Genomic DNA, 138,757 nt, shown 5'->3' with positions numbered 1-138,757 from the left:
TAAGCCTTCAAGTTGGACAACCTTAAGTATATTTTATAAATCACAGCCAAAGTTGATGTTTTCTGCCAGTTTGAATGATTTTTCAAACTTGCAATGGTTTCTTGTATGTTATGGTTAATGTTTTTAGAATTAGAATTTATCTATTTTTTAGCGGCATTAATTCCCAAAAAAATAAGCCACCAATCATTAAAATCAACCAAAGAATGCCAAAGGTAAAAATTTTTTAGTAAATCAAACCTATTTAATATTCCAAAAATGCTTTTATAGTAACATAATTTATTTATCTAATATTTATCAGTTTGAACATCTCCTCGTACTCGTACTTTATTTTTGTTTAGCCATTCAGTGATTCGGACCCAAGTCATTCATCAGTGGGCTGCTTCCTTCCCATTCAACCAACCCAACAGCCAACGGTGCATACAACCCACACAGTGTGGCACAGCAGAGTGAGTTCGATACAGTGCGAGTGGCACCAACACAGAGACAAACTCGTTTCGGGTTTAAACCGAAACGGCTAACACGCCCCTCGCGGCTGCCGACCAATCAGCGCACAGCGTGTTGGATTTGTTTGGTAGAGCGGTGGAAAAGCAAACAGAAGCTCAGGCCCGGAATAAAATGTCGCTCGATACGGGAGAAATATTGAAAATATATGGAAAGTGGAAAGTGTGCGTACGAGTGTTACCTGTACCCTTACCTACGACAGTGGGACCCGGCTACGACTGCGCATATCAAACGATGATAGATGTGAATGGCGACACATGCGTCTGCCTGGCATAAGGTGAATCCGTTACAAAGCGGGGAGTCAATGCAGCAGAGGGAGAGTAGGGCACGCGCCCTCAGCCCTCAGCGCTCTGGTGAAACGCTGCCAAGCGCAACGAGGGCGACCTGGCCTGGCCAGCCCTCATCGCGGTCATAATGAATGACTTTGCCACAGAGCGCTGCCTGTCCCCCATTTTGACCCGCTTCCAGGGGCCACGTCTCGTGCCGCGGCGGCATGCTTCGCTAGCCCCTGCCCGTGGCGGGCTCGTGTCTGCTGGAATGTCGCCGCAGTGATGCACATGTCCTCTCAAGGAAATTGCGCCAAAACGTCAGAAAATTGCTGCCAGCTCGAAGGAAGAGGATCGTTAAATGTGGAAGAAGTGTGCTCCCGCCACTTCTCCGTTTTCTAGGCAGGTGTGGCCGAGCCAAGGATATTCGTAGATAAACTGGAATTGTCTTGCACCGAGAGGTGGCCAAGCGTGGCCCGGAGAAGGACTAACTCGGGAGGAGGAACCCAAATGTTGAACAGGGATGAGTGTTGCCAAGGGGGAAAGGTGCAGCAGCAGCAGAAGCAGCAGCAAAGGGGATGGATACTCGGAGAAAGCAGCAGGTGAAGGCCTCCGATTTGGTTTAATGTGAAAGAAAGATCCAATAAAGATACACTTTAAATGTCCTCAAGCTCAATGCTTAATTGGTTTGAAGTTGGATAAAGATAAGGAAGATGTGTGCATAGGAATCATACTTATAAGCATTACGATTCTATGTACTCTCCATGCATTATTGAAAATAAATTCCATACTTCTCATTGGAGGAAATCAATATATAAATATCTACAAATCATACCCGTAAAACTACAATCAAATGACATAGTAAATGTTAAGTAACAAAAGGTAAATCAATTTACTGAACCCAACTTTGAATATTATTCAATGGACATTTTCAGATAAACACAAATGACAAAAAATGGCTTTTTCTGCTAAAACTTTGCACCTGAATGTGTAGAAACCTATTCAAAACTAAAAAAAAACTTGTAAATATTTCTTAATTTAAGATCATATTTGAAGAGAGTAATTTGAACTCGAATTTTAGTCTAAACATCTGGAGTAGTAAGAAAAGAAAAATTGTCTCAAAAATGTACAAGATTTTAGAAGAAAATAATAATTTTGCCTCCTGTATTTCAATTATAAATGACAACCTTTCACACCAGCATTTTTATTTATTTAAAAATATGAGTTACGGAAACTGCTTGAAAAAAATGCATTATTATAATCTTAAAAATCTTGTACAGAATTATTCTGTGTTCTAAAAAACACACTTACATAGTTGATAAATTAGTCACTAGCCTTAAGGCTTAGACAGATAAAAAAATTGAACTGAATTAATCATAGTTTAATCAAAATTGTAACTTAATTGAATTCCCAATCCCATTGCACATGTGGGGAATGTCCGTGACAGATGTTGGATGTATAGATAGATCCATCCACGTACATAAATATTTGTAAGTCAACCCTCCCCGGGCAACGCCTCCGCCCGCTACTCCACTACCTTCCTCAACCAACCGCATATTCCTCTCTCTGTCTGCTTGCGTCGCTGCATCTCTGTCGCTCAAGTGTGTCAGAGCCAACAACAGTTGGTGGCAAGAACAGTAACAGAAAATGTAACAGTTACAATGCGGCAAGAAAAGAAAAGACAGCAAACGCCCCGCCAAACTAAACTGCATACCAATTAGTAGGGAAACGCGTGCTGCCAACAAACAGAAAGAGAACCAGCAGCAGCAGCAGCAGGAGGAGCACCGAGGCACTAAGGCACTGAGGATAGGAGGGAGAGCACGATCAAAGCCACTGATACTGATAGAGGAAGAGGAATGGCGAGGGCAGGAGAGGGTATCTCTGCCTAACTGTGCGTCTTGACCCTTACAACATGCAGGACAACATCAGCAGCAGCAGCAGCAGCAGCAGCAGCAGCAGCAGGAACTGCAACTGCAACAGCCGCCAACTGCTGCCAAAGGTGAAAAACCAGAGTTGGTAACACAAACACACAGATACTCGTACAGACAAGGGCTTCCAGAGCCAGCCACCACCACCGAAAGTCAACACCAACACAGAGAGGGCTCGTTTTGATTCGGCTTGCTGCCACACACACACACACACACACACACACAGAGCATTATGTGGTAGTACCTTTTTTTCGGGCCAAGTAGTCAGTCGGCGACAACGCTTCACCGTTGGCTCAATTTAGAACCGAGCAATCGGACAAAGATTCAGTCAGGTGCGAAGCACCGAGCGATACGGACGTGTTCGTCTCCAGAGAGTAAAAGAATTACCCACAAAACCCTCAGATATTTGTATAATAAAAACAGATCCGTTAAATCCCAAAGATCAGCTCAACAAAAGTGAGATTTGTGAAGTGACCAGAGAAAAAAATAAAAATAAATCCACCAAATAATATAAACAAATTGAGCCCAGTGCAGACACAGTGAGAGCGAAAAGCTTAGAGCCCCAAAAATGAATCATTTGTCGCCGCCGCCATCGCCGCACTCGCAGCAGCCCAGTCCAGCGGGTTACTCGGGACCAGCGCTGGACAAGCAGTGGATGCAGCGGGCATCCGCCTTCAACACTGTGATAGCCTCGGCAGCAGCCCAGAAGCTGAATGGAAGAGGTGAGTGCAAGGATCAAACAAACAAAACAAAACAAGAAACCAAAAGATCTCTCATGGGCATCGCATAGTTTCCAATGGCCTGGAGAGTAGCTCCTCCTTTAATTTGGCAGATGGGACTACTATTATAGTATAATCTAATCTGCCAGCATAGATCCCATAATAGTATTTTATCGAACCCATTTCGATCATCTCTCCTGCAGATCTGCCCTTCCTCTATAATCCGCTGCTGTACTCCAGTGCACTGCTGTGGCCACAGTTTCTGCTGTCCTCCGCCACAGCTTTGGGGACGCCTCTGACGCCCATGACTCCCAAGTCCCCTGCCTCCATAGTGTTGGGTCAGCGGGATCGGGACTATGCTCTGACCCCCGAGAAGGAGCAGGAAGTGCAGCACACCACCACCACCACCACCACAAGCAACAACAACAATAACAAGCAGTTGTTGCAGGACCAGGACGAGGATATGCCATTGAACCTGAGCACCAAGGAGCGCAGCAAGTCGGAGCAGTCGGAGCAGGAACAGGAGCACTACCACAGCCATCCACATCATCACCATCGCCATCAGCACAACAGCAGCAGCAACAGCAGCAGGAGCAGCACCAGCGGAGGCAGCCTCAGCGATGCGGAGGCAGTGCATCCCATGGCCGCGCTGAATGTCACACCGCCACCCCTGAAGGCGGTCAATCTGAAGAGTACGGGAACCCCCCAGCAGCAGAGACAGAGATCGCAGGGAAACATCATTTGGTCGCCAGCCTCCATGTGCGAGAGATCCGCGAGAAGGGAGCAGCAGAGCGAGTACAACGAGTACAACGAGGAGGATGAGCCGCAGGTGGATCCCATTGTGAGAAAGTTCAAGTACGAGCGACGGTCGGCAGCCTCCGTCTCCTCCCTGCAGTCGCCGATCTCCTCGTTATCCGCACCCCAGGCCACGCCTGTCCAGGACATGGACTTCGAGGTGGCACAGCAGCAGCTGTACGCCCATCGCAGCGCCTTCATGGCCGGCCTCACGGGCAACAATCTTGAGCTGCTCACCCAGCACCTAAAGTCCCAGCAGCTTCACCAGCAGCAGCAGCAGCAACACATCAAGGATGAGGCAGCCAGCGAGCAGCAGGATAACCGCTCGGCAGCGGCGCTTATGGGCCTGGTGGCAGCCGCCGAATTCGGTTATATGCGTAATCAACACCAACAACAGCAGCAGCAGCAGCCACAGCCACAGCAGCAGCAACAGTTGCAACATCATCAGCAGCAGCAGCAGCAACATCCTGATTCGACCGCCACAGATGTTGCGCGTCGATCCTCCTCCTCGTCCTCATACCAGGGCGAGTGCGAGGAGAAGCGCAGCGGCAGGAATTTCCAGGTAAGCCCAGTCAAACAGGATATCGAATCGGGGAACTGGGACTGGGACTGGGACTAGCGGAAATGTTTCAGAGATTGCCTGAATTGAGGCTCACCAACAGCATCGATCTGTGTAAATCTGTGAGCAGTCGAGGCACCGTCTCCCCGTCTCTAATGGGTTTATCACGTGTCCAGTTCTGGGGGGAGCGTACCTGGCGTACCTCCAGCCATTTTGGTGTAATACTTGCATTGCATAAGACCCCGCGGCTTGCATTGCGTGTCTTTGGCAATTCCCTTGTGTTAATTGTTTCATATTTCGTCCTCGAACTGTTTTAATTGTCCTCGGAGATATCGATAGTGCTAGACAACAAACCTCCCACCATTATTTCAATTTGGAAAAGTGGCACAGCAAATACTGTAATAACACCGTCAGGACAGGACAGACAGGCAGGAGAGACAGGGGAGACGCAGCTCTATGGAAATTCAATTAAGTTCCATCGAAATCACGCAATTAGTTAATCAAATAATTTTGATTAGTGGAGTGCGGGGGTGCTGGAGGGACACTCTTTCGGAGGATTTATGTACAAATTACAATCATAATTGTCATTTCGATATTGGATTGTCCCCCTTTTTTCCAACGCATTAACCCGGCCAGTGCCGGGGGCACACGACCATGTGGAATTCGAGAAGGCTTCTTCGCTTATGGTCGAGCCGGGCTCATGCTCTGACTACCCCCGATGTCATATTGCGTTTATATCCATCAACACCCGCCGCGAGTCCGATGTCGATGTCGATGTGGATGTCCCTCTCCGCTTTTTTCACACATCCATCGGGGGTCAGTCAGAGTGAAATGCGATAGGCCGGGCCGAAAAAAAAAAAAGGTTTCCAGGCCGCTCGCCATATGGCCGAAGACAGTTGCCGGAGAGTGTCCAGAGACAGTCGCGCAGGCGCAGTTTTTATATTGTTTTTATATATGTATATAAATTGAGTCTTATTTTTTTGTCTGTAATTCCTTACATCTGTTACCCTGTAGGAGGCCCACCCGGCTGAGTCAGACTTTGGGGTTTCTCCCCCCCCCCCCACACCGCCCCTCGTATTTTTTGTGCTTCGCCAACTTCCGTTTCGTTGTCGAAGCTAAGCAAATTGACATTATGGCTCAGAGTCGACTCGAGTCGAGTCAAGCCGAGCTTAACAATAGAGCAACTAATTGGGTCTAGCCCATATGGAGATATTGGTGTATTGGTGGATATTGGTACTGGATATGGATATGGGGCTATGGGGATATGGGTCCACTCAAATGCAATCCGCAAATAGAAAATCCCAAAAAGCAAGAAAGAGAAAAATACATAAAGAGTGAAAGAAATTTAAAAAAAAACAAAAAACACACAGAAACAGACACTTGTGTCAATTTACAATATGCGTAGAGCATGTTGGGTTTTTGGAAAAAAATGTTTCACTTTTCCACCAGTTCTTTTCGGTGTTGTTGTTGTTTAATAAGTGTCGCCCACGTAGCTGGGGAGCTGATGAACGATTTGAGTCGGGGTGTTGTTCTGGTGCTGGCTGTGAGAGTGTGTCAATGTTTAGATACGAGTACATGCATGTTGCTGCAACACGCAAACTGTTTAAACATTTAATCTGACAACCGAAGATGTTACAGGGAGCTCGATCATCCAATCCCCGATCCCCGATCCACAGTCCCTAATCGATCCAGTCTGACCGTCACAGCTGTGTTTGGCCTACAAATATCATCGTTTCACTCACTCGCGCAGCCCACAGAAAGTATCTCACTTGAGATTTAGCTGAATCCCTACCCTTCCCTGCCCCCCCTCCCACTATTTGATTAGCTGTTTTCTTCGCAGTTAAATGCAAAAATAAGCTAGAGAATCTATCGGGCCAAAATTTGGCTTTGGGTTTTACCTCTAGTTGGGTTGGCTTCGTCGTCACCTGTCCGACAAATATTTGTGCACTCACAAATCTAGTTTAATTCCTGTGGCTGTTGAGAATTTGGCACGATCAGACAACACAAAGCAGAGAGTATATATAGACCTGATATGTGTGGGTGGGATATTCCCATTTCAGATTTGGCTTTTTGGGGATACAGGCTGTTCAAATAGGGGACATTTTTCGGGCCGGGGGCTTAAGCGTGACTCGTACTATTTGAAAATTAAATATTTAAATGTTTCTGCTTCTCCTTTGTTCGTTGCAGTGCAAACAGTGTGGCAAGTCTTTCAAGCGTTCGTCCACCCTCTCGACGCATCTGCTCATCCATAGCGACACCCGGCCATATCCCTGCCAGTACTGCGGCAAGCGGTTCCACCAGAAGTCCGACATGAAGAAGCACACATACATACACACGGGTAAGTTCCCAGCTCCAAGGGTTCCATTCAAATCAGAATATTCCGTGACACTTGCCCTATGCAAATGTGTCAAAACCCCCGTCCCAAAATCAACTAGTGGCCAAGATTTCTATCGCTATCGCTCTTCAATTTGTCTAATTGCTGTAAAGCTGCGCCACCGGCCGACCCCACAATTAATAAACGTTGCACAATTTTCATTTAGCTAATTGTTTATTGATTTCCCTCCGATTCCAGGCGAGAAGCCGCACAAGTGCACGGTGTGCCTGAAGGCCTTCAGCCAGAGCTCGAACCTGATCACGCACATGCGTAAGCACACGGGCTACAAGCCTTTTGGCTGTGGCCTCTGCGATCAGTCGTTTCAGCGGAAGGTGGACTTGAGGCGGCATCGGGAGAGCCGCCACGAGGAGGCACCCCTCGACGATCTGAAGCCCCCCACGCTGCTCAAAATGGAGGTCAGCAGCAGCAGCTGTTGACAGCCGCTACTCGTTATCCACCGAACACAACCGAGCTCCCACGTGGATCGGATCCCAGTATTAGCTGAGCACATCCAGAAAGAAGAGCGGAGTAGGAGTAGGAGGAGGAGGAGGAGGTGGAGGTGGCCCGTCTAAGTCGCTGCTAGGAAGCCAAAGTTTGTTTTCTCTTGGCCTTCGCACAGATGAACCATTAAAGAGATCTTTTGTTAAGGGTGCCCTCCCATTTGTTAGCTAAGACATTTGCTCAATTTTAGCCCTAAGCCCCTCCCAATGTAAATAGTTACCCAAACAAGACTTATTCTTATATGTATATGTATGTGTTACAATCTAGCATAATAACTAACTTAATTTATTCGATTAACGTTTATTTATTTGGATTAAACTTAACCCCAAATTGGCAGCTAAACGTACCAAAGAACAACCAACCAGCAAACCAGCAGCAAGAAATTTCCCAACTGGAACCCTTGAACAGCAACACTTGTCCAAATTTTTTATCCCAATTTATTTAAGTTGATTACACACCCCCAGAATAATTAATTTATACGAATTATGATGCATCTTTTAGTTTATTCTAATTTTATAATTTATCCAATGATTTTTATAACTATAATTATAGTTTATAATTTAGTAACCTATGATTTTTTGGAAAATAAAGTTGAAAGCTAAAAGAAAAGAAATTTGAAAAGGATTTCTCAAGGTATTTGCCTAAGTGCGGCAAAGGAAAAGAGATATGAATATGCAATGAAATATCTTCATAAATATGGGTTAAATATCTCATTATGTATCTCTGCCCCTCAACCCGAATATGAGGCATTCCATAGCATCAAGGACACATGCTACTCCTTTGAAGTCCCCCACAATTTATTACAAATTGTCCAAAGCGTTCCAAATATTTGTTTTTTTTTTTCGGGATCTTGGCCGAAAACCTGATTTTATAGATAAATTCCTGCACGTACTCAATTGATGGGGAATAAGTTGCTTCGTTCCTGTTCCTGTTGCTGCTGCTGCTGCTGCTGCTACTGCTGCTACTGCTCCTGTTTTCGTTTACCGGGTGACGCGGTGATCTTTGATCTGTGGTCCATGTGGCATCCTGGGAATGCCCTTTGTAAGCCGCCGCGTTACAGCAGGTACTGCCCCTGCTCCTCCGCCCCTGCGCTCCTTTGGGAAAACGCCAATAAGTGTTCGAAGTTCGAACTAATTGCAGCCGAAATAAAGTGAGAAAAGGAGTGAGAGCAGATCGGGACAGGGACAGAGGCACAGAGGCAGTGGTCATTGAGGATTGCTGATCGCAATTTTCGGTAATCGAAATGTCCAAATGCATTTTGCGGCACTTTAAAACGCCCGAAATGAAGTTTGGCAGTTTACAAATCACCGACTCCCCTCATTATCGCCATTCATCGTTGGCCGCAATCAGAAATCAGCGAACGAACAGTCGTCGAAGGATTTCACTCAGACGATTCCCCCCAGAACTGGATCCGGGCTTTGGCACGCCACAAATTGATCGAAATTGACAAAATATTGAACCACAAAAAAAGGAACGACAGTGAAGGAGAAAGAGAGAGAAATATGCAGTTCAATTGCTGCCACAGAAAAATGCAGTTCAAGGACTTTTCGGCAAGTGCCGACAAAGTAAGTCCAAAGAATGGCCAGAGAATGTAGACACAACATGTGACCTGGCCCCTTCGGTCGTGCCATAGATGAAAGTTTTGCTTAAACGTCAGCCAGGCAGGTGAAGAAACAAAGGGACGATTATCAAGGTTAAGTTTTACAAAAAAAAGGTGGCTGATTGTGGAGAGGGCTTCCAGCTTTTCGATATGTATTCCAGATAGTCAGGAAGAGTCATAGATTACATGGAAGACATTGTAAGAAAGTCCCCTTGCGGCAGATATATATACATTGCAGATGGCAGTTCTACCCTGATCCAAAAGTACTCAATTTAGGTAAGGATGTTCTCTCTTTCATGAAAGTGAAAGTGATCAAATATCTTTACATATCCAACAGTATTCGCGGAGACTTTAGAGAACCGATAAGATGTAGAGATAAATGCATAAACACTCGATGCCATATGCTGGAGTGTCACTCTCCAGCTACAGCTCTAGCTACAGCTCTCGGTTTGTTCACCCCTTTTTCCGCGTAACACCTGAGCCCACATAATTTGTCATGCCGTTTGGAATTTATTCAACAGCCAGCCCACGAGTCGGGCAAGCCCCCATGAAAAACAAAAGAGCACCAAAATAAAAAAAAGAACGAATTGAAATGAAATGAAAGCTGCAACCCCAAAGCAAACAACAATAAGAATCGAGGGAAAACTCTTGGAGGAAAAAGGTGAAGAGGAAATTGATCTTAGAAGTGGTGCTTGAAGAGGCCTAGACAATCGCATTGAGCCCGCAACATGAGCATGTGCACGTCCTTTCCCTTCTATTCGGTTCGGTTCGGTTCCGTTTTCCGGCTGCCCCTAGCCTCAGCCCCTAACCCCGAGACAGAGTCACCTTTTGGTCTGGTCTGTCTCTGTGGCAGGGCAGGTGACTTTTGACTTTGGCTATTAATAAAAATAATAGTTGCGGCTAAAAAAAAGGTGAAGAGCCCGGGCCGCGTGCAGCAAGAGCAAAAAAGATGTCTTAGGTCAGTTTGGTTTTGGTTCGGTTCGGTTCCTGGGTTCGGTTCGATCGCAGCTCGGCTGCTCGTCTGCAGGTGAAGCGAGGCCGGGCCGGGCCGGGCTCACAATTAAAATGCGGAGGGGATGGATGCATCTGAACAGAAAAGGCACCTGTAACACACAGATAGAGCGAGATGGGGCTCAAGAAGGACCGACAGCGGCTCAACATTACATCGGCTCATTTATGTTTATGTCCTTTCATTGTAAGCAGGCCGAGGAGCTGCAGCCTGGCGCTGATTCCGATTCCAATTCCCTTTTGCCTGGTCCAAGCACCAAGCACCTGCTGCCGTCCCAGAATCCTGGAACCTGTCGTCGTGGCTTGGCGCTCAATTATTGAGCCAGGACGAGCGTCTCGACGCGTGCTCAAAGCCGGTTTGCGGCCAACATATGCCAGGAGGCAAATTACAACAGCAGCAGCCAGCCAGACTCAGCCCCAGAGCCCAGACTTACAACCAGTACCAGTGCGGGGCACTGAGTCTGAGTTGACATGGGCCACACGACACCAGGAGCGGCAGCAGAAGCCAAAAGATGCAACAGTCATAAAAATCTTTCGCATCCGAGAGACAGACAGACCGCAAAAACATTCGAGTAGATGGCAGAGAGATCTGCATCTAATCTAGGCCCTCAGGGGAGTCCATGCCGTGTGTGTTTTTGAGCCACAAGCTGTCGCTTAATGTATGTACGAGTACTCCCAGATACGAGATACAAAATCCACACACACATCGATCGGTGACGGAGACGGAGGGGCAGGAAGGAATGGAAGGTGCAACAACAATTGTAAGTGCACCTCTGCACCTGTCACGCTCGATCGATATTACAAGATCGACTTGTCGGCCAGGCCAGTTCAGGCCAGGCCAAAAGTGACCCAATTTTAACAGGCCTCCGGCTTCGCTCGGTTCCCTCTCCCTTGTCAGGCTGTCGCTTCTTCCCTTTTGGCCTTTTGTGGAATTGAAACTGATAAGTTATGATTGCTTCGCTTTTCTTTGATTGAGCATTGTCACCTGGCTGGCTCTGGACTCTTGTAGGCAATTGATTGTTAAATGATGAACTCTAATGGGGAATAGTATGATATTAATGGACACTTAAGGACAGGTGATGCCAGCAGGGGATTCCTTTCCATATTCAATGGTCTCCGACTCCTTACAGTAGTCACATTTTGATTAGTTCTGCATGCGAGCAAGTGTAATGACTTGGAGTTGTGCTAGCAAGGGATGTGGATAAATTAAGCTTGGAATGTGTCTAATTTGGATTGGTCTAGTCAGCAAAGGATCCTCTTGAGATTGGAAGCGAATCAGACATCAGCCAAGGCTGGGCCGAGACTGAAGGCGAGACTGATGGAACCAAAGCGGCGGCACAAAGAACAACATCAGTTTGGCCAAGTTCGCTGGCCAAATCGGAAGCAACGCGAAGCCAAGGGAATGCCGTGTCAATGACTAGTCTACAAGTTGGAGATTAGTCCTGAACCGCCCGCCCCTACCCAGGGGTATCTTGAGGGCGGAGGAAATCTTAAGCTCTTTCGACTTGAATGCAGCGAATGCATTGACAAATCCAAGTCAAATATGCAAATCAACCCTCTGGGCCAAGACAGAACGAATTGTGAAATCTATTTAAACAGCTTAATTGGCAAGAGAAGCCAGGAAAAGAGATGGCCACAGCAGGGTAGGGTAGGGTAGGGTAAGCAGGGGAAAGTGAACAGTCAACAGTCAACGATCCGAGGGCTTAGCAAAAGGGTTGCAGCAAGACGTTGAATCGGGCCGAAAGCAAATGTCAAAACAAAACAAAGCAAAAACAAAGCCAAAAGCCAAGTCCCGGCAATTAAAATGACAAAATCTAAACACGAAATTTTGTACGGATTTTGTGAGAAAAGGTGCAAAGTCAAAGCGACGGAGGCAAAGGTGGAGGCGGGAGGGAAGACCCAAGAGTGCACCGGCGGGAATGGGGAATGGTGAATGGAGAGGGGGTAGGGGCCTCGGATAGAGGCCGATCTCAAGGTGTTTTCGGTTTTCAGGCTTAGTCCGAAATCAATTGTGGCATGGGCCTAAAACACAGATTATAGACAGATTTTGAGGCAAACAGCAGACGGAGGCACGCACACAATGAGCAACAAATTGCGGCCGAAGATGCAACGCACACACGATATCCACACACAAAGGAAGATGCCACAAGAGGCAGGATCAGCAGGTTGAGGCGCGAGGCAAGTCATTATAAGAATTTAAGCGCACCTTTTCGTTTTGTCTGCGCATCCAGATCCCGATCCCCGACATTCGGACTGGGATTCGGGCAGGCGACAGGTGCTCACAAGATAAGAAGAGCGAGCAAGCGAGAGAGCAGGAAAGCGGGCGAGAGCATAGCGGTAGATGATTTGGATCGTTATCCTGCTATTCTGGTCCTTCTGCTGCTGTTCTGCTGCGGCTGCTGCTGTGCTGCCGCCGCTGCTGCTGCTGCTGTGCCAGATTCGACCCAGGGCATGGAAGGGCTGACTGCCTGCCCTGGCTGGCAAATTAATTCCTTGCCATATTTTATAATTCAACAGATGACACGAGCCAAACGAAGGCCTCGCTCCAGGGTGCAGCGAGAAGCTTTGGCTTTAGCTTTGGCTCTGACTTTGGCAAGAGGGTCCCGGTTCGTTCGCTTGATTGGTCGGTACCTTTGGGGTCTTCTCGGGTCTCGATCCCGGTCTCAGTCCCGGTCCTGGACCTGGTGCTGCTTATTGCGGCTCGTTTGTGGCACAAGCCACATGCCACCGGGAACAAGGACCTCACCTCTCATTTGGCCAACCCTCAGAGGGTTCTTTTCCACAGAACAAGTACATATGATATGCAAAGAGCTTTGCTCGGTTAAAAGTTGGAAATGGATTTAAATTTTATAGCCCGAAAATACATTCATATCTTTCTCAACTATTAAGGGAAGCGGAAAGCATCGACTAAGAGTCATTGAATCTAGTGTAGAGCATACAAGATTCTGGTATGTCTCGTCCCGTTATCTTCTGCCTTACTTGTTTGAGGATTTTTCACTCTGCTTGAGACAGTTCGACCCCTTGGGGCACATTTGCTTAGTTTATTTGAAAGTGCAACAGTTTTTTTTGTTGTTGTTTTGGGTAAAAACAGTTTATTGAACCCACCCGAGGGCCCGAGATGACAATGACCTTTTGTCTATGCGATCTGCACATTAGCAGGGGTTGCAAGTGGCAAGTTTTGCGAGTTCGACAGCCTATAACTGCATTTTGGCAAAGAACAGTTAAGGGGCCAGCAGCTACAGGTGGAAATCGTGCGCTTGTCACACTAATTTCTCAAAGTTCAGCCCGGGTTCGGCTTCAGTTCGGGGGCTGTATCGTGTCCGTTCGTCGGTGGCTTTTGTTTGTAGTCCGCTTGTTTGCCGTTTACTGCACTTTCACAGTTGCACTCCTGTCACTTTTCGTTGTTTAATTTGTTGTCGGCTTTTGGGCCACAGTCGTCTCCGGGTTCGATTTGCCCAATACGAGTGTGTGCTGGCAACGCATAATTAGACGATAGAGACGATACTCTTGGCAGTGTGTGGTGTGGCCATTGAACTTGTCCAAGTCCAAACAGCGAGGATCAGATCATTAGAGTGCGGCAGGAGTTTGAGTTGGCTCGGCAGGTTGAAAAGTTGAATGAACTAGCCCAGAGTTCGACGACGGCATGCGGAAGGATAATGACAGCAGGCAGGTAGGGACAGGGACACTTTTAAAGGAAAGGCACACACATGAGTAGTCAAATAAAGGATCTGTTGTCGCTCTCCCTCTCCTCTCAGATGACGTCTATCATTTCAAACAAATGTAAATCTGTGTTTTTCGCGAGACTTTGCAGTGATTTTTAAAAAGAGACATATATAGAATTAGAAAAGAGCAACAGAACAGAGAATTCGTGTTTGAGCTCTTGAATTTTTTGGTATTAAATTGTAATCAATTAAATTTTAATATATTTTTTCTTAATTTTGAATTTTGATGTAGATTTGACCTACTCTACATTATCTCTACATAAACTATACGCGAATGTGCCGCCATCTGTGACACATTACTTAAGGAGTTTCTTACCTATACTTGCCGCGCCCTCTAGTTTTTTTTTGCTGCGATTTGATACTCAAAACTGCACTCAAGTTCCCAAATTTTCCCAATTGGTCTCCAGATTTTAATCGTTTTTTTCACTCAATAAAAACTAAGTTATATTATAACTTATTTTTCTCATTTTCTACCTCCACTTTCCACCGCTCAAATGGCAGAAAAGGGTTAAATTCAAATCTGAGATACCAGGCGCACAGAAGTCAGCAGAAGGTCGCTGCTTTTTTTAAATTCCCGGGTTTTCTTGTTTCTCTTTGTATTTCGTTGCTCTCTCTTTTCGCTCTTCTTTTTCTCATTTTCTGCTTCCACTTTCCACCGCTCAAATGGCAGAAAACCGGTTAAATTCAAATCTGAGATACCAGGCGCACAGAAGTCAGCAGAAGGTCGCTGCTTTTTTTAAATTCTCGTTTTTTCTTGTTTCTCTTTGTATTTCGTTGCTCTCTCTTTTCGCTCTTCTTTTTCTCATTTTCTGCTTCCACTTTCCACCGCTCAAATGGCAGAAAACCGTTAAATTCAAATCTGAGATACCAGGCGCACAGAAGTCAGCAGAAGGTCGCTGCTTTTTTTAAATTCTCGTTTTTTCTTGTTTCTCTTTGTATTTCGTTGCTCTCTCTTTTCGCTGTTCTTTTTCTCATTTTCTGCTTCCACTTTCCACCGCTCAAATGGCAGAAAACGGTTAAATTCAAATCTGAGATACCAGGCGCACAGAAGTCAGCAGAAGGTCGCTGCTTTTTTTTTAAATTCCCGGTTTTTCTTGTTTCTCTTTGTATTTCGTTGCTCTCTCTTTTCGCTGTTCTTTTTCTCATTTTCTGCTTCCACTTTCCACCGCTCAAATGGCAGAAAACGGTTAAATTCAAATCTGAGATACCAGGCGCACAGAAGTCAGCAGAAGGTCGCTGCTTTTTTTAAATTCTCGTTTTTTCTTGTTTCTCTTTGTATTTCGTTGCTCTCTCTTTTCGCTGTTCTTTTTCTCATTTTCTGCTTCCACTTTCCACCGCTCAAATGGCAGAAAACGGTTAAATTCAAATCTGAGATACCAGGCGCACAGAAGTCAGCAGAAGGTCGCTGCTTTTTTTAAATTCCCGGGTTTTCTTGTTTCTCTTTGTATTTCGTTGCTCTCTCTTTTCGCTGTTCTTTTTCTCATTTTCTGCTTCCACTTTCCACCGCTCAAATGGCAGAAAACGGTTAAATTCAAATCTGAGATACCAGGCGTACAGAAGTCAGCAGAAGGTCGCTGCTTTTTTAAATTCTCGTTTTTTCTTGTTTCTCTTTGTATTTCGTTGCTCTCTCTTTTCGCTGTTCTTTTTCTCATTTTCTGCTTCCACTCTCCACCGCTCAAATGGCAGAAAACGGTTAAATTCAAATCTGAGATACCAGGCGCACAGAAGTCAGCAGAAGGTCGCTGCTTTTTTTAAATTCTCGTTTTTTCTTGTTTCTCTTTGTATTTCGTTGCTCTCTCTTTTCGCTGTTCTTTTTCTCATTTTCTGCTTCCACTTTCCACCGCTCAAATGGCAGAAAACGGTTAAATTCAAATCTGAGATACCAGGCGCACAGAAGTCAGCAGAAGGTCGCTGCTTTTTTTAAATTCTCGTTTTTTCTTGTTTCTCTTTGTATTTCGTTGCTCTCTCTTTTCGCTGTTCTTTTTCTCATTTTCTGCTTCCACTTTCCACCGCTCAAATGGCAGAAAACGGTTAAATTCAAATCTGAGATACCAGGCGCACAGAAGTCAGCAGAAGGTCGCTGCTTTTTTTAAATTCTCGTTTTTTCTTGTTTCTCTTTGTATTTCGTTGCTCTCTCTTTTCGCTGTTCTTTTTCTCATTTTCTGCTTCCACTTTCCACCGCTCAAATGGCAGAAAACGGTTAAATTCAAATCTGAGATACCAGGCGCACAGAAGTCAGCAGAAGGTCGCTGCTTTTTTTAAATTCTCGTTTTTTCTTGTTTCTCTTTGTATTTCGTTGCTCTCTCTTTTCGCTGTTCTTTTTCTCATTTTCTGCTTCCACTTTCCACCGCTCAAATGGCAGAAAACGGTTAAATTCAAATCTGAGATACCAGGCGCACAGAAGTCAGCAGAAGGTTGGCTGCTTTTTTTAAATTCTCGTTTTTTCTTGTTTCTCTTTGTATTTCGTTGCTCTCTCTTTTCGCTGTTCTTTTTCTCATTTTCTGCTTCCACTTTCCACCGCTCAAATGGCAGAAAACGGTTAAATTCAAATCTGAGATACCAGGCGCACAGAAGTCAGCAGAAGGTCGCTGCTTTTTTTAAATTCTCGTTTTTTCTTGTTTCTCTTTGTATTTCGTTGCTCTCTCTTTTCGCTGTTCTTTTTCTCATTTTCTGCTTCCACTTTCCACCGCTCAAATGGCAGAAAACGGTTAAATTCAAATCTGAGATACCAGGCGCACAGAAGTCAGCAGAAGGTCGCTGCTTTATTTAAATTCTCGTTTTTTCTTGTTTCTCTTTGTATTTCGTTGCTCTCTCTTTTCGCTGTTCTTTTTCTCATTTTCTGCTTCCACTTTCCACCGCTCAAATGGCAGAAAACCGTTAAGTTCAAATCTGAGATACCAGGCGCACAGAAGTCAGCAGAAGGTCGCTGCTTTTTTTAAATTCTCGGTTTTTCTTGTTTTTTCTTTGTATTTCGTTGCTCTCTCTTTTCGCTCTTCTTTTTCTCATTTTCATTTCCACTTTCCACCGCTCAAATGGCAGAAAACGTTTAAATTCAAATCTGAGATACCAGGCGCACAGAAGTCAGCAGAAGGTCGCTGCTTTTTTTAAATTCTCGTTTTTTCTTGTTTCTCTTTGTATTTCGTTGCTCTCTCTTTTCGCTGTTCTTTTTCTCATTTTCTGCTTCCACTTTCCACCGCTCAAATGGCAGAAAACGGTTAAATTCAAATCTGAGATACCAGGCGCACAGAAGTCAGCAGAAGGTCGCTGCTTTTTTTAAATTCTCGGTTTTTCTTGTTTTTTCTTTGTATTTCGTTGCTCTCTCTTTTCGCTCTTCTTTTTCTCATTTTCATTTCCACTTTCCACCGCTCAAATGGCAGAAAACGGTTAAATTCAAATCTGAGATACCAGGCGCACAGAAGTCACCAGAAGGTCGCTGCTTTTTTTAAATTCTCGTTTTTTCTTGTTTCTCTTTGTATTTCGTTGCTCTCTCTTTTCGCTCTTCTTTTTCTCATTTTCTGCTTCCACTTTCCACCGCTAAAATGGCAGAAAACGGTTAAATTCAAATCTGAGATACCAGGCGCACAGAAGTCAGCAGAAGGTCGCTGCTTTTTTTAAATTCTCGTTTTTTCTTGTTTCTCTTTGTATTTCGTTGCTCTCTCTTTTCGCTGTTCTTTTTCTCATTTTCTGCTTCCACTTTCCACCGCTCAAATGGCAGAAAACGGTTAAATTCAAATCTGAGATACCAGGCGCACAGAAGTCAGCAGAAGGTCGCTGCTTTTTTTAAATTCTCGTTTTTTCTTGTTTCTCTTTGTATTTCGTTGCTCTCTCTTTTCGCTGTTCTTTTTCTCATTTTCTGCTTCCACTTTTCACCGCTCAAATGGCAGAAAACGGTTAAATTCAAATCTGAGATACCAGGCGCACAGAAGTCAGCAGAAGGTCGCTGCTTTTTTTAAATTCTCGGTTTTTCATGTTTTTTCTTTGTATTTCGTTGCTCTCTCTTTTCGCTCTTCTTTTTCTCATTTTCATTTCCACTTTCCACCGCTCAAATGGCAGAAAACGGTTAAATTCAAATCTGAGATACCAGGCGCACAGAAGTCACCAGAAGGTCGCTGCTTTTTTAAATTCTCGTTTTTTCTTGTTTCTCTTTGTATTTCGTTGCTCTCTCTTTTCGCTCTTCTTTTTCTCATTTTCTGCTTCCACTTTCCACCGCTCAAATGGCAGAAAACGGTTAAATTCAAATCTGAGATACCAGGCGCACAGAAGTCAGCAGAAGGTCGCTGCTTTTTTTAAATTCTCGTTTTTTCTTGTTTCTCTTTGTATTTCGTTGCTCTCTCTTTTCGCTGTTCTTTTTCTCATTTTCTGCTTCCACTTTCCACCGCTCAAATGGCAGAAAACGGTTAAATTCAAATCTGAGATACCAGGCGCACAGAAGTCAGCAGAAGGTCGCTGCTTTTTTTAAATTCTCGTTTTTTCTTGTTTCTCTTTGTATTTCGTTGCTCTCTCTTTTCGCTCTTCTTTTTCTCATTTTCTGCTTCCACTTTCCACCGCTCAAATGGCAGAAAACGGTTAAATTCAAATCTGAGATACCAGGCGCACAGAAGTCACCAGAAGGTCGCTGCTTTTTTAAATTCTCGTTTTTTCTTGTTTCTCTTTGTATTTCGTTGCTCTCTCTTTTCGCTCTTCTTTTTCTCATTTTCTGCTTCCACTTTCCACCGCTCAAATGGCAGAAAACGGTTAAATTCAAATCTGAGATACCAGGCGCACAGAAGTCAGCAGAAGGTCGCAGCTTTTTTTAAATTCTCGTTTTTTCTTGTTTCTCTTTGTATTTCGTTGCTCTCTCTTTTCGCTGTTCTTTTTCTCATTTTCTGCTTCCACTTTCCACCGCTCAAATGGCAGAAAACGGTTAAATTCAAATCTGAGATACAAGGCGCACAGAAGTCAGCAGAAGGTCGCTGCTTTTTTTAAATTCTCGTTTTTTCTTGTTTCTCTTTTTATTTCGTTGCTCTCTCTCTTCGCTCTTCTTTTTCTCATTTTCTGCTTCCACTTTCCACCGCTCAAATGGCAGAGAACGGTTAAATTCAAATCTGAGATACCAGGCGCACAGAAGTCAGCAGAAGGTCGCTGCTTTTTTTAAATTCTCGTTTTTTCTTGTTTCTCTTTGTATTTCGTTGCTCTCTCTTTTCGCTGTTCTTTTTCTCATTTTCTGCTTCCACTTTCCACCGCTCAAATGGCAGAAAACGGTTAAATTCAAATCTGAGATACCAGACGCACAGAAGTCAGCAGAAGGTCGCTGCTTTTTTTAAATTCTCGTTTTTTCTTGTTTCTCTTTGTATTTCGTTGCTCTCTCTTTTCGCTGTTCTTTTTCTCATTTTCTGCTTCCACTTTCCACCGCTCAAATGGCAGAAAATGGTTGAATTCAAATCTGAGATACCAGGCGCACAGAAGTCAGCAGAAGCTCGCTGCTTTTTTTAAATTCTCGTTTTTTCTTGTTTCTCTTTGTATTTCGTTGCTCTCTCTCTCTTCGCTCTTCTTTTTCTCATTTTCTGCTTCCACTTTCCACCGCTCAAATGGCAGAGAACGGTTAAATTCAAATCTGAGATACCAGGCGCACAGAAGTCAGCAGAAGGTCGCTGCTTTTTTTAAATTCTCGGTTTTTCTTGTTTCTCTTTGTATTTCGTTGCTCTCTCTTTTCGCTCTTCGTTTTCTCATTTTCTGCTTCCACTTTCCACCGCTCAAATGGCAGAAAACGGTTAAATTCAAATCGGAGATACCAGGCGCACAGAAGTCAGCAGAAGGTCGCTGCTTTTTTTAAATTCTCGGTTTTTCTTGTTTCTCTTTGTATTTCGTTGCTCTCTCTTTTCGCTCTTCTTTTTCTCATTTTCATTTCCACTTTCCACCGCTCAAATGGCAGAAAATGGTTAAATTCAAATCTGAGATACCAGGCGCACAGAAGTCAGCAGAAGGTCGCTGCTTTTTTTAAATTCTCGTTTTTTCTTGTTTCTCTTTGTATTTCGTTGCTCTCTCTTTTCGCTCTTCTTTTTCTCATTTTCTGCTTCCACTTTCCACCGCTCAAATGGCAGAAAACGGTTAAATTCAAATCTGAGATACCAGGCGTACAGAAGTCAGCAGAAGGTCGCTGCTTTTTTTAAACTCACGTTTATTCTTGTTTTTTCTTTGTATTTCGTTGCTCTCTCTTTTCGCTGTTCTTTTTCTCATTTTCTGCTTCCACTTTCCACCGCTCAAATGGCAGAAAACGGTTAAATTCAAATCTGAGATACCAGGCGCACAGAAGTCAGCAGAAGGTCGCTGCTTTTTTTAAATTCTCGTTTTTTCTTGTTTCTCTTTGTATTTCGTTGCTCTCTCTTTTCGCTGTTCTTTTTCTCATTTTCTGCTTCCACTTTCCACCGCTCAAATGGCAGAAAATGGTTGAATTCAAATCTGAGATACCAGGCGCACAGAAGTCAGCAGAAGCTCGCTGCTTTTTTTAAATTCTCGTTTTTTCTTGTTTCTCTTTGTATTTCGTTGCTCTCTCTCTTCGCTCTTCTTTTTCTCATTTTCTGTTTCCACTTTCCACCGCTCAAATGGCAGAAAATGGTTAAATTCAAATCTGGGATACCAGGCGCACAGAAGTCAGCAGAAGGTCGCTGCTTTTTTTAAATTCTCGGTTTTTCTTGTTTCTCTTTGTATTTCGTTGCTCTCTCTTTTCGCTCTTCGTTTTCTCATTTTCTGCTTCCACTTTCCACCGCTCAAATGGCAGAAAACGGTTAAATTCAAATCGGAGATACCAGGCGCACAGAAGTCAGCAGAATGTCGCTGCTTTTTTTAAATTCTCGGTTTTTCTTGTTTCTCTTTGTATTTCGTTGCTCTCTCTTTTCGCTCTTCTTTTTCTCATTTTCATTTCCACTTTCCACCGCTCAAATGGCAGAAAATGGTTAAATTCAAATCTGAGATACCAGGCGCACAGAAGTCAGCAGAAGGTCGCTGCTTTTTTTAAATTCTCGTTTTTTCTTGTTTCTCTTTGTATTTCGTTGCTCTCTCTTTTCGCTCTTCTTTTTCTCATTTTCTGCTTCCACTTTCCACCGCTCAAATGGCAGAAAACGGTTAAATTCAAATCTGAGATACCAGGCGCACAGAAGTCAACAGAAGGTCGCTGCTTTTTTTAAATTCTCGTTTTTTCTTGTTTCTCTTTGTATTTCGTTGCTCTCTCTTTTCGCTGTTCTTTTTCTCATTTTCTGCTTCCACTTTCCACCGCTCAAATGGCAGAAAACGGTTAAATTCAAATCTGAGATACCAGGCGCACAGAAGTCAGCAGAAGGTCGCTGCTTTTTTTAAATTCTCGTTTTTTCCTGTTTCTCTTTGTATTTCATTGCTCTCTCTTTTCGCTCTTCTTTTTCTTATTTTCTGCTTCCATTTTCCACCGCTCAAATGGCAGAAAACCGTTAAATTCAAATCTGAGATACCAGGCGCACAGAAGTCAGCAGAAGGTCGCTGCTTTTTTTAAATTCTCGTTTTTTCTTGTTTTTCTTTGTATTTCGTTGCTTTCTCTCTTCGCTCTTCTTTTTCTCATTTTCTGCTTCCACTTTCCACCGCTCAAATGGCAGAAAACGGTTAAATTCAAATCGGAGATACCAGGCGCACAGAAGTCAGCAGAAGGTCGCTGCTTTTTTTAAATTCTCGTTTTTTCTTGTTTCTCTTTGTATTTCGTTGCTCTCTCTTTTCGCTGTTCTTTTTCTCATTTTCTGCTTCCACTTTCCACCGCTCAAATGGCAGAAAACGGTTAAATTCAAATCTGAGATACCAGGCGCACAGAAGTCAGCAGAAGGTCGCTGCTTTTTTTAAATTCTCGTTTTTTCTTGTCTCTTTGTATTTCGTTGCTCTCTCTCTTCGCTCTTCTTTTTCTCATTTTCTGCTTCCACTTTCCACCGCTCAAATGGCAGAAAACGGTTAAATTCAAATCTGAGATACCAGGCGCACAGAAGTCAGCAGAAGGTCGCTGCTTTTTTTAAATTCTCGTTTTTTCTTGTTTCTCTTTGTATTTCGTTGCTCTCTCTTTTCGCTGTTCTTTTTCTCATTTTCTGCTTCCACTCTCCACCGCTCAAATGGCAGAAAACGGTTAAATTCAAATCTGAGATACCAGGCGCACAGAAGTCAGCAGAAGGTCGCTGCTTTTTTTAAATTCTCGTTTTTTCTTGTCTCTTTGTATTTCGTTGCTCTCTCTCTTCGCTCTTCTTTTTCTCATTTTCTGCTTCCACTTTCCACCGCTCAAATGGCAGAGAACGGTTAAATTCAAATCTGAGATACCAGGCGCACAGAAGTCAGCAGAAGGTCGCTTCAGCAAAGAGAAAGGTCGCTGCTTTTTTTAAATTCTCGTTTTTTCTTGTTTCTCTTTGTATTTCGTTGCTCTCTCTTTTCGCTGTTCTTTTTCTCATTTTCTGCTTCCACTTTCCACCGCTCAAATGGCAGAAAACGGTTAAATTCAAATCTGAGATACCAGGCGCACAGAAGTCAGCAGAAGGTCGCTGCTTTTTTTAAATTCTCGTTTTTTCCTGTTTCTCTTTGTATTTCATTGCTCTCTCTTTTCGCTCTTCTTTTTCTTATTTTCTGCTTCCATTTTCCACCGCTCAAATGGCAGAAAACCGTTAAATTCAAATCTGAGATACCAGGCGCACAGAAGTCAGCAGAAGGTCGCTGCTTTTTTTAAATTCTCGTTTTTTCTTGTTTTTCTTTGTATTTCGTTGCTTTCTCTCTTCGCTCTTCTTTTTCTCATTTTCTGCTTCCACTTTCCACCGCTCAAATGGCAGAAAACGGTTAAATTCAAATCGGAGATACCAGGCGCACAGAAGTCAGCAGAAGGTCGCTGCTTTTTTTAAATTCTCGTTTTTTCTTGTTTCTCTTTGTATTTCGTTGCTCTCTCTTTTCGCTGTTCTTTTTCTCATTTTCTGCTTCCACTTTCCACCGCTCAAATGGCAGAAAACGGTTAAATTCAAATCTGAGATACCAGGCGCACAGAAGTCAGCAGAAGGTCGCTGCTTTTTTTAAATTCTCGTTTTTTCTTGTCTCTTTGTATTTCGTTGCTCTCTCTCTTCGCTCTTCTTTTTCTCATTTTCTGCTTCCACTTTCCACCGCTAAAATGGCAGAAAACGGTTAAATTCAAATCTGAGATACCAGGCGCACAGAAGTCAGCAGAAGGTCGCTGCTTTTTTTAAATTCTCGTTTTTTCTTGTTTCTCTTTGTATTTCGTTGCTCTCTCTTTTCGCTCTTCTTTTTCTCATTTTCTGCTTCCACTTTCCACCGCTCAAATGGCAGAAAACGGTTAAATTCAAATCTGAGATACCAGGCGCACAGAAGTCAACAGAAGGTCGCTGCTTTTTTTAAATTCTCGTTTTTTCTTGTTTCTCTTTGTATTTCGTTGCTCTCTCTTTTCGCTGTTCTTTTTCTCATTTTCTGCTTCCACTTTCCACCGCTCAAATGGCAGAAAACGGTTAAATTCAAATCTGAGATACCAGGCGCACAGAAGTCAGCAGAAGGTCGCTGCTTTTTTTAAATTCTCGTTTTTTCCTGTTTCTCTTTGTATTTCATTGCTCTCTCTTTTCGCTCTTCTTTTTCTTATTTTCTGCTTCCATTTTCCACCGCTCAAATGGCAGAAAACCGTTAAATTCAAATCTGAGATACCAGGCGCACAGAAGTCAGCAGAAGGTCGCTGCTTTTTTTAAATTCTCGTTTTTTCTTGTTTTTCTTTGTATTTCGTTGCTTTCTCTCTTCGCTCTTCTTTTTCTCATTTTCTGCTTCCACTTTCCACCGCTCAAATGGCAGAAAACGGTTAAATTCAAATCGGAGATACCAGGCGCACAGAAGTCAGCAGAAGGTCGCTGCTTTTTTTAAATTCTCGTTTTTTCTTGTTTCTCTTTGTATTTCGTTGCTCTCTCTTTTCGCTGTTCTTTTTCTCATTTTCTGCTTCCACTTTCCACCGCTCAAATGGCAGAAAACGGTTAAATTCAAATCTGAGATACCAGGCGCACAGAAGTCAGCAGAAGGTCGCTGCTTTTTTTAAATTCTCGTTTTTTCTTGTCTCTTTTTATTTCGTTGCTCTCTCTCTTCGCTCTTCTTTTTCTCATTTTCTGCTTCCACTTTCCACCGCTCAAATGGCAGAAAACGGTTAAATTCAAATCTGAGATACCAGGCGCACAGAAGTCAGCAGAAGGTCGCTGCTTTTTTTAAATTCTCGTTTTTTCTTGTTTCTCTTTGTATTTCGTTGCTCTCTTTTCGCTGTTCTTTTTCTCATTTTCTGCTTCCACTCTCCACCGCTCAAATGGCAGAAAACGGTTAAATTCAAATCTGAGATACCAGGCGCACAGAAGTCAGCAGAAGGTCGCTGCTTTTTAAACCGTTCTTCTGCTTATTTCTTTGCGTTGCTCTCTCCTTCGCTCTTCTTTTTCTCATTTTCTGCTTCCACTTTCCACCGCTCGAATGGAAGCAGAAAATGAGAAAAAGAACAGCGAAAAGAGAGAGCAACGAAATAAAGAGAGCAAAGGATAAAAAGGGGACTTCTGCTGTTTCTGTTTTTGTTTTCGTTTTTTTTCGGTTCTTCCATTTCGGCTGCATCAAGCAGAAATTGAGAAAGAACAGCGAAAAGAGAGAAACGAAATACAAGGGACAAGAAGAGAATTTAAAAAAGGGCGACTTTTTTCTGTTTTTCTGTCCTTTGTATTTCATTTTTTCGCTTTTTCTTCCATTTCTGTTCAAGTTAGCGAAATGAGAAAAAGAAAAGCGAAAAGAGAGAGCAACGAAATACAAAGAGAAACAAGAAAAAAGAGAATTTAATAAAAGCAGCGACCTTCTGCTGATTTCTGTGCGCCTGGTTCTCAGATTTGAATTTAATGGTTTTCTGCCATTTGGTGGAAAGTGGAAGAAGAAAATGAGAAAAGAACAGCGAAAAGAGAGACAAAAAGAGAAACGAAAAAAAAGAATTTAAAAAAAAGCAGCGACCTTCTGCTGACTTCTGTGCGCCTGGTATCTCAGATTTGAATTTAACGGTTTTCTGCCATTTGGGCGGTGGAAAGTGAAAGCAGAAAATGAGAAAAAGAACAGCGAAAAGAGAGAGCAACGAAATACAAAGAGAAACAAGAAAAAACGAGAATTTAAAAAAAGCAGCGACCTTCTGCTGACTTCTGTGCGCCTGGTATCTCAGATTTGAATTTAACGGTTTTCTGCCATTTGGGCGGTGGAAAGTGAAAGCAGAAAATGAGAAAAAGAACAGCGAAAAGAGAGAGCAACGAAATACAAAGAGAAACAAGAAAAAACGAGAATTTAAAAAAAGCAGCGACCTTCTGCTGACTTCTGTGCGCCTGGTATCTCAGATTTGAATTTAACCGTTTTCTGCCATTTGAGCGGTGGAAAGTGGAAGCAGAAAATGAGAAAAAGAAGAGCGAAAAGAGAGAGCAACGAAATACAAAGAGAAACAAGAAAAAACGAGAATAAAAAAAAAGCAGCGACCTTCTGCTGACTTCTGTGCGCCTGGTATCTCAGATTTGAAAATAACTGTTTTCTGCCATTTTAGCGGTGGAAAGTGAAAGCAGAAAATGAGAAAAAGAACAGCGAAAAGAGAGAGCAACGAAATACAAAGAGAAACAAGAAAAAACGAGAATTTAAAAAAAGCAGCGACCTTCTGCTGATTTCTGTGCGCCTGGTATCTCAGATTTGAATTTAACGGTTTTCTGCCATTTGGGCGGTGGAAAGTGAAAGCAGAAAATGAGAAAAAGAACAGCGAAAAGAGAGAGCAACGAAATACAAAGAGAAACAAGAAAAAACGAGAATTTAAAAAAAGCAGCGACCTTCTGCTGATTTCTGTGCGCCTGGTATCTCAGATTTGAATATAACTGTTTTCTGCCATTTGAGCGGTGGAAAGTGGAAGCAGAAAATGAGAAAAACAAGAGCGAAAAGAGAGAGCAACGAAATAAAAAGAGAAACAAGAAAAAACGAGAATTTAAAAAAGCTGCGACCTTCTGCTGACTTCTGTGCGCCTGGTATCTCAGATTTGAATTTAACGGTTTTCTGCCATTTGGGCGGTGGAAAGTGGAAGCAGAAAATGAGAAAAAGAACAGCGAAAAGAGAGAGCAACGAAATACAAAGAGAAACAAGAAAAAAAGAGAATTTAAAAAAAGCAGCCACCTTCTGCTGACTTCTGTGCGCCTGGTATCTCAGATTTGAATTTAACGGTTTTCTGCCATTTGAGCGGTGGAAAGTGGAAGCAGAAAATGAGAAAAAGAAGAGCGAAAAGAGAGAGCAACGAAATACAAAGAGAAACAAGAAAAAACGAGAATTTAAAAAAAGCAGCGACCTTCTGCTGATTTCTGTGCGCCTGGTATCTCAGATTTGAATTTAACGGTTTTCTGCCATTTGGGCGGTGGAAAGTGAATGCAGAAAATGAGAAAAAGAACAACGAAAAGAGAGAGCAACGAAATACAAAGAGAAACAAGAAAAAACGAGAATTTAAAAAAAGCAGCGACCTTCTGCTGACTTCTGTGCGCCTGGTATCTCAGATTTGAATTTAACCGTTTTCTGCCATTTGAGCGGTGGGAAGTGGAGGCAGAAAATGATTAAAAGATGAGCGAAAAGAGAGAGCAACGAAATACAAAGAGAAACAAGAAAAAACGAGAAATTAAAAAACCAGCGACCTTCTGCTGATTTCTGTTCGCCTGGTATCAGATTTGAATTTAACGGTTTTGTGCCATTTGAGTGGTTTAGTGGTTTAACCACTAACTATACAGTATATAGATTTGCCAGTTCATACAACGAAAGGGGCGCAGCTGAGTTTGCAGCGTACGTTCCCAGGTCCTTGGCTCTGGGAATGACCGCGTTCGGCTCATGACGTGACACGAGCCGACAGACAGCAAGCATGTATGTGTTGTGTACGTGTAACACTCCAAAATATACATATGATTGTATACATAGAATAATTTGTAGCTGCCGAAACCGACTTTGCTTCAGATTTCAGTTTACGTAAATGTGTGTGTGCCATGTGTTCTCACATTCTGTGCTTGTGTGGGTTCTAAAATTTTTGGCCGGTTTGAATTGGTTTTTCGTTTTTTTTTGAGGGCTGATGAAGCGACCTGAGCTGACATGCCGCAGCATAAATGTGGAAAGGGCAGAGTGGGTGGGGGTGGGAAATAAATACAATATATAAAAATAAAATATATTAATTATTTGATTTAATTGAAATTGCACATTTACATATACATATCCCTATTTTAGACAGGTTTTTTTTTTTAAATTACATATTGTGCAAATGCCTTCGTCTTTCGACTTTGCACCTCTGTCAATAAATTTATATTTTTCAGAGAACTTTTTATTTCGATCAAATTTGGTACAAACGTATATATTTCTATATATGTATATATGCATGGAATTGGTATATACCAGGGCTCCACGCGCCACACCCAGTGGCACCTCCTTCTTCCCTCACCTCACCATCTTGTGCGACGGGGCATACGCGTGTGCTGGTAGGCCATCAATGTGTAAGTTGCGATCTCTATCGACTGCCAAGTATAATCTATTTTATGTGTAACATCTTTCTTCTTCGAACAGGAAATCCAGTAGGACCAATTTGAGTGTCATTATTGCACGTGTCTACAATTTCAATGAAAAGGGAGATCAGAAATCTTCAGGTGCGCAAAACACGAACAACTTCCATCTGGCATTCACTTAACATCCCATCTTTTCCTTTTGTAGATTATCCCTACCAGCCAAGGGTGACATCATTATAGATGGGGAGAGACTGAGAGATTGAATACAAATAATTGCTCATCTGCGTATGGACTCTGGTATTCGCTAAGCTAATGATTCATTTGGGTGCCACACCACACAAACACACTCACAAATGTGTGAATATATCATATGTATAAGGTAGACAGTATGCAGTACATTTCTAGGAAGTAATTGCCTTAAGACTTTTGTTGAATAAACTCAAAATTCTGTAATATTTAGTTCTAATGTGCATAAAATGTGCATCATTTTGTAGAGATTTAATTGACAAAAGGACAAATCGTAAGGCATTATTAATAAGCGGAAATCAACGTTTGTACATAATACGCTGTTACTTATATAAGTATGCCAGTTAGTAATACCATTGTATAGTGTTTTTGTATTGCTTTAGCAGTAAGATGGACGGAATATTATATAAAGCTACATATATACATATGTACATCAAATATATATTGTATAGTTTTTTAAAAAATAAAAAAATACAATTTATATGTGTGCTTTAATTGGAGTGGGCGGGAGGTCAAGAATATTTGTTAAGGACTTTATTAAGGATCTAAAAGCCATGGAATGCACAGATCGGGCTGCACAATGAATAGACTTGAAAAGTCCTTGAAAAGGAATCTAAGAAATTGTTGATATTTTCCCGATCACGGGTAGGCGCCGCACGCCCTGATTGGACGGGAAACAGCGGAGTTATAGGGATTTAATGGCAATTTCCTTATTGTCCTTAAAGCGAAACGATGGGGGACATCCTACTGATTACGAGGATACTTATCACATTCAGATCGGATGAAAAATGACAGAGAAAAGTAATTATTTAAGACTGGGAGATCCTTGTCTTGGCCTTTTAGTGGGATTTTCTTCCGATTACGAGGACACGTACCACGTCCTGATCGGTCGATAAATAACGGAGTTAAGGCGATTGAAATAACGCTAAAATTATTTACACAACAACAGCACATTTGAATTTGGCGCTCAATTTCAAAAAGTTAGTTCAAGCATTGGCCGTCGGTTATCAGTGGGCCGCCACTGTGCGTACAAAATTTAAATTTTGCACAGTGGCACCCCCATGATTACCGACGGCCACTGCTGGAACTAAAGTATTGTAGTTCCAGATTTCGCCATTCATTAATGGGGGCGCCACAGTGCAAATAAAAATTTTGTTGTTGCACAGTGGCGCCCCCATTATGACCGACGGCCACGGATGGAACTAAAGAATTGTAGTTCCAGAAATCGCCGTCCATAAATGGGGGCGCCACTGTGCAAATTAAAAATGTTGTTGTTGCACAGTGGCGCCCCCATTCTTGAATGGCGAAATCTGGAACTACCACACTTTAGTTCCAGCAGTGGCCGTCGGTGATAACGGGGGTGCCACTGTGCAAAAATTAAATTTTGTACGCACAGTGGCGCCCCACTGATAACCGACGGCCAATGCTTGAACTAACTTTTTGAAATTGAGCGCCAAATTCAAATGTGCTGTTGTTGTGTAAATAATTTTAGCGTTATTTCAATCGCCTTAACTCCGTTATTTATCGACCGATCAGGACGTGGTACGTGTCCTCGTGATCGGAAGAAAATCCTCGATTTTTTGAAGTCCTAAAAAGGACCAAGGATTAAGGATATTTCCCCCAGTCTTAAATAATTACTTTTCTCTGTCACTTTTCATCCGATCTGAATGTGATAAGTATCCTCGTAATCAGCAGGATGTCCCCCATCGTTTCGCTTTAAGGACAATAAGGAAATTGCCATTAAATCCCTATAACTCCGCTTTTTCTCGTTTAGCATTATTTTAAATGCGTATAACTCTGCCATTTCCGGGAGAAAGTCCCCCATCGTTTGACGTCAAGGACAATAAGAATATTGTCCAGGAATCGTTATTAATCCTTTATTCCTTCGCCATTTTTCATTTGATCAGGGCGGATCATGCCTTCATGTGATCGGGGGAAAACTTTAGCCGATGGACAGTTTGGATCCTAACAATTCTGGAAAAGTCCTTCGAGGATTAGCAGTTGCCGAGGGCCCCCCCATTGCTAACAGAAAAATGTGTTGAAAAAAACAAAACTCCAAATAATAGGACAAAAATATAATAGCCACTGAAAAACATACAAATTAATTAAACAAACATTAAATTTATAACGTTGTATGAACTGGCACATCTATATACTGGTTTAACTCAAGCTGTTCACTTGTTTAAATAAAGAGGGATTAAGTGGGTTAAGGTCGTTCGGTATATAATGTATTTAATACAAATGTTGGTACATTACAGTATATTTCTGACGGACGCGACGCATTTTCTTTCAAATAAAGCGCTAACAATTTTTAAAAATTTGTTGAATTAACTAAGAAAAAAATACAAAAAAAGGAAAGAAAACATGTTCAGCGATCCGGCTCTCGACCGCCACTTCACTGGCCACTCGGGCAGCATCACCCAGCTGCGCTTCAGCCCCGAAGGCTCACAGATCGCAACGTCTTCGCTGGACGCCTCTGTAATTTTGTGGAATCTGAATCAGGCTGCCCGCTGCATTCGCTTCGGATCGCATTCGGCGCCGGTGTATGGAGTGTCGTGGTCGCCAAAGGGCAATCTGGTGGCCTCCGCCGGCCACGATCGCACGGTGAAGATCTGGGAGCCGAAGGTGCGTGGCGTGTCCGGGGAGTTTGTGGCTCACAGCAAGCCAGTGCGCAGCATTGACTTTGACCCGACTGGCCACATGATGCTGACGGCCTCCGACGACAAGTCCGTGAAGATGTGGCGCGTGGCCAAGCGCCAGTTCATTTCCTCGTTCACCCAGCAGACCAATTGGGTGCGCGCCGCCAAATTCAGTCCCAACGGCAAGATGATTGCCACCGTCTGCGACGACAAATCGCTGCGCATCTACGACGTCAACACGGGAGAGTGCGTGCGCACGTTCACCGAGGAGCGGGCCGCCCCACGGCAGGTGGCATGGCATCCGTGGGGCAACATGGTGGCCGTGGCCCTGGGCTGCAACCGCATCAAAATCTTCGACGTAGCCGCCAGCCAGCTGCTGCAGCTGTACGTGGTCCACTCGGCGCCCGTCAACGATGTGGCGTTCCATCCCAGTGGACACTTTTTGCTGTCCGGAAGTGATGACTGCACCATACGCATTCTGGACCTGCTGGAGGGCAGACCCATCTACACCCTGACAGGCCACACGAATGCCGTAAACGCTGTGGGCTTTTCCCAGGATGGGCAAAAGTTTGCCACTGGCGGCAACGATCGTCAGGTGAGTTGTGGCAGCTCCTCCAATGGTTGTTTCTCTAAGTCCTTCATTATCGATTTTAGCTGCTAGTGTGGCAGTCTAATCTGCACACTTACGATGCCTCCAAGTTCGAGGCCAAGTCGTCGGCCCTCGTCTCCACCAGTTGCGACACGAGTGCAGCCTCCTCTTACCAGCAGAGCAACGCCAACAGCACAGCCCAGTCGAACGACCGCAGTATTCGCATCGATATGCGCCAGTCGCAGGCCTATCAGAGCTCGGATGAAAATTTCCAGGTGCTTGACAGTGAACACACAAAGCTACCCCAGACACCAACAAGTGCCAGCAAATCTTCTTCGGCTACGACTTCGGGTGGTCAGCCGTCACGCAGCAAGCTGGTGGCCAAGGAGTTGGACTTCAAGCCTTGCAGCCCCAGTCCACCCTTCTACCATTAGTTCACTAGCTTTACTCTCACATACCATTCGTAATTAAAGCCATAACCAGACGAACTTTCCGCAGGTATTGGATGTTTCCTTTGATTCGGCGTCGGGCTGCTCCTGCTCTGCCCAGCTGGATGAAATAACGAGTCTGGTTAAGGAGCTTGATAAGCGTGTGAAACGATTAGAGGGGTTCTACTTGTCCTAAATACCTGTTGGTTTATTATAAAGCATCAACCACGATTTATACGTAAGCATGAAATTATTTGAATTCAAACGGTGCGCCCAACAGCACGCTGTTAACATAAATGTGCAGTTAACAGGTTTCATAGAGAAGGTCGTGCATCGATAACAGGTCGTCGTCGTGGCAAAAAAAAAACCCGGAGCCATCGCTAATCGGTATTCCAAAAAAAACAAAACAAATATAAATACATAAAGTGCCGACGATTTGAACGATTTAAACTGTATAAACTGTATGTAAAAATCAAAAACGATGCGCAACTGGATGCCGGTCTTGTTCTGTGGCCTGGCCATACCCATTTCCCTATTCATGTGGCTGGGCAACGTGGCCCTCTCGAAGATCTGGAGCAACAATGCCTACGAAGGTATGTAAATGAATGAATACTTAAGGATGCACAAGGTTATCTTATTGATTGATTGACAGAGCCCCGGGTGATACCGCCTATGCGTTGGCTCTTTTCCACGCTGGCTCCCCTCACACTGATGACGGTGGCGCTGCGTCGACGCTCGGTGAGCAGATCTGGTGCCGCCCTGGGCATTGTGGTGGCATTCATACTGTCCATAGCCAGCCATCCGTTCTTCGCCAGCCTGGTGGTCTTCTTCTTCAGCTCGTCGCGGGCCACCAAGTTCCGGGCGCACATGAAACGCCGCTTCGAGCACGACTTCAAGGAGGGCGAAGGACAGAGGAACTGGGTCCAGGTCCTGTGCAACGGTGGAATGGCCGCCCAACTGGCACTGCTCTACCTCATCGACTGCGGCAGCGGCGAGCGGGCCATTGATTTTTCCAAGGAGTACCGCTCCAGCTGGCTGGGCATTGCCGTGATGAGCGCCTTCGCCTGCTGCAACGGCGACACCTGGTCCAGTGAGCTGGGCAGCGTGCTCTCCCAGCGCGATCCCATCTCCATCATCAGCTGGCGGCGCGTGCCGCGCGGCACCAATGGAGGAATCTCTCTGATCGGAGTCGTGGTCAGTCTGCTGGGCGGCTTCCTTGTGGGCTTTGGCTACTTTGTCACCATACGCTACACGGTGGATGCCAAAATGCTGCTGGTGAGTCCACCGCAGTGGCCAATAATCTTATTTGGCGGCATTGCCGGACTCTTTGGTTCGCTGCTGGACTCCTTCATGGGCGGCGTGCTGCAGTTCTCGGGCATCAATGAGCAAGGACAGATTGTGGATGCACCCGGCAAGGGTGTGCGTCATGTGAGTGGCCTGCGTATTCTGGACAACCACAGTGTCAATCTCATCTCCAGCATCATCACGGGCGTCACCATACCCGTTCTCGCTCTAAAGTTCTGGCCTGTGCGCTGAAGGAGGAGCAGCCCACACATATATATATTTTTGTAAAGCTTCCGAACCGCTTAGCGACTAACTCTAACAAGACTTGCACCGATCGAAACGATGGACTCGAAAAAAAGAAAGAACAACGATAAGGATAGCCGCAGCGGGAGCACCCAGCGACCCCTACGAAGCCAATGATGTTCCTGTTCACTTGATAACTTGTTTTGTTGATCTTGTGGCATCCCATCCCCCTGCGACTATCCGTCTAAGCTTAACTAACACTAAGACCTCTAATCTAATAAATGTTGCTCCGCTATACGTAACTTTGATTAATCTCTCTGTACTTTATTGGCCCTCTTCAGCTTCTGCAGTTCAATGTTTCGCAATAAATTATTCGAAAGGGCACGCAGCGCCTCGCTGGACGGAACTGCTGCTCCGCCATGGGCTGGCCGGGCGAAGCCGATGGAGAACTTAATCATAAGATCGCCAATCGGGGAGTTGACGAACTGCGAGCCCGTCGAGATGGTTTTGAAAATGATGCGCCGCTTGTGCTGGTAGACCTGAGGATCGCTGGGCAGGCTGTTGGATGGATTCGGCAGTGGCCTGGAACTGGTACTGGGACTGGGACTGGCCTTGGGCTTCTGACTTGTGGTTGTCAGCGGTGTCTCAGTGGAGCTGTATGTGGTGGTCAGGTTCGCTGGTTTTGGTGTGGCCCTGGGCTGCGCTGAGGTTCGTGCTCGAGTGGTGCGCGGCTGCGCTGTAGTGCTGCGGCGTTTGTGGGGTCTGCGGGTGGTGCTGGGACTAGTGGTTGATGGCTGCAGCTGTGGCACCTGATAGCCCGCCTCGGTCTGCTCGTCTTCCTCGAGCAGGGAGGCTGCATCTGGCTTCTCTTGCTCGTTGTTATAGCCCAAGTCCGTTCGATCCTCCTCGTCTTCGTAGTCATCGTCCACTTCGGCATCGTTCGGATGGTTGCTGGTGAAGAGTGGTGGTGGTCGATTCGGTGGCTGCTGATCTCGTCTATCCTGCTTGTCCCTATGCTCGTAGACGGGGTCGTTGGGTCCTGTGGAGGCCAGCACTTGCTCCATTTGCTTCTGAAGTATCTCATAGAGCGGCGCATTCTGCTCATCATCCACCAGCTCCACGGGCTCGCTGGGCACAAACTGATTGTTGACATAGGCACTCCTTCCATCCAAGTCCTCGTCCAGATCCAAAACGTCCTCCTTTTGCGATCGCGACTCCAATTGGAGTTGCTCAGGCGGTGGATGGGTTACTGTGACTTCCTCCGCCTGGTCTCCAGTTGGTGCAGCTCGAGCACATAGCAGGGCTGAGGAAGAGTGTGCATTAAAGGATCGATCTCTTTGTTCTTCGACCTGCGACTTACCTCCGCTTAGCAGGATCAGTAGCTGCAGTTTTGTGCTACACATTCTGACTCTTCTGCCTTCCATTGCAGTCGAATGACTTCTGTGCCCTGCTGGAGAATCCCTCGCAGCTTTTATAGCTGCCGTCGCGTGGAGGCTTGGGGCAACCATTGTCCATCCCACGGCCTCCACTCCACTCCCAATTAGGTTTAGTGTTAGACTTCTAATGATGGCCCTATTCAGCTACTGATATCTTTGACGGTCAATCAGTTTATAGAACTTGTTTGCAGGGTCAATGCACTTGTCGAGAAATGCACGCTGACTTAACCAAAGCTGCATCCACATAAAACGAATCAAGTCTTGGGCAGGGGCTTTGTCTGCGTAAAAATTAAATATAAATTATAGCTGTTGTACAATGGAAATTGTTCTGAAAAAGAATAAATTCTCTTTTCTCTCTTCTCTTTCTTTAATTGAATTTTATTAATTATTTTGGGAAGCCATTGTGCCTAAAAAATTCAAGATCAATCAATCAGTAAGCCATCAAATCCGAGTAACTAAATATTCTATCGTTTGTTATACTCTTACAGAAGGCATACAAAAAGAGAATGAAGTTCCTTTGAGCAGTTCCTTATTTTGGTGTATATAAAATATAGTAAACAAAATGATCGATTCATGCAGATGACTTCATTCCCTTTCTGACCTTTGTTTAATTTGTAAAATCGAAGCTGCTCTAAGTATTTTTCTCAAAGTGTTTTATTTGTTTAAATTAAAATAAATATTAATTTTATAAATGGGATTCCTAATTTAGGCTACCGTATACTTGAGTCTATCGTTGTCGGCCTTGGGTTGGCTCTGCTCTGTCACAGGAACAGCCTCAGCCATGGCGATCACCAAGGGTTTTGGGGATTGAGTGGCCTTCATGGGCATGGGAGGCAGGGCAATCTCCTCGGGAGTCTTCACGGGGGTGGATACGGCCACTGGGACAGGCACAGAAGGCGATGATGACTCGTCTCCAATTGGTTTCTGGGGCAAGGGAAGATCAATGGGCGTCTGATTGGGCTGCTTGTCCTCGTTCTCTTCGCTGCTCGCACTGCTGTCCTTCTCCTGCTTCTTCTTTTCGTCCTGCTCCTTCTCCTTCTGCATTTCTTGGTTCATTTTCTCGACGGTGGCACTGTCACGGAAGTAGGGGGAACTTCTGAACTTCTTGTCGGCACAGGCAGTTTCCTTGGGATACGTTTGCTGGCACTCGGCATAGGCCAGCTCGGACCAGAGGCCGTGGGAGCGGCACTTGGCCACATTCAGCTTGCACTGGTTATAGAAGACGGCCACCTCATTGGGGGTCCTGCCGCACACGGGCTCGTAGAGATCCGCACAGTCGTCGTCGCAGAGGTATCCCTCATTGAGGGATTGGGCAGCGCTGTTGATCGCAGCCGAATTGGTGGCCTGGCAATCCTTCTGACCCTGCTCGCAGCTGAACCAGGCAATGGGTATGGCCAGGAAGGGGGGACTCATCCGTCTGCTGCTCTGAGCGTCCGCCTGAGGGGCGTAGGTGCGCTTCACGTAGTAGCCATGCTCCTCGGTGGATACCTGAGTGTTGCCGGCCAGGTCCGTGGAGCTGGACCACTTAGTCTTGGTCTTGGTCTTCTGGGAGTCTGATTTGTCGTGGTGGTGGTGGTCAGAGCCCTTGTGCTTGCGCCGCTTCGCCTCGATGGGAGCCGCCTCCAGAAGCAGCAGAGCAGCCACTGAAAAACGAGTAAAAGAAAGGAAGTGGGTTGGATGCACCTGCTACAGAGAGCCAAAAGGAGCCGAGCCAGTTCTGGAGGGGTGTTGGCTGGGGGCACTTACCTAGAACGACAACAGCCTGATATGGTCTCATCTTATTTTGCACTTGGTCTCGATCTGCTCCGCTGGTCGTCGCTGTAACAACTGATCGCATCTTCTGGCGAATGGCCGCTTAAGTACAGGCGTTGCGCACTCTGGGGGGAATTCTTCTGGCCATCTACCGGTTTTCTTGGTAAATCTTTTCATCTGCTCTGCCTGTTGTTTACACTTCGCACAGTTCCGAGATATCCCCCCAGCCACGAACGAAAGTACGAAAAGTTGTATTGTATTTTGTTTTTGTTTTTTTTTTTTGTTGGTGAAATTTTATGCAAGCTCATTTGGTTGTCATTTATCAGCTTACCCTTTGCGCACACAAACACACGGGGCCTGGACTGGCCTGATAATCATCTAGAATGCTCTCGCTTGGACCTGGAACTGGTTGTGTGCTTAACACCTTACACTTGCCCTCCATTCGAACGCCCAGCCCCAGCCGCCCAAGCCGCCCAGCCTCCAGCACAGCGGATCAGCTCGGTGTCTTCGCTACCTCTTGAGCCGGTTCTTCAAAATTGGGTCAATCTGGAAAGGTTCGGTGATCTTTTTTTTTTTTTTTATGTTTATATTTATTTTACCTTCGCTGTGTATGTGGGGAGAGTTCTTTGGGTTTGAGTCTAGAGACTGCCGGCAGCGACAGCGGGCAGCTGCATTTTGCTTGCAGGAAATCCCCTCGCATCCAATCAAGCTCTGCCATTGTTTATTGTTGGTTACCTGATCTCTTGATCTCTGATCGCTCTTCTATCGCAGGTAATTGCAGTTTTAATTAGAGTGAAGCTTGAACTTGTTTTCCAGCTGGAGGATCATACGGGGACAACCTCAAAGCAAACATAATTGCACTTATCATGCCCTGACTCATCCAACCTCGTGATCGTGAGCGCTGATCGGCGGTGGCTTTTTTCATCCACCCGCTCTTTGCTTTCTTGTTGATTATTTGATTTTGAATGGAAATATTTTCAAAATTTCCCATTAGCATTAGAAAGTTGAGATCTGTGTGATGCATTGCCAGTTGGCCAGCTGGCCAGTTGGGGGCGAGGGCGAACCGATCGAAGCCGAGCTGGGCTCCAAGCATGTCTAATTACATAATTAAGGGCCAGCAATGACCGAGCAACGAACACCCAAAAAGGGGCAACTAAGTGATCTTGTAAGCAGTTTTGCATATCAGCAACCGACGTCGCGTACGTCTCAGTCGGGCAGTGTTAATTTCTAAGGCAAACAGGCTGTCTGTCGGATGCCCAGATGCCCGAAATTTATGAAAGAAGTAACCAGAAACACACACACACACAAAAATTTAAATAAATGATTTCGGTTTCTTTGGTGCGTGTGTGTGTGTGTCAGTAGGGTAAACAAAAGAAGTTCAACGAAAAGAAAACAAAATAAAGAAATGAAATGAAATGAAACGAACAACAAAACCAGAGAAAGAGAGCTTCGGATTGCAGTAAAAGCGACTGGACAACGCTCTGGTTAGTCGCCAGAGCCACACTCGGGTCTCGCTGAGAGCGGAGCGGATCGGATGGGATGGGATGGATCGATGAAGCTGGAGCGCCTTGTTGATTTACTTTCATTTTGGTGGGGCTATAAAAAGCGAAAGCTAAGCGCTGGATTCGCTCAGAAAGACCGCAAAACTGCAAAAGTCAACTGTTCGCCCACGGAAAAGAAACAAAAGGATTAGCATTATGGTTCGAGCCATCTACCTGACCCTCGGTGAGCAATTGAAGCTGCCTCCTGAACTGGAACACCCCAGCTAATTATTTTATTTTAATCTCTTTTGAGCAGCTGCTCTGCTGGCCCTGGCCTGTGTGGCGAGTGCAGCCCCAGCTCCGGTGGCGGAGTCGGACTTCGACACGAGCCTCGAGTATTCGGGATCGCGGCAGGCGGACGAGGAGGAGGAGCAGGCTCACAACTCCAGTGCGGATAGTAGTGAGGAGCACGACGATGACGAGGATGTAGAGGATGATGATGATGATGATGACGAAGACTCCCTAATCAGGAGACGGCGCGATGTGGCCACCACTCAGGAGACGCCCTCTGAAGCGGCCACCGAGACCCCCTCAGAGCTGGAGAAGGACCCCGAGGCTGTGACAACCGCAGTGCCAGTGGCTCCCTCGCGCAAGCCAGTGCTGGTGCTCATCCGCGATGCCCTGAAGAAGGTCACCACAGATCTGCCCACCGCACAGGTGGCCAACAACGCGCTGCAGTACTTCCAGCAGTTCGAGCACTTTATCCAGCAGACCATCGAGCAGGTCATCGGCGATGACTACGACGATGATGATGAGACCCCGGCCACAGTTGTACCCAACACGGATGAGATCAAGCAGCCCGAGGCGGAGTCCGCGCAGCAGCAGCAGCCCGAAAAGGAGGTTGAGACTGCAGCACCCGAGCCAGAGCCTGTCAAAGCCCTCGGAGGAGCCAGCGACTCCCCTCAGCAATGCTGTCTAGACGTTGCCTTCAACTCAAGTTCCACACATATTTCTCAGCTATTTATTGTCATTTATTTATTGTTAGACCATTAAAGTTATGTCATAATATACACCAAAATAGATGCTCGCAGTTCAGGAACTCAGAATGTTAGTAGATGGAAGCGTGTCGATCCGGACGCTCCTTTGCCGCATAGATATTGCTCTTCAGCTGACTGCGATGCCGGTTGGTGGTCCGTCGCTTGGGACTCGTCTCGATTTGTTGCAGCAAACGATTGAAATGGGAATTGGGCGCCTTCGTATGGGGACTCTTCTTGTTCGCTGCCGCCACTGGGGCTGCCTTTCTCTGCGGATTGAGGGACATCTGCTGGTCGCCAATGGTCAGAGTGAGGGGCACTTTGCCGGCCGTATTGATGTATATGGGGATGGTAATGTAAATGGAAGAGGCACTCGATTGGGGGGCCATAACCACAGGTTCAGGCTTGGGCTAAAAGGAAGATCACAGGGATGCTCATGTCACAGAGGTAGAAACTTCAGAATAGGGCAATAATATCACACTATTGTGAACATCACAGAGGTCTACATCAGACTGGGAAATACTATACTTTAAGGGTTCTTCAGGATCGTAATCCTCAGGATTACCTAAGCTGAATCGGTGACCATTTCATACCTGCTGCTGCTGCTGTGGCGGCTGCTGCTTAAGAAAATGCAAGGGATTGGCATCCTCCCCCAGGCTGCTGTACTCATCGTCCGTCAACTGCGGCAGCCGATCGTTCGAGAAGTTATTATCATCCTCTTCAATTTCATGGGCCTGCTTGGCCTTGGCTTTGGTCAGGGGAGCAGTGGAGCTGCTTGGCGGCTGGGCAGTGGTCGAAGTGCTGGATGACGCCTGGAGTAACGCCTCCACTTTGAGGGCCTCCTGGCTGTCGTCCAGGTGGGTGACATTCTGGGCGCAGCAGAGACTGGCCGAGCAGAGCAGCATGGCTGTAAGGTTATGGCAAAGAACTGGATTACATATTTCGTTGCGATATTTTATTTGATAAAATATTACAGCCTAACAGATTACAACTAACTTAAGGTAATGCCCAGCCCCAGCCTAACGCTCTCTCCGTGTCCACATCTGCCCTGCTATGGCTATAGGGTGGTCTTCTTGCCATCGAGTATCATCTCGGTGAGGCCCAGGTTCTTGAACTCCGCCAGACGCTCCACCTGGCTGGTGAGACGCTTCTTGAACTGCAACTCCCGGCTGAGCATCTTGAGATCGTCCACGCTGCTCATCTGACCGCTGCTGCCGATTTTCTTGGCTATCAGCTCATTGGTCAGCATTATCTTGGCTCTGGACAGCCGCAAGTAGGAGAAGTCCGCGCTGGCCCGCTTCAGTTCCTGCCGGTACAGGAACAGCTGATAGGAGAAGTTGATGCTGGGCGCCCGTTTGCGCAGCTTCTTCAGTGCCTTCTTCTTTTTCCTCAATGGATCCTTGGACTTGTGCATCTTGTGGGGTCTGCTGCTTGAGCGCTGCTTACTCTCCGAGCTCTTCTTCAGTTTCTGTTCGTCAATCATGTTGCTGGGTGATGGATGTTGCTGCTGCGACGATCGAAGTCCGTTTGATGCCCAGGAATCTGGGACGGGCTCCTTTTAAAGGCAGTACTTCAGGTAGCTTGGATCATTAGCGAGTGCCTGGTCGCGCGTGTGCCTGTCATAAACTTGCAGTTTTCCATAATTTTCATTCGGGGTCTGGGAATTTCCGCGGCTTATTTATGGCTTTATGACACCAGAGAGACAGAGAGAGATCCAGAGGCTGGCGGGTGCTGTTCCAAAACCAGAGCCAGAGCCAGAACCAGAACCAGACTTAAGCCTCAATTATGGCTGTCAACTTAGCGCCGTTTTTGGGCAGATCAGATCCCTTTTTGGGTTTTTGTGGCGTTGTTCTGTTCCTCGCCAAACGCAAACCCAAACCCAAGCCCAGCAGGGGATACGGGCTCTGTTCTTGGTATTCTTGGAATTTGTAGACATTTCGGGAACCACTTTCAGCAGAATTCAGGAGCTGCCGTTTGGCTAAAAACGAAAGAAAAGACGACCTTGTTCCCCACAAAACTTCTAGCAAATTCCAGCTAAGGATTTCTGTTCACAATTTTCCACAGTCGTCTTTCCATGCAATCCCCCATCATATACAACAAACACCTTATCAGAGAACGTACCTCCGCAGCAGTAGAGACTCCAAGAGCACTTCATGGTCGTGATTAGGAATAATACTGAAACCGTCATTGGCATGGGATTTCTATTTTATAGCCGGCCGGGAAGGCAAAACTTTTTCGCTCAAGAAATTTCACTTAAATGGGAACAATGCGGAGAGCAGAAGTTCTCCATGCGAAAAATTTGCATATTAATATCTCAATAGTCTGGCGCTTCTTTCCCTCTGTTTCTCTTCTAACTATGCAAATTGTCTGTTGCTTCGAAAAATTTAAACACCGATGTCGTCATTGATTGTGCCTTTTGTTGGGCCAAAGAGGAAAGGAGAGTGGCGGAGGTGGCCACTCTTTCGGTACGATTTATTTTGCATGCTTTCGATGAATTTTGAATCGAATCGAAAGATTCTTTCGCTTCAATGCTCCGCTGCTCATCTTGAAGTCTCGTCTCCCTGTCTCCCCTCGAGTCGCTGGTCAATGGGAATTAGCAGGGCCAGGGCAGGCCATAGACCAGTCATCGATGGGTCGATGGTCGATTGGCAGCCATTTAAAGTTCAGTTTATTTATCTTACTGGTACATTTTGTCCGCAGCCAGACAAGGACTCGAAAGCCTTTCCATTTGACTTGGCTCCGACCGACTTGCATAACATTTTCCTCAATCCTCAATCCACAATCCTCAATGTCGCTGTCGCTGTCGTCGTCATCTTTTGTGGTTTGCGTTTGTCATTAGACAACGTCTAGACCACGAGGACTCGAAGCCCGGCCCGCTCCAGACATCGATCTGCCTCCCCTTCAGAAGCAGGATACACAAATTTGGCCATAGGGAAATAGTCGAAAATTGGCAGCGTTTTTGTGATTCCCCATGACTGAGCGACTGCCAGAGGCATCTGTCTCTGTCTTCGTTTCTTTTTTTGGCGAATATATAAGATTTTTGGCAGCATATTTACATCTAGGGATAGTTTGTCTCTTGGCTTGGGTCTACATTCGGTTCGGGTTGATCGATTTTGCCATTAAACTGGGTCTGGCTTGATCCTTGTGTGGCCTCTGCAATTTTCATTTGATTTATTTACCTTCTTCTATTCGCATTCTTTTGATTGTTACTGAGGGTCATCCATCGGTCAATCAATTAGCTTGAGCTCCATGCTCTTATTTTATGATAGGGCATCATTCAATTCCGTTAACTGTTTCGGTTTCTGTTTCTCTTCTTTTTTATATGTCTGACCCTTGACTCGGTGTATTTTTTACGATCCGCCCTTTATAGATTTCCAATTATAAATGCAGAAAAACCCCCGAACAAGGGGGGAAGATGGAAAACTTTTTCATTGCATCCAATCGAACGAACGACGCAATAATTTTCCATCCATCCACATTGTGTGTTTGCAATTTGTTAGCCATGAGGCCAATAAATTGGCCAAATATGCGCCATAAAATGGAAAGAAAGAGAGACGGATGACGGGCCCCCAGTCCTATGCACTTTATAATGAAATAAATTGACTTTCATGATGATGGATCAAAGAGGAAGGGCGGAGGCATAGAGGCATATAAATTGCAACTTTTTGCCCCAAAATTAAAAATTTTCTTTTGTGGATTTTTTTTGGATACGAGTCGAACAAAATAAATACGACTAAACTCCACTTAGGGACGGAGTGGGGGAGGGAGGGAGGGAATGGAGGTGGAGTGGAGTTGTTCTTTTGCATGTTTCATATTCGTATTTCTCTCTTGTTTTCGCCTGTAAAATGCATTGCACATTTTATTGTGCACTCAATCAAAAATCCATTTCCGTTTGTTTCCAACACGTGTTCGTTCTGTCCGTCTGTCTGGCAATCCTTATGTCTGTGTATGGCTGTGTATGTGTGTGTGTGTGGGAGAGTGGCAGGCTCCAGGTTGGCTCCCGGATCGGCGGCCCAAAGTTTGATAATTGAGTTGAAGCCACGCGTTGAGGCTGCGCTGCCATAGCAGGCCATGCCACCACGCCCAATCATCAACAGCTTTCAGCCTCCTTTTATATGCATAGGACGATTGCAGCGAGTCCATTCATGTTGCACGTGCCGCATTGCAATTCAATCGACTGTGGGGCGACCAAATAACATCGGATGGATGGATGTCCTGACATTCTGGCCGAGCCCGAGCCAGAGCCAGAGCCCCAGTCTGAGTCCGTTGCAACGCAGGGAGGACACATATGGTTATCCGCAGTCAAAGGGAGGCGATGGAATGGGCATATGGGGTGCGCTCTCCAATCCCATTGCAGTCGATGAGGGTTAATGGACGGGTTATCCTGTGGAAGGACTTTTATTGTGTTTGTGCAGGGCACATGATAGATAGAGGGAGAGAGCGAAAATTGACTTTGAAATGGTTAAACGATAGTCAACTGAAGAACGAATTATGGTTTCTGTTAATGGGTCAGAAATTGCGAAAATTCTCAAAGTTTAGATGCAAAGCAATGTATCTGATAATTGTATCATGAAGTTTGGGCACTTTTCCACAAAACCAACAATTTACAGCCTGCCAAAAGTCCTGCCAAAATGAGATACAGGAGCAGGAGCAGGGGCAGGGGCAAGAGGAGTATCTGCATATTTGGCCCGAGGACAAAGAGTGAAACTCCTTTAATCATACTCGTACCATGCACGGAAAATGGTCATGCAATAAAAACTAATCAAATAAATAAATAAATGAACAAAAGGCAGAGCAGAGGCAAACAAAGTGACAAAATGGAGGAAAACAATTGCGAAATAAATGCCACAAACAATTGACAATAAACTACATAACACAGCGCACACACACACGCACATTCAAATGTTTAAGCATGTGTGTTGTGTGACCTGATTCACACACATACACATGCACACACACACCATGTTTGCATGCGTCAAGGATATAAATAAAATGAAAAGAAGCCCGAAAAATGTACAAGGAGAATGGGAATGAGCGTAGAGCGAAATAATAAATAAACTACAGTTCATGTCATGTCAGCAGCATGAGGAGAGGACCAACAAAAACTGACAAAATGAAATTGAGAAGAGGAACACACACAGATAGAGCGACAGAGAGAGAGCGTGCGAGGGAGAGTCACAAAAAAGATAATAATAAATATGTAGAGCAAGTGAAAATGGCCGAAAGTCGGGCAGATGCGTGTAGTTAATTTAATGAGCTCTTTAAGTTGTCCAATTTGTTGGCCAAAGAGGAATTGAAATGGCCAATAGAGAAGCATGTAAACACAAACATATGCACATATGTATGTACATATAAACTGCGCATGAGAAGAAAGAAGTAAATTTGAGTCAAAGTGGAAGCGAAATTGATCAGGGGAAGGATGGCTAAAGGATACGCGAGAGTGGACTAGATAACAGAATTTATTTTTTTTTATTTTCTACAGGTATTTATATATTATTTTAATTTTATATTTGGATACTTTAAATAAAACCAAAGATTGATTAGAAAATTTCTTTAAATATGCCCTAACCTCTCCAAATATAACTATTAATCACTTGTAAGATTTATTAATATATTTGATAGATCCGAATTAAATGTACGTATTTTTCATTGAAATTCAGACAATTGCTAAATCATCGCCACAGCATTAGAAAAACAGTCCACGCACCGAGGCCACCGACTTCCCCACTTATTCGGCCATAAATTGTACTTGGCCATGGTCTATTAACTCGGGAGAAAAGCGAACCTCACCCCTTCCAAATGGCCAGGCTGTCTCTTAATTTAGCTGCGCTTATCAGGGGGAGCAGATCACGCTGGATGGGCGCACAAATCAAAATATATTCCCCCACCAAGGCCAGCGCATCCGGCTCCGACTTTGTTCTGGGGTGCGCTTATCTATTGGCTATGGAAATTGAATTTCCCCCGCCAGCAGCTCACAAAAACCGAACAGAAAGCACAGACACACAACACAGACAAACTGGTATGTGAACCAGGGAAGAGAGTCCAGTCCAGATAATTGCACGATAACCAGCTAATTTTCAATTAGCGCCATTTTGATAAGTAACATAAATTAAGCATTTTCTGTGGCTCTTTCGTTACTCCACTCCACCTCACTTCACTCCGCTACAGTACTCATTAATCGCCAGGCAACAAATTGCAAATGGATATTTTTGTTTGCTGCTCATTTCCGGACTGGATTGAATCGAATGGGGGATTGCGTTTGAGATGGGATTGGGGGTGTCATAGACGTGACTAGTTTATTGATTGAGATGGAACTTTGCTGATGGGTGGTGCACTGTACTCCTACTCCTATTCCTGCTCCTGCTCGTACATAAATTAATAATAATATCGGAAAGGAGTCAGTAACAATTTGCTTTGCTCTGCAAAAGCCAGCGAGAAGCGCTCTCCAGGACCAACTAAAAGTCAAACACCCGCTGCTACCCACGACTACGTGTTGGCCATTTTGACGTCGTCGTCGTCGTCGAACCTTTTGGCCATATAAAATTCCAATCATACTTGACCAGAAGCAAAAACACTGGAGAATTTCTACGCCAAAAGCGAAAAGCTCTGGCAGAAAGTCAGTGGAAAACAGGAAAACAGAAAGTTAAGTGAAGTGGAGGACGCTTAAGCCAAAAAGCATTCGAGCGGGGGGCGCAGGGCTTACAGTTACGGTTACGGTACAGTCAGCAGAATTGTGTGCTACACTTTTGGCCAATAACCGGCCGCCGCCTGCTCTCGAATACCCTCAAAGCATGAGAGTATGCCACCAGTTCGGGGCACACACATAATTCATATGTGACCTTTACTGTTTAAGGTTCTTAACATTGATTTAGACTCCGAAAAGAATCATAATTACTTCATGGTATTCCGTTTGTGGAGAGAGCATTCCCAGTTTCAAGTTCCAGTTCGCAGTTTCCTCAAGTCAACCTCTATTTTCCTTTTCAAGTTGCAGGTTACTTGCTAACTTTAGACCCCAAACCAGACTGCCAAATGGTGCCGTCCCGTCCCGCTCAATACTTATTTGTGTTCTGGGGCTTATTGCCAGCGAGCAGAAGTGAACACAGTTTTCGACAGATTTTGAGAAAATAGTTGCCGACTGCACAAGGTACGAGTGAAATGCATTCAATGCTCCCCGAGCTTCACTTTTGCGGTTTGCCTGCCTTGGGGGCCGCATTGAGTCAGTCGGTGCAAAGGCAGTTGGGAAAATTCCTTTTCACTTTTCAAACGTTAACCTTTAAACACTTCCCGGTAGGGGGCAGCCGAGGGGCTTGGGGGTGCTGTGCTGGACCAATGGGGTATGGAGTGTAGGGGGCTGTGGGAGGGGGAACTGGCCAGTTGTCACAGCTTAATCGATTCGGAAAAAGTTGCCATGTCGTGTGCTGCTCGCATACTACTTTATTTTTACGCACCATTTGTTTCCCCCTGCACAATGCATTGTGCTTTTGGAAAATGGGGAAATTCGGAAAATCCGCTGTTCGTTTTTTTCATGTCCCCTTCCCCCCACCAACGTTCTGGCCGTATCCAATGATAAACTTTCGACACATTTTTCATTTATTTTCAACACCTTTGATTGATATATTGAACACTTGGCGCAGCCCAACTTAAGCAACAGTCCTTGGGTGTCCTTGCTTCCTGTATTCCTCTCGGCCCTTTGCTTCTGCTCTCTATTGCTCCTTCCTTCTTGTTCTTCCTTTTAGGGGGTGTTTATATGGCGGAAGCTCGCGTCAGCTGGCAGACATTGTCCCGGGCATCATTTCCAGCGGATGTTCGAGTCGTGGCAGTAGCTGGAGCTGGAGCTGGGGCTGGAGCTGAAGCTCGGGGGCCATCCATGTCAAACGCTGTGACAAAGGTGGAAGCTCTCTTCCTGGCTGAGAGCTGGCTTATAGTTTAAATTGAAGTGTGTCCTGCACTTCCTTTGAGCAGAGCATCTTGAGCATTTGATCTACCTCAATGTGGGGATGATGGATGGGTGGATGGATGGATGGATGGCTGGTCCAGGACCATAGAAATCTACTATTTTATTTGATGCCACATTCTTTGGGAAAGCAATCTGCCTTGTGCACAAAACTTGACAACAATTGGCCCATAAATAAACAAATATCATTAAACTAAAGCAAGTGTCTTGTAGTCTCGTATTCCTGGTGCTCCGGGTACATATAGAATGCCATTCAGGCAATTGCTCGACCAGCAACAGTCAACTGAACAAAACCAAAAGATATGCCAAACTATGGCCAAAGTGGCAGACGCGGATGACAACGGGGAAGGCGGAGAAGGAGCAACTTTTCATAAACATTATTAACAATTATTGTTGTTAGCAGAAGTTGTCTGAATGGGGCTGCCTGCCTGCCTGAATGGGCGGATTCTGGTTGGATACTGGCTTCCAGGATGCTCTCTTGTCGCGTGCAGCTAACAAAGTCCTTCTGCTGCTGCTCCTTTCTACTGCTCCTTCTGCCTCCTGGCAAAAGTTATAAGCACGGCCAAAAGTTGATAAGAATGAGCCATAGACGTCGTAAGGCAGCCACTTTTGGCCTGAAAGAGAGGCAGTGGGAGTGGGAATGGGAATGGGAGTGGCAGCGAGTTCTTAACACGGCCAAGCTTTGTGCATTTTTTATAAACTAACGCCCTAAAACGTGAAAAAAGAGCTGAGAGAACACAGTAACAATAGCGGTGGGGGTCTGGAGAAGCGTGTGCCATGTCTGGAGTTAGTTAAAGGCTCCTAGCGATGAGTGCGTGAGTGCCAGAGCATTATTTAGCAGGTAAAACATAATGCAATTTAATAGAATTAATTTTGATTTAAACATTTTCAAATGCAAGTGTTAGTAATAAAATGGCAGCGCTTGTTGCTCTGGATGTAGAGATTTTCAGAGACATTTCGGGGCCAATTTCAATGGGCGACATTGTGTTAGCCGCATGCACTAATAAACAACTAACCAACTGGACTTGCTTTTTGACTTTCCTATCGATTCGAGGCTGTCATCTCTAGTTGGAAAGCCTCCTGCAGGTTGCTATATTCCTCATCTTGATTATTGTTGTTGCTGCAACAGTTTTTCGGCATTTTTTTTACCGACGCTAAGCAGACAGTTATTGTTGTTGTCGCTACTTGCACATACTTCAAATAGTCTTACAGAAGTTGCACTATTCGCTGCTGCTGCCTTCGTTGCCGCTTTGGGGAAAGTTCGTAAAGTTGCGACGAAAAACGCCCACAGGTTGGCCGCGTTCAGCGTTGCTCATACGCCATGTTGCATGCTGCAGAGAGGTGAAGAAGAAGGCAGAGGGGGAGCGCCAGCGAGACGGAGGGAAACTTCATCTTCTTGTTCCTTTTTTTTTTTGGGGAGTGAATGAAGGACTGAGCCATGTCTCGCCCTTGTCTCGGGCCCCGCAAAAGTTGAAAGCATTGCACGAAAGTTTAATTGAGAAAGTTAAGGAATTTCAATTAACTGTGGATATTTGTTATTTTTATTTGGGGGATGCCGGGGAACCTATTCCTGCTAGTCCTGCTTCAGGGCCAGCCAGGACTGGGAGTGCCGGTCCCGGCCCTGGTCCTGGTCCTGGTCTGAGCTCTAGCATTTTTTGGCCAAGTATTTTGTGTGTTGAGTCATGTGTGCTATTGGCTGGCAAGTTTTTCCTGCCATCGCCCAGTCGTTTTTTGTTTTTTTTTTTGTAGCTTAATATCCCATTAAGTGGCAGGGAGCTGGAGTCTATTAGCCAGCTGCTCTTAGCTCATTTAATTTGGGTGCGGAATGGGGCCTGAAACTGTACCTGATAGCCGATGGACTCTCGTTCGGTTTAATGTGGCTTCTCATTGCTATTGCTCTGCTGGCCATGTGCCAGCCTCTGAACGAGACTCGGCACTCGACTCTGCTTCATCCAGCCGTTCTCAACAAATTCAAACCAGCTAAGCCCTTAATCAACCGACTGCAGACAATGTTGGCATTTCCTTTTTTTTTTGTGGGGCCCTTTGTTAATCGCATTAATTGCACTTAATTGAAACTACAATCTGCTGCTGATTCTCAGTCGGCTTTTGGCAAAGATTTGTGGCAGAATGTTGCAGTCCATCAATCAATCAGTACCCCAATCATTTGCAAATTGCCATCTTCAACGATTGGCCCCCACCTGGGCCTTGGCTTTAGCCTTGTGTTCGGCGTTGACAAGTCATGTACGAGGAGGTGGAGGTCCTGTCCCCTGATGCCCCTAACGCTCTCGATTGCCTGCTTCTGCTGCTGCTGCTGCTGCTGTTGTTTAATTATTGTTCGCGTTGCTCTTGGCTTACCAATATACCGTTAACCGCTAACGAGTTAAGTGCTTTGTATGCCCGCTGAGCCTCAACCGCAGCCCACTGCTGAAGCAGGCGTGGCACCGCCCAGGGCGGGGCAGGGCCCAGAGCCAAAGCTGACATATCCTTGATGAGTTCTGTTGACCAAAGTCATTACATTGCGAATGTTGAATGATGAGAGCACCTTCGCCGTCGCCGTCGCCTCCGCCACCGCCTAACCACCGCCACCCAACCCACCATTGACCCAAATCCCACATCGCTGCTCTTTGTGGGTCGGTACGGGAACGTGCTTGGGCTGGGGGTTGGGGGAAGCCAAAGGAATTTAAATGTTGCGGTGATGGCGGATAATGTGATTGAGGCCAATTGGGTGGCAGCCACAGTCTAAGGCGCTTAATCACAATGAATTGATATCGGATATCATCCATACACATGCCCGAAATTACAGAGAAACAAATCAAGCGATTTGCCCCGATTATTCTAGAAATATTTTGGCGCATTACGTTGCCGGCACGCAAACATATTTATGTGCTGCAGGTGTTTGTCCATCGCTCAATATGTTTACTCCCTGCAAAAACTGCCAATCGAACGTAGCATGCAACAAATATGTAGACAGTAGAATCTCAGAAATTATAGCCACATTGTTCCTGGGGTGGTTCTGTGACAGCGGGTGTAGGCTGTGAAGGATCCTAGATTTTTCAAAGATTTTATCTTTGTTCTAACTATCATCATGTCAGCAAAAATTAAAGAGAAACTCACACTTTGAGATACACGAAACGAAGTTTTTAAAATTTCAAGTTCTTTGTTTGTTTTTATATTTATAAATTATATCTAAGTATGTTTAATAGTTTTATTTTATGGTTTATGCTTCTATATGGCTACTCGCACCGCCCTCCTAATCTATGTACTGCCCCCAACTTGGCTCACCCGCGGGTTCATGGGTCCTTCCAAGACTCTTGCTGTCGTCTGTCGCGTGGCGGTCGCTGGTCTCCTCGACCCGATCGACCTTCCGACTCTCGATGATCTCCCTGTGTGTGGGTGGCCAGAGAACTTCTCAAACATCCGATAAACTTAAATATCTCTTCTCATTCAAAAAATCAAGTGCTTAGTGTTTCAGCTGTCCAGTTCGTTCTATTTACTCGCACTGGAAAACACAGCACTGTGATCTGGTTTTCCCCAAAACGAGTACGAGTACGAGTAATACTGTGTGTTCCAGAAAATAAAATAGTTATAAAATATGGCTAACGAAGAGGAAGAGCCGGAGGTCCTGTCCTGGCCAAAGAAGTTTCTTTTGATATTATGGAAAAATATATGTGTGCTGTTGGGACGCAAATGCCAGTTGGCTTGTTTAATAATAATTTCTCTTTTAATACCGCTGGTGCCCTTGATAGTGAGGACTGAATCCTCAGCAATCATTCCAGATGAATTTTTTAACCCCAAGGATGAATAGTAAGTACTATGTAGTAACGAAGTAACGAACCACTTCTTATTGAATAAAAGTATATAATATTGGGTTCATTGATGGCTACACACAGCGGATTAATCCTTTGTTACTCGCCGCAAAATCCAATTCTTGACATGATTGTCAGAGGGGAACCCACCGTTCCCTCTGTTGAATCTGACGAAACTTTGATCTATGTTGAGGGCTTTGTCGATGCCAAGGCCTTGGAGGAAACGCTCGAAAAAAATATCACGTACAGGGGTGGGTTCGGTATAGAGTTTCCCGAGGAGTGGTCCGATATAACCGAGGTGCCGCAAAGATTCCGGTTTGCTCTGCGCTTTCCCGTTAGCAGCGCAGAGCATTTTAGTGTGAATCTCCTGATATCACAGAACACAGTACAAAGGAAATACCAAAGAAGTGGCTTTCTGCTTCTTCAGACGAAAATCAGCCTACGGTATCTGCAGATGAAGAATACGACTCAAAATGTGAGTCCACCAACACTCGAGAAACTATATGAAGATGTAGAAATGAAACTAGAAGTTTTTTTTGTTATATTATTAATGTGTGTGTTCCTATGCCCGTTTACATTGGACGTTAAGGTAAGACTGAGCTGTTCTTCAGGCAGTCCTCTAACCGTTCCACTTTGCAGAACATTGTCGAGGAAAAGGAGCTTCAGCTGAAGGACATGTTGAACATCATCGACGTAAGCAACTCGCTCCAATGGCTGGCCTGGTATGTCAAGTCCATGATAGTTTTATTCATAGTATCGCTTATTATTACGATTTTTTGGACGGGGATCGATCTGCCCACCTCCGAGTACGGAGGACCTTTTACCGGAATGCCCGCTCTCCCGCACACCGACTGGTCGGTCTTCCTGTTCTATCTGCTTGTGTGCAGCCACTGTTTCATATGCTTTGGCTTCCTGGTCAGCTCCTTCTTTGCGCGCAGCAACTGGTGTGGCATCATTGCCGCCCTTCTGTTCATAGCCAGCTCTTTGCCCAATTTTGTCACTGACCATGACAGTACTGGGACGCTGGTGAACATGCTGTGCAGCATTTTCGTTGTGTCGGCCATGAACATGGTCATGGATCGCATTAACCTATGGGAGCAGGCGGGCCTGGGCCTGCAGTGGGGCAATCTCTTTGAGACGTCGTGGCTCCGCGACAGCATAAGCGTGGGGGCGATCCTAACGATCATGCTGCTGTTCAGCCTGATCTCGGTCCTCATCTGCCTGTACATGGAGCGGGTGAGGCCTGGGGAGTTTGGCACGCCACAGCCGTGGTATTTCCCGTGCACCAAGCACTTCTGGTGTCCGGCCAAGCACACTGTCCGACGAGCACTATCCCCGCCCGGGCTCTTCCCTGTCCAACCCAATGACGAGGAGCGACCTTCGGGTCAGTTCGTGGAAGGTAAGCCCTCCAAGTTCGTCGATGCCAGCGCCAAAGGCAAAACCCCTGGTGTACAAATCAAAAATCTCAGCAAAAGCTTTGGCAAGCGACAGGTGGTCGCCGGCCTCACATTCGATTTGTTTGAGAACGAGATCATGGTGCTCCTGGGACACAATGGCGCTGGAAAGACCACGACCATACAAATGTTGACGGGTACCATTCCACCCAGCTCCGGCACGGCGATCATCAATGGCTACGACATACAAACCGAACACCTCCAGGCCCGTCGCTCCTTGGGCATTTGTCCGCAGAGTAGCGTCTTCTTTGGTGGTTTAAGTGTGGCCAGTCACCTTCGCTTCTACAGCCGCCTCAGAGGCCTGAAGGGGGCAGCGGTCAAACAGGAGGTGGATAAATACCTACAGAAGCTTAGCCTAAAGGAAAAGGCCTCCAGCTCGGCCAGAAGCCTCTCTGGCGGCACCCAGCGACGGCTCGCCCTGGCCTGTGCCCTGTGCGGCAACGTCAAGGTTCTGTTCTGCGACGAGCCCAGTTCGGGTCTGGATCCCAACTCGCGGCTCGAACTATGGAAGCTGTTGCTGGACGAGAAGCAGGGACGCACCATTCTGCTCACCACACACCAAATGGACGAGGGCGAGGTACTGGCCGACCGCATTGCCATCATAAGCGATGGCCGGCTCCGTTGCCTGGGCTCGCTGGCGTTCCTCAAGAAACAGAACGAGACCAGCTATCTGCTCACCTGCGAGAAGGGCCCCAACTGCAATGTGTCCAGGTTGACCCAACTGATAGCCGGCCACGTGCCCAACACGCTTCCCCAAAGTAACATTGGATCAGATGTCTCCTATCGATTGCCGCACCGCTATCTGGGATCCTTTGGGTCACTCTTCAGCGACTTGGAGCAGGAGAAGGAGCAGCTGGATGTTGTGGGATTCGGTCTTAGCTCCACCAGTCTGGCAGAAATATTTATGACGCACGGTGCAGAAGATCTTGGGCGCGGTGGGGGTCGCACTAGCGGCGGTGGCAGCGGTGGCTCAGATGTGCAGAGGCAGAGACAGAGCCAAAGTCAGAGCCAGAGACAGAGTCCGGAACAGAGCCATCGTCCAAACTGTTGCCAGCGGTTCTTGGGCCAGTGGGAGGCCATGTTGCTGAAGAAGCTGCTTTTTATCAATGGCAAGAAATGGATATTTCTGGTTATCCTGCTGCTGCCCATAGTCCTCTACATTTTTTTTCTGATTCGTAAGCCATCGGCGAGCTCCTTACTGGTCAGGCTGCCGATAGCACTGGCCGATTATAAAAACGACGACGTGAAAATAATATTGCAATCGACATCGGACACTCGCCCTGCGCGGGATATAGCCAATGCCTACCAAGAGCTGGCCCAGCAACACTGCACCGTGGAAAGAGTAAGCCAGAATATAAATGACTACATCGGCCCGGGCCAGGAAACGCCCCAAAGGATGTACGAAATGAAGCGCAGTCTTATAGCAGCAGTCACCGTCGACCAAGAGACGATCGCCTGGTGTAGATATAGTCTTTTCTTGCATAGTGCTCCTCTTTCGCTCAACCTCGCATTCAATGCCATGGCCAAAGCGCTGGTGGGCCCCGAGGCGAGCATAGAGGTAACCAATGCCCCCTATAAAGGCTCGAATGCACACGGATATGACGCAATTGAGTCTTTAATCGCGGCCATTTGTGTTTTGCTCTATCTGTCCATTGTCCTGGCGATATTCGCCATCTTAGTGGCGCAGGAGAAGGCATCGCAGATACGGATGCAGCAGCAGGTGTCCGGCGTGAACATGGCCACCTACTGGCTGTCCCACTACATCGCAGACTTGGTCCTCTACTTTGTGTTTTCGCTGGCACTGATACTGGTGTTGCACGAGCTGTGCCATCCCGGGGATATGCTGGCGATCCTCATGATTATCGGAGTGGCGGGTCTGCCCTTCACCTATATGATGGCATGCCTTTTCAGAGATGCTGGCACTGCAGTGGTCATAATTACCAACTTTAACATTCTGTTCGGTAGTATTTTGGAACGTCCGTCTTCAGAGTAGAGTTTAAATTTAACCCGCAACCCGTTTCCCCTTTCCATAGGTGCGGTTTTCGGCTTCTTCATGGCATTGACATGGGGGTCAATTGATATACCTTTAAAGATGTTGTGGATACGGTTATTCTACCTTTATCCTGTGTTTACTGGCCTCTTTGCGGTCGCAAAATGCTTCGTAAGGAAAAAGTGCAATTTTGAACAAATTCCATTTGAGCAGTTCGATGATTTAGATGCCGGTTTCGAACCGCCTGAATCGTTATGTACTCCCGGAAACACCTTTACGGCGGACTGCTCTTGCATGGGTAAGAATCACTTTAAACACACACACACCCACACGTATATACTTGGTAAGTTAATTATAATGGGAAGAATTAGAATACCTAAATACATACATATTTGGTATACTGATAAGCCGCTTAATTTAATTATTTTCGCTTAACATATTTAACCAACTAACATTAAAGTAAATAGCTGTAAAGTCTGATATATAGTTTTTGCCATTTTGCAGTCATATTTTCCTTTATTTGCATCTCCCATAAGAAAGGTTGATTCTCGATTAAAGTTCTTTCAAAACTTATTTCGCCCACTTCAACCTTTGGTGCAAATTATGGGAATAATTGGCAGTTAATTCTATTGTCAAAGAATGGGATTAATCAATTTACGAAAAGAAGAACAGCAAGTCAGACACTTGCCTATTTTTTTAAGAAATTTATCCATAAACACTCATAGTACATTATACATATATATAATATACACATATTTGTATGTATGCATGGCCTTTTTCTTGCAGACCTTCTGGACTGGGTGGAGGTGAGGTATCTGCTTATTTCTGGCATTATCTACTTGTTGCTGCTGATATTCGGCGAGTACAGTAAAATGTTGTGGCATGGCCTAAAACATATTTTTGGTTGTTGTTGTAAAAAAAATGTGACAATCAACGATGCAGATGTGGCTGCTGCGGCCGAAGGGATAAGCAAAATGTCGAGCGAGGATCGCCAGGAGCATGCTTTGGTCCTGAACCGGGTCTCAAAGAGATACTGCAGCCTGGCTGCCGTACGTGGAATATCCTTCGCTGTCAAACCGTGAGTAGACCGTGATTAAGGAGTAGCAGTGCAAAAGCAACAGCCAAATCCCCAATTTACTGCAGGGGCGTGTGCTTTGGGCTGCTGGGTGCCAATGGGGCCGGCAAAACGACAACCTTCAAGATGATTGTGGGCGACATTGGCATGACCATGGGGAGTATTCACGTCAGAGGCTGCAGCCTAAAACTCCGTCCCACGGCAGCGAGGAAGCACATCGGCTACTGCCCCCAGCACGACACGCTCTTCGACTTCTGCACTGGCCGTCAAACACTCAGGATCTTCCTTTTGCTGCGCGGCACACGCCGAAATCTCATCAAAGAAGCCACCGAAAAGTTGGCCTCTGAATTTGGCTTTTTTGTGCACCTTGACAAAAAGGTCAAATACTACAGTGGCGGCACCAAGCGAAAGTTGAACGCGGCAGTGGCCGGCGAGGGCTCATCGCTCATTTGTCTGGACGAGCCCAGCTCTGGGGTCGATCCGGCGTCCCGGCGCCATGTGTGGAACGTCCTCTCCTCCCTGCGGGACAAGGGGAAGGCGGTGGTACTTACCTCTCATAGCATGGAAGAGGTGGAGGCCCTGTGCACGCAATTGGCCATTATGGTGGATGGTCAGATTCACTGCCTGGGATCGCAGCAGCGCATCAAGAACAAGTTTGCCCAGTGTCTGGTGCTCAAGTTACACGTGGAGACGAGCCCGGAAAGGTGAGCCGCTTAAAGTGTATGCAATGGCCGTATAGAGACAAACCTCCCTTCCACCCACCCTCACAGCATGGCGCACACTCTACAGAAGATAAAGACTCAAATGGAATCGGACTTTCCCACGGCATCGCTAGAGTAAGTTGCACTCAGACCAAGCAAACACACTCACTCGTAATGATTGCTCATTCAGGGAAGAGTTCGGTGGCAGGCTCACCTACCACATTCCCACGGCTAAGCTGCGATGGTCGAAGGTATTCTCGTACGTTGAGAGGAACCGCAGCCCTTGGAAGGTGGCAGACTACTCTCTGACGCAGCCGTCGCTAGAAGATGTATTTCTGGACATTGCCAAGAAGAAAGCGAACGAAAGGAATCAACGAAATAATCAGAAGAAGCAATCGCAGAGTCGTGCTTCGAAATCTGATAAAGATAATAATAAATAAATGAATGCCTATTTAATACTTTTGGGTACCAGTATTTTTGCGGAAACAAGTACCGTCCTCTCATTACTACTCTCTTTTGATTGTCCCATTAAATGTATTTAGTTTGCGGCTAAGCTTGTTGATTCCCATTTAAATATTTTGACCTTACCCCTATTCACACATATATTGGGCGCATTCCCAATGCATTCGCTAGCCGCAAAATGAGCACGATTTGAATGCCCACAAAATGCCCAAAAAGGGGTTAACAACTAATAAATAAAACAAATATAACGCAAAATGTTCCATTTAGGCTGGTTCCATTTCATTTCATTTGCTCGGCTTGCTTTTGTTTGCATTTGGTCCATTTTTGGTGAACGGCCATTAAATAATTATTTACAGAGCTTGGGCCACAATGAGAATAATGAATCGCAACAAAGTGAAAATCTAAGCAAATAAATAATACATATTTAATTCTATTTCAATTCATTAGCTAATGTAATTAGTGGACCACGCCCACTCGCGGCTGTCTAAAGTCTCCTGTGGAAACGGCAAGCGCTTGTAATTGGATTAAACTCATAGCCGAAAGCCGCCGAGGATAGTGCGAGAGTACGCGTACGCCCCCCACTATATGGTGTGCACTCGCACGCAATCCAAACAAACTGATTCTGCCATTGGAATAATGCAAATATGACAAAACAAAGGTGAAACTTACTGAAAATACGAGTATATGCCATCCTTATATTCCTCTTAATTTCCCCACACATTTGTCATTGGAGAAAGAGAGACACAGAGAGAGAGAGAGAGATGTTGCCTCGACAACCGAAGCGGAGCGTAGAGTCGCGGCGCGGCGCGGCGCGGCGCAGTGGTTTAATTACATTTAAAAGGCTCTCGTTGCACGGGGCGTATGCTTAATAAACCAGAGAATAGCAAAGCAGGTGGTGTGAGATGTGGTGAGAGGTGGTGTTGTGGCAGGGGGAATTGAATGTGAAAGGGGAATTTATTCAGTTATTTGTCTGTTTGTTTGTTTGCCTGTTTTCGTGTGTTGCACATAATTCAATAAACAGAATAACGAGTGACGTGCCACAAAACTAATGAACTCAAAGTGAGGCAAACGCAAAATACGTGCACGAGAGTGTAGTATCAGTTGCATTCATCACGTTCGGCTATGAGTTCCGCACACTTTCTCTAATTGAATAATTAAAACCAAACTGAAACGTATTCAGCAGCAGAGGGGGATGCAGACAGAATTATTTGGAGCTCGTTAGGGGCTCAACTACAGCGATATTCTTTTGCAGATTTCATAATGTTTGTCAGTAGACGCTGCCATCTACTCGTACTTAAGCTCGAAAGCGAATGAAAAATCATCTTAAAGTCTTTTCAAATGCTGTTTTCACCGTTTCTGGCTGCCCGTCTTAAGTTCAAATGCAGCCGCAAACACCCCTTCATGCGTCAGGAGTCAAAGCGAGATGAAGAACAGAGCTAACATGCAATCACGTTGACAGACTCTTTTAAGTAGAAAATGCTCGGGTGCAAAATGCAGCCAGAGAAAGAAAATAATCCCCCAGCAAGAGCAGGGCGGGTGTTTTCTAGTGCCGGCAGATGCGCCGACTGCAGGGCAAACTTTTGAGTTTCATTTTTGTTCGTGAGTCACGTGCCCATCTCCAGCGGAGACACACACTCGCACACACCTGCTGACACACCCACACAAACACACACACACATGAGAGCTGATCCCTGCTACTTAAGAAAAACTAAGTGAAGCATATAAGTAGCAACTAATTTTCAAGCTGATGTAAAAGCAGACGACAAGGACGAGAACGACAAAGGACTACAGCAGGGAGACATCAACAGCTGTCTGCTTGCTCTCTGTGTGTGTGTGTGGGGCGGGGTGTGGTTGTATCTGTTCTAGTTCTTTTTCTTTTATCCTCTCCGTCAGCTGCGCTTAATTTGCGCTCATTGCTCGCCAATGCGTAAATGGCAAAGAAACAAAAAGACAAAGCGAGAGGCGAACAGAAATCGTTGCATACTTTTTGGGGCAGTCCAATGTTAAAAAGAAAAGAAGCGTCGAAGGTGCTGGTGGGGTGTTGTGGGGAGGGGAGGGAAGCATCGAAACTTGCCCCAAAACAATTTAAAATTACCTCACGTATGTGTGGGAAATTGCAAACGTATTGTGGGCGTGTCACCGCCTCACGCCTCACGCCTCCCGCCCTCAATATATACTATCTGGCAGCTTATAAGTCAAGTGCAAAGCCAAACCCACACCTAAACCCAAACCCAGACCCAAACCTAGAGAAGAAACGAAACGAAACGAAATCCAACTCGATCCCAGCTCCACTGACTATAGCAATTTTCGTTACAAAACTTTTGGGCTAGGCAAGCGAGTGGTGGGCGTGGCCGAGCGCTGGCAGTGCTGTGGCATTTTAAGTAAAATTTTATAGAGCATACCTTGCGGGTGCTTGTGCAGCGCTCCTAACGATGTGTGTCTGGGGGGGCGTATGGGTGGCTGCGAGTGCCTGTAAGGTGTTCCTGGAGAAGAGCTGAGGAATGTTGCTGATGACGTCGCTAGACGACAGACGAATTAAGTGTTTCGTTATTGTTGCTGGCTGGCTTGTGTGCAACGAAGCGTACTGCAGTTGCCAGTAGCTGGCAGTGCCCAGAGCCGGCAGTGCTAGGCGACACAGTGGTCGATGTGGATCTGAAAGCAGAGAGCAAAGTGTGGGTATGTTTTAATATTGCATTGTGCCACTAACTAAAATATTAATAAATATTTTAATAATTGTACACAATATATAAAAAAAAAATTATAAAATCAAAATTAAAAAAAAAGGGGCGCGTTACCACCGTCACCCGCTCAGTCAGCATAAACATTTTAAAATTCTTATTTTTGGAAACCATTCTACATCTAACATGTAATGTACATGTCCACCGCCGAGCGGCGAGGGCGGGGGGGGGGGGGGGGGGGGGGGGGGCCCGGAGGCGGAAGGGGGGGGGGGGGGGGGGGGGCGCGGGCGGGCGGGCGGCGGGCGGGGGGCCCCCCTACCGGTAAGCCCAAAAAAAAAAAAATTCGTATCATAAATTTAAAAGTAAAAATGAATTAAAAAAAAATAGAAAATTTGTTTGAGTTACGATAATAATGACCAAAAACATTTAATCTTTTATGGAAATAAAAAATACAAATTCCTTAAATCATATTCAATAACATCCCCGTAAGATCATATTCCATTTGCATAATTAAAATTATAAAATTAAATGAACTTAGTCCAATAACAATAAGTTTAAAGCTGCAGCGCTGGGAGACAGCATAAAATAAATAAATAAGGAAAAAACTCTTTGTTTTCTTGTTATTTGCATTCTTAAATTACTTCTGGTATTTTTTAATCTTTTACTTTAAATTCCATTAGGTTCGAGTATTTTATTGCTCTCCCAAGCACCCGTATCAAATTGAATGTGATAACCTTTGTCGCCTATCCTGGGCAATTGTCTGCCCAGGTCCAAGTGTCTAAGTGAGTTTGTCTGCCAGTCACTGTGAGTGCGTGCGACTCCTTTGCTTGCCTGGCTCCAGCTCCAGCTCCAGTCCCTCAGGTCTCAGTGCTCCGCTCTCGAGTCTCTTGCCTTTTGCCACTTACAACTCCAGTACTGCTGTTTCCTTTTTGGCCGAGGAAATGCATTATCCACTTAGGAGGCAAGAGGGAAAAAGTGCCTCGCTGGGTTAGCAGCTACTTAGCGCGCCAGGAACAAAGCTCTCCCAGTTCTCTTCGCTCTCGGAAGCCAGACAATCGTAAGGATGGCATGGAATGGTATGGCTGGGGATACTTCATTAAACTTGTGCTAATTCTCAACACCTACACTGTGATTTTGTGCTACCTTCTGCCCTTCACACTAACATGCATAAAAAGCGATTGACACGCACAGAAAACAGTCGCAGATACAATATCTTTGGTTGCTGGCCAAACACTTCAGTTCTAATGAGGCAACTTAAAGAGTGCTAAACTTTCACCTGCAGATGGGACGGTTTGTGGTCTGGGTCTGGTCCTGGTCTATCGTGTGTGATTCCAGCCGTAAAGATAAAGCACCAAAGGCAAACGCAGACGCATATAGCGAGGGGAGTGAGTGTGGAGTCGTTGCCCAACCCCCCACTTTGGGAGTCACGTGCAGCTGCTTAGCATCCAGCAAAGCAACCACCATCGCACCAACCACCAAACCAAACCAAAGCCAAGACCCGCTTCATTTCCCTCCACACATTATCAATAGAGCGATTGGCGGAGTTGGCGGAGTTGGGGAAGTTGGGGGAGAGGGCTGCTCAATCTCAGTGATTGACATGCGGGCGCACTGAGATACGCATCAGGCATTTAAACGAAGATACCAGAAATCAGGGAATTAACTTTAATACGAATGGTTTTGGGGTACTGACTTAAAATAAATGAGACTCATTTTGGGACCATAAATATGTGAATTGTCTAAAACTTGCTGAAAGTTTTTTGCTTCGTCAGCCCCAAAATATTTCCTATTCCTCTAAGCTTGGGCCACAGTGAAAGGCTCTGCTGCATTTTGCAGCTCGCAGAAAGTGCAATCAATGCCAGAAACAATGAGCGAAGAATATGAATCGTTGCGTTGACTCTTAGCAAAATTTAATTCAGCAAAAATTATGACAAAGTTTTCCCTCGGCGCCTGCATGTTCAAATGTCAACGATTTTTCGCAACGCTCCCCTTTGCCTGTTTCTGCTCCCATGCGCCCTGCAATGTCAGACAGTGCCATGTCCTGCAGGAAAGCTTTTTGTGAGCCGTTTTGTGATATGCTGCTCAGCTCTTAATGATTTGCCAAGCCGCTTTTGTGTTTGTAATATTGGAAAACGCGTTTTACTTTTTTCGTATACGAGTATGCTCTGATTTCCCCTCCACCAACCCATCCACCCTTTTTGACAAGTCGTAGAAAGAAGGAAAATCTTTTATTTTCCTCCTTGTTGTTGGGTGTACGAGTGCACGAGTAATGCAAATGCCAAGCAGCTCAACGGCCTCACATTTCACATGGCGCTCGCGGGAGCCGGGGGTTCGGGAACCAGGAAAAACGTCTTAAAAGCTTCCGCCCCGGCTTTACATGCCACCGCTCTCTCCCTCTCTCTCTCTCTCCATGCCATACTACCGTTTGGATTACACTCACATGACACCCAGACAATCAATAACCATTGACAAGCCACAAGCCCAGCAACAACCACACAGGGACAACACAGCAGACGCATTTAGTTGAGATCCGTCAGACCCTGCCCCGCCCCACCCCTCCCGCAAGTATGCTCGGAAACGTTCTTTATGGGTCCGCTCCTCGGATTGCAAATCGTCGAAGATGTCATCGTCATCTCGTTTCGTTTCGTTTGGTTTACAGCTCACAACTTTTCGTGGCTTTTTCATATGATTTGATTACATTTTCGTATTTTTTTTTCGGGGGAATTTCTCGATGGCTGCACTAAGTTCAATTGACAATTGAAATACAATATTTTTATTTGTGCCCTGAGCAGACAGCATTCAAAATCGCCTCGCTGTCATAATAATATGAATATTGTACGGTTTATTTTTGTCTGGGCTTTACCCCAAAAACGATTTGTTGTAATGGCGACAAGCGATTGGCTGAGTATCGAACGATAGAGAGGGGATTATGGGAGGGCAGCGCATTCGATTACTTTACGCATCCAAGACTCTGCTGAAATAGGTCAGACACTTAAATGGCATACCCATGTACATATTTATGTACTAAAGAACTGGGAAGGGTTTTGAAAATCGAAGGGAAATTTACATTAGAATTCACACTTAGAGAAAAATAAATAAATAGCAATTTAACTTTTTAAATTCGGCACTAAACATAAGCCCATTGAAGCTAAGTAGACTTCACTGTGATTTAAACATAAATGTACTAAAAATACTTTTTGATTCAGCGCATATTTAATCTAAATTTGAAATTTAAATATATAAGTAAAATATATTACGTTTGCAGCTTATTTAAATCAAATATAATATTATATTATTATATTATATAATATATTATAATATAATAATATAATGGAAATCAGAGTAAAAGAAGTTTGCATGAAATACTGCATATTCAATTTCAATAAATGTTTGTTGTATTTCGTGTAAATAAGTTTGTAATTATTTGTGATGGCCCTCGAATTCCCGTCGCTAATTTAACTATGAAATATATTTATTTTAATGACGAAATATATATAAAACGAGAAGGAACGTGTGAGTCGCTTCTGGGGACGCGACTCTACTTATACCCGTACTCAGTCAGTATATACATTTTTGAGCATGATTTTTTAGAATTTTAGAATTAAAAAAAAAATTTTACATTTTACATTTTTTTGCTACATATGATATCTGCATCTACAAATACAATGTATATTCTACATCTAACATGTAGATTGTACATGTTCCAATTAGATTCTACATCTCCTCCGCTAGGGGTTGCTCGGGCACTGAACGCGGCAGAATGTGCGAGCGAGAAGGAAAATGAGATACGTTGTCGTGGCGGGAGGGGGAGGGGAAGCAACTCTTCATTCTGGCTATAATTATGATCCGATATAGTTCATATTTGGCAATCTGGTAGATATGGGCATTCTCTACGATACTGCGTTTTAAGTTTTATCGTATATTGTGCCTGCCACAGATTTTCGTTCTTTGTGTGGGCGGAAGGGGCGGGGCGAAATTCTGAAATACACTTGTAGCAGTGTGATATCACATGAGTCTGGAAACCAAATTTGGTTTCGCTAGCTCTTATACTCTCTGAGATCCAGGCGCTCATCGAGACGGACAGACGGACGGACGGACGGACGGACGGACAGACAGACATGGCTATAACGACTCGGCTATTGATGCTGATCAAGAATATATATACTTTATGGGGTCGGAAAATTTTCCTTCTCTGCGTTACACACATCCACTTTTACCACAAATCTAATATACCCCTTAAGTGTTTTTTGAGTACGGGTATAAAAAAAACGTTAAATAAAATATTAAAATTCAGCGGTCATTTTTGGATTTGGGACTATCCTGGGTCCCACTTCTGGAGCTACAAGTTATCCTTCGCCATGGAAACACTTGCACACCGTTGGTCGTCATAGCAACCCGGTTGCTTGTTGACTTACACAAACATAAAACCAGAACTATACTAGAGTCACAACAGGCATCAAATAGTCAGTTACAGCATGAATATATCATCCACAATTAGGTAAGTTGCGGGCACAAACTCAAGACGAGGTGAGGCAATTGCTGATGTTGGTGCACCCACAGTTGGTGCAACGTCTGGGACAAAGGCAGCATTATCAATGTGGGCCCCGATGTGCTCGGCCTGCGCAATGGGAACGTGATCAAGTTTGTGCACATGCAGACGAAGGCCGTGAGCTACTTCAAGGCGGAGACGGTGGCCACGGGACTGCACATCAGCGTGTTTGCCGGCCACAATCGCTTCCCGCTGTTTGCGTTTGCCGAGGTGGTGCTGCGGCCCCACATCTACATCTACAAGTATCCGGAAATGGTCAAGTTCAACACCATCTTACGTGAGTAGGGGGATAGCGGGCGTAGGATGAGGTGAGATGCGATGATGATGGAGTGTTGGTGTGTCCTTTTAGCGCACCTGATCAGCTACAATGACATCCGGTTCTCGGAGAACGATCTGCTGGTGGCGGTGGGCGGCTATCCGGACTATCCGATCTGCGTGTTCAACTTCCGCACCGGCACCCTGATGCTGGAGCATGTGACCAACGTGCCCACCTTTGCGCGGGGCCTCTGCGTGAGCAACTCCAACGTGCCGACAATTGTGCAGTTCCACAAGCAGGAGATGAGCATCCTCTGCTACGAGATCTGCTCCATCGAGAAGGAGTCCAAGCTGCACCAGATCTCCTACGTGGATGTGGGCAAGGACTATCTCAAGTCCTGGGAGAACTTCATGTGTTTCGGCGACGACAATAACCTGTACGTGGTGAACGACTACGGGGAGCTCTTCCAGGTGGACATTGCCTGCTTCCTGCTCAAGAGCCAGTGGAAGCCCGTCTATCTACGCGAGGATCTGGAGCACTCGGCTGCCCGACCCCACGCTCTCACCCTGCATCGCATGGGGCTGCTCATCTCGAACAGTACGCACGCCTTCTACCTTAAGAAAAAGGCCGGAGGCTACTCGGCCGAGTGGCTCATTGATCAGCAGCAGCTGCAGGACGTCAATAGGTTCGTGAGCAATCAGAACGGGGAGATCTATGCCGAGCAGCGGCTGGGCAGCATCGCTCAGGTGACGGTCGAGGGCAATGCAGCCTCGCTGCTGGACGTTGTCCCCACCGGCCGTCCTGTGATCACATTCCGAGTGATTACAGGCATCAAGGAGGAGTGTGTGGCCGTCCTGCACAGCGACAGAGTGGCCATGATGGACCTGGCCAAGGGGACCACCCTGTGCGAGGTGCCAGTGGCCAATGCCTGCGCCATGCATTCACACCGCAGCATGGCCATTGCCATTGTGGGCACCGAGGACGGGCGCCTCTGCATGATCCACTTCGAGAAGGCCTCCGTTGGGAATGTCACCTTCGAGCTGGAGACCAACACTCTGGCGGTGATTGCCCTGGACTTTCACGACAATTGGCTGGTGTTCCAGGACCAAGTCAGGGGCCTGCACATCGTCCAGCTGGAGTACAGGCCGCACAAGATGACGCTCTACCTGAATGTGAGCGAGCACCTCAAGCAGGTGTTTGTCCACAGTTTCCTGCTGGTCGAAGGACCCCGCCTGATTGTGGCCATCCATCGGGATGCTAGTATAAAGCTGCCCGGCTGCGCCACCGAGCTGTGGATCTTCAACTGGGGCAAGGACAAGCGACTCCATCGGCGGGAGTATACGCTGCCCAATCAGTATGTTTCGTTCTGTGTGCAGCCGCCGATGGGCCGCTGGACGCAGATCGAGATCATTGCGGTGGCCTTCAATTCGCCCAACTTTGATCAGTTCGTGCTGAACGAACGGCAGGAGATACAGTGGCTCTCGTCCGTGCAGACGCCCCACTTTGGCTACATACTGGGCATCATGATGACCAAGCATCTGCTCACCTGGAGCGTGGGCGGCATTGTGGTCCATTTCCGGCAGCACAAGCGGGCGCGAAAGCCCTTTATGGTCTGCCGCTTCCTCAATCTGGCGTTTGTGCCGGAGAATCTGCTGCGGGCACGCGAATGCTTCAATTCCAAGTAATCACTTTCCCCGCTACCTTAACCGAAATCCCACTTATCCAATCCTGCGTGTTCCCAGATACCTGATCATCTTGCTGTCAACGCAGAATCTGCGCGTGATGCGTCTGCCGTCGCTGTCGGACTTTGTGCGGGAGAATGTGGAGCGGCAGCTGCCCAACGAGGACTACAATCTGCTGGAGCAGATCAACTACAAGGTGAGTCCGTTCGTGCCCATCACCGTGAAGAAGGAGGCGAAGGAGGAGTACACCAAGGCGGACCTGTTCAAGCGCGACAAGGTATTCAGTATGATCGGAGAGTTTGCCGCCAAGGTCACGGCCCTCATTGACTACGACATTTCGGTGACGGGCAAAACCAATGGCATCTTCAAGAAGTTCTGCTTCAACTACAAATGGCTGGACAGCCTTACGGCCGAGGCCCACAAGTTGTGCACCCTGGAGCGGGCCTCGCTGGAGCGGGCCATCGAGGATCAGTCGCGCATCCGAGACTGGATCATGCGGCAGGTGACACGCGAGGCCGTCAGCATCAACTACAAGGTGCGATCCATCTTTGCGGACGCCAATTTCGAGAGCTTTTCGATGCGCCGCAAGCCGGATATGGTGGAGTTCGACAAGTATCGGTTCTACGACCTGGAAGATCACATCCGCATGTCCATGGGCTCCATGGAGGATATGGAGGAGTTCATCCAGCAGCAGCAGCAGCAGCAGCAGCAGCAGCAGAGAAAGTCGCCAGCCATCAAGGGCCCCCATGCGGACGAAACAGAGCTGGAGGGGGAGGAGGAGGAGGAGGCAGAGGAGCACAAGGGGCTGCAGGAGTTGAAGCCCTTTGTGGTGGAGGGCCCCAGTGTCTACGAGCACATGATGGCCCCCGTTTTCCAGCTGCAGGACAAGAATCTCGTCACCTCGAATCAGCTGTACAACGAGACGTGCAAGTTCCGCTACTATCTGAACGATCCGCTCAAGCAGGAGTTCAACAAGCTCTTCCACGAGGCCCAGCAGCTCAAGCAGGACACCATCGACAGCGTCCTGGGCACCAACAAGGTGCTCTACAAGATCTACGATAACATGAACATAATGCTGCGCCTCCTCCACATGGACCAGTTCGAGCCGCCGGATCTGACGGTGCCTGCTCTGGCCAAGGACGAGGTCATTAAGCGCATCATGGAGGTGGATGACTCGGAGATCAAGGCCATCAATCGGCGGAGGCGCAAGACCATCGATACGGGCGGCAAGAAGGGGCGGCTGCTGCTCTGGTCGGTGGAGTTCTGGGCCCGCGCCCTGATCGTCATGATGGACGGGGTGCTGGAGAAGCTGTGGGAGGAGGAGATCAAGAAGGACATACCCATACCGGAGTTCATGCTGAAGAAGCAGCCGCACGAGTACAGCCTCGAGGACCAGAAGATCTTTCGCGCCTACGAGGAGGCGGTGCGCCAGCTGGAGGCGGATCGTCGCAAGTATCTGCGCATCCTCACGGAGAACGAGGCCAAGACCCAGGATCTGAAGGGCAAGCACATACTGAAGCTCAATCAGCGGGTGGCCGAACTGATGATCCTCAAGCTGAAGTACGACTTTGCCCTCAAACAGAGCCGCGTGCGCCTGCTCACCCTCGAGACGATCAACTTCACACGCGTGCACATCCGCAAGCGCATTGGGATGTTCCGCAAGGACTTCGAAAAGCTCAACGAGTACATCAGTCGCTATGGGGCTCTGTTGGAGTTCTGGGAGCGTGGCTTGGCCGATGCCAAGACCCGACTGGAGGCCCAGCAGACCAGAGATCGCGCCATTGAGCGCTACTTCCGCAGCACGTTCCTGAACACGGTGCCCCATGCCCAGCACGAGATGACGAAGCTCTTCAAGAAGCGACCCAAGCTGCCGGGCAAGGTCTTCAATTCGGTTCTGATCTGCATGGAGACGTCGCACAAGCTCAGCGGCAAGCAGAGCCAGCGCAATGCCTTCCCCCTGCCCAAGGAGATCCAGGAGTTCTTGGCCTACGTTGCGGAGATCGAAGCGCCCAAGAACTGTCCGCCCCAGGTGGATGCCAAGAGCTGGGAGTCGTTCATCAAGCTGCGGCGCCAGAAGATGGAGAGTGAAGTGCGCCTCAAGGCGGTCGGCTATCAGCTGGCGGATGGCCAGGGCTATCTGGCGAGCATAGCCAAGGATTTGACGGCCCTCAAAGACTCGAAGAATGTGACCCAGAAGAGCTCCGAGGAGAGTGTCCAGAAATATGTGAGTTGTGGCTCAAAGTTCAAAGTCAAACTGTGTGCTTAACCTTTCGATTGCCAGCTGGAAGTAATGCGGAACATGAACCTGCAACTGACCCTCACGCTGGGCCAAGTGGAGGTGTCGGTGATGGGTAATGCCGAGGCCCTAACCAACACTGTGCTGATGCATGTGGATGACATCAATGAAGTGAATCGTCTGATACAGGTGAGAGACGAGACGAGGCACACAACCCAAGGCATTCCCCTGAGGATTGACTCCCCTTTCCGCAGGATGCTGGCAACAAGAAGATCAAGGCCATGCAGCGTGTGGCCGTATTCCGGCGTCAGGTGATCTTCAAGGAGTGGGAGCACAAGCTGTACAAAGCGAACATTGCCTACCTCAAGTACATGCTGGATGCCATCGAGAAGTGCAAGGTGTCCATGGAGTTCCTCAACATTCTGCGCAACTGGGAGAAGGTGAAGGCCGAGCGACAGAAGTACATGGCCGCCGGGGCCATAGAGCGTGTGGTTGAGCAAAAGATAGCCGCCTTCAAGAAGCACATCGAGCGCATGTAGGTTCCTCAGACAGGGCTCTCGTACACCTTCAACCTTAATCCCCTTCCACTCTCCCATTCACTATTTTAGCAATCTCAAAATTGACATTGTAAAGGCCAACACGCTGGAGATTAAGCGTAAAAGTCATGCAATCAATTTCCAAATTGAACGGATCAAGGTGGACGTCACATTCCAGAACACTCTGCGCGACACCATGATGGAGGAGAAACGCGATCGCGAGCAGCGCGAACGGTGAGCGCCCCGAGAGAACCCTCCCTCCCTCCCACCAAACTGATAAGTCTCTCCATCTCTGTCTTCGCCCGCAGAATGTCTCAGATTAAGACCCATCGACAGCTCATGGATAATGTGCGCCGTCACTATGCCCATGTGCTGGAGCTGCAAACGATACTGGAGCTGCTGCGCCTGCGCACCTATCCGACCCTGGGCCCACCCCTGCCCCAGTGCCATCCACCCGTGCCCGAGCACATACTCAGCTCGGTTCCTCCATAGAGCTGTTCCACAGTTCGCCGAACTTTAACCCTTCGCCCTGCTGCTGGCCGAAAGTTTTCGCAGCACTTCCCCGAATTACAATTAAATGTTTTCATTACGCCAAATGAAAATTTATTAGTGGTTGTTCTTGGCTTGTGCTCAGACTGGCAGTCACTGGGAGTCTCTGGGAGACCTCTAGCCTCCGCTGGCACTTAATTGGGTTTGGTTTGTGGCTGGTGGAAAATCATCTCCCTGGCATACTTCTACGGATGAGCTGGCGCGGACAAAATTGTACTAGAAATTGTCTTAATGGATTGGCTCTTGAAACGAAGCGTCGAAGTGCCCAGGCCAAGATGTGAAGGGGGCAGCTGCCACGCTCTCAAGTGGAGAAGTGCTGCAATCTTGTGGATGGGCCTTTTAGGTTATGGAGATCAAATTGCTGGCCTCTCTGCCTTTGTTGGGTGGATAAATATTGTTGTCACACGAGTATTCAAACATAGACTAAACAAATCGTATATTTACTTTCCAGCTGCAAGTGTTTAGATAATCGAATTCCAACAGAACATTTTTCAGTTTAAATCATTGCGTAATCGCATATGTGTATGTGTATATACCATAAGCTCGATCCCCTTATCTGCCCCTGTCCGACGAAACTAACAAACTGTACTTTTCATTCGCTCAGTGAGTCTATTCCCAAACTGAACTGCAAATCATGCTGGAAATTAAAAGCTTTATAGAGGCGACCCCGAGCGATGAACCCAACTACCCACTGGCTGAATGGAAAGTGTACTCGTACTCATATTACTTACTATACAGTATATAGTATATAGTAATCAAGCAAACTTTTCGCTTCCAAGTTCGGTTTTGATGACTTACTAAATTCAACAGCGCAGCGTAGTGTTAATATTTCAGGTGTCAAAAGTCTACTCGTCGCATGATAGAATAATAGATTATGGGGCTTTTAATCTTTTCCATATTTATATATACATAGTACAAGTTTATTGAAATATAGAACAGCTTATCGGGCATGTTGAAAAAGCCTCGCATCAGCATCAGCATGAGACTCTCAGCCACGTGCTGTGCGCTGATGTAATCTGTCTAATCAGAGACATAATTAAATTTCAAATATACATATACATAAGCATACGAGTATTTGAAACAAAGCGAGAGAAAATTAACTTATCTGCATTGGAATAGAGCCCTAGAGCCTCCAAAATGAGTATCCAGAGCAGTTTTATATGAACTATATTTAATTAATGTAATCAGGAGCAAATAAAACAAATTTCGAAAGAATGTTTGGGGAGATAAGCTCTTGAAATGTTTCCGGGTGCTGCTGCATTAGAAGGCGTCCCTCACCCGCACAGCGGGGTTCAAAAAAATAAGACGTGTCATTTGCGAGTAAAAGAATTCCTGACTAACATCTCACAAATTCGTATGGCCTCAAGCACATTTAATCTATATACGTAGAAGTCTGTGCAATTAAACTATGCTAAAGTACATGCTATTCTACACTCAGAGAAAAAGGGAAAATTAGAACACACAGGCATGGCACACCACAAACAAATCGCAGCAAATTTTCGGTTTAAAACAAAATCTGCTATTTCCACTTCCGGGCCAAATCTATTTTTAAGTCAAAGTGCAAATATTTGAATTCCAGGGATTTTCTCTCTGGGTGTTTGCCGAGCAAATCGTCTGGAATATTGAGCACTTCACTCCACTCCTTATCGGAGCGGACCGGTCAGCGCTGTGCTGGTGCGCTTCTAAGCACTTGACCTTGATAGTGCCAGTGGCGCCGATAAGCCGGGCTCTCGGTTTCAGCTCGGTTCCAGCTCGGTTTGAGCTGCGACGCAAAACGAGCTGTCGTTATGATCAGCTTGGCCATTGCTCGATCAGTACTCAAGTCAACGTTCTCCAGTAAAGAGCAGCTCTCAAGCAGTAAAACAAACTAAAAACTAAAATGGCCAAGATTGCTTTGATCTTCTTCCTGTTCGCCCTCGTCGCCGTAAGTTGGGATAGATCTGCGGTAGAAGGGGACTGTGACTGTGACTGATGGTTTCTGCTTTCAGGTGTGCATGTGCGCTCGCGTGACCCGTGAGGAGCCCGCAAAGACGGAGTTGGAGACTCAGTTCAACGAACTGCTGGTGAAGGCCAAGGAATTTTTCAGCGAGGATAACGTTAAGGTAAGCCTTGCCGACACTTGAAGGCACCAGCCCGAAAAACCTGTGCCTAATCCACTCGATTGCTTCTGCAGGATTTACAGGAGAAGGCAAAGGCTGCCGCTGCGGAAGGTCTTGCTGCCCTCCAGAAACTCTCCAACACCGTGAACGAGCAGATCCAGCAGTCGCCCAAGCCCTAAGCAGTTGCCCAAGGCTCTTAATTAACGATGAAAAAAATCAAATCAAAATATGTTGTGCCCAATAAAGGCTTAAACTGAAATTTAAAGGCGATTAACATCAGCTCAACAATGCAGGAACATCCACAAACGGAGATAGATCTCGCTCATGGCAAAGAGTCGGTACAGGGCCTGTTGTCCCACCAAGGGCAGCTCCTGACGCCCTCCGCCCTTGTTGGTCAAATCAAAGAGTTGGCGATAATGACGTGTGCGTATGTCCTGCTGCTGATTGACGCTGCAGACACTCCGCGGCATCTGGATCATGTGGTCGACCATTAGTTTGTCTCGTGGGGTAGTCATCAGCAGCAGCTGGCAGCTGACCGCGCGTTTTTCCCCAATGCTCGTCAGATGTAAGCGCAGCACCCATTGCTCCTCGAAGGCGCTGATCGTCTGTGGAATCGCAGGTTTACAGAGTCAGGATTAGCACCAGAGGTATGCTGGGGACCTACCTGAGACTCGAGTGTTCGTTCGCGTATATCCTCCGGGCTCTCCACATCTATGATATCTATCCATTTCATTTTCAAGGTCACAAAGTTGACGCGGCTAGCACTCAGCTTCCGATGGAGCTGCATGAGTGGCATTTGGGCCACATGCAGCTTGGCATCGGCACGCAGCAGAAGCTCTAAGATATCCTTTCCCGTCTTCTGGGGAAACCCACAGCAGGCATCATGCGAGAGCACGCTCTCTTTGTGAGTGCCCTCCCAGTCACAGCCCAGGCAGTGGTACTTGCATCGAACCACACGCTGCTCACAGTCGTTCTTCAAGTGTTTTGAGAGATTTTTCACTTCTGAAAGCTGAACATCGCAGCTCGGACAGCAGATGGGTAGCTCCCAGAGGGCCTGGCGCACCACCAGATTCTGTTCCAGCTCCTTGTTGCTAATGACCACCCGGCAACTGGGGCACAGGGCATCCCTGCTCTTGATTCTGGCATCAGCCAGTATGTGGGTCTTGCAGTCATCGCACATGATGTGCCCATGGCTGCACTGATAGCTTTCGTCTGGATGTGGAACCTCCTGGCACACAACGCACAGCAGCAGATGCTGCAGCCGCTTACCAAGATCAGAGTCGCCAGAGCCCGCACACCCACCCACCACACCCACACTGCTTTCCACATTCAGCGTATCTTCAGCTGCGTTTCCAACATCTGATAGTCGCTGCCTCTTGGCAGCTGGCGGCTGGTCATTGCTGTTGTCGTTGGGCTTGGGGTTGCGGCTGGGGTTGCGGTTGGGGTTGGGGCTGGCATTCGACATTCTGCACTCGCATTGGTTTCACAGTAAAAGTAATTTGATAGTCAGTCGTGTGTTGAGTTAAAGTATGTTGCTGGTTATGTTGGTTGGTTGCTTCACTTTCGATACGAGTTTTCCAAGGCCGAGCTGATTCCCTGAAAATTCCGATAGATCATTGATATTTTTCTCCGTGTGTAATAATGATCCCTCTACACTCTATAATTATTTGCCAGTTTTATGTGTGTCGCTGCATTTTCTAGCTGCTTGCTGTGACCTGGTAACCTCCACCCAAAAACAAAACCAAATGCAAATCGAGTGCTTCCCTGACATTAATCTAGCATGGCTGCCGTTAGGGATAGCGGGCACTTATAATGCACAAATTCCGTACAGGAAATACCATCTCATTTAGCAATTATTGGAGGCACAAACACAAACAGCAACACGATTCGGATTCGGATTCGGGGGAAAATAAATGGCTGTGAAAAGGTGACAGCTGTGAAATATTTGTCAGTTATTTTGCACACCTGTCTGAGCAGCAGAATGGGCGAAGAGGGGTGCGGCTGCGAACATGAATAATGTATCGGCCCTTGTGTAGCTTCCACATGCTCTACCCTCAGGCCCCTCGCCCATCTCTGGAGCCATCGCACGATTGCATAATATCAAAGTGGATTTTTCTCCACGCCAGCGGAGCGTATCGGAGGCAGGCCACGGATAATGCCAAATTGTTGCTTAGACACTTTCGATGCCAGTACTGACAAACACCCGTGCGGAACTCCATGTGTAAATACGAGTACACATGCTTGAGATATCTGTATGTATGTGTGTATAGATCGATTGGCATTTTCCTGTGCAATTCCGTATGGCATTGTTGTGTGAGATTCGTGTACATATGTTGTTGCTCTCTCTCTCTCTTCAGAGCTTTTTTAATGCAAACGCGTCGAGGCTCTATCTCATCCTGCTGCGAGCTTTGATGTGTGCTCCTGGAGGTACTTGTAACAGGTGTAGTAAAATTTGTCACACGAATGGCCAAATAAATTGGCCTCAGAACTCGGAATAGAGCAAAGTAAATGGATGTGCAGGGGAATGTCGATGAGGGTTTCATTGGGCAAATGATTTATGTATTGGCATCGTGTGAGAATCGCTTTTGAAGAAATCCATCGCTCCCCCCGGTGTGATTTTCCTATTTAATCAGCTCTTTAAATTTCAGCTTTAGTCTGGGTCCCAAACCACTGCAAAAAAAGTGAAGCCATTTAAATAGGAGGCAGACAAAAATCACGCATACGACATGTGCAACCCATTGAAAGCCATTTGATTTCATTTTACTTTACGCTTTGCTTGTCAATCGCTGGCAAAGCAATTCGAATTTAATTAAAAATTTATTAAATTCTGCGACAGAATCACAAAGAAATGCAAAAAGTGCGCCACCAGTGTGGGAGAGAGAGAGAGAGAGAGGGAGAGATGCGGATGCAGAAGCAACCTAGTTCCACATTGAACAATTCCCAAAGCAACAATATGGTTGCCATGCCACGCAGTGTGTTTCTCTCTCTCTCTCTCTCTATCTCTGTATCTGTCTCTGCGTGTGTGTGTGTGTGAGTGCATTGTAATGCTAATTTAAATAACGATAAGCCCAACAACAGCAACAACTAAAGAAACAACAGTTGCAGCGACAACATTGGTGACAACAATGGCAACAATAATAGCAAAACAATTTGGCATTCTGTGATTTTGTCATCTTTTCACTATTGTTGCTATTATTGTTGGGAGCTGTCGCTGCCCTTTCATTGAGTCCATTCGCTAAGCAATGGATTACAAATCACTTTGCAGCTTAAATGGTTCTTTCTTTTGCTCCTCTAAAGAGCAGAGATCAAAAATCGAAAATTCTCTTTAATTATCTACTTTAGAAGACACAATATTGTGTCCGCAGCTCCAAATCTGCCAAATCTACATTCCAGCCCACCTTTTTTCATGCCGCTGTAAAAGTTATTTTTCTTTCGATATATTTCTCTTAGATCCCTTTTCAGCTATTTATTTTCCACTTTAAGTTTCAAGTAGGAAAACATTTTCTTCTGATTTATTCAAAAGAGTATTAAGTCTTCATCGGTTATCAGAAATAACTTTATTCCCCAGTAGTGGTGGGGGTGCAGCCACACACACAAACACATACACAAATGCAGCATTAGCATGGGAGTGAGGGAAAAATACAAATAATATAGCCACTTGCGCATAAAGAAGGAAACACACAAACACACACAAAACAACAAAAAACTACAACAAAGTAAAAAAAAAGTTCTGCATACTGCGTATGCGAGCATGGAGCATGGCTTTCCCAACGGAAGGGGTGTGGGGGAGGCGGAAGGTTACCGTGGGTGCACTAGCTAGCTGGTGGCATTATCCTTTCTATCACTTGTCACATTTTCGCATAATGGCGTCATTGCTGTTGTTGCCGCCAGCCGCCTGCTGCCTGTTGCCTGATGGCTGTTGGCGGTGCCGCAGTTGCGAACAATGAATACATTTGTAATGTTAATGGAATGCAGCGGGAACAACATGGAAACCAGAACGAGAACAACGCCAACCATTTTCCGTCCGCCATTGTTGTTGTTTTTGTCGCCTATATTTGTTTGTGTTTATCAGCCATTCGCTTTGCTCTATAAAAGCGGAGCGAGCTCTCCTCTTGCATACCCGCACTGCACGCCTACACGCCTACACGCATCCTCCACCTCCACCCTGCCGATGGTTTCACTTCATCAACAATGTTCTGGTTGCCGGATTCATAGCGATGGCAGCGTGAGTCCTAAGATACTATTGGCAGAAGACCTACAACGAACTGTGGACTGAGGTGCGAGGGTTTTCGATCAGCTGAGTCAGTGCTCAGAATCCAATAACAATATGCACAGTCTTTTCCATCATGCATGCCTCATGCAACATCTTCCTTATTGTATAGTCTTTGTAGATACATAGCTTTAAATACGAAGTTTATTTTGACGTGAGTTCTATAAAATGCACCTTCCTCTGCATTGGTTCCTCTGGTTGCATCCACCAGTGCCACCACACTGTCATCGCTGGCATTTCTGATCTCCAATACCCATGTGCCTAGTGCAGTGCATCGAAGCATAAAATAACGTACAATTTTTATTAGAAATATAAACAGCAAAAAGCAAATGCAAATGCACACATACCCGTATTTACAGGCACACACACACACACACACACACACACACAGACAGACACATACTCCTACTCGTAGCTGCATAGACGCACAATGTGGCAGCCACAATAAAGAAATAAAAGGCTCAGCAGCATAAAGGGGCAGGAGCAGAAGAAGCAGCAACAGCAACAGCAACATAAGCCTCATCGTCGTCGGTGTTGTCGTAGCGACATCAACAAAAAGCACAAAAGCATTTGCATTGCAAATGCAACATAATGCACAGCAACAACATTTCACAGACAGACAGACAGAGAGAGGGAGACAGACAGACAGACAGACACATTTGCTTGCCACTTCCGAAGGATGTTGCTCCTTGCAGCAGCAACACCAGCACCAACAACAGCAAAGTATTTGCCAGGACAAGTATTTACGTTCCTCTGCTGCTGCTGTTGTTGCTGCTGCTGCGGCTCCTTCTTCTGCAGAACTTTAGAAATGCATAAAAATACGAGAATTTATGTAGATGGATATGTGTGTGTAATTTTTTTGTGCATTTTAATGCATTGGAAAATGCTGCCACGCAGATATGTAAGCCCATATATTGAGCAATAAAGGAAGCTTCCTGCAGGTGCAGTTGCAGGAAGTAAATTTGAATATCATTGAGGGGTTGTATAGCACAAAGAGGCAGAAGACCACCCCAATGATTATCAATAAGTGCGGAAAAAAGGTGAACATGCAATGCTTTTCATGCAAATAAATACAGGAAAACCTCAAGCATTCATTGAGAGGCACAGGGCACTGTGCCTTCAACGACGCGTCGTCTTGGACATTGATTGCCTTTCCCAAGAGCAAAACCAAAACCGAAACCTTTTGTCTCATCAAGAGAGTTAGTTAAGTTGGAGGAGTCGCGACTTGCATTGGCCTCTTGCATATTCATGTATTCCGACAACGAAAAATTGATGGCAACAGCTGCCTTAACTCTAAGACTGCAATGGCACAGACAGCAGCTCCATGCTAACTCCGTGCTATCCCTGGAAGCGGAGCTGGAGCAGGAGGTCCTCGACGACGTCGTTGGAAGCACTCAACTGTAGCCGCGTTGATTTGCAGGCAACCCCGAGTCCTTCGCCACAGCAATCCCCAATGGTTCGTTTGTTCTGGCTGCCGTTTTGCATGAATATGCATGAGCAGTTGAGCAGTTACAAGCCATCAAAACATGCCACACACTCTGAACACTCGCAACACTCGCTGCAGGAATGAATAGGGGGAAAAATGAAGGAATGGAAAGGAAATCCCTGCCATACCCAAAGTAAGCGGGACCAGAGCGAGAGCGAGCGAGAGCTTTAAGGCTAAAGAGATGCCCCAGCGTTTGGCATTCGCTTGCCATATGAAATTTAACCGAGTGACTAACGAGTATATCGTTAGAAGCGCGATCCAGCCAACCCTTCCATCAGCACAAGAACCAGCACCAGCACCAGCGGCATTGGCAATGCCACCACCGACAACATGGCGAATACTTGATGTCCGCTTCTGTTGTTTGACGTGTTGCGTTTAATTGGAACACTCCACGACGTCGACGAGCGACGAGCTACGAGCAACGATAGCGTCGACGATGGAAGGGCCAGTGTGGAGTCTCTGTGCCTTTTGATGTTGCAACCTCCCCTCCCATGGCCCATCTGATGTGGCATTAATTCATGAAGCTTCAGCTTCAAAGCTGCAGCACAAGCAACACATATTCATTTAGTTGTTTTTTCCATCTCACCTTTTTTCGCACACACACACAAAAGGATATGCTTCCCAGTGTTAGTTAGCGCCCAGACGCGTATGCAGTTTGGCTATCCTTTTTTTTTAGCCACCATCATTAAGGCGTGTGGCAGGGAAGCGGCTCGCTGGCCTGAGCGAAAGCACTTTATTAAAATCTAAAGTTCATTGCAGAGTTTCGGTGGGCGTTGGCAGAGAAAAAGAGAAGTCGCGTAGGAGCGGATATGAAGTTCATTAAATAGTAAATTATGTTAAATTAAGAGTTAAAGGTGAAGGTACTAGAAGGGAATATATAGCGAAGAATTAATCAGAGAAAATTAACATAGTAAACAGAAACACAATCAATTTCACAATATCCATTCTTGGAGCGAAGCTTTTGGCATAAATATTTACTGTTCAATTTTTAGGTCTTTTTTTCTCCGGGTATCCACTCACCTTTTAAATAGTAGATAGCTGAGTAACAGGATGTGTCCTCTCTGACACACACACAATCGGGATGAATTAATTTGTCAGCAAAGGAAGAAGAAATACAAATTGGCACTGGATATTATTATGTGGACTAACCGGCATCGACGACAAAGTGACGACAATGCGACCAGACAAGCCATAAAAAGGACCTGGACAGCCCTGCGGCTGCCTGCAGCAATAACTCAGCCGATAATCATAATAAAAGAAGTGGGGGCCCGAGCAGGTCGCACGTAAGTATGCAGCCGCACAAATAAGAAAAAGAAAGCCCAGGCGGCGCTCCTCGACCGGAGAAAGTCAATTTGTTAAGCTGCAGTCAGGCCCAGGAACAGGACCCAGAGACAGAGCCACAGCCACAGCCAGAGGAAGAGGAAGGCCCATGCCACGGCAGAGGCCAGAGAAGGACAATAGAAAGTGTGCTAAAGTGGGACGCACAAATATGCTCCACAGAAAGAGCAAGAGCAAGAGCGAACCAAGCAGAGCCTTGCATGCGATAAAGCTGAAGAGGACGCCGCAACTTTTCCCTCGCTTATTTTATTAGAACTAAATTGATTTCTTGCGGCAGCCAAGGGAGATCCACAGGGAAGGCGACGACGCCGGCAAAGACAGGCGTTGGCTGGCATCAAAATTAATATAAAATGAAAAGTTTTGAAATTTATTACAAATTGAATTGATTTATGCACCCAGCGAGCGAATGAGCGCGAAAAGGGGAAGGTGACAAAGTGAAAACTTCTCCCTTGCGCGGGCCGAGAAAATTAAATGAGAATAGAGGGAATTTTTATGCAGCCGGCAGCGCGCGTTAATCAGATAAAAAGGTTCAGCCGCAGTCACAGTCGCAGTTTCAGGAATGAGTTCGAGCTAGCCTTTCTGCCCAAAAGTTATGCGACCTCACGCAGCACACGATCCGATCCATGGCATACGAGTACTTAAGGGAGTACGAGTACATGGGCGATACCATACCATGCCCCACCCACATGCCACACTCCCACCACCAGAGAGGTATGTGTGCATTGCAACAGCAGTCAAAGGTAAATAACAGCAGGGGCAAGAAAAACACGCCGAAATGTTGGGCACGGTGCAGTTGCACGCAATTAAAATAACACTTGTTAAAATATTTATTTTATGTAGCGTGGCAAGTGTGGCAAGCAAAAAAGAATTGAGAAAAATGTGTGCAAGTGTTGTGCCTGTATATACGGTCACGGGTATTTAAAACGCTGACTATGACAGGTCAAAGTTGAAATGACCAGCACCTGCCCGGCCGCAACCGTGGCACACGCAAAACCGACCGGTGGCGTGGCTCTCGCAATTTAAATAATTCTGGTAAGGAATTTAAGGGACACAATTACCGAGACTGCGTAGAATTTACTTGGAGCTGTTTAGGGACTCCTCTCAAATAGCTTTTCCAATTGACTCTTTTCGATGGCAGACACGATGTGTGTTTAATAAACATTTATTTTCATTAATAATATTTATTTAAAAATATTTAATATCATTAATTTAATATTTAATAATATTTGGTTTGAAAGCAAGTGTGCTCTCTCTTTGAGAGATTGAGTGGGTGCTAATCAAGTGAACGGCAGTGTACAGCCTAGTCTAATTATTGATTCTCAACTCTTCGGATTGTCAGAGGCATTCCTCAATAATAATGATGGACAAAAACATAGTATGAGCGCAAAAAACAAAGCCGGAACTGTGCAAAAAGTCGGAGCAAAAGCCATAGTGCTTAATTGGCTGAACTCAATGAAAAATTCAATAAAAGTTTACAAAATTGATTTCGTTTAAATAAAGCCTTTGTCTGGCGCAATAGAGCGTGCCACAATGATAGCAAAATAGTAATAAACCAAAGAAAAACAGGCACAAAAAAGGCACTTGGGAAGGTAAATCAAACGAATTGCATTTAATTAATTGATTTTAAACATGCATAAAGCAATTTATCCTATTTGCATTTAGGCTTTTGAGTGCATATTTAAATGCACCTGCCAGGTGCTGTTGCTGCTTGTAGATAGGTACAAGTTATGACTCTCCCTCCGGCAGTGATTGTTTCTGTTTTTAAAGTTTGCCCGAACTCAATAAGGCTGAGGGACTACGCTTCTCAGTTCGCTCCAGAGAGTTGCGATTCCCGACCGTAACAAACAGGAAATGAACGGAACTACGCGCTACGTTGATGGAGGGAAGAAAATGCGGCAGGAAAAAAGAGAGAAGTATATTTCAAACGGAAATGTGTTCAATTTTAAAAATAGCACAAATACACAAAAACACTCAATTCAATGCTGTTGAGGGGCACGGCACGGCACACACACATGCCACAGGAAGCAGAAATGGAGAAGGTACCCCCCATTTGATATATGAGCGGATCGGAAATACACTACCCAAATAGTTCGCATCTGTAGGGAGTTCCAGAGGGTACAAAAAAATGATGTAGGTTTTAAACAGAAATGGTCCAGTAATAGCAATAGATGTTAGAAAATGGCTAGGATATTAAACTGATAAAAACTAGCACCATGTTCTCAATTTTGTTTCGGATACCGAATGCCAAATGAAAACTTGCATTGGTTATTTTGGACCTAACTATTCGTAGCTATACTCGTACTCAATGAATCCTGGGACCTTTTTTCTGTGCAGAGTATGCCAAGAAATGGCAGCAGGTAACAAAGCACAAAACAAACTGCAACAAAATGAGACCAGCAGAAAACAAACCGAGGCCAACACGCCGAGCACGTAGACGTAGACTGGCCGAAAGAGCCAGCGAACCGAGCTTGAAAAGTTAACAAAAACAGGGCAAAAAGAGAAAAAGACCAGACAGACAGACCGACAGACAGGCAGAGGGAGAGAGAGGGACAGCGCTTCAGTCGAGACATTTGCGACCATTGTTGGCCATGACAGAGACCAGCCAAGTGGCGGTCCATTGTGTGGCCTGGACTGGATGACTGGACGGGACTGTAGAGAGCACTGAAGAGGACTGGAAATGGACCAGCTGGACGGGATGGGACGGGAAGAGACGGTAGCCGGCAAGCGGACGTTCACATGAACGCCATCGTCGAGCATCCGTTTGGCTCCCATGTACGTCCTCCACTTGGTATGTCAATTGAATCATCTTGGCCCGGAATGGAATGCTTTGTGCAGCTTTTCCCAATTGAACTTTTGAAAGACTGTTTCGGCAAACGCAATTAGAATGCCACAGGTCAACACACGTGACACGCGACACGCGATGGTGCCACCGCCACCGTGGGGAGCCCTTCAAAATGAGAAACTATGAACTCTGAACTATGGCGGGGGTGTCTTCGTCTACCGGGTAACGGGAAAGTGTCAGGCACAGCTCTGATTGTCATTCATTATGCAATCAATATTGATTGCTTCACGGCTCGCGGAAAATGCTGAAAAGTGACTTGCCAATTTTCACGACGCATCGCATCGAATGGGTAAAGTCAAGAGGAAAAGTTATTCAAGTGCCACTGGGGGTGGGAAAGAGCTACCCTCTACAGCATGCACCGTTGGATGTGCGGGTCGGGCATATTCCTGGGTACCTCTTGGGTCTGTACATCCCCTGCCGGTGCGATGCTGCCGGCACTTTGATGCCGCACTCCACTGACATTTTTCATGCTGTGTCGCGTACGCTGATTGATGAATGAATAAGCGAATCAACGAATGACGGAATGAACGAGCGAGCGGTACGGCACGGCACGGCACAACTTTTCAACCGTAAAAATATGTCAAGTGGACAGGCGGAAGAAGCTAACGCCCCCCACAAAAGATCCAGCACAGGGCCGCATACTGGGCTTCGAAATAAATGACTTTTCGATTCGTTTTCTCCAATCAAATCACATGTGCGGTCCCGTCCAGGCCAGCAAAACACACAACTTGCCTCAAAAAACTAATTTCCCAACAAGTGACAAAGCAAAGGAATTCATTTTACTTTTTTTATATATTTCCTTCTCCACAGCTGTGACGCCTCCGCAGCTGGGACCATGACCATGAGGATGCTGACGCCCCCAGAAGAACATAAATCAATCATGAACTACATCAAACTGGAGCTGGGCAGCTGTAGAGCGGAGCTGCGCCTCCCACTAAACCAAATCGTCTCCAGGTCGCAGCTATTTTCGTTGCTAGGCTGGGATACCGAACACCCCTCGCTATCTCTCGTGCCGATTACCGAATTCAAGAAGTAAATTAGGTCTGTGAAATACGTTGGTAGAAGTCGCAGATTAAAGGTCTGCATTGAGTCCAGTTACTGACCAAACGCTTCTGCCGTTTAAACAATATCTGCGGCTAGCGAATGGTTCAAATTCGGCGAATTTATCAGACCATATATCATGTTAACGTTGTAGGCAGGAGGCCAAGGGGAATATTGAAATTCATTTGGGGACTTTTCATATCCCAGACATAGCATACAAGAGGGGGGTACCAGAATTCAATTTGACAGTTGACAAGTCAAGACAACGCAACACAATGCAACACAACAGCAGACCAAACCAGCACTCAATGGGGACTTGACCTGAGCAATGTGTCGCATGGGGTCCCCGGAGTGTTAACGCTTAATTGGATTAAGCCTTGTCGCACGGTGTGGGCTGAATGAGTGACCAAAGCGTTTAATAGGGGATGCCTGGAGGATTATGGAATATTTAACTGATGTCTCTGCATTATGGCTGCTTGTCTCTGCTGTGAGGTTTACTCAATTAATGTAATGTATTCCCTTTCTAAAGCAGCCACCAATGACAATTGCCACAGCGCAACGAGAGGGAGAACGGGCTGGGGCCAAAGATGTTTCCTGCTGGTGGAAAACTTTGGCTTGAGATGGTTTTTCCTTTAGCCGAGTCACATGCTGTGAGACCTTCGCCCCTTTCCCTCCCACTGCATCCTGACTTGCAGCTTATCATTGCACTGCTGCCTGGTCACTTTTCCGTTCCGTTCCTTTCTGCTCCGTTCTACTCCGCCTGTCCGTCCGGCGCTGTCGTGTCTTCGGTGTCCGTTGAGTGCATTAATACGCTTGCATAATACTTTAATGTTGGTGCTGTCCCACAGTCGCTTTCCTCTCCCCTCTACCACTCACTCTTCCCTCTACGGCTTCCTACGGCTTACTCTGACAAACGGAAAAGCTTCTGCTGCTGCTGTTGCTGATGATGATTCTAGCTGGAAGGAGCTGCGAAAACTTTTGCCGGGCTGCAGGAAGTGCAAGAAAATTAAGAAAATACTCATCGTTTTCTCTCCCTCTGTCCCTCTCTATCTCTCTCTCTCTATCGCTCGGTCTCTCCCTAACAGTGCTTATGCTATTTACGACAGTGAGCATTGAAATTATACGCCCAGGCTCTCCAGCGCTCTCCACTTGACTGCCAAAGTAAAAGTCAACATCTAGAGAGCGGCTCTAAGCCGAAAAACAGCTGAAGAAAAAAAGAGAGAGCGAATGTCCAAAAGAAATTTCAAGTGTTGTAAAATGGCAACATGGATTGTTGAGCAATTTGTGTGTGTATGTGTGTGGGTGTGTGTGTGAGCACCAAAAAAGTTTTCACCCCACACACAAATGGCCAAAATGCAAACTTTGGCCAAAGCAGCGAAGCACCGAAGCGATCCAGAAGAGTTCTTGAGATATGAGCACAATTAAAACTTGGCGCAAAGGGCCAGTTGGCAGCGGCACTGGCAGTGTCGGTGGCGGTTTCGGGGATATCAGAAGTGTAAGCTTTGAATGATAAGCCAAAATGAGACTTCACTTGGCCAAAAGGCGATGGACAAAGATGGCGGCTGGCATAGCGGATTCTGCTACGGACACAGCTCGGTTCCGATTTCAGCTAAATAAGGAACAGTCTGCTCTATACAATTTCTAAAATATGTACATCTGTATGTACCTGCGTGCAATTTCTTACGCGAAAATCTGTATGTACCTGCGTGCAATTTCTTACGCGAAAAGATAAAGAACGAGTTTGTAACGGAATATAATAAACTGAATGTACATCGATTGCTCTCTAGTTACAATTGTAGGCAGGTAAATTTATTTATACTCGTATATGCTTAAGCGCAGTAAGAGTTCCACAGATATTAACACTATGCTAGAAAAAGATATTTGTTAAAAGGATTTAAGGCCAATATTTAACTTTCATATGCCAATGTGATATGTTTTTGTTTTACTTTGTATCGGTATTTTTTTTTTCTGGAAAACACAAGGTAAATTATATTCTTGCTTATTTCTATTTTATTTGTTTTAGGCACGCTGATTAAGCGTCATTAAATTTATCTTGTATACAAAATCGATGGCTACATAGCTAACCTGCAACTTAATACATTAAAACCAAAACAAATATCCTAGCAGTAAAAAAAATCATAGATTATTTAAATATTTTGGAGCGCTAAAATTCATCAGAAAAATTCAGAATAAAGTAATGTAACGTTTCCCTTCTGAAAAAATCTTATAGTAAACAACAATAATAATAGTATAACAATAATATTTTCTAGGCATGCACAGGCTACGCTGTCCACAAGACAACCCCTCGGACTCCCTGTCTTTTGGGGTAAAATCAAAACTTTTCAAAATGCCCTGCGGCCAAGAGGTGGGAGGGAAGCAAACAAAAAGAACTGACGAAATCATGGCCATAAACAGAATCAATGAGCAGTAAAGCGGCAATAGATTTGAGTTATGGTTATTAATAATGCCTGGACTCCCTGTCCCCCCTGGGCAGACAATGAGATAACCTCGGGGCTATCCGAGACAGGACATGGTAGATGGTGCGAGTACATGCAGCAATGCAGACTTGTCTGGCTCCGGAACACAATATAATACGAATATGAGGGGTCTGTGGCTGGACTTGGGCCTGGAGGAAGGGCTGGCTGACTGGCTGACTGGCTGGGTGGCTGGCAGTCAAACAGCAACGGGCAATGAACAAGAGTTAAGCTGTGCCTGGCATCCTTCACAAAACATTGCATCGTGTGAATCCAATATTGGACGGAGGAGAGGTCTCGTCTCGTCTCTGTCCTGCCTGTTGTTCCCCTGCCGGAAATGCCTGTTGTCTGGCTTCGTAATATTTTGCTCGTTACTTTTTAATATGACTCACAAACAACATCCGAGTTCGCAGACACACAGACAGAGGAACAATGGAGGGGATACAGCCAGGACAGTCAGGATAGCCCCACACACAACAACATGCCGAGAGACATACTCGTAGTATCTGCTCTAAGCGGGGACAATGCTAAAATCTATCTGGAAGTGAAAATTTTATTACCGCTTGCCCAGCGAACAGTGGGTAGGAGAGTGGGACAAACGGCAGGGCACTGTAATCAGTGCATGGCCTTGTCAGGAGTGTCAGAGGATTACTCATAAAATTGCGATATCTTTTGTCACCTTTGCGAGGGTGAAACTTCAAGTGTGGAAGGGTAGCTCCAGAGCCAGTCTGGGGGAGAGATTTGAGGTTGGCCCCGTCCACCCCTCTTGGCCCACATTAAGCTCATCCATTAACGTTTATTGCTTATGATAAGCTGCAGCTCCTGGTTCCCTTCAACCACTTGAAAATTGTTTCATAAATTCTACTTGAACTACCCCGAAAACTTTGCATTTGATGGTGGCTTGTGGGTATCTCTGTTCCCTGCTCTCTACTCTCTGATCCCCCTCCATCGCTGGCAATTGAATCTCCCCCTGGAATATAAATACATACAAATGCTCGTATACTCGTATGCTTACTCAACAGAATGGGAAGCGGAATCGAAATCGAAATCAGCATAAATATTATTACAAAATGCTTGACCGCACTTCAGAGTGCAAAGTCAACAGGGGACAGGATTTGCTGAGCTCTGCAAGGCAATGCTTCTTCCTATTATTTATTTCACTCTTCCTCAGATGTCACACAGGCTTCAATCACACCTGCTCCAGTCAGGCAAGTCTGTTCGAGTAATGTAAGAATACAAGAAACATTCGACATTTCCATATGGCTTATTGAAAAATTCGAATCAAAATGGATTGAAGTTGACGTGTATTAAAATGTGCCGAGACGGATGAAATGTCTTGACTATTGAGGTCCGATTTCATGTGTTATTTGATAAAACAAATTAAAGACTTTAACCTGTTTTTGTCTTATATAAAGAATTCCTTACTTGAGAGCTTTCTTGTGGCCTGTGTATCTGTCTCGCTCATCAGTCAAGGGGCTATTTAAACTACTCTCACTGTCCGTTTTGCTATACCTCTGCCCCTCACCCTCCCTCCCGGCCCAGCGTGACCCATCTTCCGGCCCAGTCGGACTTTATACCCGCCTGGGGTTTTTCGCCCGATTAACTTGGTTCCCGGGGTGGGGGGACCGACGGGCGGGGGGTAAGGGGCAGTTGCTTACAGAACACAATTTGGCATGGGGCCATAGGCCAGCCGGGCACCCGGGCGGGGCTTTTTTTTTATGTAAAAATAAAAGCATGGGACGGGTGTGTGTGGGGGCCGTGCATGTTCCGGGGGGGGTTTTTGCCCCACTTACCGAACCCACCATAATACCGACCCCCATCACTTTACACCACACTTACTGCGTTAGTCTTATCGGTCATGCGATATAGTATTTATGTTTATTTTATTGGGGCGGCCACGGGGGTGGTTTCCGTTGGGGGGGAGGCCGCGGGGCCGGGCGGCCTGTTATTTTTGTCACACGGGAGAGGCCAGCGCGCGTGGGGGCCGCCAGGGCTAAGGTTGAGGACGCTGGGGGGAGCCGTATCGCGCCGCCGCGGCGGAGGGGGGGCCGGACCTGGGCGGTCCACGCCGCCGGGGGGCCACGCCCGGCCGACGGGGGTACGCAATATATGAGCTTTCAGTATCCTTTGATGTTGCCTGCCACCACAGCTCAGGGGCATTTCCGCTTTTGAGGCCACCATTACTGTAGCCATTTGGCGTTTGACTAAAAAAAAAAAAGAGAAGCGGACGAAGCCTCATAAACTTTCCGAGAGTAACGTCCCTCTCCCTCTCCCTCACTCTCAAGCTGCATGTCTGTGCTTGTGTGGGTGTGTGTGTGTGTGTTTTCCTATGTAAATAAATATAAATTTGAAACTCTTTTTCCCTGCTTTATATATATGTTATACATATATTTTTTGTAGCTTGCGCTTTATGCATGCAGCTGGGGGGGAAACATTTCATGTTGCACACACATATATTTTTCATAAACTGTGAAATTTAGGTCACAACCACGGGGTATACGAGCACGAGTAGTATCCGTGCAGCTGGCAAGATGGCAGCCGAGGCAGCAGCAGGACACTCCCGGGACAACCTCGACTACTATTAAACGCTAATGCAGGAGACCAGCCCTCCGCCTCGCCATTCGCCTCCACCAGCCACCGATTCCCCAGCGGTCAACGTACGGACGCCGTCAAAGCTTCGTCAAAAATGAATATGCGCATAGAATGCGGCGGAAATATTAAGCATACGCCGCGTGTTCTGGAGTTGGAGCTGGTTCTGGTGCTGGTGCCCGTGCCCGTGCCCGCCGTGTGTATGCCGCATAGCGAAAATTACGAAAACTCAAGGCAGCGGTGCAGGCTAGTTTATCCAAGACAGTGTTCTGGGAAGAGATTCCGCCAGTCGCCTGTCCAGGGAAAGGTCTGTAACGGTCATTTAAGGAGAAGAAAAGAGGAGAGCATTTATTTATTTAAAAGTGTTTTATGTTTAAATTGAAGTGAACTCTACTTATGCTCACCGAATATTTAATTTACATATGGGTGTGTTTCTATAAGCCAAGCCATTTTTCGCAGAAATTTTACTCCAAGATTAAATGAATGTAAAATTGTTTCCCAGAACACTCCAGTCGAAGCACACATGAGGTGGTTCTCCGCGAAGCCCCACTCCTCGTATAGCCAGCGGGTCTCTAAGGTTTCCAAAGTATGATTGCGTGCCTAAGCGCCATCTTACGGTTGATAGCTTCATTATGGTGCCGTGTTGCCGTAGCCGTTGCCGTTGCCGCTGTTGATGTTGCAGTTGCATATTGCAGATTGCCCCTTCAGCTCCCGCTGCTGCTTTTGCTGCTGCCACTTGTGTTTGTTGCAAGTGCTGATTATGGCTTGAAGGGGGAAGTGTGTGGGGGGCCAATCTTGGACGTCGCCTGCACTCTCGCTCGTTTGCGTTTTTCTAATTTTAGTTAAAGTGTTTCGCTTGCACCCTTGCCTCCGTACTCGTGCTGCTTAATTTTAAAATTGCCAGCGGAGGTTCCTGGCTCGGCCTCCTGTCGTCTGTTGGCCAAGTGAAAGTTCCTATATGGGCTTCGGGTGTTGTGCGGGGCTCCTTAAGATCTAGAAATTATGATTGGCGCTGGGAGTGCCTTTTCAACCCGAAACGGAAGCCTGAAGTGTGTCCAATTAAGGAGCCACTAAGTACATAGTAAAACCAACCGATTTCAGGATGTTCTGGGGAACATTTGACTAAAGAATAAGCTACATTTGAATTGTGTTGATGATCTGGGGACCCAAAGCGAATTTATCAACTTCCCTTTCCAGCGGATACTCATCCCAAAATCAAACCAAAAGAATCCATTAACAAGCACTTTACATAAACTAGAGACAAGGCAAAAAGTGGCTCCACCTCTTCCTGCATCCAGTGAATAAAACAAAAAGAGTTCGAATCCCTTGGCCAGACACTGCCATTCCCATTCCCATTCCCCGTCCCAGTCTCATGTGCATAAATTCCAATGGCAAATCCATAGCTGGCCATGGAGGCTGCTCCGCACACAGACAGCGGAAATTGTTGAGATTTATGGCGACTACTATGTTGGAAAAGGCTTTGCCATATTTATTTGAAAATAAGTTGCCTCCCAATCAGCCATCCCCAACCCCCTCAGCCTACCAGCAAGAACAACAAAAAACGAGGACTGCAGAAGATCCCCAGTTGCTTCTGGTTTTAAAAACCCCAAAAGGATATTACATATCCTGTTCCTAGTCGTGTAAACGCCATTACAGATTGAATATTTGCTAAAGTCGAGTCCTGCGATTGGCCTTTCTGCCATTTGATTTATGTTCTGGCTGCTTCCGCCTTCGATTTTGTTTTTCTGAGCAGCGCACAGAAAATATTCGCATACTTGGGGGCGTCTCCCATCCACCCACACTCTTGTTTGTTGATTTTCATAATTTACGCTTGAGTGATGGGCCCGGCCCACAGAAATTAGCTTAATTTCTTTCATCTTTTGTTGTGACATTTTTGAGCTGTGGGAAAAGGATATAACATGTTCGTACAATGATTTTTTCTTTCTTGATTCTTAGCCTCTTTTGTTTCTGAGGTCTCGGCCTTGGTCGTGGCCTGTTGTTACGCCATTCCCCCGTTTTTCTCCACTTCCGGCTCCCAGTGAGTAATGTATTGGAGTGCAAAATATGGGGCTATTAGAGGCTTTAGGGGCGCTGTTCATACGTGCAAGCTGCGCTTTTTCTCACACATCTCCCATCGCAGGAAAATGCCCTGTTCCCAGACAAGAGCACCATCATCATTATTATTATCCAAGAGCTCATGATTATTGCCATTATATGTACAAGTGGAGAAGGCGAAAGAGCAGCTGAAAATGAAAATGAAAGGCGTTCAAGTCTGCTGCTTCTGTTCCTGCTGCTGCTTCTGCTGCTGCTGCTGTGGTTCTCCCTCTCCAATTTCCCGTCTCAAGTGACTATTCACAGTTGAAGATTTATTGAATGTGCGCCAGCGATGTGCTGGCTCTGCTGGCTGTGCCGGCTGTCTGTCTGCTCCTCCTTCTGCTGCAGTCCTGCCCTCGCAGTGTCTGTGACTGAAAGTTTGCCCCGTCTGCTCTTTGGCATTGGTATTGAGTGTTTATTTATTTTCAAGCATCATAAAAAATACACACAGCCATCCATACACAGGACCAGCACCACAACCAGAAGGAGAGACTCTTTGGAGAAAATAAGCAGAAGGCTGACCGAGCCTCCTCCGGCCGGTTCCCACTTACAATTTCACGTAGAAAATGTTCACAATCTCTTAGTATATTTTCTAGGTTATCTGCTCCGCAAAAGTGGGGATTGGAATGAGGCTTTCGAGGAGCTTGGAATGCTCCCGACGGGACACAAGGACATTCAATAATTTTGCCCGTATTCGACTGGCAGAAACAGCTGCAATTTTTACGCCAAACCAAAGTGTAATTTGTGGCCAGGGAACTTTGTCTATTGCCTCGGTGTGGAGGGAGTCCTAGAGTCCCAGGGTCCTTTCTCCTTGTTGTTGCTGTTAAATGAAGCATTCGCTGGCAGAGTTGAAGATGTTTGCAATTTTTATTTCATTTGCCGGTCAATGAACATTGGAAATGTGTTAAGTGCTACCCTCTACAAGGCTCTCCTCAGTCCTCCCCCTCAGTCACTTGTCTCTAATTGTCTGCAAGTTGTCGGAATGGCTTTTAATGAAGTGTTAAACGATACCAACACCCCCACCCGCAGTCCTGTAGTCCTGTAGGCTTACTTCGAGTATTTGGCACGCCCTGAAATATTAATTTTACTTTTGCCCCAGCTGACATTTTCCCAGCTTTCCCACATTGAATAATTTGCTGGGTTTTTCCAGCACTGCTGACAGCACTAATTACCGATCGATTCTGCTTAGCAAACGGTGCAGAAAGGAGCTCAAGCCGCTTAATGCTTTAATGGGCTGCGGAATGGGACGGATCCTTTGGTCTGAAGACTCTGGCTTAGATTGAATGATTAGTTTTGAATAATTTGTGACTTTGATGTATGAAAACATTCCGTGAGTCGAGCAAATTTCGCATTTATGACAGCCCCAGCACAAAAAATTGCCAAGTCAGCTGATGCAGACCCAAATTGAGCCACTCACTGTCGCCTCTCGGCCGCTTCCTAACTCTTTCTCTAACCCTATCGCTGCTACTCTTTCACATTATATGGACAATCACTAACCACGGAAGTGACAAACAAACAAAACGAGCCGAAGGCACACACACCCATCCTGCTTTTGCTGCTGCTTCGTTGCCCTCTCTTTGCCTCTATGGAACTGCAAAATTTGCAACCAAATCCTATTTTCGTATAAAGGAAGCACACTCAGCGAGGAGACGGAGACGGAGAGACCACGAGCCCGAGAACGAACCAGTTTTGTGTGCTGCGGGCTGTTCAATACTTTTTCTTTCTCGTTTTTTTTCAAACGTACGAGTACGAGTATGTGCGAGGCCCCAGCCGCAGACCCAGTCCCAGTTCCAGTTCCAGTGCCAGCAATCGCCCCCGCCCGTGCACACATCAATCTCGCTACCAACTTTGCCAGATACGAATCTTTCATTTTCGTATTTCCGCTCAAAATTTCGTGTAACTGAACTGGAACTTTAGAGAAAAGCGAACAAAATGTAGGAATTTGACTACCCCCAGACAGATAGTGTGGGGGTACGGGGCTACGTACGTAATACTGTGTGGGAGTGGAAGAGATGCTGATGCTGCCTGTTCTATGGTGGTGCCGCATGTTAATGCCAGCCTACAACATCCTGTGTGAGTGCAAATGGAGAGTCGACTTGTTGTATACCCAAATAAGCGCTGAGTGATAGTTTCATAAAAGCATTTTTGGTGTCGTTTCCAACATTCCTTTTTCGTTTTCCTGCTCTTCCAGGGTATCTTCCAGCCAGGGCATCATTCTCAACGTCTGATTGCCTTGGATGGTATCAAATTTAAATTTCTTCATTTGCTTTTTGGTCCGTGTGCAAGTTCAAGTTTTTTGCTGAGCTCCAACTCCAGCTCCAACTCTCTCTCTCTCTCTCTGTCTCTCGCTCTCTGTAGCTCTGAAGAGGGTAAAATTCAGGTCATGTGCGACCAAAAGTAAGTGGATGCGTTCTTATCAGCGCATACAAATGTTTTATCTCGCTCGGCGCGTGTGCAAGGACCAGGACGCGGACCGAGCACCAGCACGAGGACGAGGCATGAGAGTTGCCTGCGGTTGGGCCATGTCTCTGCCTCCCTCTCTCTGGCTATATGTCTAGCTATGTGTGTGTGTGTATGTGTGTTTTGTTTTGCCAATTGTCGGAAGTGCCTTTAGGGGGAGAGCCTTGAATAAGTCACACACACACACGCAGCCAGTTAGACACTTTCTTTTTGCTACTTGAGCTTCCGTTTCCGCTTGCCTGCTCTGTTCTGCTCTGCTCTTCTTCTGTCTGCCTTATTTACTTATGCACAGCATATAACCTTAAACATAATTTTGTTTGCCTTTGTGTTGTGTCCTCCTCATGCAATTCTATATTCTATTTGCCCCTGCCCCACTCCCCACCCAACCCCTTTCCTTATCTTTTTCTTCTCTGTGCCGTTTTTTCTATCAAGTGCCACATTTTATCGCTTTGGCTCGTGCCGAGCGTTTCTCAAAAATTAAATCCTTAAAAATCCGAAAATGAACAGACAGAGAAATTAAAGCTGCTATAGCATTAATCCGCCGACTACTCCTGCCTGAGCTCCACTTAACCCATTGTTGGCTCGCTATTTCCCTACCAACAATTCAAGTGTCAAAATTTGCACTTGAAACTACAATATAATAGCCAAGCCCCTGAGCTCATTGGCCATAACAATGGTACCCACCACCCCACTGCCACCTAGTACCCTAATGCTATTCTGGTGAAAACCGGAGCTTAGCCCCCGGGGTCAAACATTCGCACAATGTCAGTCGAGTCGGATTTCGTGAGGCAGAAAAACAAAAACAACAAAAAACTGCTGGACGAAATGCATGCCCCATTGACATATGAATGGGTGTGGCACTGCACCCACACATAAATGGAGAGTACTCTTTGAGGGTGGGCGGGGGAGTAGGAGTAGGAGGAGGAGGTATAGAATGATGATGAAATGGCAAATGCATACAAGCACACCACATAAGAGCGAGAAGCAACAGTCTCCCTCTCTCTCTCTCTCCCTCTGTGTGTTCTCTTTCTTCTCTGATTCTCTGGCTGTGCGTTTGATTGTTGGATTCAAACATTTTGGCATGTTTTGGGCATTTGAACTAGTTTCCACTTCCATTCTACCCAAAGCCAAAAGCCATGGCACAGTGGAATCCATTGAAGCTGTGGACCTTCGGCATATTCACCATAATTATTGCTCCTATTCTTAATCGCATTCATTCTCATGACATTCCATGCCACTGTGCACTGTGCCTGTACGTGGACTGGGACTGGGGCTGAAATGTGTTAAATCCGCTATAAAAGCGGTTAACCGAGCAAACTGCAAATGCAAAATGCGGTTCACTTCGGTCCAGTTAGTTGGGTTCCAGTTTGGTTAGATTCGGCTCGATTTGGTCCTGACTCTGGCACTGGCAATGGGCTGCTGTGCTGCTGGGCCGCTGGGCTCCTACTCTCCCCAACGTTTTCATATTCAAAAGCCAGGCCAAAGTGTTGATGGTTCAGTGTCGACCACATGCTGTGTAGAGCTTGGCCACGCAAAACTCATTTTTGTGTTTCCGTTGTTTCTTCTTCTCTGTGTGTGGTCCCGTGGGGTAAGGGGTCTGGCAGTAGGGCAAAAAGCAAGTATGCTAAACAAGTCACAAAATGTTCGAATTAATTATCTCAAAATAATATTTGCAACTGAAAAATTGAGCAAATGCAGATTAATTTCGGAAAACTTATGGATTTCTTTGTCCTGCCAACGATGAGACGCATTGAGGCTTTGTGTTGTCAATGTGGAAGTTGCGGTATGTCCTGACATAGCTCCGCCTGCTACAGAGGACACTTAAAGCAACACTTAAACTTTTCTCGGAAACCTCAGACATTCCCACAATCAAAGAAATCTCTATCCAATAAAATTGAATACTTTACTTAATATGTAAGCACCTTTAAGGTTCCCTCTTCATTATGGATAAAGAAAAAACTTCGCTCGAAGGAAGCACATCCATTTAAAGGCTATTTGCATCATTCCAGCTTCCAGCTTCAGCTTCAGCTGCAGCAGCTCCTGCCACGAGTATATTCGTACATTTGCTGGGAATCCTCATCGAGTTGGACAATTTTTAATTGTCAAACGCAGTCGAGTGACAAATGAAGGCAAAAGGGAGCTGCGCAGGAGAGCCTTAATGACAGCTGATAATTTATTCAGCAAACGCAACAGCTGAGAGACCGGGTCCTTGCTCAGGTCCGTAGCCAGGAGAAGGACTCACGAATTGTTTTCCAGCAGCCATGAAATATTTACAAGAAATAAAGGAAACGGAGGAGGAGGAGCGAGTCCTGCACTTTTGAGATGAAATACATCCGCTTGTCATTGTCAGAGCAGAGTGTCCAGATCTGCTATAAAATGCAAATGAATTCCCCAACAGTTTCCACCCACATCCAGCGATTTTGGGGAGACTTGCATTTAATTAGGCATTAATATGGGCAAGGTTGAGGCGCGGGCACTCTGCGGTTAAGTGAAAGTTGGGGCTTATGCCTAAGCCCTCCCCTAAGCCGCGACTAAGTTTAATGTCCCGCCAAGACACGCTCGATTTGCATTTTGCATTTTGCCGCCAGCTTTTGCTGGCTTTCCCGCTTTCCCTCTCATGGCAGAGTGAGAAGTTGAGGTTGACAACCCTCGAGGGCTCTCCACTTTTGCAACCCTCGCAGCGTGTTTGAAATTTATTGTTTCAAACGGATTTATCTGCACTGGCACCCCAATTCGATTACTGGTGCCGAGTAATTGCCTATTTGCAACCTCTGCTCTGGAAGGGAATTGCTAACTGGTGTTGGCGATGGGGGGTGGCACAAAAGCCGAGCTTAATTGAATTAAAAGGCGTCGCAAAGCTCAAAAGCAACGCGAGCCGTGTGCACTGCACTGATGAAGCTTTTTAAACCGTAAACTGATTAATCGGTGGGATTTCCACTGCAGCAGCAGTTAGAGTGTTGATTAAGCGGATGATTGTGATTGTGATTGTCATTGTCATTTGGCGTTGTATTGGGATACAGTACAGGCACAGATCTACATTCAAATTTGAAGCTGAAACGTTCATATTCAAGTATTCGATTTATGTAAGTAAATGTCTACTTTAATGCTAAGCGCAGTAATACAATAAATAAACAAATAAATAAAATTCAAAATAGATTTGTGAGACTTCCATGTAGTAGTAATTCAGGGAAATTAATAAACCCAGATACAATCACGTTTGAGGTTCAAATTGCGATCAATTGTGAGGAGACCGCAGACATGTAATAACAAATACATACAGACATATCGACATACCGACATACAGCGCTCGACGCTCATTTAGGCCTCGGCAATGGGCCTGGCGGGGTCTGGGCCTGGCTCTGGGGCTACGAGAACCACCCATTTGATGGGTTTATTATTGGGTAAATAAATTAAAATTGTTTACCTTTCAGCGGCGCCAGCTTTGGCATGACTGAGACGGCCATATGCTGTCTGCGCTCTCTCTTCCAATATTTATTTTCTGTCTCTGTCTGCGTGTGTTCCTTTTTTTTTATTATTATTATTTTTGTCCGTTTCAATTGCGGTTACGTGAGTACTCCGCGCCGTATGCTGCGGCCACTTTATTTGCACAAATTAATGGATAAATGCTCGCATATACGATAATGGAGCCGGGGGGCGTCACGGAATCCGGGAATGGGTGGCCATCAGCATATGAAAACAAATAGAATTATGTCAAATGAAAATATCGGTGGGGGAATCTATACGCTGGCATTTGAGCAGCTTCCAACTAGAATGAAACCCAAATATTTGGTTTAAATTACCGTGCAAAAATACCCAAAATTAGTTGGTGCCAATTCATCCATTTATTGCAATGTAACCATTAAGTAGCATTTAACAATTTAAAGGAGAGAAAAAAGTACATTTTAAGGTCCATCACACCCATCAAGCTCTCTTTTTTTGGCCAATTCTTCCTGCTAAACTTGGGAAAATCAAACGAGTTTTGTGTGAAAAAAGTGTTGAGGCCAGCAATTGAGCCTCAGTTAACATTGGCAGGCAGCAGAAAAGCAGAAAAAAATATCGCAGGGAGGTAGGAGGGATATGTACATAAAGTACATATAGGAATGATAGCAAACAGTTGCATAAACTATGCCAGCTATAGATATGTGGAGGGTTAAGCCCTTTTCCCATCCCGAGTGTCCAATCAAAGAGGGAAGTTCTTTTTCAAGTTCTTGGCACTTTTTCCCCTCTATTGATTCTGCTTTCGAGTGAAGTTTCTTTCTCAATGGTCCAGAGTGAGCTTTGATTGAAATAGTTTAGTTTGTTTTGATAGTCATGCATAGCGAAAGATATATGTATGCATACATACATATGTATGTATGTATAGGAATGCCAAAAAAGTTTGGCCAGAGCTGAAAGCAAAATTTGAGTGTGTTTGCTTTGAGGTGCATTTTAGTGGTAGCCCAAGAGAGAGAGAGAGAGTAAACAAACTTTTATTGATAACAAAAACGATTCAACCAGCTGGAATTTAAGCAATGATATGATCGATATCTTCCATCCTAATGATCTCATTCAATAGTTTTTGTTCAGAAACCAATCACTAAACATTCTCCAGCCTTTGCATAGAACCTTTGCATTTGCATTTGAATATCCGTATCCCATTTCAATGGCTCAATGACTCTGTCAACTATCCCTCCCCCCGCTCAGATTGTACTTGAAGTTTTCTTTGCCAGAGAAAACTTCTGCGACACCCATCCTGTAGTACAAATGCCATAAATGTCAATAGACCAAAAACCATTATGCATAATAATACCAGAATACCCAACCCCAAGCCCAAACCCAACCCCAACCCCAACACCAACTCGGGTGCTACGCCAATCCGCAGGCAAATGCAGCTGCTGCAACTCAAGGGAGCCGCCTTACCCCGCCACTCTCTGTTCTCCAGTCCCTCCGTTGTCTGCTGGCCGCATGCTAAACAATATTTCTCCATTACGAAACAATGGAACTAGTCTCCGTCGCCGTCTCTGTTCCTGTCCCTGTCCCCGTCTCTGTCCCTGTCGAGGACAAGTAGCACCTTTTACTTGTGGCATCAGTTAAAACTTTTGCTTTTTATGTTAGCGCGTTGCAGTGGCAACATCCCTGGCGCACCTCTGCACCACCCATTACCCCGCAATGCCTGTCCTTGCCAATCTGCCCCTGCAACTATCTCAAGTCGTTGCGGCAACTTTTGTTGCCTACTTTTGTGGGTCTCCCTCTGAGTCCTTCTCGGTCCACGGTCTGTCTCCCAGTGACTGCTGTGTGCGAGTGTGTGTCTTGCTTTCGCTTATTGTCCAGCGTGGAAAAAACTTTTGGTTTGTTGCTAAATTGAATGCGACTTTCGTTTGCTTTACTGCCGTGCCGTATCCTTCGGTCCCGTCCCAGTGTCCAACGTCGTGTCGACGTCGTGCTAAAAGTCCTTGAAGGTGCAAATTGTAAAACAAACAAAGGAACTTCTGCGAGACCTTCCTCGAGAGCGCTTCCAGCGGAGATGAAGCCACAAAGTTGACAGATAAGGTGTTGAAACCGATTCCAGGTCCTTAAGATGCTTTAGATCGGTCGAGGAGACAAAGGAAATTAGGAGTATAATCTAAAATACTCCTTCAGTATTCTTACGCTGAGTCAGAGAAGAAAATTCCTGTCAGCTGTCCATCGAAATCCATCAATCCAGTGGACACACACAATTTGATTTTACAGTTTTCGGAACCATTTTTAGTTGCCAATTACGCTGCCCGAACCATATACTATGTAGTATAAATCGCAGTCATTAGATTTAACGGCTTCATTCCGGGACAAGCATAAACCAGCAATAAGGACATGGAAACGGACACACATGACAGCCACGCGAATCGTTTGGCATCTAAAATGTTGCGGCCATTGCACTATCATGCAATATTTATTCAATTTAAATTTACCAATTAACTTGTACTGGTCTAGTTCTGCTGCGGACTGGGGCTGGGTACACAGTGGGAAAAAAAGTGACCCTAAATGCTGACAACGTTTAGAGTTCTCAGGCACCCGGATCCCGGATCCCCGATTACTATCCGAGTCCTGTGCCGCTTTGTTCGCTTTTGAATAATAAATGCATAATTCGTAGATGGAAAAGCGCGTGCCATAAATATTGCATGATAAATTATAGAAAAGCTATTAGGACAACAAACGACACGGCCAGGACTAGCACTCTACGGCCTACAGGACTCTTTGTTGAATGTGGAAAAATAGGAGACGAGACCCATTAAATGGTTGTCTGGTGGTAGTCTGGTGTGGGCCGGAAAGCCAATGGTTAGAGGGGGAGTTTGTGGCAGTCAGTGGAGTGAAGTCCTTCTGTGTTTGACATTTTTCAAATGAGGTTAGGCCCCGGCATGGGGCCGCTCCCATTGCCACTGCTTATTTATGTAAATTTGCGTAAATTACTATGAAAATATTTACGGTAAATAGAGCATTTGAAATTTTTATAATTTAAATGGTCGGAGTTAGGCTTTTCCTGCTCTACATGTGAATGTGTGAGTGTGTGTGTGTGCGTTGTTTAAATGTGTGCTTGGTGGAGGAGGGAGGGCGTGTGTGGAAATGGGCTTCAGTTACCACCAGCTGTGCACGTAGCAAGTTCTCAAAGAAACTTGTCCGGGCTACAACTTTTGCATTTAACACGAAATGCAAACTGCTGGAAACTGAAAGAGAGAGGGAGGTAGAGAAAGGAGAGAGAGGAAATAAAAGAGCTGGAACGGAAACGGAAGCTAAGCATACGAACGAAACCCAAAACGGCATTGACGAGAGAGAGAGAGTATTGTTCAAAAGTTTAGGAAGAAGATGCAAAATTAGATCTGATACTCCCTGCATGACTCCTTTATTGCACATTATGTATCCATCAGGCATTGCTTTAATATTAACTGAAATATGATGGAAATTACCGAAGAAACAGGCCAAATGGAGGACTCTCTACTAGTATGACTACCATTAGGCCAATAGCTTGCAACCACTTAGTTCACATTATGTGGTTACATTTTTCACAGCTTTTCTAATATACCCATGTCCACCCACTGGGACTCTAGGTAAGCATGTGTATATACACTCCAGGCCCAAATCAAATGTAAACGCTCGACATGTGTGCCTCGGTGGGTACTGTGTTTTCCCCATTTCGCCCGTGCCGTGCCGTGCCGCATCAGTTAAATTAAATATTCTTGTCAACTGCAGTCATCGAGTCAGCCGGAGAAGCAGCACGCTGCAGGCAGTAGAAATGTTTCTTCAACAATTCTCAAATATTTGCACCGCACTTTATAGATTTTAGGCTTTTAAATAATAAAATACAGAACCAGTAACAGAACAACCAGAGGAGGAGCTGGCTGGCTGGCCCAGCGGAGGAAACCCCAAAGTGCTCGGGCAGTACAAGAGGATGGAGGATGCTTCCTTCTTTGCCGGCATCAACTGAGAAAAGTGTCTTCTTCCTCTACGTTTTTGTTGCTGTTGAATTTTTGTATTTTTGGGTGAGAGTACTGTAAGTGCTCTCCAGTTCTCTATATACATGTATGTATGTACATATGTGTGAACTGACGGAAAGTGTGTAAGTGTGTGTCGGTCTCTATAAAACATTCGCCTCTGAAGTACGTACTTAAATTGCATTCAAGCTAAGCATTCCCTCTGCAAAGTAATGTACAAAGATCCATACGAGTAGTCTGTTTCTGTTTTTTCTTCTGCTTCTATTTCTGTTCGGTTATCTCTCCTCGCTCTGGCTCTGAGTTGTTAAATAAGTTGGCCAAAACGTGTGAATGAGTGTCTAAATATGTGTCGAATTTTTGCTGAAGGAGCCAGGGACAAAGTGTTTGAACATTCAATAGAGAAATTGAAGGCAAGAGAAAATGGAACGATTGAATAGGTACAATGTATGGATGGACTTATAAGTCTACGGTCTAATGCTTCTTCTACTGCTCAGCTAAAAACAAAATGTCCTACTGATCAATATCTGCGCCAAAACTAGCCATTAATTTCATTGTGTATGATATATAAAGGCCATAAAAATGTATATTCCGCTCTTTCCGATATTTGTATAAATCACGTTATAATGACATTAACATAATACTCGCACAAAGGAGCCAGGGAAATGCTTGGCCTGCCCGGCATGTGGCGCTTTCATTAGCGATAAACCTCCACACAGAACAAGATGATTTGATAGGCCGAAAAGGCAATTAGCCCATACCCCGATCCAAATTTCCCACTCCCCTTTCCCCATTGGTAACGCAACCAACCAACTGCATTACATTAGCCAGCCCCAAGCCCCATGGCATTAAGCGATAAAAACTGATGCGCCCATTAAAAAAACGACAGCACCCGCATGAGGTGGAGACGAAGGCTGGTGGGAAATTGGGGAGCATGTTTATTTAATTAAGGAAAAGAAAAGAGCCTACCGAAATAAAACTAAATGCCTTGCGTACATTAAAGTTAACCAAGCAAGAGAATGATAAACATAAAAATAGGAATAGGAATACAAATAGAATTATTTCGGGTGACAAACCCTTTCAGCTTCCATGGCAGTGAAATATGTATTGTATATGAGAGGGGCCCAGGCACAATTAGCCTCGGGTTCGATACAGAGGAACAAAGGCGATACCCGGACTATAAGCGGATCCTACCAGTACGACAATATCTCGCATTACTTCCGCTAAATTAAAACGGACTGCGGCTGGACAGACCAGAGCGTCGGAGCGTCGCCAAGTTGACCCCGGACTGGAAACCAAAAAAGCTGAGCAATTTCCCACAAAAATGTACAGTGGCATCCATCTGATGAGACGTAATATTTTAATCTGTGTAGAAATTAAATTCGAATTGAAAATTGTCGATGCACAGAAATACGTCAGTTTAAAAGCAGGGATCGTAAGGATTCTATGAAATAAATATTAGCTTTTTATATTAAAAATTGAAAACTAAAACCTAACGAAAGGTACGAGTATTAAAGTGATGACAATATTTAAATTCTAAATTTAATTTTTATTACAAATTAAATGTATTTTCTATTCGTATTACTTGTATTACTTGTATTGTTTATTTTGTTTTTACATTTATTTTATATATTTTCTTTTTTTTTTGGGGTTTAAAAATATATTCAAGTGAATTTAACCTATCATTACTATTCAATAAACAAGTACATTTTTTAGTCACTCCAACACTGATTAGTGCCCACTGTGTTTTCGGGGACACCCAACTGTGTCCAGAGTTCAAAGTATGAGTACAAGTATTTTGCTTAAAATTCGCCTCTGGCTTATGCGGCGTCTGTCGCGTTGCGTGTTTCCAGTACCCCGTGCCTTTCCTGGCTGAAAGTGTCGTCGAATTAAAATACATAGCAGGGTATTTAACAAAAAAAATGGAATACAAAAAAGCACGAAAAAACTCACAAAGAAACGCACCCAACGCACACACAACTCTCTTACGGTCGGTGTCCTGCGTCTGCTGTCCAGTTTGGCCTGCACATAATTTCTGTTATTTATGGGAACCATAAAGAATGAGGTCAGATGCGATGAGGTCGATTTCAGGGCGGCGGCGGCTCTGCCTTAATTAAAGTCGTTAAATCGCATCAGCTAGCGGGCAGGGCGGCGGAGGTGGGAGGAGCTGTTTGAGGTGAGTTTCAAATCAAATTAATGAACAGCAAAGGCTGATAATGGTTAAACAGCTCATAGATTTAAATGGCCGAGCAACGAACCCCATTAAGAACACAGCTTGACCACGGCGGATATAAACAGGCACTGAGAGTAGCAGTGACTGGTGGAAAGGGAAGCGGAAGCCCTGTCCTGCACATCTTCCATCCGTTCAAAAGTCGTTTTCACGTACTTTTTCTCAATTCGAACCGAACCGAGCCGAGCCGAACGCCGTCGACCGTTGCTGAAGCGTAATCGGCTTATAAACAATTACTTAACATTATAACACAATTTGCAACTCAAGTTCTGCACAATTGCAGGAAAGTCAAAGGTTAAGCGACTGCAGCTATTACCCGGCAGGGGTCAGGGGACATGTAATGGGCGAGAGCAGCACAGAACAGAACAGTTCAAATAATATCAATTAACTGCAACTTTACGTGCTTCGGCTAATTATCTCGCTTAATAAAGCGCCTAATGAGTGGAAACAGCTGCCAACGCCCAGAAGAACGAGACAGACAGACAGGCAGACAGACAGACATGAAGACGGAGAGGGAGAGAAGAGAAAATAATGAGAGAGAATGGAAGAGAGAGAGAGAGAGTTACGGAGAAAGAGAACTCCCACTTCACAGGCTTCTTTCGCACTTTGTTGCTCAGCTTTTTTTTTTGTCCCTTTCACTTGGGTGTAAAAAATAATTATGCTTAAATTGCTCAGCGGTTTATGAATTTTAATTGTTATGTCTTTTCGGGGAGTCCCTCCCCGCCATCGCACGAAGGTCGAAGGTGGGAATTCCCTTTTGGCCTTAATATGCCGTCGCCTTGGGATTCTAATTTCTTATTTCAGCAAAGAGTGGCTTCTTTGTCCAAAAACAAGCAAATTTGTTAACTGAAAACTGGGTCAGTGGCGGCGGGGTTTCGGTCTAGCGAGAAGAGGGCCAACACTCATTAGGAAAATTCGTGCGGTCGCCTTGGCAACTATTTCAGTATTAGCGAGAGGGACTTAAGCTCCCATAGACGTACCACAGTTTTATTTCAAGGCGCCAGCTTTGGGCCCCCTTTAAGCTACTTCCCTGTTTTCTGTTTCCCTTCCTTCATTATGAATTTTCCCACATTTTCAGTGTTTTTTTTTCAGCTAAACAAAACGCATGTGAACCGTGCATAATTATGCACAAAATATACTTACACAGTGCGCACACACTGTACCCACAGTATATACTCGTCTGCCCTATAAATATTTGCTGCAAGCTTACACAAACATGCAGAGTGAAAGGGTTGAAGATGAGAGAGAGATGTAGATATTTACTTGGATAAGAGCAAGGTAAACACTTGAATTTATTTATTAAATATAGCAAATGGTTGATTCAAGTACGTCACAAACTGAAAGATGGCTGCAGCATTTTGTAGTTGAATATATTAATATTCGCAAAGGTGTTGCTGCTTGGCAAATTGGGATTGCCGGAGTGAAGGATTTTACTGGAAATTTGGTGCAAAATTTGTATATGAGCAAAGCTTGTTCGAAATATTAACAGGGAAATTCTAGTTTTACCTCTGTGTCTTTTATGCATTTTCCTTTGGCAATTATTGGCCCAGCCACAGTCTTAACCTCATTTTCCACTCTTTTGACAGGTGCTGCCTGCCAACTTGGTTTGTTTATTATTCCACATTCATCTCCGGCAAGTCCTCCCCCTTCTCTATCATTCTTTTCGCAAGCAAATTGTTCTCTTACTTTGGTAGGTGGTTTTGTTTGTGTGTTTGGGATGCACTTGCATGTTCGATGGTGTTCGAGTGGCGTGGCGGGGTGGGGGCTACGGCTACGAGAAAACTCGTATGACAAATAGCCTGCGGCTTTATACACAATGTTGAGAAGCTGTCATTGTCTAGATTCATGTTGCTTCTGCTGCTGCTAGTTCTTGTTATGCTTTTCCTTTTTCACATGTTGTTTTTCCAATGTTGCCTGCAGTTTTTCCCTTTGCTGCCCTCCCCTTTCCCCTTTCCCATTTCCACATTTCTTTTCTCTGTTGTTTCTTGTTTCTTTCTGTGCTTTTTTCCTTGTTTTCTCTAACTACTTGCTTTTACTTCACTCCGGGTTTGTTGTGGCTTGGGTTTTTTCACTGCATCTGTGGTTGCAGTCGCCACGTCCCTCCCACTCACGCCCCCTCTCTTTTCGTACCCCTCAAGGACACGCAACTGCAGCGGTGAAGGACTCGACTCGCTTCGAATGCCATTAAAATGCACCCAAGGCTGTTGATTGGTAAAAGAAAAATGTAACATGTGGTTTACCCAAACTTTTACTGTGCCAACAACAACTGCTGGCTGGGAGATAAGAGATGGGAGAGGGACGGAGACTGCGGACTGTACAAAGGTGGGGTTTTTGTTTTAAAGACCTGACACCTTTAGCCTCAACTCGAAGATAAATGACCGAGCCGAACGGACGATCCAGTGCGGTTAAGTGGTCTGGATTGATGCTGCAGCTTGCCGCTTAGGGATTTTCCAGCTCTACCTGATAGCTGCTGATAATTTGTTGCCACTGCAGGACCTGCTATGGGCATCAGTACATTGAGTGCAAAAGTGGAACAGGCTCTGAAAGGTCTTTGATGTGTTAGTCTATCTATATATAAATACCCACTAATACCTAACTATTGAGGGCAAACTGTTTCGATTAAAAACTCTAATTGAAACAGTTTGAGATGATTTCAAACGTCTTATGAACAGCTTAATACTTTAAAAATTAAATGTTGAATACCTAAGCAAAAACCACCAACCAAACTAAAGTCGGTCAGGTTGTGATCATTTTTGTGGTCAAGTGTGGTTTTGTGTAGATGCCATCGATGGCCAGCACGTTTGCCCTTTAGAAACAGACATTTTTGGCATAAATTTATTATTAAATGCCTGGCTTGGATGTAAAATGTCAAAGTGTCGGAATATGCATAAAGAAACCTATTTGGAAATTGCCTAAAGCCTGAAAAGAAAATTGACAGGAAGAATGGTGTGTAACCAGAGGAAATTAATTTACACATTTTCATTCATCTTTCAGTTATTAGGAATCTCCACATGGCAGCAGCCCAAGATTCTGATAGGCTGATTAGCAGCCAACCACAAAAACAGCTCAACTTTCCGGCTCGAGGCAGAACTTTGAGAAGTGATAGAACCTAGAACCGCCTGTCAATGGCAGGCCAACAAATTACATTAATTTGCAGCATGGCAACAAAACAAGTCAACCAATACCCCGACTCCATTCAACCCTATCTCCATTCCCTATCTCCTCCGAATGCAAAATGGGAGGCCCCACTGCTCTGCTAGCTTTGAGGATGACGATGACGCATTGCGTATGCATCTGTCATTTGTATGACAGCGACGCGTTTAAATAATTTCCATAGACCAGGCCAACATTTAAGAAATGCCCACCAGATAAAGGGGAGTAGCTGCGGGACTGGCAGAGCGGGATGGGATGGCATCCTGTCAGCCAACCAGCCGAGTCCTGACGACAGAGCCAGGCCAGAGAGTTTTGGGCCAGTTGGCCAGTAAATGACAGCGTTGATGGACAGTTCTGTGCAATTGCACTGCATATGGTTGGGCGCTGTGCCAGTGACAGCCCCGACAGTCCCGCGGCCTTCTCATCATCATCACCATCATCAGCAGATGCAGACGCAGAGGAATGTATGAGAGAGCGGGGTGGGACTGATAGAATAAAATCCGCTACAAAATTATATGCAAATGCCGCTAACCAAAGAGGGAAAAAATCTTGGCTGCAATTAAAAGCTAAATGCAGTGGGCGATAGCGTCAAACCATTAACCCATTGGGTGTGTGTGTGTGTCTATGCTGGAGGAGGGCACTCGAATATAGTTGTAAAGCGTTAAAGAAAAATAACTTTTAACTTTATGAGTAAAAAGAAAAATACACATATTTAAATTTTTAAAAGAAAAATAGAGAAATTAAAAAGAGTTCACTTTGATTTAAAAAGTTTTAAATGTAACGTATATTCTGAAAACTTTTTAAATATAAAAAACGTTTAAAAAATTATTTTTTTTGTATTAAGTTAGTAGGAAATATATTTTGTATCTAAATATGAATTATATTTATTATACATACATAAATATACATATATATTATTACTCGTGAAGAAAATCTATGCGTATACGTTTTAAATCATAGAGAAGCTGAGATTTCTTATGATTATTTTAATAATATGTTGAAATCTTTCCAAATTGAACACTGACAGAGTGAGGTATGTATTTATAATAACTTAAGCCCTTTTCCAGAAATGCATGCGATTCGCTGAACCAAATCAGTCTCAACTCCCATTACGCCAAACTTTGAAATAATGCCCACATTTGGCAGTTTTCATTACTGGCTTTCTCCCGGGATACTGGATGCTGGGGCAGTAATGGGTTAATTAGCTCAGTTGCAGCAATTGCAGTGGCAAACGCAACGGCAAAAACCGCGAGATATCAGACCAATTTAGTGTTATTGCAGTCGCATAACTCCAGTCCAGAGAGACAGAGAGAGAGAGAGAGCTCTGGTCACAGGACGCAGGACTCAAACAAAAGGAAAATGCGACGACGGCAACGGCAACTGCACAATTAGCACTCGGAAACAACTCTGCTGGGAGGACGAGGAGGCAAAGAAGTTGCAGAAGGGGAAATAATATTGTCGACGCAACGGAAATGTAACTGGGAATTATTTAATTTGCAAACTACAATGCTCAGAGCAATCCTGGGAGCTCCGTGCCTGCTCCGTTCTGCTGCGTTCTGTTCTGCCACTCCCCGATGCTTCATTGTTTTATGGCATTGTCTGAGCGAGGCTCCTGCTCCTTCTCCACCATATCGTTGGGCACTTTTCCCCTTTCGGAGTGCACTCTGGATTGCCATTGTCTATGCTACATAATTGTTATGATAACTGCGCCGCTTTATAGCTGCATCTGGGGAGTAGCTTAAGTAAATGTCAGTTGCTGCCACTCCGCAATGCCACTAACCATACAGTATGACGGCTGTCACCTTCCAACGAGGCTTTCCACCCCTCCACACGTACATAAATCACATCGAAAAATACGACCAAATTGACTTGCTTAAAATCGTTTTCGTTTCATATCAGTCAGCTTTTGTCAGCGAGCAATAAAAATATTTTATTGGTTTTTTTACATTATTTTTTTAGATTGTACTAAATTTTTACATTTTTCCTAAATTTAAAACTTTTTTTTTTTAATTTATACATTTATTAAGAGAGTTGCAAAGTCGAAAGCCGACGGCATTTGCACAATATTTAATTTAAAAAAAAACTCTCTCAAATAGGGATATGCATATGTAAATATTGCCATTTCAAATGAATCAAACAATTAATATATACATTTCTATATCTATATACAGTATTGTTAGTGGCAATACGCAGTGCCACACATACATCTCCCCGCACATACATCTCAAAGGCCGTAAATTGAGACTCTTGCCAGTCTCCTCTTTCTCTCTATGTTTTTTCCCACCTGCAGGCATTTATCAGATGTAGACAGCCACCAGCCACAAAAAAAATAGCATTGACTTTCCCCAAAAAAGAATAGACCACAAAAGCTAAACGAAACCGAGCGAATTCCGTGTTCAGTCAGGTGAGCTTTTGTTTTGTCTGGCGCCTTCGCGGCTTGACATTTTTCGGAAAGCCCCAATGACAAGTTAATGAATGTCTGCTGGCGCTGTGATAGTCGAGACCTGCCTGAGGTGCCAATGGATGTGGACACAACTCAGAACCCGAAGACGGAATGCTCTACCGAAATTGAGAATCTGTGTAGCCTTTGATGGAAGGAGGTTTAATAAAATTACCTGAATGAGTATAAATGTGGAAATGTATAAATTTTAGGTAATTATAAATTAACCCCTTCCAGGATGTTTCAAAAATAACTTTACTCATTGCCCTCCACTGCTAATGGAACCAAGCCGGGAATTCCCATATTCATTCTGATTACCTTTGCAAACTGTTTGACTGCCATGATGGCAACATCATCATCAGATACAGCCACCTTCTACTTTGCATAATTTCCCATGCCATGCCACACCACATCAGACCATATCCCATCCCATTTAGCAGGGCCAATGGCAATGCCGCGGGCGAAATGAAAAGCCATTTACCAAAAAACACAGACATGCTAATTAATGTTAACGGAAATTGTAATTAGAATTGGTTTTGTCAAGTTGCGGAGAGGATGCAGGATCCCAAGTAAGAGGAGGAGGAGCAGCAAGAGTCAAGGCAAGTCTTGGCGCTGATATGATTATATCTTCTAGCCACAAATTCAACAAAACTTTCAGGCTAAGTCGCCACAGTCTGCCACTTCTGCCACTCCTGCCACTCTGCTCAGACATATGTTAATAGGGGAATGGGATGGGGGGCGGGGCAAAAGTTTCAGGAAAACTCGTGTGCCAGATAGTTTATAATTTAGGACGACGACGCTGGCGCCGTGTTAAGCACACAAATCATTATGGCCCTCGCGGTGCACGTTTTTTAAACCGGGTGCCCATGAAACAGAGACAAAAATCCGAAACAAACCGAGTAGAACAGAACGAGGGTCAGGTGGGGGGAGAGTCAAATCCTTTTTAGCGCCATAAATTAACTTCATTTCCGTGCCAGACGCAACACGACAGGCAACAAACGTCTCTGTGGTGAGGTTAAAGGATGTGTGGGAAGAGGCAGAATGTGATAAAGGGATAGGGACTTACATATGAGCTGCATTCTTAAAAGTAGGATTAAAACAACAAATAAAGAGGATACAAGTGGAATGGGAACCGAACATTGATTTCCCCCTCCTTCATTTAATTTCATTCTTTGATTTTTAATTTATTCGAGGAATGGCTGTTTATTGACTTCACACTTTTCCCTATTTATCTTAATAAACTACCCATCAAAATCACATCTCGAATTTCCATAGCTTACCACCCCCTTTTTATCCACAGTTGCAATCAATGCGGAGACGGAAAACCAAATGAAAATTCTCTCCCTTTTTGGAGCTCCTGGCACGTACCACATACGCACAGACACAAAGTGACATTGCGGGAGGATTGCGGAGGTAAATGCCTTCACACATATTTGCATGCTATAAATGCGACAACACACACACACAGAGGCAGACAGACAAACACGCACACGCCTACATATTACGCAAATTCCATGCTCAATTTCAGATTTGAGCAAACGGCATACCTGAGCAGGGGACCAAAAGCCGGAGTATAGGCACTGGAGTGGAGTGGAGTAAGACACATAGCAGCACATTCACAGGACGCCCAGGACACGACACCCAGCACCAGACGCGCCACAGAAATCAACTCTGCTTACGTGGCGCAATGGTAACGTGTACTTGGATGAGCTGCCGAATAAATCGAGTTTCTCGGTGCGTCTGTTGGGCCTTTCCTTGGTGTCTAGTGCAAAGTTTCTCTTGAAAGCAAATTATCCTGATGACAACAGCACCAACAACAATTGCTAGTAGAGAACGGCCGAAGATTGCGATACTCTTAAGGATCGATCATTCCTAGTACTATCATTCTGATGGACCATCAGACGTATGGGAAATTACCAAGTGAATTTATTATAATTAAATATTTGTAGACATAATTATTTACGTTACAAAGCGCCACTCTAAATCTAAGAAACCACTGTGAGTGCAAGGGTATAGAAACGGCCTTGGCAATTGTGAATGTGAACGTGCCAGAAGTTGTCAACTTTCTGGGCGGCAATACACAACACCTATCGGAGGTACATGCTCGTATTTGGTATTTGTCTTGTACCACACTCTTATTAGGTCATTGATGAATTTTGCATGATTTTGCTTATGAATCGCAGCAGCAGCAGTAGCAGCAGTAGCAACAGTACAGTAGCACAACGGCACAGAATGGCCCGATAAAATAGCAAGAGATTTTGCTGTTCATTTTGGGACTAGATTAGAGAAGATATTGGGTGGCTGAGCAGCTATTTTCATCGATGAAATTTCAAAAATTTGCCATTTCTTCTTCTTGGGATTCAATAACCCACTGGCGCAGCAATCTTATCTGCAAACCAGATAGATTTCCCTCCAGCTGCGAGCGGGCTGAGGCATATTGCAAGTGATTTATGGCATCCCACATTTGAATTACTTCTAGGCCCTGAGAGAACCGAGTCTTTGGGTAATTGGGTCGCCAAGCCAGAGCATATATCATTGTGTAGTGGTCTTGCAAATGCCAGCAGCAGTTTAAACAACAAGGAACCGGGAAAGAGACAGCGATTGGGCTGGGCTGGCTATGGCACTGGCACTGTCTTTGTCATTGACATATATGCCACGCCTAGTGCCAGACACGCGAAGCAGCCCACCAAATGTATCCATAAGATACTCCCAGAAGGCTCAGCGAGGCAACTACTTCAGCTACACAGATTCTCATATCTATCACACTTGTGATAACAAAAACTTTCGCATGCCAGATAGATTTCTCGTTGTTATTTTGTTTCGAGAGGCAATAAAGCAGCAGCCAGGGAAAATTGACTAAGCAAAATGGAATCTACTCTTCCAAGAGTATATTTTCTAATAAAATCACACACACACACACAATTGAATCGAGCTCATAAATTTTCCCCACCAGCAGCACGTCAATCACACGCTCTGCCGGAGAGCAAAAAAGACTTTGGCAAGTAACGAAAACTTGTTCTTTATTCGAAAATTCGAATGAAAAGAAAGCAAAGAGTGCTCGAATCAAATAATTAAAATAAACACGTTTGCAGTGATAACAAACTGCTGGGAAATACTCGTATACGTACTTGCACACTTGATTAAAACACATCATCAATAAATTGAACATTATGAACCATTCTCTTTCTCCCCTGTTAATGTGCAAATGAATTGAAAACATATACATCTGTATATGGTAAAAAGAATATATATATATATTTTGTATTTGTATATACAATATTTTCGGATGGGTTAAAAGCATGTGGAGCTTAATGGGTTACACATACGAGAATTTGTTCGAGAGTGCTTTTGCTTTGGAGAGCTCTTTACGGCTGGCGGGCGTTTGCCCTTTTATGGGTCCTCTCCCTGGCAATTGTGTGCAGGCCCAGAGGCGTTGACGATCTCTGGGACAAACATCTGGGTATTCTTTTCGTTTTTTGACCAGTTTCGAACAGTTATCCACAGAGTAGGGACAGAGGAGAACCCCATGCGAGTGTAATATAAAATAAAGTTTCTGAAAGAATCTGCATAAGTAGCTGACTCTTTTATGCTTTAAAAAGAACATGAATTAATATAATATTTTTGAAGCCTCTTCCCCTCGAAAGAGGCAGAATAAACAAAATTTAATTTTTTTTAACTAATATCTTTGTAAATAAAACCCTTTGTTGGTATTACAGGGTGCATTCTTCGGCTCATCCGAAGTTTTCTGCAACCAATGTGTGAGGACACTCTTCTGCTGGGAATCGTAAAAAAAGTGTTTACATTTCATTCATAAAATATCAATTACGGACATGTGTGACAGATATGGTTGTGTGCGTGTGCATGTGTGCTTGTGTGTGTTGGGTGTATGGGTTTTGTAAGTCAAATCGATATTATACAAATACGTGAGGACATCAGAGTTCATTGCCGGAGTTTCAGTTTGGCCTTTTCCCCGCTGTGCGACATTTAAGGCCAATATGGTGCACAACACGCACACTGATGGAAATTTAACGAGTTGCGCGTCAGCTGCCGGAGCAACAGCAACACCAAGGACACCCGCAGAGGACACTCCTGTAATGCATAGCAGCACATTATAATCAGCTGTCAGTGGTGCAGGGAAAGAAACGGGAGCGGAGTCAAGTAAGGACTCATAAACAACTCGTTGCAAAGTGCAGGAATCTGTATATAATAATAAAATAGTTTTATAGTCAACTATACATACACATTATGATATTAAGATTTTCTTTTGACAATTAAGTAGTTTCAAAAGCACAACAGACCTGAGAGCTTATCGTGTCACCTAAGTTCCGTTTGCTCCATGCTGTCCGGTACATAGATATGTATTTACATATGTGTGTGCATACAAATCTGCATGGCTCTCACACTTTCTTTTCTCTTTTGTTCTCCCTCCAATGTATGTATTTAAATGGGAAACTTTTCTGCTGTTTGCAGACATTGATCTCTCGGAAAACCGGAGAATGAGCTCCAGAAATTGACAAGGGACCATAATATCAGCCTCATATATAATAGCTTGACAAATAAAATATACGATTATTTATCTTGTTAAATGGGTCAAACCTTTTAAAGGAATCTGCGAACAAGGCTCAAAAATTAAAAGTAAATAAAACTGGTCTAACTTGTATACCACTTTCGGAAGAGCCAAAAAACGATGGCAAATATTTAGCCACTATCCAGAATCCAATTCCATTAGCAGCGAGAACTAACACAGCTCTAAATGCAGTAACTATCTTTAACCGAATCGAATGAAGCCAAATAAAAGGCATGCCCATTCGCGATGGCCTTGCGGCCGCTGCATTTAAGTAAATGCAAACCCCCAGCGCTGGCATAGCTAAGCAGCACTGCTGGCCCCTCCACCCCGCCAACCAACCAGCCACCCACCGTCACCACACCCACACGCCTACTTAACAACCGCTTGCAGCACCTGCAGTCTTCGGTCTGCCGTCTGCAGCACTTTGCTGCCTACTTTGGGGCGCCACTCAATTATTTATGTGCCCCTGCAGTGTGGCGCTCATATGAGCAGGCGAACTTTTTTGCGCCTCCACCCTCCAGCTATCCCCTTATCACCGACAACCACTAACATGGAATGTCTTTAATGTTAATGACTCGAGTGCAGCAGCAGAACTTTCGCAAACGCTTAAGGCGGCTTTGTGGCAGGACGGCAAGACTTTCCCATTGTGTGTACGAGTATGCGGGAATCTCAAATCTCTGGTGACAAGTTTCCGCTGCACTCGGCGGAGCAGAAGAGCAAAAGAGAGGACGAGGGACATAACTTTTTATTATAATATGCAGCGTCTCATTAAAAACGCATTAAGTATGCATTGTAAATCATGATTGTGCCATAAGTAGCACTCTGACTGAACCTCCGTATCCACACTCGCAGCCGCCTCCCCAGGGGCATCGGCATCAGCATCAGCTGGCATCGGCAGCAGTTATGTCTCACCCGATAAGTGACAAGATACGAAATATTATGCGAATGTCGGGGTGTGAAGCTTTTGAGTTATCATTGCAATTAACCTGAAGGCAACCCACAGATGTAAATAAATAGTCAATGTGTGATGTTCCACGAGTCCATTTCAACAGAATATCGCCATGGAGAAATCAGAGGCCGATTTTTATTTAAAGGAACTCCGTCACAAGCCCAACCATTTTTCCCCATTTTCCATTTAGCCATTTAACATGTTAATAGCCCTGCCCCGCCAGAGTGTGCGACAGACCTTTTTGTGGGCTATAAGAAAGGGAAAAGCTCTCTCACTCTCTCCACCCAAATGAGGTGGCTGTAATAAATATTTTATGAAGGCCAGACACAGACCCCACAGCCACAGCACAACGGGCCAGAGACAGCCTTCTCTACAGGTAGCCGTACCGTCATAAAAAGGTAGAACTTTGTAGAAAAGATTGCGCTGATGTGCTGTAAATTTCTTCCTTCCGTCTTGTCAACAGACAGCCACACAATTGGCTGGCAAATGGCTAAGTGTAAGCGTCTGGCAGCGACCCAATAGAGGGCTAAGATTGTCCCTTTTGCGCCCATCGTGTGCAGACCCACACTTCCACTTCCTTATGTGTGTGTGTGTGGGTGCCCTAGGGGTTTCTGGGCATTTCTTTATTCATTAGCATTTCGTCTGGAATCTGGAATGGAGCGCGAAGCGAGAGAGGGAAATCTAAACATTAATATTAAATTTGGGTTTGCTTTTGGTCTGCTTTTGATGCCTTTCGGACTAATTTGGAGCTGGAGCGCAAAATGCTTAACAAATTTAATCAGTAAACCGGCAAATTAGTTTCTCTATGCCAAACAAACAAATCTATTTTAAAGGCCATTTCCGTTGTTGTTATTGTTGTTTCTTTGGCCAATTTAACATGCATTCGATGTACATAGTTGCTGTTACGGGCTTTGGGATTTTATTTAAACATATTTTAGGCTTTGCTTTCAATGAAATTTATGGGCCCCATGCAAATGCAAAATCTGTGCTAAAACGTTTTTAATTGCATTTCGGAGAGAATAAATCGATGCTAAATTGTTTCAATTTCAACTAATTTACCCTCATTATGTTTTACAAATTCTTTTGTAGTATTTTAACACGTATTTCCGTTGGGGGAAACGGTTCTTTTAGTTTTGAATATTTACCCCTACTTTTTAAAGGCTAAAACCTATATGGTAAAACCAATACGGAGCTCGAGTAATTGGTTTGAAATTTAATAGGAACCACAAAAACGTGCAACGGCACCCTGGTGACCCCTAAAAAAATTACCTATCACCGCTTAGAGCCCACACAAAAAACAGGAAACCCATTAACCATAACGCCAAGGGCAATAAAAATAACAAGCCGCATCAAATTTTTAAGTAACGTTCAGCCAGGGGGAAAAATACAAGCAAATGTAATTGCCGAAAGCAAGAGGCTGCTGTCTAAGGCATTGGCTTTTTATGGTCCTGGCCATTTTTTATGTGTTCACACAGTTTGGGGGACAGTCAGAACAGACAGAACTTTCCTTTGGTCACACAAGTTGTCGCCTGGGAAATTTACTGAAGAAACCGCAATAGAACCTCGGATCTTGGAAACTGTATGAAAACATATAATATAATGCTTTGATATATATAAAAAAATATAAAAATAAATACAAGGGGTTCACTTACGAAGATCTTTGATTGGGACAAAGTGTTTTACATTAAAAATAAACACCAAAATATAATCCGAACAAATTGCATTATCCCGAATCCGGCTTTAGTGTGACAGGTTGCACCACTCAAAAAAAAATGGCATAGTACACAGATCTGAAACCGTTTTTTCTCTGGGCGTCGAAACAAAAATGTATAAACTAAAAAGAAATTTAATAAGTGCTGCGTTAATATCAACTAAAACCACACACGTGAATTATATTGTCACGAGACCAAGCTATAGGAAAGCTTCAGAAATATATGTTCGTGTGTATATCTGTCGAGTCAAGAGGCTTTGAAAGATGATGTGTGATTATGCTGGATCCTCCTCCTTGTCTTCCTTCGGTCAAGTCCTGGGTGGAGTTGGGCATGGCAATGCAATCAATTTTCTCGACAATTTTTGTCATTTGTTAAATTGGAAATTGCTAGCTGCAGGTCATCAAGTCATGGGAGACAAGGGGAGAGTGCAGAGAGAGAGAGAGAGCTGAGAAATTCTTTTGGACAATTCGAGAATTCTCTTTGTTCTGGGCCTACCTACCAACAGATGGCCATGTCCTTTGCACATTTTGTTGATTGGTCGCCTTCAGGGCCTCCGGAGCTGTGCAAAACTTTTGTTGATTTTTAATTGCGTCGATTTCTCGTCTTGCACTCAAGTGAAATAATTTATAGCCCCGACAAAAAGACCACACAAAATCGTCTAGCCTGTTTCGAGCGCATCTCGGATGCAATAGCTAAATAAAATAAAACCTTCTGTGACTGTTCAGGCGCTAAAATAGAGCCCAGAGTGAACGTTTAGCTGCGTCGTTAAAATTTCGCATACCAGGCTGGAGCTCAAGAGCTCTTTGGTGATTGCTATATCATTATTATTGCTAATTTCTGAGAGAAAGCAAAAAAAAAAAAACGGCGCCCCCGGGGGGGGGGGGGGGGGGGGGAAAGAAAAAAAGTTTTTTTGGGGGGGGGGGGGGGGGGGGGGAGGCAACAAAAATTAATTTCTTCATTCTGGCTATAATTATGATCCGGGGGTTTCCGGGGGGGGGGGGTTAGGGGGAGGCTTTTGGGTATTTTTCATTTAAATGTTTTTAATTCATTTTATATCTTTCTACACTTTTGCTAGGGGCTGAACGCGGTGAGTGTGGGGGAATGGGGTGGGGGGGGGGGGGGGAACTGAAAAATTTGGTTCAGACGCCATCTGGGCCATGTTGGCGTATTTTAAAATTGTGCCTGCCCAGATTCGTCCGTGGGGGGGGGGGGGGGGGGGGGCGGGGGTTGGGCAGACAGCGGCGCCGGGGGGGCGGCTTGGGGACAATATGCTTTGGGGTCGGTCCTCCGCGTACACACACCACTTTAGTTTCGGGCGGTTTTCCTCTCTGGAAATGATTTTTAATTCTTTTTATTACCCTTTGAGGCAGACACTTAAAAATTTCGACAGTCTGTGTATTGCACGAGTATTGTCATTACAGTGTGTAATTCATCGCACCTCACACATGCTCACGTTTTATTGAAGTGTTTAACTCATGACCAGACATTAAGAACGGCTCTCCCTCTCTCTCTGTCTCGCTCTCTGGTTTATCTCCCACTGGGCAATCAAAGCGTTGTCCTTTTACGGCGTCTCTCCGGCTTCCTTTGATGGCGACTGCAGTGAAGGCTGGCAGCACTTGGCCACATCTTGGCGCATCATCAACGCCAAGTTAATGCCATTGCAGCACTCGTCGCTCGATCTTTTGGGTTTCTGTGTGTGTGTGTGTGTGTGTTGTGGCATTTATGGTGCACTTTTGGCATCCTTCTGAAGCTGGAGGATGTGTCATGGCCTGGCAAGACAATTAATTAAATGCTCAGCAAACACACAGAGAGAGGATGGTCCTGCAGAAGCCATGAAGACAAAGATGCCTGAAAACAAAGAGCAACATTTTTCAGGGTAACATTTATTATATCGATATAATTTCGAAGGCTCTCGGCATATGTGTGGAGTTCTACTCATTCCTTTGGCTTCTCAACGTTGACAGTCACGTCCTGCTCGAGCTCGTCATCCTCCCCGTCTGAATTCCTATCGGGTGCTTCCTCGATCTGCTTGGCATAGTAGTCGGCCTTTGATTTGGCGATTTCCGCATCTCGGTTTAGACGGGCAGCCCTCAGATCATTGCTCAGCGTCGCGTATTTCTCCTGCTCACGATAGTTGCCTTGCTGCGGGGATCAAGGAGGTGAAAGAGAATGGATTTAGCCAAATAGATTAAAGAATGCTGAAGTTATAAAAGGGGAATCTCAATTGTGACAAGAGAATATCTAAAGAATCTGTGGAGAATATATTATAAGGGTGATCTCTGTAAATAAAGAAAATAAAAATAAATTAGTAAAATTAAATCTGTAAAAGGGATTATAAATTAGAGCATATAGGTATTTGTGTGTGTTTTTCTGTGGTATGAAACATATTCTCACGACTGCAGCTAAAAAAAAATATGGTAGGCTTAATTAGTAAGAAGTTATCTGTCTGCGTCTCAGCTGAAAATAAAAATAATAGCAATAAAGTAAATATAATTATGTACAAATAAACGCAAATCATCAATAGAGTTTAAAGACAGCTCTAGGGACAGATCTGCAGGTAACTTAACTAAGCCTGGACATACCTATAACCCAATGCCCAACCTAACCTTTCTCTGTCTTCCGTTTGCTACTACTAATCCTGGCTCTTCTCTGTCTCTAGCTCTTCACGCCTCCTCCACCTCCTCTCCACTCCACTCCTCTTCAGTTCAATTCATTTAACTGTGTTAAATTAAATCACAAATCAAAAATCAATTACAGTTATTACGACAACGACTGCGACGATGTCTACGATTTCCAATCTCTAAACGAGCGCGCGCTGTCTGCAACAACAGCTGCAACACAAAGTGGGGTCCCCATCCGAGAGCGGAAGTGCCGGGCGACCTCTATCTATGGCCCAGACTCTGCTCTGACTCTGGCAGTGGCTGCTCTCCTTGGGAGCGGCGGAGAACATTCCTGCAATCTGTTCGGGCTGCCTTTCTGCCATTTGCTGGCTGGTTGCCTGCCTGCCTGCCTCTCTGCCTGGCTGCCTGGCTGCGACTTCCACCCGGAGCTTCATCAATAATGATGTTATCGGTTACACGGGCACACACACAGACAGCTGGAGAGGATGGGAGGATGGGGGGCCACAGGCAGAGCACACGCTGCATATTTATTTAAAGTTTTATGGGTCCAGGCCGAGTCCGGGCCAGGCAGGGCCAGGCCAAGGGGTGCACCATAAAGATGAAGTTTAGTTGTTGCCAGCGGTGGAGGTGGAAGTGGGAATGGGAATGCGAAGGAGGAATGGAGGAGGAAGCAATTCCAACTGGTTTTTAATTTCGATTTGATAAAGATTTTAATATTGTTAGCCGGAGATGAAGGAGAAGGAGATGGCAACATCAAATTAATGTAACGGATGTTGATTGCTCGACGAGCTAAAAGTGATTGCCGATTGCTGGGGGGGAAAACCCTGATTGACTTTTTCCTTATGTCAGTGGATCAATATAGAGGAATGTTCGCGAGGCTTGAAAATCGTTGAAAAAACGTAATATTTGAATATTTAATTGATTTACTTCACTCACAGATAAAATACCTGTAAATCTAATATTTTAGATAAATTTAAAAATGTGCAAATAGCAAAAGATTTTCTTTGAGACTTGAAACTATTAAATAAAAGTGTTTCCATTTAAATTTTAAAATTAATATAACATATATGATTTATATATATTTCATATTAACAATAAATATAAATATAATATTTTCATAAGTAGATTAAATAAATTTCTTTAAAATATTTAAAAGTGTTTTGTATTTAGATAAAATGCGAGTCGTTTTAAAATATTTTTCCCTGATTGTTATTACAGTTTTAAACATCTCCCATGGGAGACTGTGATCTCTTAATACCTTTGTCAAATGTTCTATGGACAAACCTTTCTTGAAACCCCTTTATTTTCCTGAGAATACCCCTGTCCCTGTCAGACTTCTGTTTTCGGTCCTACCCCTCTGCGGTTTAGGCATTTACTTTGTCATTTTGTTGGAAATTAATTCCCATTCATGTACAATCTGACAGACTCTGATACTTTTTATTTCGGTGGTTGCAAAATTTCATTAGGGAGCAGCAGCAGCAGCTTCCCCCACCAAAAAACAACCCCCAGTGCTCCACCCAATTCCAGGGAACTTCATTTGTCCAACGACATGGGGCAGAGGCAGACAGTAACAACTCTCGAGTACATTTTATGAGTTCTGGCTCAAATAGAAATGGCTGCAATAACACTAAAGAACTTCTCGAGTCCCCAACAGATGCTGGCCAATTACGAGTGCCATAGATTGAAAAGTTTTCCAGGGAGGATAACCATTTACTCCTTGGAGTTTGTCTGGTCCTGATTAATTCTGGAAGGAACACTCAAACTGCATTGTCATTTGCATATCCAGATCCAGGGCCAAAAGTGTGTGAGAGAGAGGGGGAGAGAGAGAGAGTGAGAGAGCAAATGGCAATTTATGTCGGGGCTCAGATTTTGTGGTTTTACTTTTCCGCATCATCAAATCGAAGCAGGGTCCCATCCCCAGCATGGGAAACATCATGACTGGCGTAATTTACACACCAATGACTTTCCAATCCACACACATACACACATTCCGACACATATGCAAACGCACACACAGATACAGTACATATATGGATATGGATAAAGACTGGGTCTCATCTCGGGCTAATCTTATCGGGCGTGGCACAGCTCATATAGCTTCGCAAAATCGCTTTAATATTGAAATTGCCAATTTCGATATTCATTAAATATTGCGATGGTGAAAGAGGAACGCAGCAATGGAAAGAAGGTTGTTGGTCGAAGCGAGAGGAGGGGTGGCAGAGAGTCCCTGTGCAAGAAAGCGTGCTTATCCTGACATCAGTTTGGCCCCCAGCACCAAGTGCGATGGAGCGGGCGGGCAGGCAATCAAAATCCATAAACATCAATGTCGCAAAGCAGCAAAGTGCACTAAGAAAAATCCAAGATATTCGGTTTAGAAATTCAAATATAAGGAAATTAAATCGAATTTACTTTGATAATATAAATGTACTTAAGAGTATTTTATAATACACTATACAATTAATATAATATATTAAATTTGCTGCAAATATATTTAGTTTAAATTTGAAATATACTTATTTTAAATATATCAAATTTTATTCATCTTTTTCAATTGTCTTCTTCAGTTGTCCACACTCGCTGCAAGTCAATTGGTATACATTTTTTAATCTGAATTTAAATGTTCAAATTTCAGTGCTCTTTTCTCTAAGTGTAATTTTACAATTTTTTATAGATAGAAAGCTTTTCTTTTGGTTCAAATTTTTCACAGGGATCTATCTCATTTCCGCTTTTTGCCTCAGTCACCAAGCCAAACTGTTGTTGTCACGCATTTTATATTTAATTTCTTATCAAGGCATCATCGAAATTGCGGTTCATTATAAAGAGAACAAAAATTTTGTATATTTGTACATATCTGCCACCCCACGACTTGAAGCTTTAACATCTTAGGGAGGCAGAGGCATACTCGTAGATACGGGTACGAGTATTTGTATGCATATATGGATTCATGGCGGTTCGGTTCGTTTATGCCTTGTGCAAATTTCATCAAAATAAATACAATTTATAGCGCAATAAGCCAATTTATGCCTCGTGTTCTACGGCGTGGTTCCACTCCCTCCCCTCTCTACGCACAATTTACATAAATTTAGCAAGTCAAGTAGGGGGGACAAGGAAATGTTATATGTGTAAACAGCGAATAAATAATATTTGATTACCCCGTGGGTGGGGTGCCAGTGGGGGATCGCCATAATTCACCTCAACTGAATTATTGTTTAACTTGCTGTTTGGAATTCTAATGGACGCTGTTACATATTTCTAAGAATCCCTTGACTATATTGTAAATGTTTGAGAAACTTATCATTCGATGCGAATTAAATATACAGAATATCCCTGATTGATCCCATTGTATGCCGAGGAATGGCAAAAGAAATTCTAGATAACTGAAAAAAACACTGTTAAAGAGTGAGAAAACAAATGGACGAGAAGAAACGCAATTAAAGCAGCACATGGCAGCGAGGGCAGACCGACCACACTAAAGCGAAAAGAGAGAAGAAAAATGCGCCCCAGAGCAAAGAGTGAGAAAAAGTGTCACACAGTGCGTATGTGGAACAATTTTTAATTGCTGGACATATGTTCAAGTAATTGCTGCAACAGTTTATACGGGGCGGGGGGGATAGAGAGCAGCGGGAAAAGAGCTGCGGCAATAAAAACTCTTTTGTGAAAATGATACAGTTTCTGTGGTTTTCTTTGCACTCATTACTCTCGTCGGCTAAACTATTTTCCTTGGTTCTTTTTCTGCGCTACTTATCAAGTACTGTGGTATTTTAGGACAGAAAAGGATCACCTTCAACTAGATAGTGAATGTGTATTTATCTACCAAACCGATAATGCTGCTAACTAATTTATTTGTGGAATTTTTCAAAATATACAATATAAATTAAACCTAGTTTCCAATTTTTCTTCTTCATAGTCGCATCTGCTGTATCTTGAGCCTCTAACACTGCTCTTGGCAATTTAACTAAGCCCAACAGATCCTCCTCTGGCACTCCCACCAAAGGCATGTCCCACTCATAATCCTTTCAGCACCAATTCCTGTGCCTTGTACACGGCCAGGGCAATAAATTTCCGAGGCACGGTACCTCGGTGCCTCCGACTAGGCTCAACACCGACTGTAACAAGCTCTAAGTGAAAAATAGAGAAAAATGACGTACACACAAGATAAACAACACAACCGAGGGAGGGCAGGGAGCGGGAGCTGGAGCTGAAGCGGGCACTGAGAGCTACATAAAGTAAAACTGTATTTAATTAACCGACATTGCAATTACAAATTCTGTGCAGCGGCGTAGAACTGGACCCAGGGCTGGGACTAGGGGCCACGGCCAGGACCAGGACTGGGACCAGAAACAGGACCAGGACAGAGCCTCTCTCTGCCTCCCCTGTGACCAACTGAATCAGAAGCAGCAGCAGCAGCAGCAGTAGCAGCAGCAGCTGCTGTTCGGCATACTAAAAAGAAGCTGAGTAAAAACCCAAAGCGACTACAACGGGACGGGGCAGTGCAAAACAATTTCATTTTGTGCACAGCCCGGCTGGAACTTATAGAGGAGGTGGAGGGTGGCGGCGCCATAAACGTGGCCTGGAAACGCCACAGTGGTGTGGCAACTACACATAAGGGAAACCCAATCTACGCTTCAATTTATTCCAACTAAAAGGAGCTCTTTTATCCACTGTCCTGGACAGTGGGGGCTAACTTCTGCACACAATGCACTTTTCAAGGCGTGCAAACAAAAGCGCAGCAGAAGCAGCTGACGGAACTAGTAGAGGCAGAAGATATAGAAACAGAATAAGAATAAGGAGGCTAAGGAGCAGCGGCAGATGCCCAAAGGGAAGTGGAAGCAAAGCTGCCTTTTGTTTATGGCTTCCAGAATTTACACCTTAAAGAACTGACAAGTTCTTCCTCGGCAGACACCTCAAGGAGAGGAAAAATTAACGGTAGCCAGTTATCATCCAGAAACAGAAGCGAAGCCCCTTCCTCACCTCCTCTCAACTCTTATCGGTTTTGTCCCCAGGCAGCAGACAGAGTTGTTAAATAAAAGAAAGGAAAAACGAAAAGAGCTGAAAGAAGGCGAGCAAGAAATGTAAGAGGTTGTGCATAACTCAAAAAAGTCTTAATGAATTATGAGCCCAATGTTGCAGGGGCCGGTATGTCTCGTCTGTTGTCTCGTCTGCGAGTCCTGCCAGTGGCAGGAGCGAAGTTCCCTTTAAGACGGATCTGTGTCTGGGCTGTGGCTGATGATGATTGCCGGGATATGGTGGCTGGGTGGGGTTTCAGGTGAATATCTAGACATCTAAGTACGAGCTTTATCTTTAAGAGGAGATTGTTGATTTAGCATTGGGCGTCTGATTCGCCACTTGCGAAGGTGGATGTGGTCTTGAGTGTCGTTCGAGTATAGCTAACGCTCTAGTTTGTATCTCATTTGAGAAAATATATAGCAACCCCCTCTGTGCCACTCTGGACCTGTTATATACACTGATGCACTCGAAAATGGCAAGCCATATTTCAATTAAATGAAATTAAATTCCACTTGGATTCGAAAATAAATGTATGGAAATATTTAATCTTAATATAAAGCAATTTTTTTCTCTGAGTGTGGCTTTGGTCACCCGTACATTATTGTTTGCAGCCGAAACAAATCTCTTTAGTTCCTTCCTGGCACTTTCATAAACACTCTTGGGACCGACCACATGACACCGCATAACAGTACATTTATTTTAATTATTATTGCTATTATTGCCACACTGAGCAACTACCAAACAACAATGGCCAGCAGCAGCACTAGCAGCAGCAGCAGCAGCAACAATGAAGCAGATAACGAAAGCCACTCTACATGCACGGAAATAACGAGAGTTCTCTCTCGGAGAGGAGTCTACAATAAATAAAATTTCAGAGCATAAAATCTAAACAACTGAAATTAATGTTGCCAGGCGACTGGAACAGCAACTGTAACAGCAAAAGGAGAAGGAGAAACAAGCAAACAAATACATAATTCCATGTCACACAATGATGAAAGTTTTGTAATGTTTGATGTTCCTTGCCTCTCTTTGACTCTCTTTCTGCATGCAGTTGCAGAAAATTAAGCAATTTAATTTAATAGATACAGGAAGGGGTGGGAGGGTGGTGTAGAGCGGGGCATGTAGCTGTGCATAACTGGAGCATATCCTCGCCATATTCTGCTGCTCCTGGCTGCTCCTGCTGCTGCAGGACAATAATTCAACACGTATTTAAATGCATATCCCTCCCTACCACCATCCCTGCCACCCTGGGAGCACTGGCAACCGTCTTGCAAATGAAAATTTACTGTGCATGTACCCAAGCGCCCAGCCCCAATCCGCCAGAAACAGAACCAGAAACGGAACCCAGAATCACAGCCAGAGACAGGGACAGGGACAGAGACCGAGGCAGAGGCAGAGCTCTCCTCTGGGCGGAGCACCGTTTTGAAATATTGTTTGTGCCAGTTGTGTTGTGTGTGTGTGTGTATGTGCCTGTATGTGTCTGTGCAAAAAGTTGGGCCAACAAAGCTGAACTACAATTGCAGGCAGAGTCCAATCGAAAAGCTAAATCAGAAATGTTTTTGCCCACCACGAAGTCCGACTCTAAACAACTAATTTCAGCTTAACCCAGTTTGGCCGCATTTCCAAAGCAATTACCGTGCTCGGGGGCTTGATCTCTGATTTATGGGCACAACAATACCGAGTACAATACATTTTTGTCATTTAATGCAAGTTGAAGATAAATTATGGCCGATAATCTGCTTGGGTGAGGGGGATGGCTGGGGTGGGTCTGTCAATGGTTCGGAAATCAGGCAACATCCGTTCCATAAACGGATATCCGGTTTGTTCGCACGTTCATGCTGTACTGCGCCCCACACGAGGGGAAAATCAACGTCGGTATTGTGGAACTTTTTACGATCTGTTCATGCTTTCGTAATTTGTTCAATGAATTAACCATTGGGGTAGAATGGGTCACAGCTTCAATGGTTAGCGAGTAGTGACGAGATGAATTTTAACGAGTAGAAACCAACGAGTGAAATGCGTGCTAAGAACGATTGGCACTCACACAGAAGACAGACCACTTTCCTTTCAATCTCGCATGTTTAATTCAATTCCATAGCAATATTAAGCCCCAACATGCTTGAGACACTCATTGAAGTCAGCATTCATTCATTCAGTCATTCATTTCAGTCAGTCGTTCAGCCACGACATCAGTCAGCGGGACACGCCCACTCTCAGCACTTCAATTTGGATATTTTCCTTTCCTTTTCACCCAACCAAAATGGCAAACAAGCGCGAATTGCGAAGCGAAAGTAGATACAGAATGCGACTGGGACTGGTAAGGGGCCGCAGCCGGGAGCTGGGGGCTGAGTTATTACGCGAATTTAGCATTTGAATAGAAAATCGAATATTTCAAGTGGCTGGTAATGACATTTCTGCTCCTCAAGCATTCAGGCATTCCAGCAGAAGCTCGAGTTGTCAGTCAACGGAATTTTTGAGGTAAGCATTGGCGCTGGGCTGTGGCTGTAATTGAAGCTGGCATGTGATTTATTAACTCAATAATGGCACAGATAGCTCTCAGCACAATCCCATCCCTTCCCAGCCAGCCTTTGCTTTCAGCGACCCTCATCGCATCCCATCCTGTTGTTAATGCAAAGAAAAATTGATGCAAATTTTCGCAGAATTACTCGCTCACGCCCCTCAGACCGAATTCCACTTAAATTCCGCGCATAATTCGATTTCGCATTCAAAAAGAGGAAAGCAAGCAAATCTGTATTAATCGAAATGTATTCAAGTTGAAGGCGACACGACCCCCAGGCATATGCCCGGGAATGTTTTGTGCTGCTGATTTCTTTTGTGGTGAGGCGTAATTGAAAGATCTACCGGGGGTAGTTGCTGCTGACTCAGACGCTGTCTCTGGTCTGACTTGCCAGGGAAGGAGTCTCCGTCTCCTCCTCGGAGATTAGCATAGGAAATCCCTTCCCCCATCACTTGATAAATCCCTGGACTTCCTGGACTTGTGATAATTTATGGAGCCCATAGGCCCCTCGCATTGGACTCGCTTTTGTCGCTGCCATTAGACAATTACGCCATAAGCTTTTGGCTTTCTCTCCGGCTAGATTTTTCTGGCTATTTTTGGGTTAATTATTTCTAAATGACAGTCCGGCAAAAACATTTCCGTTTCCGTTTGTCAGCTACGCTGTCGCCATCATCAATCTATGTAAATATACTTGTACACTCAGAGAAGACTAGCATGTAGGATATAAATGTAGTCTAAATACATTTACTTTAAATCTGAGTTATATTTAATTGAAATATTTGAATTTGTATATAAAAAAGATGCAAGTGAAAACACTTCAATATTAAATTCATAAGTCTATGTTTAGTGCTTTTTCTCTGAGTGTAATTATTGTGGCAGCTTTTTCTCAGTGTCTTTGCCATTCCCATTCCCATTCCTTAATATATCAAATGGAAAGGCTTTTAAGTAGCTGTTGGCATTTTCGATTTGAGACAACTAACATGTACGAGTATGTACATGCAGGCCCCAGCTTGGCCTCTCTCTATATTGTATTAGCTGCCATAACAACCATAACTAAGCACTTACGAATGTACACGAGTTGAGGAGGGAACGGTACGGAATGCGAGAGTGAAGTGGAGAGGGAGCCCAAGTGCAGGGCACAAGGACCAACTAGGACAACAACGAAAGCTGCACTCGCCTGCACTTGGGCAAACAAATTACAAATAATTACATTGGAAAGGCCATGCAGGTGCAGGTGCAGGTGAAAATCCCGCCCAGCCTTTTGCTCACTAACTGCAGGTGTAAACGGGTCCACTTTGTTGCATGTGTCGCTTGTTGTTAACGTCTGCGGTCCGCCTACTGATGCTGGTGATGCTGGTGATGATGATGATGATGGTGGCTGCTCTTGCGGCTAACTGGAACTGACTAACTGCCCCATTGGTTAAATTGCAACCCCCCCAAATCACACCTCACAACCTGTTCTGCTCAATCTCATTATGGGCCCTCAACTGGGCCCTCGACTGGAGCCTCACCTAATCACAAATGCAATTATAAAGGCAAATGATATTGCAGCCTGCCAGAAATGGCCTACAGTTGGAATTAGATCTAGAGACTTTCAAGCTATACGCTTATATATGAAGAACCAAGCAGGCAAAACTCACCCAAGCTGGATAGTAGATTCCCAATGGTGTCCGCATTCTGCCAGGCAAAGAAGAATATCCCAAAGAACAGCGTGATCACAGCATCCATCTCCGATTCGGTTATAATGGCATATATCTGACTGATCTGGGTGAGATAGGTTGCATGGGCGGCCCACATGGGTGCAGCAGCCACGCCCAGCAAAATGCCCGCCGGAATGAGTGTTAAAAAGCTAAGCGAATGAGCGAAGCATTGAATGAATATTTGAATGAGTATTACATCTTGGGACTATGTACATACCGCGAATACAGCTGCAGGGCTATGTAGGGTATGAAGCAGATCATGCCGATGACCAGGGTCCACTTGCAGGTCACGAGCCGTATCATGATGGTCGGCAGGACCAGACAGGAGATGCCCATCGAGAGGTAGATGCCGGAGAGGGCTATGGTGCCCAGACCATCTTTCGCATTCAACGAGGACTGTAGGTTGAGAGTGCCCTATAGAAAAAAAGGAGATATTAATACTCGTAGGTGGTTGGTGTGATCTGGTTGTGATCTGCGGACTCACCTGATAGGCCACGTACTGCGTCATCATGGCCAGGGAGATGACGGCCACATTTTTCAGTATACGCCACTTCTCCCCAGCACTAACGACAATTTTACCGCGATCGGAGTGATCTTGAGGGTGCTTTACTTTGTAATATTTCTTGGGCCTCACCACAACCTCCAGAAATTCTGTGGCAGTAGAGGAGCGACGCCTCTCGTTACTCATTTCCAAAAATGTTATAGACTTTCCTTTTCTTATGTTTAAAATATAGTTTCCAAACTGTTTTATGGCATTGCCTGACGTATGAAAATCTTAGAAATGGTTGCTTGATTTCTTGAAATATCTCGGTTACTCGCACGAATGGGAGTTTAATGTCCTGCGCCTGTGCCACATTTGCATTGTCTTCATGTGAGTTTCGCTCCTTCATTCGCTTTTCTGTTTGATGATGATGATGATGATGACAATGCTGTCGTCCCCTTGCCATCGCATTGTCTGGTGCCATTGTGGAGGCCCCTTTGTTTTTGCGCCTCGCGTGTCTAATAAAAGCGCATCACAATGTGGGTCATTGTACGGTCTACACACGGGCCAGTCGGCATCATATGGCTTTGCATTTGTCAGCAGCGTGGTGGTACAAACAGCACCAACACTAACGAATAAAGCGCTACTAATTGCAAACACACACACACACACACAAACAGAGAGTGGGGTTCCCCTGTGCTCGTCCCAGGAATAGGCGCAGCGGCTCTGACATCTCCGTCTGCTTTGTGGGCCCCACAAGTCCGCAACAGCTGCAGGAGCCAGAGCCACCGCAGAAGAAGGAACAATGGCTGGAAAATGTGTCAGTTATGGCAAATCGATATGGTAATTCATATTCGGATTAATTGTGTGGGACGGCAAAGCCTGAGGTCAGTGCTCCTTTCAGCCGCTGTTTAATCAATCGAATGCGTTTCTACATTGTCGATTCAATATTAAATTGGCAAAATATTATTCTTATGTGCACATATTTATTTATATATTTATTACAATCAATCATCCAAATAAAAATAGTTTTTTATTACAGATCAAGCTGAATATTATATGCAAAATACGTCAATTTCAGATATCCAAGAAAAGAGAGCACATAATTTAGAGAATATTGACTGCCATTCAAATTTTTTAAATTAAATATTTAAAGTGGCTTGAATTTAAGTAAATTAAAGCTATATTCTATTAAATTCCTTTAAATAAAAAAAAAGTAGTTTCAACATAAAATGTCTATTTTACATGAATTATTTTTATCTACTTTCTTTCTACACCAAAATAAAAGCCCCAAAAGTATGCCACAAAATATGAAAACTTCTTCCCTAAATATAGGTATGTAAAAGACTGCAATCAGAATTCTGTTTAGTGGGGAATGGTGAGGGAACTCAATGTACATACACATCCAGGGCTCGGCAGTTGTTGGAATCAATGCAATGTTCCATTTTGCCTGCCCTCTACGCACACAAACACATTGCAGGCCATGCGAATACAGCTCCATTTGGGAGCTATTGGATAGCATAGGTTAACTTCTGGGAATACCAGGCATTGATCAGACTTTGAGCGATATGCCACACGTTTACATATTTTAGGCCTATTTTTATGTCACGATTGATATTGATGAAAATCCTTCTATTGTGTGTAATTTATTCTGTTGAAAAAGGAAAGCTTGCAATTTATCGACCCACCCATTTAAATTATCAGAATTCATAAGAAGGCTACGAATGCATAGCAGATCTGCGGTTGGGGAAAATGGAAAAATTCCTGTTGTTAACCCAGGTTTGTGGGTAAAAATGGCATTCTCACACTCACTTTTTGACCTGCATTTTCCACCACATAGCGCCCGAATGTGTGAAAATGGCAGCCTCATAGCAGTTCCAGTTTCGGACTGTGCCTTTCAATCAGTTAGAGTAAAAGTATTCGGCTTGCTTTTCGTCTTGTTGTTCCCCCCACTAATTAAGTGCCTTTCGAAAGTAAAATCAAAGGCAAGCCAAAGGAAAAACAGACGGCGGCTTGGGTCGTGTCTGACTGACTTCGCTGCAGATCTGAGTGCGGAGATAAATGCGTTTGGAAATTTGTCGAACTTTGGCGTATGCAAATGCTGTCTCCTTGGGCGCTTTTGAGACAAATTTCCAATTTGTAATAAAACAACTGCGGGCCATGGCCGGCGCTGCTTTAGAAAGTATTCCGAAAAAAAGGCTCATAAACAGAATGGGAGCTGCTGCTGCTGCTGTTGCTGGTCAATCAAGTCTTGGCCTTTTTATAGGCAGAAATGTGTGGCAAAAAGAAAGGCCCCGCATGCAGCATGCCGCATGCAGCCAGCAGAATAAGTGATAGATTTTCAAGCTCATTGAATCAGGTTACCCAGGCAGGCCGGAGGACCGAAACCAAACCAGCTGCAAGTTCTCTTCTCCTTCTCCTTCTGCTTGCCTTTCACTCTTTCAGCTCCAGTTTGCCGGACCGTCGATTTCTTGGTTGCAATTTAATGGCAGCCAGCGAACGGCAATGGGCAACAATGCATCGCTGATTTCCATAGCCCGAGGGGCTATGATTACCACAGAATTATGCTCATGTCAGTGTCTGAGCAATGAAGACATATTATGGCCATCAAATTGGTGGATTTTAAGAGTCCCTCCAGCACTGGGCTACTTTTATCTTTTCTCAGACCAGACCCGAACTTCGGTAACTCCAATCATGGACATGCGAAATGCCTACTACCGTAGCTAAGGGAGTTGTCCTTCACTAGATTGTACCCACTTCCGGGATTACTAATAATCGTATCTAATCTGGGGCATTAACGTACCATATCATAGGCATATCGAATGGATACAGACCCACGTATTCTCCAACAATTTCTGCTTTTAAATAGCCACACCAACGAGATCCACACCGTAAATCCAGAAATGAAGGGCCCAATAACGTTGATGCTACTCCTTCTGCTCGTGGGTGTGGCCGTGGTCAGGCCAAATCCTATGCCTCAACGTAGACGAACTACTCCTAGACCCACTGGCAGTACGTATATTAAGCTGATTAGTTCCTCAAACAAAACGCATCGGACTTTAATCGGACTCTCCTTCTCCCCAACAGTTCAGAAATGGTGTAGAATTAACTTTGGACCGGCTTGGGGTGGCAGAGGATGCTAGAAAAGAATGCATCTAGGGTGCAGCTTAGACGTACTTAACAGTCTTGAATCTCGGCTTAATAAACTTAATAATATTCAGAGAGGGACAGGCTGCTACGTTACTGTCGTTCGTTCTGTCTGATTGATGATTGAAGGCTGACAAGAATCAAATAGTTTTAGCACTGTTATAGTCTGTTCTGGTACACACTGCAATTTTCGCATGCAAAGAAATGATTCTGATATTAGTGCAAAAAATATGTACATATACTTGTACTTGTGGCTGCTTTTTGAATGAAAATTTTACATGCAGCAGAGCGCAAAAACTTTTCCATTGTGACACACACACACACACACAAAAGTTTTCCCTTGCAGTCGGAGAATACTCGTAAGTTGATGCCACGCCCAGTTATACTCTCATTATCTTCTTGGCATGTAATTCCCAACTGAAACTCCCCTCCCCGCCCCGCCCAGCATCCCTTCTTCGCGCTCTTTCGCATGTGTGTCAGTTTGTTGCTCGCGGACAATGGCAAAAGTTTCTATTTCGGCTCGATAAAGTATCTGCTAGATACAATTTACAATATTTTCCGCTCAGCTCCTTCGCCCTCGTCCTTGCACACACAGAAACAGCCACCGAGGAGTGAAAGTTTTTTGGCAGAAAAGTATGGTATGTCTTTAATGATAATGACTTTAGCTTCATGGGCAAAAAGTAGCGCCAAAGTTTAGAATACGCCAACGTAACGCTTTTGCCCAAAAATTCCAAGTGGTTGGCACAACTTTTCCTTCCCCTCACCCTTGCGACTTCCAACACGACTGTTCGGACGAGTTTTCCCGTCCATGTGTGTGTGTGTGTGTTAACTTTTCTACGTGCTCTCCCGGAGAGTTGGCCAAATGAAATTGATAAGCAGAGTCGAGAGGGAGTACTCATATGTGGGACAAGGACTGAACAGACTGTGTTCTGGCAGCATTTGAATGCGAAGTAATTTGATATCGATGATCTGGGTCTGGGTCTGGACTGGTCCTTGTGTGCTCCTCCTTCCTTGCTCGAGGGCCTGCCTGATCGTGTCTCAGTGCTGCTGCAACGATTTACTTTTATCACAATCTCTGCAACAACTTTCAGCAATGTCGGCGATTTATTGCATCAGCTCCAACAACAGGCAACAACAGCAGCAAAAACACTTGGTTACGTTGTAATCGGCCAGACCAGGGCAGAGAGATACCATGGAGAAACAAGCAACTTCAGGAGCCCATGGCTACCACTCTCCGTCTCCATCTCTCTCTCTCTCTCTCTCTCTCTGTTTCTCTTCTCTCATCAACGCGGCTAATCTCGTTGTTGTTTCTGCTGCTGCTGTTGTCAACTTCTTTGTCGTAGTCGTCGTCGTCGTCTTCGTCTCCTCCTCATCAACATCATCAGCCAGCAGCCCCGAAAGTCTTCTCCCAGCCTCAGTCACAGTCCCAGGCTGTTAAGAGTTCAACTCGTGATGTTTAAGTGGTTTAAGCCAAGGTAACGATTTCCTCATTGGTCTACAATTCTCTGGTTCAGTTCGCTGTACGAGTACTTGTGCCTGCAACAACAAGAGCCTCTTGTTGTTTCAGTTGTTGTTGCAGGCGACATTCTGTCATGCCACGATCACGAACCATTCGTAACACATTTGTTGCAATTTTCGTCGCTATTTGTTAAGGTTCAAACGAGGTTGCAGTCGGAACGCAAGGCAAGGGTTCGTGGACGGGGGTCCGAGGCTGTAAAATATGTACTAGCTGCAGGATAAAGATTGATTTGGAGAAGCTGCTCGAAGGAAGTTGAAAATACATTACACAAGACGAGTGCCAGCTCGCGTTCCAGTTACGGAATAGACTAGTAATATTATAAGTTAGTTAGTTAGGAGGAATATTCAATTAGAGCATGAAAAATGAGTTTCGACACATGATCTAGCGGATAATTCTATTTAAGTACAAGATATAAATAATAATAACAAATAATTATGTATATAATTTATTTTAATGTATAAATCAAACTGCATATATTTTATATTTGTACTAAGATTCAACGAGTACTTACATATTATTTATACTGGTTGATGTCCTGCCTCAGGCTGTCAATGGGCTTGCTAAAGCGGTTATCCAAATTGCAGTCGCATTAAATTCACTTCCGCTTCCAAGAGGCAAGCTCATCCGGGGCGGACGCACAATTGGTTTTGTGGGCTGCAAGGGGAATGGGTAAAGGGGAGAACAGGTGTAAGCCATGACGCCGCCAACGGGCGACACATTTGGCAGCTATTCAGGTGTGATAACAACAATGTGCCAAAGCCGATAGAAAGGGATGCACACAAACACACACACAGCAGGGATAACAAAGAGATAGGGGTATGGTTATTGGTATAGGTATCGGGGATGGTGGATGGTGATGGCGGATGGGGCATGGGGAATGGGGTGGAGTAAATCAAATTGAATAATTGTTACATGGCAAAACGAGGACCGGTGATGGACAGCTGCCCGGGACATATGATCGAAATGCCGCCTAACAAGCCCGTGCAACAACAACAATATCACAGAGAGAACAACGAGGAGTCCGTCCTCCTCTTTCCGCTTCTGCACGCCATTCCAGTCCGTTTCGTTCCATTCCGCTGCGATGCGACTTCAATTCAATCAATTGAACGTGCCACGAATGGTTAGCAATAACAAAATAGCCGCTGTAGAGGACACAGACACAGACACAGGCAGGAACGGGCACGGGAACAGGAGCAAGGACACAGAGACTAGAGAGGAACGGAACTGGGAGTGGATTGCAGCTGGGAGTGGCAGTGGGCAGTGGGAGTGTGACAGAGACTGGGACAGGGAGCAGCAGATCCGACCAGACCAACTGGCGTGTGAAATTGACAATGCAGCTGCGAAAGAGGGGAAAGAGAGACACTGCAAGAACAGGACTTAATAGGGATCCTGCCCGCACTGTCTGCATTTTTGTATCATTAACTGTAGTGCCATTCCTCGATTTGTGTATTCATTTATATTACACAATTAACGCTGAATTTTTGTCAGTGTATGGGAAATATTTTTGCACGCGACAAACGGCCAGCATGCGGGATTAAGAGCCAGACACACCTGCCTGGTCGACAGGGTCTATAGACAACCACCGTTCCTGCCTGTTTTCACTTCATGGAAATGTCCAGTCCGTTGTCCGCTGTCCCATTGATTGACAGGATACACACACCCACACACACCCACCACACACACACACACACACCCATCAATTGCGGACATTTTTGTATAAAACTGGGAGAAAAATAAGCAAATAAAAGTTATTTAGGTTAAATGGAGATCCCGGCAAGGGGGTGATGTCGTCAGTGATTTTCAATATTTGCTGCAGGAGCACTCTCCACATGCCCATGGGGCGCCATAACAGGTGTTGATATGTTTATAGACTGTCTAATGGTGGGGGGGACTGGGGCCTGGCCCCCGACCTGCTAATGGGAATGGGAATCGTTTCAATGGGCGTGCAATTTGCACAAATTGCAGATAGACCGCATCGACTCAAAGCGAGTCAAGTTTGTGGTGGGACGCGCCTGGTTATCAATTAAACAATTAGAATGCTATTATTTGTATGGGCTCGCAGAAGGAGAAGGCAGCGCCAGAGCCCTCAGCCGGTCTGCAGCCCGGCCCACCAGGACAGCTGTTTGTCAAATAAACATCTCCCACTCCGCTGGATAATTTCGGATCGCTTCCTGGTTTGCCATTCCCCATTCACCGTTGCAACGGTGCCTGAGCGTGCGGGAACGAATCTCTTGAGCCGCAGATTGCCACGCCCACACACACACACACAGACGCACAGTGCAATCAGGCGGTGCATAGCTCAATGTGGCACTCTTCAAGTGCACACGCCAGGCCAAATTACAAGGGATTCGATCCAATACGTTGCGATGCGATGCGATTCGAGGGGAGAGATAGACAGGAGGACGTGGCGCAGTTTTTTAAATTAAAAACTAAAATCGATTGACATTCAATTTGAGGCAGGCAGCTCGAAGACTAACTGCGCCCCAAAGTCATCTTCCCAGCCGGGTCTCTGAGTCGTCTCTCCACTCGTCTCTTGTCTCTGCCTCACTGCCTCACTGCTCGCTGTCGTATCTCAAGTCAACATTTGTCGCTATAAATTTGCCAGTGCACAAGCTTTGCACATTTCCTAGACTCTGGCACGGATGCTGGGATGCTGAGATGCTGGGACGCCGGGACCTCGGCATGGGATGCGTGTGCGTGCGTAAGATACTCTGAGAGCTCTCTCAGATGGAAACTGGGAGCAGTCCCAGCCACAGCCAGCTACTGCTTCCTTCCTAACGACAACCTTGGCAGCCAAGCAACAGCAACAGCAGCCGAAGACGACATTCAATACATGCTGACATGTGTGCCGGGCCCTGGGAGATGGCTACGAAGCGACAGGGAACCGACAGGGATAGTACAAGAGTCAGCTTCTGAACGGTGATCACAGTGATTACATATTGTTTATGTACTGGAAGCACTTAAACGTATAACATTTTCTATCGAAAATAGAAAATATTAAAAATCAATATACAAAATATAATATATAATTCCATAATATATAATGCTATCCCTGTGATCTCTGGTATATACTCGTACAATGAATATTGAAAAGTTTCTCTTGAATTGGATACTTGCATTAGATACTGGCACCAAACAGTTCCCAGTGCAAATCCATTCGTCATCTGTGACTCCTGTTCCGTTATTTGCTCAGCTCTCTCAGGAAAATCTACTCATATGCCACAGACCGAGCTTCGCGTTTGGCTTTGGCTTCTGTATCTCTGGCATCTCCACAGATATCTGTGTATCCACATGGCCATCCTGTCGTATCTGCTGCCATGTGGCTTTCCGCGTTCGCGTGCAAATTTTGTGACACTTCACCCACGGGAGCGTTTTTTGCTTTGGCAGCTCTGAGACTGAGAGCTCCCTTCGGGGCGGCTGGGCTCCCTCTCTATTAATCCTTGCTGACGCTGACAAACTGTGGCAAAACTGGCTAAGAGGAGATGTGAAAGCAGGGAGTGCCTGGTAGCTGATGGCTGGTAGCTGATGGCTGATGGAGAAAGAGTTGCAAGCATTTTTTAGCTACTTTGTATCTTGAAGATGCCACAGGAAATTGCTGATTAAAGTTCCAGCATAGCATCTCTCTAGTCAACCCTTCATTAAGTGGCAGTCGTCCCACTCCCACTCACACTCCCATTCCCTCTTCCCTCTCATTCTCATCAAGTGCGGAGGCGGCTTTGCATCGATGGCGTGTGCATAATTTCCCCTCAAAAAAGTAGCAGCCCCAGATGCAGTTGATGCAACAAGTTGCCATGGCTTTTAATTGATATTAATTTAATTGACACTCCAGCCGAGTTCTGGCTCCGGCTCCGACTCTGCGCTTGCCCCTGGTCTTTGACTAATCGCGTGGGCTTAGTGCCGCTTCGCCTGTCGTGGCAGCTTGTGAAGTGGCAGCTTCAATGAGCCTGGCATGTAAACACAGCCCGATCTAGCGGAGGGGAGTGCTGGAGCTGGAGTTTCCATTTAAGCGCAATTAGGTCTGCTCTCGTGATTAGCATTAATGAGAGTCAGGCAAGTGCATGCGAAAGGGTTCGTTCCCCCAGAGCTGATCAACTAATCCATTTCCTGGATATTCACGCATTTGCTGCCACAAAATTTAAATGTTCATCTGCTGCCCATCATAACGGTAACTAGAGTCTTATTGCATCTCTCTCCCTCTCTCTCTCCCTCTCCGGCTGTGTCGTGCCTCGACGCCATCATCTCGATGGCTGCGAGACGCTCTAATCGCTCATTAAATGGCCACAATTTGCCTGCTCGGCATTGCATTTAAATTACTTTCCCATTGGCTCTGCCACAGCCACAGACACACTCAAATTTGTTTATGAGGGCCAGCCAGAACAGGGCCTTTTAACTAAAACTAAAACTAAAGCTCATAACTCTGGCTATGCTATGGCTCTCCTCCTCTCTGCGACTGCGACTGGGACTGGGACTGGAACAGAGTCTGGTCCGTTGGACAATCGAGTCGCGTGAATTTCAGCAATCAGGCCTAGTCCGAAACCTACCTCTCCCCAGTTCCCCAGCTCCCTGCCACTTCTCCGTCATCGTCGTCGTCGTCGCATTCATCAAAAAACGCTAAAGTCGTGCAGTTTGCAGTTTCCAAATCTATGCCCCACCCGCATCCTCCAGTTCCAGTTGTCCCCGCCTTCCCTGTTCCCTTATTGCAATCGGCATGCCATGCAAAAGTTTTTCCTCAGTTTTTTCCTCAGAATTTTCTATGCACTCTGGAGAGGCAGGGACAGTGACTCGGCAACTGGGAAAGACTGGGAAACAGAACTGACCGACGTGATATTATAAATTTAACTTTGGCCTCGCTCGCTGGGGCTGCTGCCACTTCCTTGTGGGCCCTGGCCCTCCTGTCCAGCCATGGGAATGTGCTTTCGTTTTGCTTTCCAAAGCCCAAATCTATCAGAATCTACAAGAATCTATGGTTGGTTCATCTTTCTGCAGTTTCTTGTTACCACGCTTGATGTAGGAATTATGATTGGAATAAAGAGAGGTAAATGTATCCTAATTCCAGCTGGAATATTCATTTTAATGACAAATATGTGGCTGAATAATTTCATCGTTTCCACTTGGTTGCTGATTTTCACTGCCATGACCAGCTTCTATCGATTGAAACAGATGGAGGTCCCCCCAAAAATCTATATATTTATATTATATATATCAATAAAATCCCCTAGCCCCGACCCCAAGCCAACTCCATGCGCAGCGCTCGTTCCCACTTCGGGGGCACTTCAAAAGGAATTTCAAATATTTATTAACGCCCTCCCCGGGCAGCAGCCTCATAACTGTTGTAAATTACTTGGCCAGGTTGTAAATATTAATAACCGAAAAAGGGGGTGAAGCGCCACTCTGCCACGCGGAGGAGCCTCCTGCTCTTTGCAGCGGGGCCAGCTATTTCCAACCGAGTCGAACCAATTAAGCGCATTTCAAGTGCCACGAAAATAGCGCCACACAATCGTGAAGGTGACGAAGCGCACACACAAAAGATGGAGAGCTCTGCAGAGCTCTGGAAAACTCCACTCGACTATTACATAAGGCAGATGGATGCTGCTCAGGCAAGTGGCAAGGGGCTGGGCAAAGGGAGGGACAAGGGCTCTCCATGACATTGAAATGTTGCGCGTGCAGCGTGCAGCAATGCAAACAAAATTAAAAATAATCATTACGAAGAGATGGGGCATGGTGAAGAACTGGAGCGGGAGCGGACGTCTGCAGCATAAATTAAAAGTGCAATGCATCCCTGCCTTGCGCGCCAGAGTTTGCCAGCATTAAGAGATCAAACACGAGCGAGGATAACGGCGGCTGGAGGTGCGTGCGACGGGGGAGAGCCCAGCAGGAGGCGGATGGATGCCGGCTGCCGGCTGCATCTGCATTTGCCCCTCCACCATTTAAAATGCTGTAAATTTTAATTAGACGAGATACTCGTACACGTAATGGAACAAAGCCCGGGAATGCACTGAAAAATTCCTATATTTAATATTTAAATAATGGGATCAAGCCGAGTAATAAAACCTATCACTCAAAGAAAGAATAGAAAGAGCATTAGAAGGAAAGGAAAGATTACTGCATGAACTAATCAAATAAAGTCTGCTTTAATACTTTTATCTGTATCTGTTTGTACTCGAAGTGGAATAGCTTCATACTTAGATAGTTAAATCGACATCTAGAGATACAAATCGATGCCGCAAACATTAGACCAACTTCCTGGTATCAATTTTGGACGCTTCAGCAGCAGTTCCATTACCGGCGGACGCAAGCGGACTGGGCCCATAAATAATAATCATGACAATATTTAGCCCCAGGCAATGTGAACTTTTCGCACAAAAGACCCGAGTCTGGAGTGGAGTCTAGAGTCGCGTCGCGCCCTCAGCCCCTCAGCTAAGCTCTGCTTGGCTCGGCTTGGCTCGGCTCGATTTGATGCCCGGCAAGTCGAAATGAATCGCGACTCTTGAGGCTTCTTTTGTTTTGTGTTTGCCGCTTTCTGGCGGCTGCAGGGAATGCTGTTGACATTGGCTGGGTCGATGGGGAGACTGAGACTCCGTTCAGCACTACCTCAAGCTCTATTTCCTACTTATGCTCCGCCCCCCCCACCGCTGAGACTGTCTCTGTGGCTTCCCTTTTGGCCGGCTGCTTATCAAAAATTGCATTGCCCGGCCCGGCCCGGCCCGGCCGAGAATGCTAGGTAGGAAGATTGTTTGGCTGCGCCTCAGCAATAAACGAAACAAAATGAAACTTACACTTTTCAGTGGTTCCAGTCCACACTCCACAGCACAGCACAGCACAGCACTGAGAGTTGTCGGCATAGCCACAATTCCTGACATTCGTTGGCTGAGATTAATGCGCCTTTTGGTTGCAGCCGCCAATGCAAGGGGCAGGGGCAGGGCAGGTCAAGGGCCCGCGGCAGCGTCTGGGGGCCGCAAAAAGTGCTTCTTTGTACACTAAACAAAGCAGAGTTCAAGGGCTTGCTGGAGAACAAGAGGCAGCAGGGGGCATATCGGGGTTGTATTTATAAACAAACGCAGATACAAAATAACTTGTCTAAGAATGTGGAACTTGCTTTGGAACTTCTATTCTTTGTACCCATTTAGCAAAGATATTTTCTTCAATAATTGCGTTAAATCTCTAAAGTTCAGTTGGAGTAAAAAGAAAGGGTATTTAGGCTTCTCAATGCTTTCAGAGCGAACTCTGATTTCTTGCTCTTTTTTGTGCCTTATTGTCCGACCTTAGTCGCCGTCTCAGTTCCAGTCTCAGATTGCGCAATAAGAGCCCAAGAAAGAGAACCAGCCAAAAGGGAATCTAAAGAGCTGCGGAAAGGGGGGAGGGGCCACAGCAAATTGTTAAAAATAATTTATATTAAAACGCAGCACAAAAAGACATTGCAATGAAAATTGTGCAAACAATTCGAATCCGAGGGAGCGGAGCTGCCCGAGAAAGAAAGATCCAGCGATCGCGATAAAATAGGAGGGGAGAGCCAGCAGCAGGAGCAGGAGCAAAGGCAGGACTCAGACCCAGGCACAGGGACAGGCACAGACACAGGGAACAAACCCACAGCCAGTAGAAGCTGCAAACAAATGTCCAAATGATATTTTGTCATAATAAATGGCACAACTATGATTATTTATGACTCGAAATGCGATCGCTCCCTCCCCACAGCTCGGTCAATTTAAGTCTCATAATCAGAGACGAGTCGAGGTAAAAGAGCTTCAGTCATGATTTCGATTTCTTGCCCGGCCATATAATTTATAGTGCCAAGAGAGTATTGAATACCACGTTTCCCTGGCTCTTTTGTTGCTCCTTTTGCTGCAATCAAACCAAGTCTGCCGCTTCAGCCACAAGCCGACTCCCAGCTTCCAGCTCCCAGCTTCAGGTTCGATGTTCCAGGTTGATTTGCTGGCTTTGATTTCCCTCTGTTTTATTGGTTGGCATTTCTGTTCTAGGTCTCAATTGCGGCTGATTGTTGCGAGGCATCATTAGAAGAACGTAAAT

The 138,757-nt window shown here is 45.2% G+C and overlaps 12 protein-coding genes and 3 long non-coding RNA genes across 19 annotated transcripts; 8 read left to right on the top strand and 7 right to left on the bottom strand.

The window, feature by feature from the left end:
- The first annotated feature begins 3,039 nt into the window (after positions 1 to 3,039).
- Positions 3,040 to 8,161, top strand: LOC111070582 (zinc finger protein sens). The gene is made up of 4 exons (XM_022361243.2): positions 3,040 to 3,417; positions 3,618 to 4,771; positions 6,956 to 7,106; positions 7,341 to 8,161. Exons 1-4 carry the CDS (start codon positions 3,264 to 3,266, stop codon positions 7,577 to 7,579), a joined length of 1,698 nt encoding a protein of 565 aa, XP_022216935.2. The 5' UTR covers positions 3,040 to 3,263; the 3' UTR covers positions 7,580 to 8,161.
- A 19,288-nt stretch (positions 8,162 to 27,449) lies between these two features.
- On the top strand, positions 27,450 to 27,719 carry LOC121404753. Its single transcript, XR_005968183.1, has 3 exons — positions 27,450 to 27,487; positions 27,558 to 27,637; positions 27,702 to 27,719. It is a non-coding gene; the product is annotated as an uncharacterized LOC121404753 (long non-coding RNA).
- Positions 27,720 to 30,004: 2,285 nt separating this feature from the next.
- On the top strand, positions 30,005 to 31,458 carry LOC111070602 (POC1 centriolar protein homolog). Its single transcript, XM_022361270.2, has 2 exons — positions 30,005 to 30,976; positions 31,036 to 31,458. Exons 1-2 carry the CDS (start codon positions 30,107 to 30,109, stop codon positions 31,402 to 31,404), a joined length of 1,239 nt encoding a protein of 412 aa, XP_022216962.2. The 5' UTR covers positions 30,005 to 30,106; the 3' UTR covers positions 31,405 to 31,458.
- A 306-nt stretch (positions 31,459 to 31,764) lies between these two features.
- Positions 31,765 to 33,237, top strand: LOC111070605 (transmembrane protein 19). The gene is made up of 2 exons (XM_022361272.2): positions 31,765 to 31,991; positions 32,051 to 33,237. The coding sequence occupies exons 1-2, from the start codon at positions 31,880 to 31,882 to the stop codon at positions 32,932 to 32,934; spliced, it is 996 nt and encodes a 331-aa protein (XP_022216964.1). The 5' UTR covers positions 31,765 to 31,879; the 3' UTR covers positions 32,935 to 33,237.
- On the bottom strand, positions 33,234 to 34,362 carry LOC111070604. The gene is made up of 2 exons (XM_022361271.2): positions 34,286 to 34,362; positions 33,234 to 34,228 (listed from the first exon to the last, which is right to left on the bottom strand). The coding sequence occupies exons 1-2, from the start codon at positions 34,347 to 34,349 to the stop codon at positions 33,234 to 33,236; spliced, it is 1,059 nt and encodes a 352-aa protein (XP_022216963.2). The 5' UTR covers positions 34,350 to 34,362.
- Positions 34,363 to 35,019: 657 nt separating this feature from the next.
- LOC111070584 lies at positions 35,020 to 36,200 on the bottom strand. The gene is made up of 2 exons (XM_022361246.2): positions 36,108 to 36,200; positions 35,020 to 36,004 (listed from the first exon to the last, which is right to left on the bottom strand). Exons 1-2 carry the CDS (start codon positions 36,196 to 36,198, stop codon positions 35,067 to 35,069), a joined length of 1,029 nt encoding a protein of 342 aa, XP_022216938.2. The 5' UTR covers positions 36,199 to 36,200; the 3' UTR covers positions 35,020 to 35,066.
- A 1,291-nt stretch (positions 36,201 to 37,491) lies between these two features.
- LOC111070601 (FK506-binding protein 4) lies at positions 37,492 to 38,666 on the top strand. 2 transcript variants are annotated; one of them, XM_022361269.2, is made up of 2 exons: positions 37,492 to 37,838; positions 37,911 to 38,666. In XM_022361269.2, exons 1-2 carry the CDS (start codon positions 37,811 to 37,813, stop codon positions 38,645 to 38,647), a joined length of 765 nt encoding a protein of 254 aa, XP_022216961.2. In that variant the 5' UTR covers positions 37,492 to 37,810; the 3' UTR covers positions 38,648 to 38,666. The 2 variants fall into 2 exon arrangements, with proteins under 2 accessions (XP_022216961.2, XP_022216960.2); XM_022361268.2 differs by having other exon boundaries at positions 37,493 to 37,838; positions 37,908 to 38,666.
- A 36-nt stretch (positions 38,667 to 38,702) lies between these two features.
- LOC111070560 lies at positions 38,703 to 58,563 on the bottom strand. Its single transcript, XM_022361213.2, has 3 exons — positions 58,473 to 58,563; positions 39,222 to 39,535; positions 38,703 to 39,038 (listed from the first exon to the last, which is right to left on the bottom strand). Exons 2-3 carry the CDS (start codon positions 39,531 to 39,533, stop codon positions 38,703 to 38,705), a joined length of 648 nt encoding a protein of 215 aa, XP_022216905.2. The 5' UTR covers positions 39,534 to 39,535; positions 58,473 to 58,563.
- Positions 49,781 to 56,051, top strand: LOC111070618 (phospholipid-transporting ATPase ABCA3-like). Of its 2 annotated transcripts, XM_022361291.2 has the most exons (9): positions 49,782 to 50,386; positions 50,473 to 50,977; positions 51,028 to 51,110; positions 51,996 to 53,803; positions 53,876 to 54,130; positions 54,619 to 54,910; positions 54,976 to 55,611; positions 55,678 to 55,743; positions 55,799 to 56,051. In XM_022361291.2, the coding sequence occupies exons 1-9, from the start codon at positions 50,175 to 50,177 to the stop codon at positions 56,046 to 56,048; spliced, it is 4,107 nt and encodes a 1,368-aa protein (XP_022216983.2). In that variant the 5' UTR covers positions 49,782 to 50,174; the 3' UTR covers positions 56,049 to 56,051. The 2 variants fall into 2 exon arrangements, with proteins under 2 accessions (XP_022216982.2, XP_022216983.2); XM_022361290.2 differs by having other exon boundaries at positions 49,781 to 50,386; positions 51,028 to 53,803.
- Positions 58,564 to 63,139: 4,576 nt separating the features above from the next.
- LOC111070553 lies at positions 63,140 to 68,606 on the top strand. The gene is made up of 8 exons (XM_022361204.2): positions 63,140 to 63,243; positions 63,306 to 63,571; positions 63,644 to 65,231; positions 65,293 to 67,456; positions 67,514 to 67,657; positions 67,723 to 68,003; positions 68,077 to 68,238; positions 68,313 to 68,606. Exons 1-8 carry the CDS (start codon positions 63,221 to 63,223, stop codon positions 68,494 to 68,496), a joined length of 4,812 nt encoding a protein of 1,603 aa, XP_022216896.2. The 5' UTR covers positions 63,140 to 63,220; the 3' UTR covers positions 68,497 to 68,606.
- A 1,775-nt stretch (positions 68,607 to 70,381) lies between these two features.
- On the bottom strand, positions 70,382 to 72,235 carry LOC111070554 (cysteine and histidine-rich protein 1 homolog). Its single transcript, XM_022361205.2, has 2 exons — positions 71,317 to 72,235; positions 70,382 to 71,257 (listed from the first exon to the last, which is right to left on the bottom strand). The coding sequence occupies exons 1-2, from the start codon at positions 72,115 to 72,117 to the stop codon at positions 70,934 to 70,936; spliced, it is 1,125 nt and encodes a 374-aa protein (XP_022216897.2). The 5' UTR covers positions 72,118 to 72,235; the 3' UTR covers positions 70,382 to 70,933.
- A 43,359-nt stretch (positions 72,236 to 115,594) lies between these two features.
- Positions 115,595 to 126,356, bottom strand: LOC111070556 (UNC93-like protein). 3 transcript variants are annotated; one of them, XM_022361208.2, is made up of 4 exons: positions 126,070 to 126,355; positions 125,803 to 125,999; positions 125,526 to 125,734; positions 115,595 to 115,881 (listed from the first exon to the last, which is right to left on the bottom strand). In XM_022361208.2, exons 1-4 carry the CDS (start codon positions 126,271 to 126,273, stop codon positions 115,865 to 115,867), a joined length of 627 nt encoding a protein of 208 aa, XP_022216900.1. In that variant the 5' UTR covers positions 126,274 to 126,355; the 3' UTR covers positions 115,595 to 115,864. The 3 variants fall into 3 exon arrangements, with proteins under 3 accessions (XP_022216900.1, XP_022216899.1, XP_022216898.2); XM_022361207.2 differs by lacking the exon at positions 115,595 to 115,881 and adding an exon at positions 115,966 to 116,018; XM_022361206.2 differs by lacking the exon at positions 115,595 to 115,881 and adding an exon at positions 120,285 to 120,478 and having other exon boundaries at positions 126,070 to 126,356.
- Positions 126,357 to 127,696: 1,340 nt separating this feature from the next.
- LOC111070559 lies at positions 127,697 to 128,873 on the bottom strand. The gene is made up of 2 exons (XR_002607370.2): positions 127,879 to 128,873; positions 127,697 to 127,803 (listed from the first exon to the last, which is right to left on the bottom strand). It is a non-coding gene; the product is annotated as an uncharacterized LOC111070559 (long non-coding RNA).
- A 77-nt stretch (positions 128,874 to 128,950) lies between these two features.
- LOC111070557 (accessory gland-specific peptide 70A) lies at positions 128,951 to 129,353 on the top strand. The gene is made up of 2 exons (XM_022361211.2): positions 128,951 to 129,078; positions 129,154 to 129,353. Exons 1-2 carry the CDS (start codon positions 128,970 to 128,972, stop codon positions 129,207 to 129,209), a joined length of 165 nt encoding a protein of 54 aa, XP_022216903.1. The 5' UTR covers positions 128,951 to 128,969; the 3' UTR covers positions 129,210 to 129,353.
- A 478-nt stretch (positions 129,354 to 129,831) lies between these two features.
- On the bottom strand, positions 129,832 to 131,109 carry LOC111070558. Its single transcript, XR_002607369.2, has 2 exons — positions 131,000 to 131,109; positions 129,832 to 130,942 (listed from the first exon to the last, which is right to left on the bottom strand). It is a non-coding gene; the product is annotated as an uncharacterized LOC111070558 (long non-coding RNA).
- Positions 131,110 to 138,757: the final 7,648 nt, after the last annotated feature.

Source organism: Drosophila obscura, unplaced genomic scaffold, assembly GCF_018151105.1.
Source record: "Drosophila obscura isolate BZ-5 IFL unplaced genomic scaffold, ASM1815110v1 contig_1, whole genome shotgun sequence".
Taxonomy (NCBI): domain Eukaryota; kingdom Metazoa; phylum Arthropoda; class Insecta; order Diptera; family Drosophilidae; genus Drosophila; species Drosophila obscura.
Note: the sequence above shows the minus strand (reverse complement) of the source record. Positions and strands in the feature narration are given on the sequence as shown.

Bases quoted from the DNA above. Each gene is read 5' to 3' on its own strand.
- LOC111070601 (XM_022361268.2), top strand. From the start codon at position 37,811: ATGGTTCGAGCCATCTACCTGACCCTCG. The intron at 37,839-37,907 runs GTGAGCAATTGA...ATCTCTTTTGAG, and splicing joins AGCCATCTACCTGACCCTCG to CAGCTGCTCTGCTGGCCCTG.
- LOC111070556 (XM_022361206.2), bottom strand. From the start codon at position 126,273: ATGAGTAACGAGAGGCGTCGCTCCTCTACTGCCACAGAATTTCTGGAG. The intron at 125,735-125,802 runs GTATGTACATAG...TCATTCGCTTAG, and splicing joins GCCCTGCAGCTGTATTCGCG to CTTTTTAACACTCATTCCGG. The intron at 120,479-125,525 runs GTGAGTTTTGCC...TTTTTCACTTAG, and splicing joins GAATCTACTATCCAGCTTGG to AGCTTGTTACAGTCGGTGTT.
- LOC111070560 (XM_022361213.2), bottom strand. From the start codon at position 39,533: ATGCTGCTCTGCTCGGCCAGTCTCTGCTGCGCCCAGAATGTCACCCAC. The intron at 39,039-39,221 runs GTATGAAATGGT...TCTTCCTTTTAG, and splicing joins CGCCACAGCAGCAGCAGCAG to CCCAAGCCTGAACCTGTGGT.
- LOC111070553 (XM_022361204.2), top strand. From the start codon at position 63,221: ATGAATATATCATCCACAATTAG. The intron at 68,004-68,076 runs GTAGGTTCCTCA...TCACTATTTTAG, and splicing joins AAGAAGCACATCGAGCGCAT to CAATCTCAAAATTGACATTG. The intron at 68,239-68,312 runs GTGAGCGCCCCG...CTTCGCCCGCAG, and splicing joins GATCGCGAGCAGCGCGAACG to AATGTCTCAGATTAAGACCC.
- LOC111070584 (XM_022361246.2), bottom strand. From the start codon at position 36,198: ATGCGATCAGTTGTTACAGCGACGACCAGCGGAGCAGATCGAGACCAA. The intron at 36,005-36,107 runs GTAAGTGCCCCC...CTCGTTTTTCAG, and splicing joins TCAGGCTGTTGTCGTTCTAG to TGGCTGCTCTGCTGCTTCTG.
- LOC111070604 (XM_022361271.2), bottom strand. From the start codon at position 34,349: ATGGAAGGCAGAAGAGTCAGAATGTGTAGCACAAAACTGCAGCTACTG. The intron at 34,229-34,285 runs GTAAGTCGCAGG...ACTCTTCCTCAG, and splicing joins ACTGATCCTGCTAAGCGGAG to CCCTGCTATGTGCTCGAGCT.
- LOC111070605 (XM_022361272.2), top strand. From the start codon at position 31,880: ATGCGCAACTGGATGCCGGTCTTGTTCTGTGGCCTGGCCATACCCATT. The intron at 31,992-32,050 runs GTATGTAAATGA...ATTGATTGACAG, and splicing joins GAGCAACAATGCCTACGAAG to AGCCCCGGGTGATACCGCCT.
- LOC111070582 (XM_022361243.2), top strand. From the start codon at position 3,264: ATGAATCATTTGTCGCCGCCGCCATCGCCGCACTCGCAGCAGCCCAGT. The intron at 3,418-3,617 runs GTGAGTGCAAGG...TCTCTCCTGCAG, and splicing joins CCAGAAGCTGAATGGAAGAG to ATCTGCCCTTCCTCTATAAT. The intron at 7,107-7,340 runs GTAAGTTCCCAG...CTCCGATTCCAG, and splicing joins GCACACATACATACACACGG to GCGAGAAGCCGCACAAGTGC.
- LOC111070554 (XM_022361205.2), bottom strand. From the start codon at position 72,117: ATGTCGAATGCCAGCCCCAACCCCAACCGCAACCCCAGCCGCAACCCC. The intron at 71,258-71,316 runs GTAGGTCCCCAG...GCGATTCCACAG, and splicing joins AACGAACACTCGAGTCTCAG to ACGATCAGCGCCTTCGAGGA.
- LOC111070618 (XM_022361290.2), top strand. From the start codon at position 50,175: ATGGCTAACGAAGAGGAAGAGCCGGAGGTCCTGTCCTGGCCAAAGAAG. The intron at 50,978-51,027 runs GTAAGACTGAGC...TCCACTTTGCAG, and splicing joins CGTTTACATTGGACGTTAAG to AACATTGTCGAGGAAAAGGA. The intron at 54,911-54,975 runs GTGAGTAGACCG...AATTTACTGCAG, and splicing joins ATATCCTTCGCTGTCAAACC to GGGCGTGTGCTTTGGGCTGC.
- LOC111070557 (XM_022361211.2), top strand. From the start codon at position 128,970: ATGAAGGGCCCAATAACGTTGATGCTACTCCTTCTGCTCGTGGGTGTG. The intron at 129,079-129,153 runs GTACGTATATTA...TCTCCCCAACAG, and splicing joins TACTCCTAGACCCACTGGCA to TTCAGAAATGGTGTAGAATT.
- LOC111070602 (XM_022361270.2), top strand. From the start codon at position 30,107: ATGTTCAGCGATCCGGCTCTCGACCGCCACTTCACTGGCCACTCGGGC. The intron at 30,977-31,035 runs GTGAGTTGTGGC...TATCGATTTTAG, and splicing joins CTGGCGGCAACGATCGTCAG to CTGCTAGTGTGGCAGTCTAA.